General features: G+C 37.3%; 1 protein-coding gene and 2 pseudogenes across 2 annotated transcripts; 2 read left to right on the top strand and 1 right to left on the bottom strand.

Annotated features, from left to right (window-relative positions):
* The first annotated feature begins 20,043 nt into the window (after nt 1–20,043).
* On the top strand, nt 20,044–34,830 carry LOC132619969 (uncharacterized; annotated as a pseudogene).
* LOC132617355 (probable inactive receptor kinase At1g27190) lies at nt 31,304–33,154 on the top strand (annotated as a pseudogene).
* A 7,639-nt stretch (nt 34,831–42,469) lies between the features above and the next one.
* On the bottom strand, nt 42,470–137,689 carry LOC132617120 (fatty acid amide hydrolase-like). Of its 2 annotated transcripts, none has more exons than XM_060332041.1 (20): nt 137,350–137,689; nt 134,452–134,561; nt 133,381–133,441; nt 119,377–119,561; nt 114,805–114,934; nt 113,671–113,748; nt 107,370–107,517; nt 107,066–107,178; nt 85,497–85,572; nt 82,950–83,021; nt 82,812–82,863; nt 82,498–82,569; nt 82,286–82,366; nt 72,604–72,707; nt 72,287–72,379; nt 46,737–46,805; nt 46,123–46,187; nt 43,583–43,644; nt 43,095–43,190; nt 42,470–42,732 (listed from the first exon to the last, which is right to left on the bottom strand). In XM_060332041.1, the coding sequence occupies exons 1-20, from the start codon at nt 137,447–137,449 to the stop codon at nt 42,673–42,675; spliced, it is 1,827 nt and encodes a 608-aa protein (XP_060188024.1). In that variant the 5' UTR covers nt 137,450–137,689; the 3' UTR covers nt 42,470–42,672. The 2 variants fall into 2 exon arrangements, with proteins under 2 accessions (XP_060188024.1, XP_060188025.1); XM_060332042.1 differs by having other exon boundaries at nt 119,377–119,549.
* Between the last annotated feature and the right edge of the window lie 6,490 nt (nt 137,690–144,179).

Raw genomic sequence — 144,179 nt, 5'->3', positions numbered from 1 at the left:
ATCTGGAACTCTAACGGTCGACGTCGTCTATCTGCATAAGCTTTTTGTCGACTCTGAGCAGCCAATAACCGTTCTCGGATAAGCTTTACTTTATCTACGGCTTCCTGGATCACATCTGGCCCAATCAGCTTAGTCTCGCCCACGTCAAACCAACCAATAGGAGATCTGCATTTCCTGCCATACAGGGCTTCATACGGTGTCATCTGAATGCTGGAGTGATAACTATTATTATAGGCAAACTCAATAAGCGGCAAATGATCATCCCAGCTGCCCCTAAAATCAATAACGCAGGCCCGCAACATATCTTCGAGCGTCTGAATAGTGCGCTCGGCCTGCCCATCGGACTGAGGGTGAAAAGCTGTACTGAGACTCACCTGAGTCCCTAATCCCTCCTGAAATGACCTCCAGAAATTTGCTGTAAACTGGGTACCTCGGTCAGTAATAATAGATATAGGGACTCCGTGAAGTCTGACTATCTCTCTGATATACAATCTGGCATAGTCCTCCGCCGAATAGGTAGTCTGAACCGGAAGGAAATGGGCTGATTTCGTGAGCCTGTCAACAACAACCCAGATAGAGTCGTACCTGCGTGGAGTGCGCGGTAATCCAACAACGAAATCCGTATTAATCATCTCCCATTTCCAGGCTGGAATTTCCATCTCCTGTAATAATCCACCGGGCTTCTGATGCTCGATCTTAACTTGCTGGCAGTTCGGGCACTAACTAACAAACTCAGCAATATCTTTCTTCATGCCGTCCCACCAATACAAACACCTGAGGTCCCGATACATTTTAGTGGAACCAGGATGAACAGAATACCGTGCATTATGGGCCTCGCCCATAATCTGCCGCCGTAAGCCCGCAACGTCCGGTACACAGAATCTGCCGTCATATAATAATACTCCGTCAGGCGAGATCGCAAACTGAGTCTTTGCTTTATTAAGGGCCACATCTCTGTACTGAATCAAAAGAGGATCCTCAAACTGGCGCTGCTTTACCACCTGAATAATAGATGACTCAGCAACTGGACGAACAGAAATCCCAGAATCTCCAGAATCCACCAAACGGACTCCGAGGCTGGCCAGCTGATGAATATCACGAACCAAATCTCTCTTATCAGATGGAACATCAGCCAGACTGCTCACGGACTTGCGGCTAAGCGCGTCAGCTACCACATTGGCTTTCCCCGGATGGTACAGAATATCAACGTCGTAGTCCTTTAGTAGCTCAAGCCATCTCCGCTGCCGCAAATTTAGTTCCTTCTGCCTAAAAATATACTGGAGACTCTTATGGTCCGTATAGATATCAACATGGACCCCATATAAATAATGCCGCCAAATCAAGATCATGAGTGGGATAGTTCTTCTCGTGCGGTCTGAGCTGCCGGGAAGCAAAGGCTATGACTCGACCGTGCTGCATCAATACACATCCTATCCCAATACCAGAGGCGTCACAATAGACAACATACCCGTCAGATCCCTCTGGAAGAGCCAAAACTGGTGCTGTAATCAATCTCTCCTTCAGCATCTGAAAGCTGCGCTCGCAGGCATCTGTCCACTGGAATTTTGCTGCTTTCTGGGTAAGCCTCGTCAGTGGTGCTGCAATAGAAGAAAAATCCTCCACAAACCTGCGATAATACCCAGCCAATCCCAGAAAACTGCGCACCTCTCTCGGTGTTGTAGGCCTGGGCCAATTCTGCACAGCCTCAATCTTCTGCGTGTCGACCCGAATACCATCTGCGCCGACAATATGGCCCAAGAATGCCACAGAAGTCAACCAGAACTCACATTTAGAGAATTTAGCATATAACTTCTGCTGACGGAGAATGCCAAGTACCGTCCTCAAATGATCTGAATGCTCCTCGGCTGATCGCGAGTAAATCAAGATATCATCAATAAACACAATAACAAACATATCTAGAAAAGGCCGAAATACCCGGTTCATCAGATCCATAAATACTGCTGGAGCATTAGTCAGCCCGAAAGACATAACTCTGAACTCATAATGCCCGTACCGGGTCCTGAAAGCAGTCTTCGGGATATCTGACTCCCGTACTCGCACCTAATGATAACCTGAGCGCAGATCTATCTTTGAAAAGTGTCTAGCACCCTGCAGCTGATCAAACAAATCATCAATCCGGGGGAGGGGATATTTATTCTTTATAGTCACCTTATTAAGCTGTCGGTAATCGATACACATCCGCAATGACCCATCTTTCTTTTTGACAAACAATACCGGCGCTCCCCAGGGTGATGTGCTGGGTCTGATAAAGCCCTTATCCAACAAATCTTTCAGCTGCTCTTTCAACTCCTTCAACTCAGCCGGTGCCATCCTGTACGGAGGAATAGATATAGGCTGCGTATCCGGCATCAACTCTATAGTGAAATCAATCTCCCGCTCAGGCGGAAAGCCAGGAAGCTCGTCAGGAAATACATCTGGAAACTCACTGACGACCGGAACAGACTGAAGGGTAGGTACCCCCGCGGCAGTATCGTGCACACGAACCAAATGATAGATATACCCCTTCTGGATCATCTTCTTAGCCTTGAGGTATGAAATAAACTTATCCCTCGGCGATGCTATAGATCTGAACCACTCTATGACTGGTTCTCCTGGAAACTGAAAACGAACTACCTTTTTCTGGCAGTCGACATTAGCATAACAGGAAGACAACCAGTCCATGCCCATAATGACGTCAAACTCAAGCATGTCTAACTCTATCAAATCAGCCTTAGAGCTACGATCCTAAATGGTCACAGAACAATCTCTATAGATCTGTCTCGCTACAATAAAATCCCCAACTGGCGTAGCTACCTCAAATGGCTCTATAGGCTCAGACACTATCCCAATCTCACTAGCAACGAGCGGGGAAATATATGATAAGGTAGAGCCAGGGTCAATCAATGCATATACAGATCTGGAGAAAACCAGTAATGTACCTGTGACGACGTTTGGCGAAGCCTCCTGATCCTGGCGGCTGGCCAAAGCATATATGCGGTTCGAGGGACCGCTAGAACCTGAAGCGCCACCGCGGCCTCAACCGCGTCCTGCCGGTGCTGGCATACCTCGCCCTCCAGGGCGTGCAACTGATGGAGCAGAAGAAGAACCGGCGGCTGACCCTGTCTGCTGAGCAGCACTACCAGAACCGCTAGCCAATGGACAGTCTCCCATAAAGTGGCCCTGACCACCACACGAAAAGCAAGCTCCAGTCGCTCGGTAACACTCCCCGGGATGAGACTTCCCGCAATGGGGACAACGGGGCCTGGGTGGTCTGGCCTGGCTGGGGCCCCTGGATACCTGCGAACCTGCCACTCTGGAGCTCTGACCGGCCCCAGACGGTCCTGTACTATCGAATCTCCGGCTGCCTGACTGAGTACTCCGGCCGGACGAAGGAAAATGCCTATCTGACTGCTGCTGCTGAGGCTGTCCTCCTCGAGAATCTCCAGAATAACCTGCGGACCTAGCCCTCTTGGGCGGCCTCCTATCTCGATCTCTGCCAGCAGGATCAGACCTGCGACGGTCCTCCATACCCATCGCATAGGCCTGAAGTCGGGCAATGTCCATGTCTGCCTGCAATGACACTGCCATACAGCTATCAACCAAATACCGGTCCAATCCCATAACATATCTGTGCATCCGATCGGACATATCTGCTACCACGGCCGGTGCATATCGGGCCAGAGAATCAAACTCAAGGTTATACTCGCGAACACTCCGACCCCTCTGCTGCAGACGTAAGAATCGATCAGCCCGCGCCCGCCGTAACTCTGGGGGCAAAAAGTGGCGGGTGAATGCTGTCACAAACTGATCCCAAGTGGCTGGAGGGGCACCCTCTCCTCTAGCCAGCTCCCAAGTCTCGTACCAGTGGGTAGCCACATCTCGAAGCCTGTGCGAAGCCAGCTCGACCGACTCAGTCTCTGAAGCCCTGACCAAGTCCAGTGAACGTCGCATCCCCCGAATAAAGTCATGGGGGTCCTCATCGGGCTTAGACCCAAAGAAATCTGGAGGGCCACATAACAAAAACTCTCGAACTCTCAGGCTGTCCCGCCTGTCATCGTCATCGTCGTCCCTCCGCCAGCGTCTGCGAGCCTGTCCTGCCACCAATGTAGTCAGCAACTGTACAGCCTCTCTCAGGGTCCTATCCTCCGCCCCTGGCTGAGGAGCTGGAGTCTCAGGTGCGGGTACACGGACCTCTGGGGCTGCTGAAGGTCCTGCTCCAGGCTGTACTAGTGGGGGTGTAGCAGACCCCTCAGAATGAGGCACATCCTCAGGCAAATCATAAACACGAGCCCGGGTAGCTCGCTGTGCCTGGCTAGCCTCTCCCATCCTCGCTTTGCCCTTCTGGGCCGCCGTTGCCTTCTTCGGAGGCATCACTGCAAACACAAAGGCGAGTCAGGTCAAAATCATCCTAATAGCACAGCTCTATCGCACGATCTAAGATTCCAAAGAAAGTAACATCCTAAATTCTCTGTAGCTCCATGTTTATAGATGTGGTGCACAACACATCGATAAACAAGACTCTACGAGACACGGCCTGTAGACATTCCGAGGACAAACCGCTCTGATAACACTTTTGTCACGACCCAGCCCCGTGGGCCGCGACTGGCACCCTACCTGGGTACCCAGACTGAATCGCACATTCATTTTCAAATCCAAACTTATTTCATAATTTTTCGAAATCATATCGAACATAATTTATATCAAAATATGTCTTAAGCGGTCGTTCCAGATCAAAATATCATATCAAATACAAACGAAGCGGCGGAGTAGACATCGCCGGCCAAAAGTGCAAACATAAGCATAAGGGCCATTTGGGGCCATCATAACAAACGGACCGCTTTAAGACCAGAAAACAAAATCAGACAAACATACATAGGACCCTCGCCCCACATATATGACTACAGGCCTCTACGAACTCAAAACAAAGACATATGGCGAGACAGGGCCCCGCCGTACCCAAATAGTCAAATATACCGAATATATACAAAGCAAAAAGAGTCTGTACCAAAAGTGGACTCCGGATCAAATAGGAGTACTCCAGAATAGCAAGAAGTGAAGCCTACTGCGGAGGATCACCGATATCTGCACCTGCGGGCATAAAACGCAGCCCCCGAAGAAAGGGGGTCAATACGAAATATGTACTGAGTATGTAAAGCACGGAGTACAGAAATATGAATCAAAACCGATAGCAAATCAAATGTCAAAGTGGAGTACAAATGGGTAGGTCAAAATCTATATCGAAATCATATACGTATACATAATGCAAATGAAATCATGCAAACGCTTAGGAACGTGGTCGCCACTCCGACGCTGGCGCCACACACAGTATAACACCAGAAGGCTTCAAATCTCCGTACATCCCCGAACACAAGCATAATCATAGGTGAGCGTATCGCATCACGAGCCATATCACAGCATAACTCCAAACGGAACCCGGCCCTATGGCGAAGCCTCGGGAACCGTAACACAGCATACGGCCGAATTATCATAAGGCGCACGAATCAAAATCCGGCCCGGGAACCGGTGAACGAAGTCATAATAAGGCACGAGCGGAGTAATGAGCAAACAAATGCAAATCATACTTCAAAATAGCCTCTCAAAACAGAGTAATCCCGTAAGTCATTTCATAATACAAAGTAATCGAATACTTAGTCGATATAAGGTTTCATTTCACAAAACGTTTCCAAAATAGTACGTATAGCTCAAAACGTAACTTAGCGCATCGTAATATTCAAAACATATCCCGTATGAGGAAGTTCCAAACTCGACAGTAGCATGTCAAACTTTATTCACAAAGATAGCCCAATAAGACAATTAGGGCGTTTCGGGGTAGCGGGCCCACCTCGAGCCAAATTGAGGTGGCGAACATATTTTCCGAACATTTATAGGCCAAAGGGTCATACATAATCATTTCTAAGTTACCCGACCACATTTCGATAGGTTTCGGACGAGTGGTGGCATTCTAGCCAAAATAGAGCCCTTAGGCTTCAATTGAATTGAATGAATAGTAACCTTTCTGTGGATCGGGTTTCGAGGAGCAGAAATGCTCCGAAAGTTCTCATATTCGCCTATCATACTAAGATATGCCAAACGAAGGAGTGCGAAGCTTTACATACCTTACAGACGTCGTATGCTCTCCCAAAAGTCAAGTCCCGTTCCGTCTAAAATCTGCAAATGGTCAAAGTTACCAATTGAGAATCTTAGGCTGAAAAATGCCATTAACTTAATTTTTGCCTACCGAAATTTCGGCAGCACTTCCCCTATAAATCTAACATCCCCGAGACTTAGCTCGGCTCAAAATACAACAACAACAACAGCAGCCCACACATCAACAAACAACACAAATCACAATCAAACCACTCTACCTTCAAAGTCCTACCTTATTACCTAAGTTGGCAACTTTCCATTCAAACTTCCAAAACTCCAAATCTATATCCACATCATTATATTCATTTACTCATTCGCGATTATTCAAACACATCCCAAACATATTCCAAACTATATACAAAATCGTCCAAAATTCATTACTTTCCCTAATTCCTTCAAGTACATCAAAACTTATAACGAAGGTTCTAACTTGCGTCATTTCATTCTGAATTCATTAACATCAACTATAACTCATATTTAAAGTATTTAGCACCCTAAATATACAATGATATAGACAATTATACCAAAGGTATACACTTTCCGATAACGTCCAAAATCATTTTCCAACGCCAATTTAATTCATCAATCAATTATTTACGACATAAACGTTATAACGACGCCACAAACCAACTAAAAAAGATAAAATTCCCATGCCTTTGCACTACATATAACTCACGGCCAACACACCATACACACACACACACACGGCTTTCTATATACATCAAAGTTACGTGATTCCCGTCTATTCTCAATCCTTAACACATTCATAACAATTCTATAACATTAAAGGGGCAAAATTCTTACCTTTTCTTGAAAACCCGACTTGTTGTAAACGTAGTTCTTGCGCCAAACTAATTATACCCCGTTGAAGAGGGTCTTGAGCACTTCACAACTATGTAGAAACTAGGATTTTTGGATCAACAATCAAGCTTGGAAATTTTTCTTTCTTTTTCTCTCTAGCTACGGCCGAACCCTTCTTTCTTTGGTGTTCTTTGCTTTTTGTTCTTTGATCTTGATAATTACTAAGTATTAATTGATATATATCCACAATATAGGTCATGTGATAATCACATGACCATTTAAAGTGGGCTTAGACCATGTCATGGCCGGCCACTTCACCTCTTTGGGCCCAATTTTTTTGTGTTGTATTTTTCTTGGCCCAATTCATAAAACGTCCCATTTTGTAATTCCCGAAACTAATTTCCGAAATTCCAAATTTATTCTCGGCCTTCCCCGAGGTCTTAACATTAATAATTCCATAACCAACATAGTCATATTCACTAAAATCAAATTATGTCCTTATAACACATAAGTCGTAATTATTTTCTCGATTTCCAATTATACGAAAACACGGGACATAACATCACCGCTAGCTCAAACAGAACTGGCCCTCTTACTCTGCCCCCTGTCAACACTACCCTCATCTCGGTGCGGTCGCTGCTGCTCTTCTAAGTTATGGGCATGGGCCTAAATACGGTAAATGTTCATCCCTTTCTGTAATGAAGCCGTCAAACAGTCTTTGAAAAAATGTGGCTCTAAGCCACTCAGGAATCTATGTGTTCTGTCTCTCATATCGGCTACCATAGTCGGAGCATATCTAACCAATGAATTAAAGTGAAGGCTGTACTCCCGCGCACTCATATTCCTTTTCTTCAAATTCAAGAATTGATCAGCTCTGGCCCGACGAACCTTGGGTGACAAATAATGACGGATAAAAGCATTCACCAACTCTTGCCAAACCGGGGGAGGCACATTTTCCCCTCTTAAATAAATCCTATTATTATACCAAAGAACCGCCACATCACGGAGCCTATAAGATGCCAATTCCACGGACTCCATATCAGAAGCATGGATAATCCTCAGCGTCCTCAATATCTCATCTATAAAACCTTGCGGGTCTTCATCCGGCTTTGACCCGAAATATTCTGGAGGATTTAGACTAATGGAATCACGGGCCCTTGCACTAACCGCCCTATCACCGGAACCCACACCCTGTCGCTGGGCCTGGGCGGCAACTGGCTGAGTCAATAACTGAATAACGTCGGTCATCTGTTGACCCGAAGCACCCGGTGGAGGAACTAGAGGCATAGGAGCTGGAGTAGAGACCCCTTCTTGTTCTCCTAGAATAGGCTGAGCGTGGGAGGTATGTGATGGAGCCTCATTATGGGATTCACCTTTTTCTATATTCATTAGCGGCTCCCTTTCCGTTCTCCTTTCTATTGTAGCATTGCCTTTCTGGGCGGTTGTTGCTTTCCTCTTTACCGACATAGCTAAAATCATAACGCACAATTAGCGGAAAGAGAAATCTTATACTATAGCTCCATCGCACGATCTATGAAGAAGAAAGATGGTCATTATTCCTAAATACCCCGCAGCCTCTTGTTTATAAGTGTGGCGCGCTTCACACCCATAAATGAGACTTTGCTGGCCACGGCTCGTAGACACATCCTAGGACGAAACTGCTCTGATACCACTTTTGTCACGACCCGACTAGGGGCCATGACGGGTACCCGGAGCTACTCTACCGAGCGCCGCCTATCATACTTGCCATCAAACTCAACCGGAACATACACCGTTCCCAACACAAAACTTATCATGAGATGGACATCAACATTTACAAAACATATAGATATATATACATACATCATCCCACGAGGCTATCAAAAATGATATACAAAATATACGCTGGCATAGTCATGAGACATCTACTACCCACGCATACACGTCTACGAGCCTCTACGGGAGTACTGAGACATAAGTATGAGACAGCACCCCGTTGTACCCGAATATGTACACAAAAGAATGTATCAATAAATGGCACCTTCGAAGTAGTGGAGTGCTCCTGTATAGCTGCTGATAGCCTCCTATGAATCTGCATTGTCTCCCCGTCTACCTGTGGGCATAAACACAGTGTCCATAAAGGAAAGGACGTCAGTACGAATAATTTACTGAGTATGTAAGGCATATATGATACATGATAAGGAAGTATAGAAAGTTTAACTACAACTGCTTGCCTCTTGAGGCGGAATCATGCATGCTCATTTTTACCTTTAAAACATATCACACATAAATACATAAGCCGTCTGAATCAATAACATCATTAGCCCGTGTCCGAGGTAATCATCTCACACCGCCCACTAGTGGTGCTATCATCATTATCCATATGTCACCCGCCTTAGCGGTGCTGATCATGCTATATAGACACGGTGTAATAAGCCGCCCGCCTTAGCGGTGCTGCCCGGCCGTATAGGTCCGGTGTAATCTCATTATCAATTACTTATCATAAAGCATGCATAAGAACTCAAGTAAAAGCTACAACTCTATCGGGGTGGCGTAAGGTCAAGAACCCCCGATTCCCTTATAGAGTAATCATAATCATTATGTATCACCTTGAAGAAACTAGCATTATAAGGTGAGCCTAACAACAATGAATAACATCAGGGAATCATATAAAGATCATTAGCTTCATAAGAATATTATGTCATAATCTTTAGGGTCTCTAGACTTAGATTCGCCATCATCATTGTCATATACATAACACGTCTCTTATCCGTATCTCGTGGGAAACTCTCAATAATCATAGACTCATCGTGTCCGGAATATAAAAGAGTCATGGAAAGATAAAGGAAGTCATGTTGTAGAAATCATGCCTTGGAAAAGAATGGACTAGCCTTACATACCTTTATGTTTCCTTAACGACTAAGCGTCCTCCTTCCAAGCTTACAACTCTACATTCAAGGGAATTCGTACTAAGATTAGATAACCGGAAACATACTTAAGCTTAAGTTAAAGCGACTAAAAGCTAACGAAAATTGGGTAGCACTTACTTTGTTCCTACAACTTCCTCTAAATAATAAACAACTCCCAAACTTCAATAACAACACCATAATATCATAATCAACAACTTCATTAAGCTAGATATTATTCAATTCCCAAAATCCTCTTTCAAAGTCATCCATAACCATAATTATGGCACAACATCATATTCTTTCACATATATGGCCTCTACAATATCTTTAATATCATTCACAGCAAGATTATACTCATTATGCATGAAGAACTATAATTCAAGTCAATTTACTATTCAAGTATACCATTATTTCCATATTTGAACTTCATGCTCCACTTTCTTCCATAATCCAAGTCTTTCAATCATTCAATACCCTTAATAACATGAAATGAACATAAAACTCACATTTGATTATGTAGGAATGGTCTTTGGATGAAGGTAGTTCACTTGGAGAAAACCCTAACTTCAATTCCAAAGGATTTCCTAGCTTGCATGAACCCTAATAGGCATCCTTGCACTTGATTCCACTAATTATTGCTGTTTGATTTTTGATTTCCCTTAAGTTTATGTTAATGAAATGTATGGAACCTTCTAGAGGTCTTGAGAGAAGTGGAGAAGTGGGAAAAATGAGAAATTAGAAGTGGGAACTTATATTTATACTTGGAATATAACTCAACCCGATGGGATTATACGGACCCTTATACGGTCCGTATAAGTGACCGTATAACTCCATTAGTGATGGCCCTTCACTGTAACTGTTATACGGATCATTATATAAACCTTTATATGGACCGTATAATATTATACGGACGGTATAAATGGTCGTATAATCCACCTTCTTCCGAACTTGTTCTCGTCGATTCGTTTGATCTCCAATCCTTATGGAACCTTCTTAACACTTGTTTAACACTTCATTAGCCACCTAAGTATCCTTATAACTTCTTCCCAAGACTTTACTAATCAATGTTGGGCTCGATAGTTTGCGAAACCTTTCCTAAACACCACTTATACTTCACTTGGCCTTATCAAACTTTATTTCCCCAATCCATATAGCTTTGAAATCTTATTGTATGCACTCTAAAATTACCGAGTACCCTTCTTATAGTCATAGGAGCTTGATATTGACCTTAAGCTCGCGTTAGTCTACTTACGACGCAACGACATGAAATTTCCGAGGTGTAACAGAAACCATAAAAGGGGGTTTTATGATCACAAGACCAAAGTTTGGAACCAACAACAACAACTACAACATCATTACTTGAACCGTACAAGCATGAATGAACACTTGAACTAAGTAGAAGACTAATATCATTATACTTAACTAAGCAACATATCATATAATTTTACAAAGCAACATATCATATAATTTGACACTTGAATGAATAAAAAAGTACAATAAGAAGATAAATTGCTACCTTTTTTGTGTGCAGCTGTATCAAGAGTCGAACTTGGAGACTTTTGCTTCCAATCCCACACTCAGCAACACAAAACAAAAAGCAAATAAATTTTAGAACTGAGAGACTCAACCCTTTTAAAAAAAGGGCTTAAGTCTAAAATTATACTATTAAGCCTAAACTTCAAGTTAAACTTAAAGTTCTAGCTTTTTTCAGGTTGTCCAACTTGTCAAATGGTAAGGGTTGGGGTTCTATTTATAGAACCCCAAAAATCTTTCAACAAAGTAAAGTATCGATGTGGTACTAGGAAATTTTTTAGATGCAAAACATAATGCTATGAAATTAACGGCTAAGATTCACTAAAGATAAACATATGCAGTTGGATCCCATTCTAGGTCGATCCAAACCAAACCCTTGCGAACCAGTAGTAATCAAGTTTTACAGTCCCAATATAACAACAAAGATGCAAAAATCCTGTTTTGATTCAGAAAAATAAAGGAAAAGTGAAAGAGGAGAGGATTAATACCGTGGTTGGACGGATCTGAGTGAAAAAATGTTGAAACATTAATTGTTTCACGCTTTTGGTTGTACTAAACCTGCGAGAACTCTGAGATTTCTGTACCATTGCCATTCTTGGCATGAACAAGACAGAGAGACAATCGAGGCAGCGCTAGGGTTTTACATAGAAGAGGAAAGAGAGGAGAGAGGGGAGAGGATTAGGGGTCGTTTGGTATGAAAAAAAAGAGGGGCATTACCCCTTATGTCTGGGCAGGTCTTGGGCCCGGGACCTCATAAAAGGTAAAATGGGTAAAACAAAAGATGGGTAAACATTAAAATGATGATGGTTGACCATAATATTCTAATTATAGCCAATTTAGGACGTAATCAACCTATTAATTAATTCAAAATGCGGCTAATCATGTAAATAGACTTAATTTGCAAATACGACCTTAATTGGTTTCAATCTTAATTGATAATAACTCAACTTTACCTTATTAACCAATTAATGCTAAATTACATTAACAGCCTTAATTAATTTGAGCCAAATGAATTTGGCCATTTCAACTAAGGCCATTAAAAGGCTAATTTTGCAAAATGACCCCAATTTCTTTAACCAATTGCTTTAACCATGATTTGATTAACTCAATTGTGGCCATAACTAAAACAATTAAACAATTAAAAAATCAATTTGCAATATTGCCCCTCTAATTGCCTAATTATCCTAATTAGATACTAGAAACAATTATGCCAGTACACAAAATTAAGGATTAAGGGGTGAAATGGTCAATTCTTTTAATTACTCAAATTCCTTGGATTAAAGGAATAGTATATTTGCTAATTTTGATTTTTGACAACTTATACAATTAAATAAATAATTATTTAAAATTGATTTTCTCTGATTAAATCTAACAAATATCCTATAAATGTCATAAAATATACCAATTAATTTCCACATGATTTCTAATATTATAGAAATTATTTCACCAGTTGAAAGGGTTGACCTAAATAATTTTATAAAAAAACCTTTTGACTCTTTTAAATGCATGATTCACTTTGTTTGTCATCCAAGGACTCTGAATAATTAAAATAAATTATGGGAGGTCAAAAATTAGATGTCAACAACACCTCGATATGCCCATGACAATTCCGAAAGTATCAAATCTTACAACTATCGCTCCAAACCTCACGCAACTACTCCCAAGTCCATAATATCCAAAAGTGCTCACCAAAGCTATCTAATCAATATTACTTGCAACATAGTACACTACCACGAATGCGGGCTCATCTCGATAATATAACTCTAGCCTTGACATGATAGGGATTTCCACAATTCCTTTCCCTTTAACCGCACTAACTCTTCCACTGAAGAGTGTTACAAAATTTTCCAACTGTGTACCACACAAGCCACTTCCATGAGCCTTAACATGTCGGTTACCTAAAATTTTCTTCTCACTAGTCGCTGATCACGAACCTCACGGAACTCTGTCATCACACTCAGTCCATTTTTGTAGACTTCTCTCTTTAAGCGTACCTAACAATCACACCTTGTCTGAAATATGTAAGACAATATCTTCACAACCTATACCGACCCAATCAATTCCGAAGATGTACCTCATTCTTATCGATTCTCAATCAACAATACTTTTTCCTGACTCTTCAATTCCCCAATTCAAATCAAATCACAATCATCGTCACCGTCTAACCATTACTCGAACCCACTCAATAGTGTGCCGCATACTCATAAGTCTTGTAAACTAGCCGAGTCAACCCTGGAGAGAGTAGCATGTCACACACTCTACACTAATGAGTTCCCTTAACTCTGCTCAACTCTAAAACTGATTACTTTCTAAATCCAGTGTATCACATACACAGTCCTACTAATGTCCCTACGTATCTCAACCAAGGTGCCTTTGCTCAAATTCTGAAATGTTTTTCACAACTCAAATTAATTGAAACCTCATCATTGATTTACCACTTCTAACGTCCTAATTGTCGAACAAGAACACCCCTAACCATTCGGGATATTATCCCTTTCATTCTATCAACTCAACCGAATATAACAACAGTAGTAGTAGGAACTAGCCGAACTTACACAATAGGTACAAGGCTCTCAACCCTAATCCAATATTATATGCAACACTTGATAGCTCCTTGAGTGCTAAAACTTGACACTTGTCCAGCACTAGAGTCCTTTTATTAATCAACCACTAGCCCACGGCATAACCACACATACCAACTCAACACTGAATCCTTATATCTATCCTACTATGTATGCCCGCAACATAAATCTCAAATCAACTAGCTCTTGATTCCATGATCCTTTTACCATTCCTCTAAACACGAAGACCTGAAGAACACACCCTTTACTGAAGGACCAGGACCACAGCTTCCCAATATCTTAAGTCTCCACTCGTCACAAGTAACCTTGCTTTCCGATCTAGAACCAATAAGCTTTTCCCTGGAGGAACCCACAACCACCAGTATATAGTCCCGTCAAATCCCAACTTAACTTTTCACACCCGAATATGAAATGCACTTTTGTACCAATTGCAACTTTATGCTAACAAGCACGTCAGATACCAATTTTTCCCTTCCTAGTAACGGAGATTAATCTATCCAAATCCTTTTCTTTATGCCTCCATCCCATTAACACGAAAAGTACTCATACCAAAATACCCTAAGAAATCTTACTTCGCTATGCGTTCCCCACAAAATTCGCCCCTCATGTCCTTATTCTCAAGTTCTCTTCTTTATTAAACGCGGTCACTATACTTTTGCCCAATTTCGATGATCCCTACCAAACTTACACTCGTGCCACGCATACCATCATAATACTCTGATGAAGTTGAAACTCTTCCCAAAACCAATCATATCATTGAACAAATCACTCTTGTTAGGTCACAAATGCACTTTTACCACTTCTGAGTAACCCAACGCTGAAAACATGCAGATCATTTGACCCTCTATACCATCTTTCTCATTTCTCTAGAAAACCTCCACAATAAACGAGTATAACCATGATCCCACATAACTGAAACCTAGGGCTATAGATAGAAACTGAACTTAGTCACGCGTCCCAATCAAGATGAAACATCTCGTACCATACCAAGCCATTTCATAACAAAACAGCTCGCATAAGAATTTAAGAACGAGTTTCCACCATTTGTGAGATAGACAAGGATATTAAGATACCAATTGGAATCGAGTAGATACTAATTCGAATGAAGTAGCGCGAAGGAATGAAAGGATTGGAAGTTTCCTAAATGTCCTGTAGTCTCTTGTAGATAGGTACAAAGCTCATCATATCGGTCCACAAGAATCTACTAGACATGTTCTTGTACTTATAGACCGGGTAACCTAAGGCTCTGATACCAACTTGTCATGACCTAAAACGAGGGTCGAGCGGGCACCCGCACACTCCCCCCTAGTGGGCGAACCCTTCCCTTACCCAACATACAATCTATCAAGGCGCAAGGATAATATAAATACTAATAAGTCTCAAACTTCATTTGAAAGTAATAGTTGCGGAAATACATAAACTACCCAAGGAATCTGGTCTGAATAGTACAAGAGCTTCTAAGTATACAACTTGAATAAGAGTTACAACCCCAACCTGAATACAACTTCTGTTAGAATGAGAATTTAACAGAAAAGTCTAGATGAACTCCGTCAGATCCTTGAAGGCTAACTGAATCTCATTCAAGTACCTGGAACAACTCTACACCCCGAAAAGGATGTAGCAAGAGTAGTATCAGTACAAACAACACGTAGGCCGACAACAATTAGCTAACATATATAAAAGAAAGAAACTAAAAGATAGGCAGATAAGCAGTCCACATGCAGTAACTAAGCACATCCACGTAAGTCTTGCAATAATGTGAACCACACTATATCTCAGTAGTCTATAGTAATAGACTACGTGGAACCTCTAGCCCTCGAATCCATCAAGTGTCTAGCCAAGTGATTAATAAGCACGCAACATCTTAAATGACACAACAACAAAGGAATCAAGGCTAAAACGCACCATGTAGTACAACAGATATAACAACCAGAATCAAAGATGTGAATGGATGTAATATGAATGCATGTGTGATGCAATGCAATGCACTGGCCAACTATCTCATATTGTACACATATGCTACGAATGGAATACCTCCACGTCTAGATAGTCATGACCCATGGGGAACCCGCAAATTCTATGTACCACTCGTCCTGGCAACGACCTCGGCGACGAACACTGTTTCGATCCCAGCAAGACACCTTGGGCATCGAGCACTCATTCATCCTGACAAGAGACCTCAAGCAACTTACACTCATTCCGCTTCGATAAATGACCTCGGATCACAGACTCTCATCTCTCTTTTACGCTCTCTGGCTAAGACCTCGGAGGCTACACTCTCTCACTTATCATCACCAGTACCAAATCACAATTCATATCAAAGTGTCATAAGAAATGCAGAATGAAATACATGTATGAATCCCAATTTCAACAATAATCATGAGGGTGAACAAGAATAACAACATCCGTAAATCAAATTACCAATATGAACTTATACCCTAATCTTTACAATGCCACGTTCGGAACAATTTCCCTACGGACCACATAGGTAACACCAAATATATATGCAAGAGAGGCCATAAGAAATATGCATATACAAACACCATAATAAGAAGCCTCAGATGTTTCACTTTCCCTCTTATCATTATTAATATCATATCACGGCTCGCGTCAATGTATCATGTAGAATGTGTATGAATGATATGCATGTATCAATCTCAAGTGTAAATCATATCAAATCTCAATCATTCCACACATGGACACATATCACAATATCAATATCAAGTACAAATCCAATATCACACACATGGAAACAAGCCAATAAACCACAAAGAGGCAACAAGCCCACAAATCAGTCTATAATACCAATCCTAAGAATATCCATCCCAACTTCATACCCCAAGGCTTAACATGCTTTCTCCGTCAATAGCTAACTCCTACATATGCTTCGTTAACTGGAGTCTAACCAAAAGGTAAGCCGTAACCTACCTGGTGCCGAGCTAGAGCCACGAACAATCAAACCTTTGCTTTTCCTTTTCGGAGAGCCTCCCAGTACTCAAAGTCTATCCATTATCGAATTCAAGTTAGAAAGGAGAAGCAATGATACCCATATTGCTATACAATCGTTCGAATAAAAAATAACTATGAAAAGGGGGAAAACAGACCCACAAGGGTAAAATGGGCATTTCAAAGGTGGAGTTGATAAACCAACATTCTAGAAGTTCACCTCTACTCTTCAATTGCTAAATTAACTCAAGAATAAGCTAATTTCATCATTCAAGTCAAAACCCCCAATTTGAGTACAAACCCTAACTTTCAATTCATCAACTATAATGGAATATGCAAGCCTATTGGTCACTAATTCATCAAACTCCATGCAATCCAATATGTAGACAAATCTCCCATTGAAAAACTAAACATCAAATAATGAAGTAAAAGTCAAAACTCATATTCTTCCCTAAGTTCTATAGATTTTCTACCATGGATTCATGCTTAGGAAAGGTAAATGAATGAAATCAAGGTTAGAGAACTTACCCCTAAGAGAAATCTGCTTAAAACCTCTTATATTCTCCTTAAAGACTCTTAGGAATAATAAATGTAGGAATAGGAAATGAAGGGTTTTAACTTAGCATTAAATAGGGTTCTGGTTCGCATCATTCGTTGCAGCAGTAGAGGTTCTGCTACAGTGGGACTGCCACTGTGGCTAACCCTTCGCCACAGCATGTCCGCTCCAGCAGAGCTCCGTCTGCTGGGGCGGATCACAACGAAATCCCTCAACTCGCCATAGTGGACTAGGCCTCGCCGAGGCGGGTCCGCTACAGTGCACAAGGCTCGCCGTAGCAAGGTAACAGTCATCAGCAGAAATGCTGGTTTTTCACCAGCTCAATCCTAAAACCCGTCAATTAGCCAGGACCTCCCAGATGTAAACCAGATATGCAAACACACATGAAAACACGCTACGGTCTCACTTGTGGTCTCGGAATTCCCAATAGAGGTCTAATTAACGGGGTCAACACCCAATAGTCAAAGATCAATTATCAAACCAATTACCCAAACGATTTCGAGTGCCGCGGGAGCCCAACTAGATATCCCACCAAGTCATAATCGATCATCCGAACACTTTGAAATTAACGGATTCTCAAAAAAGGACCGCTTACCTAAAAGTCAACTATAGGTCAACTGTTTTTCACTTTAAGATTCTAATACTCATAAGTTAACATAAATCTCGCCTGATTAGCTCGGAAACCATGCCACCCGTCCCCTGCGGGTCAAAATTGAACTAATAGGGTTCGGGGAAGGGTCAATGGGGGTAAATGGGTCGGAAACACTATAACGACCAAACGGGTCGCTCACTACAAAAAAAATGGGTTTTAGCGACAGATTTTAGCGACACAATTAATTCCGTCTCTAGGTAACGACGGATTACCTACAGAATTAGAGTTTTGTCGCCAAAAAAATGAAAAAAGAAATGATATCTAAATTAACGACGAAATAGCGACGGATTTTTAAATCTGTCGCTATATTTTGGCTCGAAAATTGCGCGCCTTTATTTTAGTTACTAAAATTACGACAAACCATGGGCGGCAAAATTTATTACAGATTAGCGACGGATTATTTTCGTCGTTAAGTAATATGTATGTTTCACCGATAAAATTTCAAGTTAATTTTTAGCGACAAAATGAATCCGTCGATAAATAAAATTTAGTTTCATTTTTATAAACGAAATAAAATAAACCCACCATCTTCTCTAAACGCACTAACACCTCTTTCTCTTCAAACCCACCATCTTCTCTTTCTCTTGAAACGCACCGGAATTGCTTTTCAAACCCACCGGAAAATTCGACGCCATTCTCATACTCTCACTCTGTTTATTTCTCATTAACCATGGTGATTTACTTTGTTTATTTCTCTCTCTCTTTCTTGCTTTTCTATATCAGTTAAAAAAATAAATATCATCAATCTTCCATTTTTTTCTTTGTATTTTTGGTCATGCTCAGCTCAGCTGGCCACCTTTTCTAGTGGGTAAATGATATAATCATTTTCCCTTAAAGGTTAGAAACGTATAGATAAAAAAATTGAGGGTTTGGGTATTATGAAAGGCAACACATACATGCACTAGAGAGAGAGGCAATAGCAGTAGCAGTTACACATGCACTGGGTATTATCAATAATAATCATAAAAACCCTAAAAACCTCAGTAAGAGTCACTTAGCTCTCACCAGTAGCAGTTGTTTCATCAAAGAGAGGGCTCTCTCTTAGCCCTTTTTTCTCTCTTCTGAGGGGTTTTGAGTTGAATTTCAGGTGTCAAGTCTGTTTCTTTATCTGAATAAATTGTGGATCTATTTTTTTTTTTTTTTGTTGAAAATCATCCTTCTTTCTGTTTGAGTTGAAATTCAGTTAATTTCTGTGTGTACTTTGTTTTTCTTGTACGAATTATAGTTGAATAAATTGTGGGTCTTGTTTATTTTCCTATTTTTGTTGAAAATCAACAAGTTTGATCACGGTCTTTGTGATTTGGGGAACTTATTGCTTAGCTCGAATTTTGTATATGACATTTAACAATGTTTATGCTGTTAAAGAACATAAATTTTGGTTTTGTTGCCACCTTGTATGTGTCAGCGTGTTGGAAGGAGGAGAAATTTTGCAATTGTTTTATTTTGGGTTTCTTAAATATAGTTTAGTTTCTCTGTTTAGCATCAAAAATTAGTTTTCCAAGAAAATATGGGTGCAACTTCAGCAACTGCAATTTTCTCTTCAAATTCCATATGAAAACCCAAGTTAGGAATCCGAATACCCCCAAGGTGTACTCTTTTTAATCAACTCCTTTATGAAAATAAGTTATAAGAGTTGTGCTCTTATGCATTCTTGAAATTATCTGGAATTTAATTGGGAAGTTAGTGTGAAAATAGTGGGTTTTTATTACTATTGGAACTGCAAGAGAGAACTATTCTCAGTTGACCGCATTTATCTCAATTTACTTGTTATGTGCACATTAATCAAAGTTAGAATGTAATAAACTAATAATCAACTAGTAGATATATGTATAGCTATCTGGAAACATATAGATAAAAAATTGACGGTTGGGGTATCTATTTCTTCTTTTCTTTTGCTATTTTGTTCAATGCTATTTTCCTCTTTTATGACATTTAACGATGTTTATGCTGTTAAAGAACGTAAATTTTTGGTTTCCTGGCTAAATCTCTGTTTCACTAATACTGAAGGATTTGATTTATATTCATTCTCGCAGGGTTTAGGAAACAGTTGCAGGGTTTAGGAAAGAGTTGTACTTCATCAAATTCTTCAAAAAGCTCTCGAAAGGTTTGTTAGGATTATTGCTATTTGCTCTCACTGTTTGTCCAGAAATGGAGAAGTTTTAAAGTCCTAAAATGAGCTTAACATTAAGCGAAGAACTTTGAGTTTGAGGCATGTTTAAACTTCATTTACTAAATACATGAATTATTTAATATTGTTGTGATACTGTGAGTCTTCAAATTTTGTAAACATGATCCTCCCGTGACAAGGCTAGTAATTCCAAACGGTAAATGTAAGATTCATTGATTAAGGAAAGTATTTCAAAGCACTTCTCGGTTCTGCCCTTTTTTGCCTAAAGTTAGAAGGTTTAACCTCTCTAAAATGAGCATAACTAAGTTTATAGTCACTTTGGGAAGTCCTAATGTGACTTGTGATTTCTTTTACCTCACCTAATGTTTGAATTGGTGAAATGTTTTGTATTCCTTACGATCTTGAGAAATTCTGTAAAGAATAGATTTGCCTCGTTTTGCTTAATTGATTTCTTGAGTTTCTTCTTTCTTTAACAACCAGAAAACTAAGAGAAAAAACAGTAGGTTGTTTAATTACCTTTAACTTTGTCTCATAAAGTTGGGGCTATTCTATGTGTCATTATTTGTTTGATTACCCTTGCTAAAATTATTTGTGGTTGATGGCGCATTTTAGTGAAGTTGTCTGGTTGAGTAGGATTATAGTATCTATACCTACTTATTTTAATGTTGGTAATCTTTCTTGTCTTTACTAATTTTTTCCTTTGTTGATTAAGAAAGTTTATTATTACCTCCTTAAACTTCATAGCCAACACACTTTCTTTTTGCAGTTAAAAAACATTGGTCTTAAACTCAACTTGTTTTCCTTTGGATGGCATTCTGATTGTCTTACTTATTTACAGAAAGTAACTCTAAGTTTCTTTTTTATTTTAACATTAAATAGGATTATGGATAATCTAGAGCGTGGTTGGATGTACGACAGGTTGGATGGTCTAGGGGGTATTAATTCTAGTTTCATAACTGGTGTTAATAAGTTTCTTGAGTTCTCATGTTCTCAGAGAAACCGCATGAGTGGTGACGATGTCAAATGTCCGTGTAAAAATGTCACAATATTAAATTCATGGATGTTGAAACCGTTAAATTGCACCTTCAATCGTTTGGATTTGTTGAGAACTATTTTGTTTGGAAGTATCAAGGGGAAAAAGAAGTGACCGGTGAGATGTATAGTGATTTACATGGTGGTACTCAACCTAAATTGGGATATGATAATCCATATCGCCAAATGGTTTTAGATGCAGCTGGACCAAACTTTGGCCAGGGTTCGAGTAATACTGAACCTGAGTCATCTCATCACTGTGAACCTTTGGTGGAGGAGGAATCTAATCCTTTAATGGAGGAGGAGCCTAATCTTGAGTCCCATAGGTTTTATGATTTGCTACAAGCTGTTGATGCAAAATTGTATCCTGGTTCTTCCCTCTCTCAACTCGCAGTAGTTTCTAGGATGTTAAATATTAAAAGTGAGAATACTTTGCCACAGAAGGGTTATAATCAAATTATGCAACTATTGAAAGAGGCTTTACCTAAAGATAACATAGTGCTTGATAGTTATTATCAGACCAAGAAGCTAGTGCGTAGCTTGGGTTTGCCTGTTGAAAATATTGATTGTTGTAATTCAGGATGTATGTTGTATTGGGGTGATGATGAGGACCTAAATTCTTGTAAGTTTTGTGGCAATGAGAGGTACAAACGTCGTGTTGGTTCTCGTAAGAGGAAATTGGTCCCTTACAAGAAAATGTATTATTTCCCTTTGATTCCTAGATTGCGGAGATTATATGCGTCTCATGCTACAGCTGCCGACATGAGATGGCATCACGAGCATATACAAGAGGAGAAGGTAATGCGTCATCCATCAGACTCTGAGGCTTGGAAGCACTTCAATGAAACTCAAACCTTTTTTGCTGCTGAACCAAGGAATGTGAGGTTGGGATTATGTACGGATGGTTTCCAACCATTTGCTCAGACGGGGAGAAAATACTCTTCGTGGCCTGTAATTGTCACTCCATATAATTTGCCTCCAGGGATGTGTATGAAGGAGGCATACATGTTCTTAACTGTCATTGTACCGGGGCCACACAATCCTAAACTAAAAATTGATGTTTATCTGCAACCTCTAATAAATGAATTGACTTTGTTGTGGGAGACAAGTGTAGAAGCATTTGACATCTCAAAAAAGCAAAAGTTTCAATTAGGGGCAGCTTTGATGTGGACAATCAATGACTTTCCAGCATATTCTATGTTATCTGGATGGAGTGCATGTGGCAACTTAGCATGTCCTTATTGTATGGAGGAAACACAATCATTCAGAATAAAACATGGTGGGAAAACAACTTGGTTTGACAGTCATAGAATGTTTCTTGATCAAAATCATCCATTTAGGAGAGATCGTAAAAACTTTCTTAAAGGTCATACTGTTACAAGTCCACTACCTACCGTTAGAACAGGAGAAGAAATTTTGAATCAAATTTGTGAGTTAGGGATAAGAAAAGTAACTGAGTTAGATGCACAAGAAGTTAATAAGAGGATATGTAATTCATGTGGATGGAAAAAACGAAGCATCTTTTGGGATTTGCCTTATTGGAGTTCTAACTTGATACGACATAATCTTGATGTCATGCATATTGAGAAAAATGTCTTTGATAATGTGTTTAACAATGTTCTTAATGTTGTTGGCAAAACCAAAGACAATCCTAAAGCACGTCTAGATATTGCAAAATATTGCGATCAACCGCAGTTAGCAAGGAATCCTGATGGAAGCTATCCCAAAGCTGCATATACAATAGAAAAGAATAAAAAAGTTGTCTTGTTCGATTGGTTGGAAGGTGTGAAGTTTCCAGATGGGTATGCTTCGAACATGAGTCGATGCTTGGACACGGACAAATTTAAGTTATTTGGCATGAAAAGTCATGATTGTCATGTGTTCATGCAACGACTATTGCCAATTGCCTTTCGTGAGCTACTTCCTAGTAATGTGTGGCAGGCACTTACAGAGTTGAGTTTGTTTTTTAAAGATCTTACTTCATCTGTTCTTCGAGTGGTGGACTTGGAGAGATTAGAGGTCGCATCCCACAGATCTTGTGTAAGTTAGAACGCATATTCCCCCCGGGTTTCTTTAACTCAATGGAACATTTACCCGTGCACCTACCATATGAAGCACGGATTGCTAGACCTGTACAATACAGATGGATGTACCCTTTTGAGAGGTAAATATAAAATATATATTCTTTAATGGTGACAAGTATCCAATACTTTATTGGTTTACATTTATAGGTACCTTCGAACTCTTAAAAACATGATTGGGAAAAAGCTAGTGTTGAGGGTTCCATTTGTGAAGCATACTTGATGGCGGAGTCAACACAATTGTTTTCTCATTATTTTGAACCTCATGTTATCTCACGTCATCAAAATGTGGCCCGTAACAATGATGGTGGTGTTGTAGAAGATATTGAAGGAAATGTTTTAATATTCACTCATCCATGCAAACTATCGGGAGAAGAAAAAAAAAAGATTTGTCCCTTGAAGAAATCAAGGCTGCCCAAACTTATATTTTACTAAATACTAAAAAGGTTGAGCCATATGTGAGGTAACATTATAAAGTTATACTTATTTAAAATAAAGAATATATCCATATATTATGAGTTTCTATTTAACTTACTTTGTTGCAATGAAGCATGTATGTGCAACGTTTGCAAGAAGAGTTCCCGAATCTATCTCAAGATCAAATAGATGAGAGTCTTGAAACATATTTTTCTATATGGTTCAAGGAATATGTAAGCCTCCATCAATCATTATCTTTTAAACTATGACTACTTAAAATGGCTTGTGAAATTTGACTAAGTCTTATAATTTTCTTAAAATAGGTTCGATCCAATCATATTGAGAACAAATACTTGCGTAGTCTTGCTCATGGACCATTAATAAGAGAATATGCTTATCCAATGTGTTTTGTTAATGGATACAAATTTCACACATTACGTCGCGGTAGTGCTAGATCAACAATGAACAGTGGAGTTTGTATCTCGGATCCAAATGTTGGCGATTACTATGGACGGATACAAGAGATTATACAAGTGGAATACCGTGAAGCACCTTTAAAGCAAACTACATTATTCAAGTGTGAATGGTTTGATCCAACTATGAATGTTGGTGTTAAGGAGCATAATCAGTACAAATTGGTCGATGTTAACCATCGTCGTCGGTTTAACAAATATGAACCTTTTATTCTTGCGATGCAAGCAACCCAGGTGTGTTATGTGTCTTATCCTAGCACAAAAAAGGACAAGGATGATTGGTTAGCTGTATTGAAAGTCAAACCTCAAAATGTTATTGAATTACCTGATGAGGAAGTGATCACAACTCCGGAAGTGGAACTAAATCTTCCATTCCAAGTTGAAGAAGTTGAAGTCCATGAGATAGATATGAATATGATCGTTGATGAAGTTATACTCCTGCATGATCCAAATGGGGAAGCAATTGAAATGGATGAACCAATTGATGATGGATTGTTTCCATAGCATCAGGAATCCGAAGAAGAGCATCAAGACTCTGAAGAAGAATCTACAGAAGATGAGTATGAAACTGAGGAGGATGATGAGGAGGAGTTCGAAGAAGATATAGATACTGACTAGTGTGTTGATAGAAATGTGCTACTGTATCTTTATTAACTTTTGTTTGTAGTAATATGTTTTTGATGTTATAAGTCTGTGATATGTCTACGTCTGTTGGTTGTCTTGGATGTCTAAGCTTCATAGCCATTTTCATAATGTATGCACAATCCAAAGACTTTTTCTTAATATATCCATTGCTTACTATACTGAATATCTAGCAATAATTCTATGGTTTTGCACAATTTAATTTACTGTCTATTTTTTGTGTGTAATCTTTAAAGAAAACAGTTTGCTTGTGATGATCTCTTTCATTTCTGTTAGTTGCGTTTACTGTCCATTTTTTGTGTGTAATCTTTAAAGAAAACAGTTTGCTTGTGATGATCTCTTTCATTTCTGTTAGTTGCGTTTACTGTCCATTTTTTGTGTGTAATCTTTAAAGAATACAGTTTGCTTGTGATGATCTCTTTCATTTCTTAACATTGAAGGTATTAACCTGAGTTTACTACTGCAAATGGACCTTTTGTGGAGTTTTGACTTCTTTCATTTTAACTGATCACATTTTATATACAGCTTGACATTCATCCTTTAACTTTCCTTATAAAAATTTCATCAGGAAAGTGAGGATCCATAAACCTAACATGTTTCTGTGAATTTGGTCACAAGAAGTTGGTCGAATTTCAATAATAAAATTATTGTGCAAAACCAATAATTTACTGCCCATTTTTTGTGTGTAATCAGTGGTTTCAATTGCTTACTCTCATGCTGATTATCTAAAAGATGATTGCCTTTTTTTTTTCTTGTAGATATGGCTCGTGGCAGAGGTCGAGGTAGCATAGGCCGCGCAATCAAGACCTCAACTAGAGGTCGAGGTAGCGCTGGTCGAGGTAATATGCCTTCTGTTCTTGTTCCCCCAATTAGTTCTCAACAAGGTGGTACCAATTCCTCAGGTGGGCAAGACCAAGTTCAAACATGTCCTACTACTACGCCACCCATTCAAACATCAGGTCATGGTAGTACCCCATCCATTTTTGAATCATCTCCGATAATACCTAATGAGAGCAACGTAATAGGCGAGGGTGCGTCTACTCAAAGAAACGCAATAGGTGAAGGTTCATCTGCTCAGAGTGATGCAGTAGGTGAAGGTAAGAGCAATAGTAGCGTGCAGCGGAGAAAGAAACTGAGATTTTTAAGAATGAAATTGAGCCTAATGGAGTTAACTGGAAAAGTGTCTCACAAGAGACAAAAGATTTTTTATCTCGGAGAATTCGAGGTATAATAACTGAAACTGTTATATCCCGCGTTTTGTGAAATTGGATAATTCAAGACAATCGCGGGAAGGCGGCATGCAAGGCCACATTTTATCTTGTTTGGCACATGAGTTGCGTATGGAAAATTTAGAAGAGAAAATAGTGAGAAAGGTCAAGAGCAAAAAAGGGGATCCGAGGTATGACTCATGGAAATATGGAGAAACACGAAGGGCAAAATTGGAAGTTGGGCAAATTATTTTCAAGAATTACAAGGACTAGCCCAAAATATAATTGGGCTTAAATTTTTAAAGCAAAAGAGAAGCCCAACCGGCCATGCCAAGCAAAAAATGGCCCAAGCCCAAATTTTCTTTTAATTAAACCATGTGGAAATAAATAAAAGGGTGATAAACACCTCATATTTTCATCTTTATCACATAGAAGGATCAAGAAGCTTGAAGAGAAGACCAACAAAGGGGGCATTTCGGCCATACAAAAATTTCCAAGAAAAAAATGACAAAAATTCCTTCAAAAATTATTTCTAACTAAGTAGGGGGTGCTTAACAAGATGGAGTGTTTATTGGAGCAAGAACAATACAAATACTTATAAGTTGGAAGTGTAGTCAAGTGAAGAAGTGGAGAAGAAGCAAGGTGAGAACTTATGCCCTTTTTTTTCATGTTATGAATAATTATGCATGTTGTTGTGTGCAAAGTGAGTGAAATTTGTGAAGAATAGGGAAGTGGGGGTGGAGGCCGTGAGGTGTGGTGCATGATTGTGTGTGTAGAAATTATGTGTTAATCATTTTATCTAATGTTTAGTTATTATTGTTATGAATGCCATGTTGATGATGAAAGTTGAATGACTCTACTAAGGTTGAAGCCGTGTAGGTGTGCTTGATGTTAGGCCGTGTATAAGGCATGTATAATCGTGTGTATGTGTTGAATTGTGAAGGAATAAGGGGCAAGTTGAATTTAATATTTTAGTTGTTGTGTTGTAGATCTTATATTGCAAATAAAGACTCAATAAGTTTGGTGAAGTATTGGTGATTGGAAGTTTGTGTAAGTTGGAAATAATGCTCTTGCATGGATAGTATGTAATGGTATTGGTATAATGTTGTTGGAATATATATATATATATATATATTTATGAAGTTGTTATTGTGCTCGTTGGAGTCGGAAGGTGTTGACGATAGTAGGAAATCGATATAATGTACTTTGAATGGAATATGTGAATTACTAGTGTGGTTGTTGAATTATGTTAGTAGTTTGGCCGGGTTTGAATTCCCGGATTGTGCTTGATGAGAATTTGACTAAGTTAAATGTCGAGGATGATGTATTTACAGAGGAAGTGCTGCCGAAATTTCGGTAGCCAAGTACTCCCTTAGGATTTCAACACTAAGTATTCTAATAAGAAGTTTTGGTAAACTTGACCAATTTGCAGATTTTGACGAGATTGTGTCGTGAATTCGGAGTAGCAAAGGACGCGAAAAGAGGTATGTAAGGCTTCACCCTTCTTTCTATGGCATGTCTTAACTAAAAGAAGTCGGGTACGAGCCTCGGGAACACCCCTGATCCCCGGTATCCGCACTTAAAGTTTTCAACTTTTCATTCAATTGAATTGAAGTAGAAAGTGTGCAAAATGATGGAATGACCTTCTAGACCCCTATAACTTGCCTAAGTGGGACCCGATCACCCCAAGACTCATACAAGTAATGCTATGACACGTAATATGGGTAGATGGTATACGCTACCTCGTCCGGCCCGAGGTGGGCCCGTTGCTCTCGGATTTTCCTATAGTCTTGGTTAACGTGCTTGAAGTGCATCCAAAGGGGGGCCTTCGATCTCGATTCCGTCACCAAGCAATAAGTGCTATGACCACTCCAACGGGAGTGCCCCTATGATGATAATGATAATGACAATGTCGGGTAAGGGAATGTAGCTATGATAAGTACGACCAAAACGACCCTATGACTAAGCCAAGTACCTTATGTAAACATGAAAGCGACAAACTAATTTTTAAATCGTATTTATATTTTCTAGTTATAACTTTATTTTCTAAGATTCCAAAACCCATGACTGTCCTCTAAAATGCCTACGATGTCATTTTTGGTTACCGTAACCCTATTCTCCGTTGATAGTCTCACTTTAGAATACTCGTTCCTTCAAGGTGAGACAAAGCTATCACTAACATTCCGTAAAGTAATCGGAGATCATCGACCTTATGTCACTCCGATGGACACATGAGTATCCTTGGCTCTCTTGTGTGCCCATATGATATATGTATATAAAACGGGTATACGTGTATGGATATGTATATATATATATACGATGAAGTAATTGTATATGAGACATGTATATGCGTAAAAGATAAGTAAATGTATATGTATATGTATATGGGGAAAAAGGGAAGGGCCACTGTTATATCACCACCTGATTCAGCTGGATTCCATCCTGGACGCGGGATGCCCGGACGCGGGATATGGGATGAGCCGTACGCGGCGTCTGTATATATATATATATATATATATATATGTAATGTGTGATAGATATGTGATGTACTATGTTGGGTCATCGTTGGGGAGGGGGTTGGGAGAGCCGATTGTACTCGGCGTCTGTAAATGTGAATGAAAGATACTGTTTACCGAATTGTACTGTTTTCTATATACGTGAATAAGGGACACCGAGGGGTGGGTAGGGAGAGCCGATTGTATTCGGCGTCTGTAAATGTGAGCAAAAGATACAGTTACTGAACGTACTGTTTTATTTCTGTACACGAGGAAAAGTAATATGAAAATGTTGATTACTATGCCTATGAAAAGAAACGTTTCAAGGATGGAAAGGCAAATCTACATGACAGCCGGCCCGAAAATGGGCCTCCCTATGTACAGGTTAAGTTCTTGCCTCGTTATACGCGCTATGACTCTGTGATATTATTATTGATCGTACTTTATGTTACTGCTTGAACTGTTTTCCATGCCTTACATAATCGGTACATTATTCGTACTGACGTCCCTTCTTGTGGACGCTGCGTTCATGCCGCGCAGGTCAGCAGGTACACGGACCGGGTTTCTAGGGCTCTATCTGCAGCATTGTACAGCGCTCCAGTCGTTCCGGAGCCTCATATCATTGGTACTATTTTGTGTATGTATTTTCGGGCACGACCGTACTCGGCCCTTTCTATGTATAAATGTACTATGTCTAGAGGCTCGTAGACAGATATATACAGTCAGCTATGTACAGTTTAATGTATTGTATTCTGAATGGTTCGCGTTCCGGTGTAGCGCGATATTAGAAAGTTAACTGCTAACGTTAACGTTTAAAAAAATAAATAAAAAAAAATATGGCACTGTTTATACAGGATAGCTAAGGGGCGCTCGGTACAGGTATCGGGTGCTCGTCACGGCCCCTAGTCGGGTCGTGACAGAAACGTTTGTCACTAATTACCGTTAGTGTTCAGAACTAAAAATAGATTTTTTTTATTTAACTTTGACTATGAGATGTAGAGCTTTATTCTTAATCGAAGCTGTCATAGTAAGTAACCAAGAACATGTCTAATAATCCCTCTGTCTCAATTACTTGCAACACGAGCACATCTCATTCGTTTCACCTGTTAGAGAAAGCTGCAGTTCTTTTACTTTCCCGTTTATTGGGTGACTGATGGTGCTTTTCTTATAACTCATGTCTTATAATTTTTTTTGCTGCGATGATGAGTTTATTGCTATACTCTACTCTGTAAAATTATTTCAGAAGGCATTCTATTGGGATTCTTCGATTGATAGTGAAGTGAGGAAGCAATGGCGTAGAAAGGCAGCGAGAAGGTACTGTGATTTCGTTAGCTCAATGAAAGGTGAGGGAATTCAGCCAGTTTATGTTCCGAAAGAAACATGGGAAAGTTGGAAGAGATATTGGGAAGATCCTAAGGTTATTGAAAAATCAAAAATAGCTTCAAAGAATCGTAGTGGCGGTGAGGATGCAGTTGCTAGTGGGACTCACACGGGCGGCTCTATTTCCATCGGAGAGCATCACAAGAGACTTGTAAGTTAATTTTGTGGCTTTGGCGTTTGCCTAACTAAATTGCCATCATGTCAAATTCTAAATGTTTCTTTAAATATACTATGAGCCGGCTATGGCAGTTACCTACATATCCAATTAGAAAGACATGTATTCTATAATTGTGTTTATTGGACTTGCGATATAGCCTATTTGCGAAAAAATTCTGAAGATAATGATCAGGATCGGTTATCCATTGACTGTATGGGTTCATGGACCGCCATAGACTAATTAATGCTATTAGTTTTTAAAAAAAAATCTCTCATTTTCACCATAACTTTTTACTGATTTCCTGCCTTCAATTAGTTTTAAAATTTTCATGAACATATTCTAATATGGACTCTGCATATGTAAAAGGAATATGTCAAAATATATTCTCTACTGTGACATTGGTTGCTGTTTTTGTTGGTTTTGGAAGTTACTAAACTATGTATATGTTTTCTTGTATAGGCTATTAAAAAGGGTCGGGATCCAACACCAAGTGAGGTACATTTGCACGTCCATACACACGGTCATGATGGAAAATCTTTTGTTGGTGAGCGAGCCTGAATCGTGCATGTGAGTCCAACATTCTATAATCTTTTATAGGAAGTTTCTTTGTTTAGTCCCATCACATTCAAGAAAAGAGCGAAAGCCAATGGCTGATAGCAATATTAGAAGCCAAACCTAATCGAACTTTTTAGCCCTCATAAATACCTTCATTAAAGTGCTATAAGTAACAACATCAGGACTAGTACCCTACAGAAATAGCAGCACCACTATCAGCAAAACCTTTACAATCTGCTCACATAATCCCTGCACAGAAGGCAAGTTTGTTTAAAAGATGGAATCTCCTCAAAGCTACTTAAAGACACTATCTTAAATTTAGTGGGAAACATTAACTACATATATAAATGGTGCTTATAAGGAAACCAAGAGTAAAAGCCATGCCAAAAATTAAGACACAGTACTAGATGGGTAAAATACTTAATCACAACAAAAGTGTGTAAAAAAAACCCCATCTGCATCCGTTAGTTTAATTTAAACACCAAACAAGTCTTGATAGGTCTTTGTTAAACACTAGGTACGAGTAAGTTTTTAACATACTAGATGGAAGGGGAATGGTTAAATATCAACTCAACTACACAACCATTTGCAAAGCTATCTAATCCAAGATTAGCACTACCATTATATAAAATGGCAGATTTACAGTCATGTACTGTCTGATTTCAGTTCAGTTTTTTTATGCTAACAAATATGTTTTCTGAACACTCATATTCCTTTAGCAGAGTAAATCAATAATTCTGCTTTTGTTTTCTCAAAGTAGGCTCATTTCACTTCAACTTACTTCTATGTCTTTATCTGGTTCACTACCACCTGATCTTCAGTTTTGTAGTTCACTTCAATCACTTGATCTTTCTAGGAAGTCACTTTCAGGTTCACTACCTGTTCAAATTTATTCTTGGTTACCTTATTTAGTTAATCTTGATCTTTCTGGTAACTCTTTTACTGGTTCTGTACCACCTGAGTTTATTAACTGCAAATTCTTGAACACCTTTTTGCTAAGTGACAATAAAATTGCTGGATCAATACCATTTGAGATTGGCAGGTTGGACCGGTTGAAACGGTTCGGTGTGTCAAATAAAGATCTTTCTTGTGTGTCAAATGTGGAGTTGGGAAACTTTTAATATTTATCTTAAAATCCATGTCCTTCTAGTGAGTTAAGTGATGCCTGTGTTTTTGGATGCTTTTATTCTAGTATATCATACCAACCGAGAACCGTTGGATTTTATTATCATTGAGCTGGGAATTGGGCACCATCATGTTAATGTGGTAAATTTATGCTTATGGTCAATTTTGTATACTTCTGCAAGTAAATCACCTACTGGTATTCTGACTTTAGTTTCATTACTTTAAGCATCTTCTTCTGGCTGTAGAACTCAAGTGTACATAAGTTGGTTTTTATATCAATGCTTGCAATGGTCTATGATGTAAGCTCACTCATCTTCATCTATGTAAGCTAGTTGATTCGAGATAATTTGTTTTCTTAACAGATCTATAATTGGTTTATTTGAACTAAGTATTTTTTTGTGTAAGCCGCTATAATTCTTTGGCTCCTTAATGTTGACTAAAGAGTTGGATTTTTATCTATGCACCTGTTATCTATATGAAGTTCTGGTACACCAAAAAATGCAGCTTCTCCTACTCGAGACTTGGGTCCAATCTTTACCTTTTACTCTTCACATCCGCTTGTTTGAAATTTTTGTTTGGTAGTCACTAGTGATTACTAACTTCAGCATAGATTCTTTCATTGATCTCTGCACAGATTTATTCGCATCTTTCAGAGAGAGCATAGTTAGTTGTTGAAGGGAATAATGGACTTTGTAGGAACCCACTTGGAAATAAATGTAGTAAGTTGAGTAATAAGAGTCTTGTTATTATTATAGTTGTTGATGGTGTTGGTGCTTTAGGATCTTTAATTCTTGGATTTGGGATTTGGAGATGGTTTTTGGTTCATCCAAACTAGGAAGATAGAGAGCTTGGTGATGGTAAAGGTAGTAGTAATAATGGTAGTGATTGGGTTGAAAAGTTGAGAGCTTTTAAGATGTTCAGTTTACATTGTTTCAAAAACCTATTAACAAGATTAAGCTTAATGATTTATTAGTAGGTACTAATTCTTTTGATAGTGGAAATACTGTAATTTCAACTAGGAATGGTGTATCTTATAGAGCTATGTTCCCGGATGGATCTGCATTAGCTATTAAAAGACTGAGTAGTTGTAAATAAGCGAAAAAACAGTTTCGGTCCGAGATGAATCAGTTGGGGAAACTTAGGCACCCGAATTTAGTGCCTTTATTAGGTTTTTATATAGTTGATACTGAAAGGTTTTTGGTGTATCAGCATATGCAGAATGGAAGTTTGTATTCCCTTTTATATAGTAATCTTAGTACTGGTGTTAGGAATGGTGATTTCAAGCTCGTTTGGCCAGCAAGGCTTGCTGTTGGTGCAAATAGAGGACTTGCTTGGAGAACACTTATATCTCATTAATTAGAAAGTGGTTTTCCTTTTACTAGCTCGCGAGCTTGCTTTGCAATTTAGTAGTTGCAGGTCAAGGAACTGTAGATAAATGATTATAGTGATCGTAGTGCTTGTAAATGAATGATCATAGTGATCATCTTGGTCACTTGCTGGATAATGAACCAGTGAGACATAGTTTTATTATCAAACCTGTCAATGCACTTGCTTTTCCATATTTGCCAGCATATGACAGTTGGTAAGCATTGTAAAATGGTTTTATGAACCTCATTTTTAGGCTTTGCCAACCACCACTTCATAGCTTTTTGTATTAACCTGTCCATGGATCAGATTAATTCCACATGAATTGCAGAAGAAAGTCCAAACTTGATTAGCAATATAACCACAACTAAACAGATGGTAACTAGTCTCCTCATAGTGATTAGTAGTACAGCAGCTACAGATGGAAGATAAATTCACTCCAAACCTTTTAACTGCATTATCAGTAGCCACCCTATCCAGAAGAACTCTCGTCATAAAAAAAGGAAATTTTGAAAGCCAGTTTCTTGTGCCATATGCACATGCCAATTATTTTTATGAGGTAATAGAAGAAAGCATAACTGCTTATTGTGTGGGTGTGTGTTATGATGAAACATCATTTATTTATTTTTCTAGGACTAGATTATTTATTATATAAATAAGTTAATTGATGTATGTTTTGAGAATACTGTTGGGTTTTCATTTAGGTATTTTCACTGTAATAGTTTAATAACTGTTTTGTTTAATTCATGGTGGTTAGTTTAGAAACCACCAATCTGGTTATATTGTTGATGTTCAGCTTTTGAATTGTTCTCTGAACATATCAAAACTTAAAAATAAAAAATAAAAAATAAAAAGCTTTGTTTGCTTCCTTCAGTGAGACAGAGATATCTTGAATTGTATTGAAGCTTTCAGGGCATTATTCTTGCTGTATTTACTGGTTCTCGTACATGTGCTTACTGTTAGTGAAATGAGTTTAACTAATTGTCACTCTCTTTTACAGGAAACATATCAAGAAATACTACAAAATCAGTCACAAACTCAATCTGAAGTTGATCAATGTCAAGCCTATTACGAAGCGTTAGGAGGGGTAAAGAAAAGAAGAATATATGGTCTTGGATCTCAAGCACACTTATATTATGGGCCGAATCTTCGTCCTTTTTCTGCATCCGATGCTACATCCTCAGTACCACCTCCGAATGCTCAACCAGCAGCGACGGGAACTTTGGATGAGTTAGTGACGCGATTAATTCCTGCACTAACTGATAGCATAATTCCTGCACTGACTGATCGCTTGCTTCCTATTATTGTTGAGCGGGTACGTGGATTGAATCCTTCAGTCTCTTCTCAGATGGACACTCCTAACGACCATCCGCTATCTATGGCACCAATAGTTTCAGCTCCAGCTACTGCCAACATTGATCAAGTTCATGCATCGGTTTCTGATGATGATCGTGGCTCTCCATTCTCTCATTAGTTAGTTTTGTGGTTTGGACTTTATGGTTGTTAGTTTTGTTGTTTGGACTTTATGGATGTTGCATATGATTTTGGATTTTTCGGTTTGGATATTATCGTTGTGGATGCTCCAAACTTATTTTGCATTCTGCTATGTATTTTGGACCTTGTAGAATATTAGTTTCTATTAATTAAGTTATTACATGAGTATCTAATATATGCTTGGACAGGTGTATTTAAAATATTATATAAAATAAAAAATAAAAAAGATTTGCGACGGATTTCAAATGCTGCGACAAATTATTTTCGTCGCCAAAAGGAAGGCAGAAATGTGTATATTAAAAGAATTGGCTACGGAATTAGCGACAAAAACTATTTGTCGCCACTCAGAAGAAACGACGAAATAACTCATACAATTAGCGACGGAAATTATTAACATCGCGATGGATTTCATTCGTCGCTCATATTGGCAACAAATAAAATTTGTCGCCAATTCGTCGTTAATCCAGCGACGGATTCATTTTTTTTGTCGGCAAATGGCTAGCTACGAGGATTTTACCGACGGATTCAATTCTGTAGTTATTCTGTAGCTATATTGGTTTAGCAACAGATATATGCTATTTACCGATGGATTTAGTCCGTCGCTAAAACCCGTTTTTCTTTTAGTGGTTACAAAGTAAATCAAAGAAGAAAGACAAAATGAAAACTAACAGAAATCACACCTCGCAAATGAGGAAACAAAAGGATGGTAACGCCCCTAGTATTATTAATGATGTTACACCCCGTAGTTTCCTACGTTAAAATTTATAAGTATTAATGGTTGTTTTAAGAATGGTTACTGGAGTTACCTTCAAGGATATATGAGATTATATGCGTCAATCTTATAGTTACGAGGGTTTAAGTTCATATAATAAACTATGGGAGACTCCGGGACCAAGCAAATCGAAGAAAATAAATTTGTCAAAAATTTGAAAAAAAGTTGGCAGAATTTTAGATAGATTTTTAGTCAAATTTGGAGGGGCATATCCCTTAGTATATTAGGAGTTTTAAGGTGTTTCAAAATCCTAAAATGAAGTTCATCAAACCTAGTTTCCAACGCAACAAACCCCTTGTCGATACGACATCGGAGTAGAGAATTATGGACGTTACAAGTTAGGCTGTCGGAGCAGAAACGCACTGCTACAGTACCCGACCCGAACCGCACCTATAAATACCCCTCTAACCCATTAATTTTCATCATTTTTCACCATTTTCTCATCCTTCACTCTTCTAAAGAGTTCTTGAAGAACTCTTGAGAGTTCTATTATTTTCCATAACTCTCCATAACTTTCTACAATTTTCCCTAATCTTCTATAATACTCCATAATCTTCCATAACCTTTCCAAATCATCAAGAGAGATTATTAGCATCAAAACCTCAAGGAAAATTTATGGAAGATAATTGTTCTTGTTTCTCTTCAAGGTGGTGATGAACTTGATCTTGGAAATGGGTGAATAAAGTGAAGTTCCTCTACTATAAGGTATGTTCTTCCTATTATTTACATGATTAAGATGATGTAAAGGTTTAGAAATTCTTAGAGAGGAAAGAATCATAGGAGAAAAATCATAAAGAGTTGAATTGAAGTTGATGGCCATGACGTGAGTTTGAAAGAGAATTTTGGACTAATTTAAGATTAAATTGAATACAATTCTTTGATTATGGTATTATGGATGTTGTTATGGTTGGTTGAAAAATTGGACAAATGTCGTGTGGGACATTTTATGGAATATATTGGTGTTGATAATATTGTGGTTGATGTTGGTATTTTTGTTGTTGTTGGTGGTTGCTGGGTTGTGATTTTGGGCTAGGCATATAAATAGGGGAGATGCTGCCCGAATTTCGGCAGATTCTAAAAAGAGTTCATTTGAATGCTTGAGACAAGTGTATGATATTGAGCCTAATGATAATATGGGTGGTTTATGTGTAGAGTTGCGAGCTTGGAAGAGTAAACGTTGAATGACTAAGGCGACTAAAAGGTATGTTAAGGTAGTCCCTTTCTTTCAAAGGCATGATTCTTAAGCTAGGATTCCGTCTATATTTCTATGCCGTTCTTATTCCCAAAAGTAAGAATTCAAGATTTCCAATTCTCTTATGATGTTAAATGAAAAATGTTCTATAATGATTGTGACGACGATGATGATTCTATTCTAGAAATTTTGGAGCTATGATTTGAGGGCATTATGAGATTATTGAGTCATTCTATGAATCCCTTGATCTTACTTATTGTTGATGGTCTCACTTCATGTTACTCGTTCCTTAGAGGTGAGATATAGCGAAGATAATGATTCTATTTTTAATTCTATCTAAGTTCATTATTCTCGAGACTCCCATGACATCGTCGACTTCACCTTAAGATAGTTGATCTTCTAAGGAAGGATATAGTGATAATGATAATGCTAATGATGATGTTGATTTCATTTATGTATTTTTATGTATATGTATGTATGTATGCATTGCACTCCCACTGATCAGTTGGGTATGACACCGAGTCCCAAAAGGGCCGGGTACGGATGACATCGAGTCCTGAAAGGGCCGGGTACAGATGACACCGAGTCCCGAAAGGGCCGGGTAGGGATAACACCGAGTCCCGAAAGGGTCGGGTACGGATGACACCGAGTCCCGAAAGGGCTGGGTACGGATATGACAGATGTATGTATAGTAAGTGTATGTAAATGCATATGTATGTATGTTGTGTATGGATGTGTATGAAATGTTTTTCCTGTAGACGAGTAGTTTACAAGACAGAGATCTTAAGAAGAGTACGAGGTATAACTGTTTACTTTATCTTATGTTATCTTCATTATGATATCATACTACAATTCATGCCTTATATACTTAGTACATTGTTCGTACTGACGTCCCTTCTTATGGACGCTGCGTTCATGCCCGCAGGTGCAAGTAGACGAGACGATCTTCCACAGTAGGCTGCTTTCAGGTACCAGTTTTGATTGGTGGGCTCCATTTCTTCCTGGAGCATTATCGAGTCTGAGTTGCATATGTATTTCTTTTGTGACAAGAGAGTATGTCGGGGGCCCTATCCGACTTGTGTACTTCAGTCATGTTCATAGTGGCTTTACAGACAGATTCCTGTATACAGCTCAGTTATGTCTTGTTAGTGGATATGTGGACGTCGCAGGCCCATTACGTATATACGTATGCATGATTTTATATTCATAGTTGGCCTTCTTGGCATTATTTTTCCATTTGAGACACAGAGGGTGCGAGTGATAAGTTGGTTCGCTCGGTTTCTGAAAGGTGTCGAGTGCCAATCACGCCTTATCAAGGGTGGGGTGTGACAAATGATTAGTGCTCTATTTTGGAATATTAGGGGTGTTAGATCAAGAAAGGCTATTCATAGAGTCAAAAACTTAGTACAAATCAACAAGATTCAATTCATTTCCATCTTTGAGCCTTTTGTGGCAAAAGAAAAAATTGAAGGTTACAAAAAGTTCCTAGGACACCAAAACTACCTTACTAATCAAAATGGGCAGATTTGATGTTTTTGGAGCAGCAACATCATTGCTGATCTTATTTCTGATGAAGATCAACATATTACTCTAAAAATGAAAAAAAATGCTTTTGGGGGTCAAGATATTTTTATCTCAGCTATTTATGCAAAATGTTCCACAACAAAAAGAAGAGATCTTTAGGAGAGTCTTGAAGAAGAAAATCTGAGGGTTAATGGTCCTTGGTGCATTGGAGGTGACTTTAATGTGATATTGGACCCTTCTGAAAAACTGGAGGGGGAGGGGGGGGGGGGGGGGGGGGGAGCAAATGTCATAGGATGGCGAAAAGCTTACATTTTCAAAACTGCTTGGATAACTGTGGTTTAACTGATATCGTCTTCTCTGAGTCAAAATTCACTTGGTGCAATAATACGAGGCTTAGAAAGAGAATTTAGAAAAGATTGGACAGAGTTTGTATCAATGATCAATGGGACCACCTCTTCCAGAATTACTCTATCAGACATTTTCCCAGAACTGGTTCAGACCATAGACCACAACTTATGAAGTATCATATCCCAATAGTTCTCATGTTTCTTATTTCAGATTTTTAAATTTTTGGGTCACTCAGCCAGGTTTTATGGATATTGTCAAAGAAATATGGGGTATAGCCATCCAAGGGAACCCAATGTGGATCTTACAATCCAAATTGAAGATGCCGTGAAGAAGACTCAATGTTTGGTCAATCAAATTGGTGATGTTCATGAAAACCCTATCAAATGGGAAACAAAGTTGCAGAACCTAGAGTAACTGGATACACAAATCAACGTTGAACAAAGCAGAATAGAGGTTAACAAAGCTCATGCAGAGTATATTCACTAGATAAAGTTGCAGGATTCAATCCTTACTAAAAAAATCTTAGTGTAAATGGTTTGAAGAAGGGGACAGCAATATCAGCTACTTCCACAGCATTCTGAGAGAAAAAAGAAGGAAGCTTGTCTTGTCCAGGATCAAGAATAGTAGAGGTCATTGGATCAGAGGAGATGAGAAGATCTCAAGAGCTGCTATCAAGCATTTTCATCGATTGTTTAACCTTCCAACCCCTACCATTAACCCTAACATTTTTTAATGCATACCTAACATTATTTCTTCTACAAATAATGACAGGCTAAGTCAAGTGCCAGATAAACAAAGAGATTAAAGAGGCAGTCGTCAGCCTAAGTGCATCAAGTGCAGCTGGCCCAGATGGTTAAAATGGAACTTTCTTTCAGAGTTGCTGGAACATCATCAAGGAGGAAATTGTTGCTTTTGTATATGAATTCTTTAAAGGGAAAAAGCTCACCAGGTATTTCTCTCACACTTGTCTTGTGTTAATCCCAAAAATTGACACCCCTAGCAGCTTTGGAGAATTTAGACCTATTAGCCTATCAAATGTTACCAATAAAATTGTTTCAATTTTTTTTTATTTAAGATGTAACCCCTTATTGAAAAATCTAGTTTCTTCTAACCAAAGTGGTTTTGTTAAAGAGAGGCTTATAACTGAAAATGTCCTCTTAGCACAAGAGATTATTCAAAATATCTCCAAAGCTAACAAAGATGGAAATGTAGTGATTAAACTAGATATAGCCAAGGCCTATGACAGAATGTCTTGGCATTTTGTTACACTTGTCTTGAACAAATTTGGGTTTTCTAAAAATTGGATAGATATCATTTATAACCTTATTTCTGAAAATTGGTATTCAATGATTATAAATGGATTTTGATATGGTTTCTTTTCCTCCTTTCAAGAATTAAAATAAGGGGATCCTCTTTCCCCATCTCTATTTATACTAGCTGCTGAAGTGCTATCCAGATCTTTAAATATTCTTAATAGTCATAGAAGGCTTATTCCTTTTACTATGCCCCCTAATTGCCCTACTATTAATCATCTTGCATATGCAGATGACATTGTCATCTTTAGTAGGGGTAAAAAATCTTCTTTGAAACTCATCATGAAGTAGATCAGTAAGTATGAGAACAGCTCTAGCCAGTTGGTTAATAGAGATAAAAGTTTCTTTTTTCCTGCTCCTAGAACTTCTACTCAGAGGATAAATAGAATTAGAGTTTGCACTAGTTTCGTGGATAAGAATTTCCCTTTTATTTATCTTGGCTGCCCCTTATACGTGGGAAGGAAAAAACTTGAATAATTTGATTATATGGTTGGTAAGGTGATTAAAAGGCTTAATGGTTGGCATGGTAAGTTACTCTCATATGGAGGTAAAGTTGTGTTAATAAAAGGTGTTCTCTAATCCCTCCCAATATACTCTCTCTGCCTTGACTCCTCCCAAAGGTACCCTCAAGTTAATAGAGCAACACTTTGTAAACTTTTTTTGGGGCAATAACCAAGGTCATAATAAGTACCATTGGAGTTCCTGGAGTAATCTGTGTGTTCCTTGTGAAGAAGGGGGCATAGGCATTAGAAGTATGACTGATTTCAGCAACACTTTAGCCATGAAACGTTGGTGGAGGCTGAGAACCTCTAACTCTCTTTGGGCTAATTTCGTCAAAGGAAAAAATTGCGTTAGAGCTCATGTGGTTGATAAGAAGTGTGCTTCAGAGGACTATCATGCTTGGAAGCATATGCTACAGATTAGAGAGGAAGCTGAAAAGCACATGATTTGGCAGGTGAATTCTGATTCTTGCTCTTTCTGGTGGAATAATTGGACTTGTAAGTGTCCTCTTGCACACCAAGTCCCTGATTCAGCTAAGAGCTCCAAGCTATTAGTCAAACACTTCATCAACCAAGGCAGATGGGACAGGGAAAAGCTTAGAAGGATATTGCCTTCCTAAATGTGTGATAACATTCAGAAAATTGAAATTGGTAATCCTTATAAGGATGATCAGATCTTCTGGGACCTAACTGGGACTAGTAAATACTCTAACAAATCTGCCTGGCATCTGGTAAGGCCTTTAATCAACAAGGTATGGCACTCTTCTATCCCATTTAAGATTTCTTTTCTAACTTGGAGAATTTGGAAAGATAAGCTCCCCTTTGAAAGCATGTAATTAGTAGATTTGGCAAGCAAATGGATTCTAAATGTTACTACTGCAATACAACTTGTGACCATACCCTGAACCATGTGTTCAGTCAAGGGACAACAGCTAGTAATATGGAATCTATTTGGTGCCCCTCTGGGGATTAAACATTCTCACCTCCCAATTAGACATGTTATTAATTCTTGGTGGCAGGAGAAGACTTAAGAGTGGTGTTCATAAGCTTATTTTTCATATCACTCCTATTTTTATATGATGGTCTCTATGGGAAGAAACTTGTGCTTGCAGGTATGGTAAGCAGAAGAAATTTAGCTGGTACAAGCTTGAGCAGCAAGTTTGATGGATCATCAAAGCAGCAACATCCAAGTCCTTCCTGGATCCAAGCTAACTCTACCTTGGAAAGACTTCTGCTACAATTTACTGAAGCTACAACCAATACCAATGATCATGGTGGTCTGTTGGCAAAAACCAGAGCAGGGATATACAAACTGAACATAGATGGTAGTTACAACAAGAATAATGGGAATGCTGGACTAGGAGAAGCTCCGAGAGATGCAGAGGGACAACTGATCATGGCATTTTCAGTACCTTTCCAGTGCACCAGTCACAATATGGCAGAGGCAAAAGCAGCTTGGTATGGAGGGAATTGGTGCAAACAACATGGTTACAACAATCTTGTCATAGAGCTAGATTCAATGGTGATCACAGACATGCTCAGATACAAGAAAGCTGGCAGTTTCAAGCTTAACAAGATAATAGAAGATACTAGTGAAGTGCTTCAACATTCAAATGTCAAGTTCAATCATTGTTTTAGAGAACCTAATCAACTTGCAGATTGGCTAGCAAAAATCGCAATGAACTCTCATGAGAACAACATTTATCTATCAGAATTAAAGCTTCCAAATGGTGCAAAAGGACATTACATCTTGGATAGAAGACAAGTTCCTTCCATTAGATCTAGGTTTGATAAGGCTAATATCTTTGTTAGTTAGGCTAACTATTTGTATAGTAGGAGATTGAGCAATAAATCCTTTTTTGCTGGAAGCTCAATCTCAATTTCAATTTTTTGGGGGATAGTCTCTATCCTGTGTTGTAATCAAAACCTTGAGTATGAAATACAACAGCCCCAGTGAAGCTAGGAATTTTTTATTTTTCAAAAAAAAAAAAAAAAAGACGGTTATGTATTATATCCTATAAATATTTACCTGTGGAAGATGACTATCATTGATAATATTTAACCCGTTTTGAGTATATATAAACATCTAATCTTAGTTGAGGTTATGTCAAAAGTATGATTCACTTTTTAGTCATGACAAGAAATGAAGAAGAGACACAGAGCTAAAAGCAGTAATAGTTTTCTAATCTTATAGAGAAAGATTCGTTGGGGAGGGGAAGAAAAACAGCTTCTCATACTTAAACCAAATAAAGCCTCCTAAGGGGTAGTTTAGTCCATACATATTTAAAAAATTCCAAATAAAATATTAAATGCATGAATCCAGGCTATCCAGTGTATGCCTTGCAGATCAGATTAACTAAATTCAATTACTTGTCCAACAGATCCCAGAAAACCTCTGGCTTTTTGTATTCTGAAATGCATAATTCCTGAAAAACCAAGATAAGCTATGTGTTAGCACAAACTCCACTTTCAATAATGTAAAATATACCAATAAATTAGAACTGGAAAAGTGATAAAAATAAAAAGGAGTGACAACTGAAATTGATTAAAAATGAGAAACAAAAACAGTATGCAAGTTTGACAGTTATTCTATTTATTCCAAATTGTTTTACTATCTCATTTGCTAATACATAGAGATTTGTCAATGTTTTGGGTTGTCTTCTGAAATAAACATTTAGGGTCTTAAAAACCGCATGATAATTCATAAATATTAATAAATAGTTTAATCAAAGAGAAAAAGAATAAATAGTAGTAATAAAGATGATCAAGGATTCAAACGTTCACTTACTTGCATGGCAAAAGCTATATGAATCAATAAGGATTCATCCCATGGCTTCCCAATAAATTGAAGACCAATAGGCAAATTGGACCTATCATAACCAACCTACCCAAAAATCATAATCAGTGAACATTACAAAGAATATATCTGTACAGATATCAATTATCTTCAAAAGTACTTCCTTTTTGAACAGTTTGGATTGCAGTCTCTCCTGCAAATATTTTGACAGCAGTATGATTTGATAACAATGGGTAAATATTTACCGGGTGTTTACATCAAATCAAATCATTTAATTTTAACAATTAGAAATTAAAGCGAAGAAGAATATCGATGAATCATGATTAAACGATAAATGTGTATGTGTAAGACGTGTCGTCTTGAATGCATTAATTTGATGTAAACACCATATATGATCGAGTAAGTTTGGTCCCTTATCTAAATCCCCAAGAAAACAAAAAAACGAAAAAAGTAGAGGTAGTGGAAATTGAAGAGCATACTGGTATAGTAATAGCAGGCAATCCCAGAAAGTTTCCTGCTATCTGGTATCGAACTAGTGCAGCTGAAACAATGAGGCATATAATCAAGTTTTCTGCTAAAAGAACTTGAACAATAACAAAGGGCACAACTGATAACTATTATGAATAAAGGAAAACGTTGATCAATAATAACTAAAGTACTATGTAGCATTTTGAAAACGTAGAGTACCTTGTGGACCCTTCTAAAATTGATACCTTTTATTCAATGCACATTTAAATTATTTTTGGTCTTGATTATCCTTATGAACTAGACAGTTTTAATAGTCTTGACCCCTCTAAAAGGTGACGTAGCAGAGAGTGTGAATACATTCTCTTTTAGGCGCACTAGAGTGAAAATCGAAAAATTAACCACTACCAAAGAGAGAGAGTTTCAAGTACCTTGGAATTATAATCCAAAGTAATGGGGAGATTGACGAAGATATCGCATATCGTATTGGAGCGGGGTGATTTAAATAGAGGCTCGCATCTGGTGTCTCGTGTGACAAGAAATGCCACCAAGAATCAAAGGTAAGTTCTACAGAATAGTCGTTAGACGGACGCTATTGTATGGAGCGGTTGTTGGCCAGTCAAGAACTCAATGTCCAGAAAATGAAAGTTACAGAAATAAGGATGTTGAGATAGATGTGTAGGTTTACTAGGAAAGATATGATAAGAAATGAAGATATTTAGGATAAGGTGAGAGTGGCCTCCGTGGTGAACAAGATGCGGGAGGCGAGACTAAGATGATTCGGTCATGTTCAGAGAAAAGGCATAAATGATTCGTGCAGAGGTGTGAGATGCTGGCGATAGAGGGCTGGGGGGAGAGATAGAGATAGGCCGAAGAAGTAAAGTGATCAGACGGGATGTGACAAGTCAGGAAATGATCCTAGATAAGAGGACGTGGAGACAAACTATTGAATTGAAACATTTATTTGAGTCGAAAATCTAGGGGTAAAAATCCCAAACAATACAACTTTAACCAACATTTAGCAGCTGCTCTGTGAAAATACCCTCATTAGGACCCATTAGCTCCCTCAAGAAACCTCGTTAGCTTCCTCTCAGCAGACATTTGATTTTCTTTCCAACCTTAAGTTAATACTGATTTGTTAGTTAATCTAAAAAAAGTTAGAGTTGACATGAGAGAGATTAATAGAAAGATAAAATAAAATCGGTCCAAACAAGTTAATCAATTCATTAGACCCACAATTTTTTCAACCCCTTCTTCTATTTTACCCTCTATCAAAGAACCCATTAACCAGAAGAAGTATAAATTTGACAAAATAATAGGCATAGAGTTGTAGAATTTTGCAATTTTTCAGTTAAAAGGTAGAAGACATCACTGCCAGGGAAGACGAATTGCTTGTTGGATTGATAGTTGAAGCAGAGAGAGAGATAAAGAGGCGTAAACTTTTTCTTCCAAAAATAAAAAGCGAGTCTTTACAGAAAAAGGAGGCGTGTTTTGACGTCTGAATGAGATTCAGCCACGTCTAACCGAATAAGACATATTCAGATCAATTAAGAGGATTTTTAAATTAAAAAACAAATGCATTTAATGTGCTTGAATCTAATGATTCAGATTCAGACAGTCAATTTGCACGATTACCCTTTACTGCGGGGTAGTCTTTAATTTTGTCCCTCAAATTAGCAGTCTTTAATTTTTATTCTTCGCTAAAAATTTCTTGGTTTCGGGTTCGAACTTCTACTTAGTAAAAAGTTTTTAAAAAAAATAGCAAGGCAGAGTCTTCAAGCAGAATTTTGCAAAATTTTGTTTTGCGATTTTTTTTTTACTGAGTTGGGGTTCGAACACACTACCTCAGAATATTAGGCGAAGGGCAAAACTTAAAGACCACCAATTTGAAGGGCAAAAATTAAAGACCACCCCAAATGAAGGGCAATCCGCGCAAAAAAATAATTCAGACCCCATTAAGTTCAAACACATAAGGCCAAACTCCATTTGTCATTGCATATATGTAAATTCCTTCCAATTGATTTAACGAGATTAATGTTACTAAGAGGGTGTGTCTAGTACACATATTCAATGATGACCACTGAATATGGTACGTAACTGACCAGAAATTTACACATGGGTGACAGGAAATTTAAAAAGAAAACAAAATCATTATAATAAGGGTTTGCTTGTTTACAGCTAAATAATGTGGGGTTACATAATTAAGGTGAACGATAAATCAGGGCCGGACCCAGATTCTATATATCTACTGATGATTTTTAATTTCTCTTATCACTGTTAACGCTTTCCTTTTTGCCATCTTAAAGACGCACATTATTTTTCATGTCTTGTGTCAAGAAATTCAAGTTATTTCTATTTGATTGGTATTACGTAAACTGATTTTATCAGTACTGGAAGAGGTTGCTAGATAATTAAAAGGAAAAAAAAAAAACTTTAATTTAAACTATGAAAATTTATCGTTATGTTAAAAGATAGTAATTGTCTTAACATGATGCATTATGATTAATAAACGTTCAATCTCACAAAATCAAAGTCGTATTTCCAAGTTTCATACCTCCATTTATGTAGTCGAGTTCCCCAGTCTCCAGAGTATCATTTTGTATGGTGTAAGCAGTAACCCTACAAAAGTATTTGGCAAAAGGGATATATAGCACATCTTTATATCAATCACAAAAATAAAAAGATCAGTTGACTTTTAGCTCAATAATATTCCATCCTTAGCGTCACAATCAATTGTGTTAGCCATCTTGTTTTATATAAATTAGATGTCATTTTAATGTTTGTGATTTGATTAATCACCTTATCCTTTGTTGGTGATAAACTAATACTATTATATGCATTATTATTATTATTACGAAGCCCGTTCTCGAGGACCATATTATTATTTATCGTAAATAAAATACTCCGTCTAACTACACCACCTGATTACCTAACCTCACTGGGGCTCACAATTATACGTATTCTATGATTTTCATTAATCTTACACAAAAACCACATATGCTAATTATTTTCATTAGTGCTTTAATTGTTTTTGAATTTTCTATACCTTATTTCATGTATAAAAACCTTCATTAATTAATACTAAGGAATATTTTTATCATTTATATAAATTTCAAATTAGTTGATAATAAGGCTTTTCTTGTAACAAAAATGCACACATATACGTACCCTGTTGTTGGTGTAACAATGACATCTGCCTTGCTAAATATTCTTTGGTGAAACTGCAGCTGCCGATTTCTGGATATAAAACAAAATAAAATATTAATTACAACTAATAATATTAAAGGAGACCTAGTTTTAGCGAGTGAAAAAAGCACGGAAGAATGCAAAGAAGGATGAAACAGCACTTGACTTATCTAATGATTGCATGATACCTCACGTGTTATGTTGGTGTGGCCACAGATACAATCAAGCAAAAAAAAAAGCTGATTGTACATATAACTATTGTAACATGATATTATTTGAAAATAAGATATCCACGATGTGAACGAAGACAAGCACATGAGGAACATTATCTATCTATTAATTATATATTATTACATAAGTGGAAAACACCAAAATCAAAAGTTGAAAGATCAAATGGCCTTCAAAAGAATGACCCCTTTTTTTTTTTTCCTTCCATAGAAACTATATTGAGGAACTCAGCCATGGATAACTCAGAGGATCAAAGCAAAAAAGCAGAAGAAGAATGAAGGCAGTTATAGAGAATCTGAAAATGAGAAAATATCTTATTCAAATGTAACACTGAATGTACATGGTGTAACTATTTATGGACCAACTAACAAACCACCTAACTAATTACTATTAAGCAACTAACTAAGCTAACGGATTACACATTAACTTAATTAAGTACAACGGTCCCCACTGCTTCTATCTTCTACACTCCCCCTCAAGCTGATGGATGAAAACATTTTTTTCATTCCCAGCTTGGCAATTAGATACTCATGTTATGGAGGTGTGCGTCCTTGCTTACTTGTAGGCATAGTATTATTCTTGTAGTTCCTTGTCTTTCAGTTTCTGTTACTACTTGTTGTTGCTCGTACTTCGATTATCGTATTATTATGTGATAGTTACTACTCCTTTTTGTTCAGTCAGTTTTATTCCGCTTTCTATAGTATTTTTCCATGCATTTTATACTGCTTGAAATTACTTGCTCTTGTGTCGAGGGTCTACCGAAAACAATCTCTCTACCTCTCAATGTAGGAGTACGGTCTGCGTAGGTCTGCGTACATTCTACTTTATGGGATTTCACTGGGTTTGTTGTTGTTATTGAGGTGTGCACATGTCTTAATCAGTAGATCTGCAGTAGATTTGTTCCAATATGTAGTGTTTGTATCAGTCCTTCTTGTAGCTTTTCTCGAATAAAATGGCAGTCGATGTCTATGTGTTTGGTGCTTTCATGGAGATGGGATGAGCTGCTATTTGAATAGCAGCTTTGCTATCACAAAACGGTTGAACATGCAATGTAATAGTAACTTCTAGCTCTTTGAACAAGTCTGTTAACCAAGTGATCTCAACAACTGTAGTAGCCATACTCCTAAACTCTACTTCAGCTGAACTTCTTGAAACAGTTCCCTACTTCTTGGATCTCCATGATCCGTAAATGCGGCTATGGGTCCGCAAATGCGATCATTCCTGGTATTAAATTTTAGACTTCGTCCATTTGGTATTTTCATCACATCTTGAGTTTTAGGGATCCAATTTGGGCGAATTTTGCGATGTTTTTCTCATTTTGAAGTGTGTATGATTCTACTCTTAATTTTTATGATTACAATGATTACTTCAGTTTATTAGCATTTATTTCATGATTTGTTTGGGAAAATTGAGGTTTTGAGTTCTAAGGATAAAAGAATGGAAACTCTTGGTTTGGGGATCAATTCATGGATGGAATTGAGTGATTTTCTGGATCTAGGCTATATAAGTTATGCGTAAATATATTTTTTAATAAAGATTCCACTTTTGCCCTTAGGGGTTCGGGGTAACCTTTTTGGTTCATTTTTGGGTTCCGAATTAAAGTATAGCAATTTTCATTGGACTCGTTTAACCTCGTAGAATACTATTTTAACTAGATTGATCTCATTTGGTGAATTCGGAAGCAGTAGACCTTCCTGAAGGCTTAAGCCTCACTTGGATCGAGATTGGGAGCATTCAGAAGCACCCCGGAAAGTAAAGGCCATTTTCTTGGTTGTTTGGTGGACTTTGAGGTATGTTAAGACTTTCTAGACTTCATTTGAAGAATGTTTCTGATAAAGATAATAAAGTAAGCTTAATAATAAGGGTTAAGGGTGTAATAGGGAGGTCTCGTATTCGTGATGGTACGAGTACCGGTGCCATGATATAGGTGATAGTGCACTATGTAGTTATGAGCCATGACCCAGGAATGCCAAAGCATGTGGGAATTAGCTGTTATATGCTACTTTCTTATACTTGATTGGTACTCTAAGGAGTCTCGCACACTTGTGATAGACATGTTGATGGACTTACTTCAACTTGTTGGCTATTAAGTCTGGACTACTAATGAACTTACCTGAACTTTTTGGCTATTAACTCTGGATTACTGATGAACTTACTTAAACTTTTATTGATGAACTTACTTGAACTTGTTGGCTATTAAGTACAAATTATTGAGATCTTCACTCTCTTATATGTTGTATCACACATAGGCATTGATTTGGCTCTATATGATCTGAAAGATCGGGATTTCAAGGTAAGCCATAGGTACTAGGCCTAAATGGTCGGTTGATGGATATTTTAGCCTCATAAGGTCGTTACATGAAATTTTACCTCTTAAGGTCGGTTTCCCAATGTGATCTAATATTTCGGGTGGTATATGGATTTGGTGGTCCCCCATGGGTAACATATCCCGTACAGTCCGTTGGAGCTCTGTGTGTTACAGGAGCATATTGCATTGCATTGGATTATTCACTTCTTATCCGATTACCTGATTTATTGATTATGTGATTCTCTAATTACTTGATTATTTTAGTATGTGGCTTACTTGGTACTTTTACATTCTTTGCCTGGTTAATGGTTCGGTTCGGAGTTAAGGTAACTGGTAAGGTTAATAGGGACTTTTCCTTATACTTCGTCACTACTTCTTTTGTTGTAGGTCTATGAGATATATTAAACATATGCTTCCCGTACTCATAATACACCTGCTGCACTCTTTGTGGTGCAGATTCTGTACCCAGTACGAGTGGATCCTGTGGAGCTTTCGAGTTCGAGGTATTCACTTTTGGAGATCGTGCTAAGCTCCTTGGCTGATGTGCGATGCCATTCTCCCTCCATCCCATTTTATGCATTCCATCTTTACTTATTTTCTCAATTTGGTCATTCGGACTTGTATTAGTACTAGAAGCTCTTGTACTTATGACACCAATCTTGGGTGGTTTTGGATGTTTCTGCACTTTCGTATTATAAAAGACTCTTGGTATTTGGATATTTAGCGTATTGTTTTACTTCTTATCGCTGAATTTATAATTTGAATTAGTAATAGTTGGGCTTGGCTTACCTATCAGATATGAATAGGTTCCATCATGACTTTTATGATTTTGCATCGTGATAATTCAGTATCGGAGTCTTAGGTTCACCGGTCTCATGAGTATAAGAGCAATGTCTAGTAGAGTCTTACATGTCGGTACAGACACGTCTGTACTTATCTTCTATAGGTTATGGGATATTTAAGAAAATCCTATCCTTTCATTCCTTATCGTGCGTATGTGATTCGGTTTAAGGTCTAAACTTTTTGTTTCATTCTCTCACGGATGGTGAGGACACATTTTTGAATTCGCACACGAGCGGCTTGATGTGACGTCACGCGGTACGGTACAAGATGTGTCACCATGAAGGAGGCCAAGGTCAGTTGTAGCTACGACTTGAAAACGCAGTTGAGTAGGGTTGTGATTCAGACTCTTTATTCGATGATATCCCTAGGAAATGAGAGTGATGATACGTAGGACTGCATGATCGACATATCTTCAAGGTCTAGTTGCTCGAAAGTCGAGGAAGTGTATTTATGGTATAACAAGTTGTGGAAGATATTTGACGATTCGAATTGGTATGGTTAACGAAACAACCAGGTATTAAGCGTGTTGACTTTGAAGACTTCACTTGAGGAGGTTTGTCATGGCAAGGCTAGTTACTCGAGGTGTGATTGTAGTAGTTACTTCAACATCGTCATATTTTTCATGATACTCTTATGGCACGGGCGTATCAACGACAAGTCAACGATTCAGGAATGGGTTAGTATAAATGCTAACATTTGTAGGAAAAATGTAGGCTTGATGGAAATCAATTGTCGCCATTGGCTTTAGAACAAGCAGGAGAAGTTACATGTGGAGATCGAATCTTATGGGAATAAGCGGTTATAATCCTTCAATAAAAGGTATGTTTGCAGGTTCGCTTGATATCTGAGGATAGTGATAGAAAGGTATCATTTTGGGCCAAGAACTTTGTCAATCCGCGAAATATACTGCAGTTGTTTGATGTGCATGGGTGATGAGTGATACTAGCATGGCGTCTTCAAGGATTAAGGTGTTAGAAGTAGGATGAATCTACTAAGTTATCATGGAACGAGGCTACTCTGTTTATGATGTGGATATAAGGGGCATGAATTGGTTGGTATGTCTGATTATGTCGTAGGCTACTGGGGGGACAGTGATCGACTAATGAGGATGACTCTAGCAATGGACAAGTGTGAAGATTTATTACTTAAGGAGTTATCAGTTGTTCCACCTAATTTTGGACAAGGGATGTGAGCATTGTATCTATTGTCTAAGACTCGACAAGTTTCTATGTGGAGTTGACGAAATGAGTGGGATGATCGCATGATTTGCTAGAGGTGTTTATTCGGCGAAACAAGGCAATAGGTGGTTCTAGCATCACTTAAGCACCCTCGAGCGAGGTTTCGGTCAATAAGGACATTTAAAGTGGTAGATCAATGGTAGATGTCAACTAATTCAAGTTGTGGAGAGCATTTTAGAAATTGAATTAAGCATCGGCAATACCAGTTGAAGCAAATAGAAGTGAATTCACTATAGTACATTTGGGTATCGATGTTGAGTTGGTAAACTCGTGAACCAAGATGGAAGGAGGACTCTTCAGATAAAGAATATTTGGCAAGAAAACTTGTATGGAACTATATGAGAACGTTAGTAGTATTGTGTATATGGTAAGTAAGGATCGCCCTCCAGATTTTGGACCAGCGCAGTGATGGTTCGGGGGTATTGTATCGACATATTTGCTTTGTTGGAGTAACCAGGGTTGATTGGTACTTTCTGGTGGAAAGGCTTCATGAAAGATTGTACATATGATGCACTTGATTTAGAGGAGTATTCAGTTGTAAGGTTCGAATGAGGCAGGGGAAACTTTCAAATGCTCAAGTTTGTGGTTTGTTATTATTTTCGTGAATTGTTTAATTCATCTACTAGAGTTTTGATATTCGATACACCCCTCGAGTGGGTTTGAGTGATTCTTAGTTAATAATGGTAAAAGTGATTGTGAATGGAATATGAAAATTGAAAAATCGGGATAAAGGCATTTTTGGTCTTGAATTGGAAAGATTAGGCCTCATTTTTAGAATGAGGACTTGAATTTTAAGCAATGGGATTAATTGAGTCAAGTATGGATTATGGCCCGTTACCTTGCATCATTCAAATAGAGTGTAATTGTTGAGTATGCTTAAAGAGAGAGGTTTATGGAATTTGACTATGTGTTATAAAAAGTGCAATGGGGCTGTGTGATTGATGATTGATGAGGTGAAGATTTTGGATGACTAGCGTGGCAAGATTGATGAGAAGGTGACTTGTGCAGTACCAAGTGTTACACCCCGGAAAAAAAATTTCCGTTAACATACAGTGAATAGACTAACGAAGGGCACGACGTATACGATGTTTTGGTAAGTAAGAAATAATATTTGATGATTCTAAGTGAGAGTTCAAAGACGTTTGAGGTAGGAGACGAAAGTTGTTAAGGAAAGCAAGATATATGTTGTGTGTCGGGCAAGATTTATGAGTATCGAATTAATCATGGCTTAATGATATTTTGGAGAAGAGTTATAATGCCCCTTAGATTGTTAATGAAGTGTTAAACAAGTGCTAAGAAGGTTCCATAAGGATTTGAGATCAAACGAAGTGACGAGAACAACATCGGAGAAAAGATAGATTATACGACCAATTATACGGTCCGTATAATGTTATACGGTCCGTATAATGGTCCGCAGAATCGTCACAGTGAAGGTCCCTCACTGATTGGATTATACGGTCACTTATACAGACCGTATAAAATTATACGGACCGTGTAATGTGTCGTATAATGGTCACAGAATGAGTTGTTGCTGGGATAATTTTACAGTCACTTATACGGACCGTATAAAATTATACATACCGTATAATGTGCCGTATAATGGTCACAGAAGCGAAGTGTGGTTGGGATGATTTCACGGTCACTTATATGGACCGTATAAATTTATACGGACCGTATAAGTGTCTGTATAGTAACGTCGGGACATATTTTTATTTTATAAAAGAGCACCCCAAGTTCATTTATTTCATTCTCATTTTCTCTCCACACTTCAAGAATTCTCTAGAACCCTCTCCACTCTTCATCTACAAGAATCCAAGTGAAACTAAGGATCAACTTCATCAAATCAAGAGAAACAAGTGCAAGAAACTCACTAGGGTTCATCTAAGCCAAGAAATTCCAATGGAAGTGAACTACGGTTTTGGTGCAAGAGAAGTATTTCTACTCAAGGCTTATTCCTACACTATCTAAGGTATGTTTTTATGATCTTTTCATGTTATTTAAGGTAATGAGAGGTTGAAAGATTTAGATTATGGAAGGAGATAGAAAATGGGTCACAAAGATAGGAATAATGAGATTTTGAGTAGTAGTTTGGGATGAGTCATGAATATTGATATGTTGTAATTGTAAGTATGTTATGAATGACATTTAGAATATGGGATAAGCATTATATGTGAGAAAACGCAATAGTGAACTATGACCATGATTATGGAGGAATTGAAGTGAAATTGTGAAATGTGGATAATGTAGATGAATGATGATTGTTTCCTATAATATTGTGAATGTTGTTATGGATGTTTGGGAGTTGATATGGAATATGGGGAAAGTTGTATAAACAAAGGAAATGATGCCTAATTTTCTCTAGCTTTAGTAAGCACGTTCTTATAATCATTTAGCAAATGTTAATACAAACTCCCTTGAAGGTAAAGACGTGAGCGTTGAAGGAGAACGATCAAGCGGTAGAATAGCTAAAGGAAAAGGTATGTGAGGCTAGTCCTTTCTTTCTAACTCATGAATCTTATGGCATGATTTTCCCTCCATCTCCATGATTTTCCTACATTCCGGAAAACTAAGAGTCTATGTTCATGAATAGCCATATGAGCTAAAGACAAGAGATATTATGAACACGATGATGATGAGCTTAAGTCCAAAGATTCTAGAGTTCACGATATGATGTTTCCACAAAGCTGATGATGTTAACTAATCCATTGATGTTGTTTATTGTATACACTCACCTTATATGCTAATTCCTTCAAGGTGAGGCAGAATGTTATGAATGCTCCATAATGGACGCGGGCTAATGATTATCACACCGTACCTATATGGTCGGGCAGCTTATACATATATGCATACATGATATGATGATAATTATGGAGTAAGCCAGCATGCATTATTTCTTTTATAATTGATAGTCAGTTACAGGTTGCTCCTCATTTGATGCTTCCGTATTTCATTGATGTATTATTATTATTGATGCCTTACATACTCGGTACAATGTTTGTACTGACGTCCGTTTTCTTTGGACGCTGTGTTCATGCCCACTGGTAGACAGGGAGGTGATCCCGACTCGTAGGAGCTATTAGCTGACTTGAGAGCACTCCATTATGACGGGGTCCTGTCCCGTCTATATGTCTAGTACTCTAGTAGAGGCTTGTAGATACGCATGTATGGGTAGTATGGTTTCACGATGTCCTTATTGTATATGTATATATTATTTGGATAGCCGAAGAGCTTATGTATATAAAGGTAAATATGTTTCAAAATGGAAATGGTTTTCCTATGATTTTGAGTATAAGAATAATGAATGAAAGCAGGATGAGTACGATGGGTAATAGTATGAGCGGTGCTCAGTGGTTAGCCCCGGGTACCCGTCATGGCCCCTAGTCGGGTCGTGACACCAAGATGGGTAATTTCATGGCATCCTTGAACAAACAGGCTAGAATTGATTGATAATAGGAAATCTCTACAGTTGAAAGTCAAAGTCATATTTTTGAGGTGAGACTATGTTAGTGTTAGTACACTATGTCGAATCATTACTTGCTTGATAGCCTGCTTAAGTATTTCAAATATGAAGGGCAAAGAAGAACCTGTGCGTGGGAAGGCAAGAGAATTGCAAGATTTGATACTTTTGGATTTGCTAAAGGCATAACAAGGTATTGCACGGAAAGATTTCCTTCTTTATGTTTGTGAAACGTGGAGTACTGGGTCGCAGGCCTTGCGTCAAAGTGTTCGGGGTGGTGAACTAGTTAAGTGAAAGCACAAGAAGGGGAATTCAATGTATTTAGATTCCATGAAGTTATATCGAATTTGTGTAACAGGTGTGAATTGGGAAACTTGAAGATTTAAGTCATAAGGTATAGTTTCTTGGTACTAAGTTGACGAGTTGGATGAAATTTAGCTTTTGAAGCTGAGAGTGACAACATGATATTGATTATTCATGGAAAAAGGGATCGAATTGGTCATCACAGACTTATGGATGGATTACTATTTAGTTATGAAGATTTGGAATGAGTTTGGGTGACTATTGGTGATATTCAAGGAATCATGCATTTTTACACTGGGTCAAATTTGTTCATTTAAAACCAGAGGGTTCATGGATTCATCTCCAAGAAGATTTATGGTTACTCTTGTAGCCCATTATTAACCAGATTCACTAGATTGACGGTTCAGTATAGAGGTATGACATGCTTACTCGGTCTTATTGAAGTTTGCTAGTGGAAAATGTATCAAGAGGAGGAGGATCAAAAGCAGGAACATATGCAATGACTTCTTGATATGTTGTGGTAGCAGGTGATGCATCAGTAGAGGAAGGAACGTCCAGAATTGGAAACAAGGGAAATATAGGACTCCTGAGATCCTGGAAGGGAAAGACATCTTCTTTAAAATGAACATCTCTGCTCATAAAGAATGATTTGGAACACAGATCATATAGAACATAACCCTTGTGAGAGGAAGAATATCCTAAGAGAGCAGTAGGTATGCCCTTAGGACAGAACTTATCAGCACCCTTCACATTGGTGGCATAACATAATCTTCCAAACACCCTCATTCAAATAAGGAGTTATGATACAACTTCTCAAATAGAGACTTGTCCTTCAATAAAATAGTAGGAAGCCTGTTTAATAGATAAAAAATTGTAGATATACATTGATATACATTCACCCTAGAACTTTAGAGGAACAAATTCCTGATACCTCAAGGCTCTAGCCATATCTAAAATATATCTGTGTCTCCTCTCAACAATACCATTCTATTAAGGAGTAGACACACAGGAACTCTGATCAACCACTCCAAGTCCTTTCATTGATTATTTGGGAATTCAGAATCATTGTCTGATCTTAGACACTTCACACCACAGTTAAACTGGTTCTTTAGCATTAATAAGAAGTCTTAAAGAACTACCATGGAATCAACTCTAGTAATCATTACGAAGATCCAAGTATACATGGTGCAGTCATCTACAATTGTCATGAAGTATCTCCTAACATCATGATTTGAAACTCTATACGGTCTCCAAACATCAGCATGAAGCAAATCAAGACAAGAAGCTGAGCATATTTGACTTAGTGGAAATAGAAATCTTGTTTTCTTAGAAACAGGACAAACAATACATGAATATTCCTTCAACTAAACTATAACGACCCGATCGGTTGTTTTGAGAATCGATGCTCGGTTTAGCGTACCGTCTATTTTACAAGCTCCATAATAATTATTTTGACTTGCTTGCCAAATTTGAAGTCAAACGGATATCATTTGATTCACTTTGGGAGACGGTTTCACTTTGGAAATTCCGGCATTCAATTATTTGGATAGATTATTTATTTTGGAAAAATGTGTTTTGATAGACAATCTGAAGATTCCGTTAGTTTTGATATATTATTTATGACCTGTAGAAATTTACGGAGCTAATTTTAAAGTTAATTTGGTTGGTTTTTGACAATTAATTCGGTTTTAGCATTAAATATGTCTATTTATGATGAAAAGATGGTCATAGGAAGAAATAAGACCCGGATATGAAATTTGTTGGTTTCGTTAGCTTCGTATTGATGTTTATGACTTGCGGAAATGGATGACTCGATTCCCGTAGCTTTCGGGTGAGTTTTTGGTAAGGAAAAGAACATTTTGGAAATCCTTAAGTTAAGAAATGAAGAAGTTTGACCAAAGTCAACATCGGGGGTAAATGAGTCTTTTTCAAAATTTTGTCAATTCCATTAGGTCCGGAATGTAATTTATGACTTAGTCCAGTCTTTGTTTCAATTCCCGAGAGGTTCAAGTGTAATTTAGGTGGGTAGTTAAGACAGGATACTTCAAAGAAATGGCCTGATATCAGTGATTTCTTTGAGAAGTTTAAGCCAAAACTCAGTTGCAAGACTGTCTTATGGAGATTGCCAGCAAGAGGATGGGTAAAATGTAATTATGATGGAGCAGCAAAAGGAAATCCTGGTCCAAGTGCCATTGCCTTTTGTGTTAGAAATGAAAAGGGAGATTTGTTGTTTGCTATATGATAGAAAATTCCTGATGGAAACAATCTGCTTGCTGAGGCTATTGCTATTAAGAAAGGAGTTGGGCATTGCATTGAAAATGATCTGGTTCCTTTAATAATTGAGACTGATTCTCTAGCTATGCAGAAGTTCATGATGGGTGAATGGGACATCCCTTGGAGTATTGTGATGATAGTAAAGAAGATCCAAAGATTAATGAAGGGAAAGATAGTGAAGGTGGAGCACATCTTCAGAGAAGGCAATGGACTAGCAAATTTTTTGGCTAAATTTGTTTTTGGTTTTGCAGATACACAGCAGTTCACTAATTTTCAGGAATTACCAACTATGGCTAGAAGAATTCTCAACTCAGATACCATATCTGAGAATCAGATATGCCACAAATACTATACAGCCACAAACATGAGTAAAAGAAACTTAGCATCTGCATATGTTATGTAGCTGTTGCTCTATATTGCCATACATGAGATTCTCTTGCTGAATTGATTTAGTACAGTTGGAAGCTATTTATATGGGTGGTATTAGTGTGATTACATGCTCATTCCCATACAGAGAGTTTTCAGCTGTATTAGTCTTAAATCACAATAGGAATGGAACATATGGCACAAGAAATACTTGCTGAATTGCACAAGCTGAAAATTGCAGGAAATGTGACTTGAAAACTGTTTTGGAGGCCTGAATGATATTCAACTAGATCTTGTTCCATACCACCTGGTGAGAGCTTGGAGGTGTGATAAATGGAGGAAGGTCAAGGCACCAGAATTTGTATTTCAAAGTGCTTTTTCATTGTTGTTTTTAGCTTAGTAGCTTATTTTTTTTAGCTTAGTTTTTGTTATTTTTGTTTGCTTCTCTTCTTTTTTTGCTTTCAAACTCTCCTAATTTGGAGTAGTTCTTTTGTACAGAATCTTTATTTTAATAAATTCCCATCATTATGATGGTTTAGCTTTAAAAAACAAAAAAAAACAAAACTATCTTTTGAGATGTTTTTGAGTTGACTACAGTCAAGATCGGGTGAAGACAGTCCTGTTTGGATGTTTTGAGAGTTCGAGCAGGTTCATATGATGATTTTGGACTTGTCCACAAATTTTGGTTAGATTACGATGAGTTTGAGTTGTATGGTGTTTGTTTTCGGTTTCGACGTTGTTTTGAGAAAAAAGAGTACCATATTGAGCAAACGGCCTTTGTTTTGTGTTTTGATTGAACCGTTAGATTTGTATCGTAATTTCGGAACTATAGCAATAAGAATCGTCACGTTTCGTCGTGGTATGAGTGAGATATGGCCAATTTACTTCAATTTCCTATTGCTGGTTTTCTGGTTTTTCAAAAAAAAAAACGTGATCGTGACACCTGGCAGTTCGCCGCGATGAAGAAAAGACACCTGGATAGTGTATAAATCAAGCAGTCCAAAATATTTAGTATTTTGAGTTCTAGAGCTCCGTTTGAGGTTGTTCTCGTCTCAACGAAGGGGTAAGTATCTAACCTTTTTTTATTTTTATTTTTTATTATTACATACGGGGTAGGGGAAGGGGAAATGGGGAAGGGGATTACTACGTGGGGATTCAAACCCTCACCAACAAGGTGAAAATTCAAGTAGCCAACCAAATGAGCTACTAGATCCCTGCATGTATCTAACCTTTATTTTGGTGTTTCCCCATGATTATTTTCATTGGTTATCGTTTTTATCCGTGTTTCGTTGGGGAAAATTGAGATTATAAACTCAAAAGTTGAAAAGTGGTAAACTATGGATTTGAGGATCAAGATGAAGGCTTTTTGAATGGTTTTTCCAGATTTAGACTAATTAAATTATGGGCAAACCAATTTTGAAATAAATTTCCAGTTTTGCCCTTTCAGGCTCGGGGTTACCTTTTTGGGTTTATTTTTGGATTCGGAATCAAATTATGGAAATATTAGTATCATTGGACTCGTTTAACTCGTAGACTACTGTTTTGACTATATTGCACCTGATTTTGCAATGAAATTCGGGTTTGACTAATTTGGGTTCATTTTGGGGTTCCGAATAGAAGTATAGAAATATGGGTATCGTTAGACTCGTTTGATCTTGTAGAATACTATTTTGAATAGGTCGAACTCGTTTAGAAAATTTGAGACATAATCTTCGTCCGGATCGAGATTTTAGCCGCTTGGAGGCACTTCAGAAGGGGAAAGCTCAAGTTGGATAGTTTGTGGTACCTATTCGACACTGAGGTAGGTTATGGCTTACTTTTGTTAGACGTCTATTAGAGAGTAGCATGTTGATTGTAGAGATTGACGGGGAAAGCATGATAGGCCTTCTGACATGGTGTGGAGGTGAGTTCAATTAGGTTGGTATCGTCAGCTGTTATGTGGGCTTGTCACCGTATTTTCTGTAGTTATTGACTTATCTTTTATTTGTCATTGAACATCTCGTAAATATCAAGAAAAGGAAAGGATAATAATAATGACTGAACTTGATCAATATTTCTTGGCATGAACCTGTTGATTTCATGATTTGTGGTAATTGTTGATTTTTAAAGGGCATAGTTATGCAAATCCATCTCATTCTATCCTGTCATTGGTTACGTATGATTGTTGATGCATTCACTCATACATTCATTCATGATTATGTACTTGGGAAATATTATAAGGAAGAAGGTAAGATTAAGGTTACATATATGTGATAGATTATTGGATCGGGTTGCGCGCCGCAACACATATATATATTATGGATCGAGTTGCGCGCCACAACACATATATATAATTTGTATAGGGTTTCATGCCGCAACAGAGGATCGGGTTCCACCCTGCAATAGGGGAACGGGTTGTACGCTGCAAGAGGTACATGGACTTCGCGGGTCCCCCATGGATCATTACTATTAATGGCGAGATTCCCTTAGCATGTGTGTACGGTATTTGAGAGAGATGGACATTGCATTGCATTGCATGCATTCCTTCATATATCTTTGCGAAGCTGATGATTTAACTGTTATTGGGAAGATTTCATGCTTCATCTGATCCTTTATCTGAAATGTGACAACGTGGCAGTACCTGATTGTCTTATATGCTTTACCTGTTGATTTCTATATCTTATATGTGTTATCTAATCGTTGTCGGCCTATGATGCTTACCAGTACTAGTGTTGTACTGATACTATTCTTGCTTCACTTTTGCTGAGTGCAGAGTCTGATCCAGGATCCAGTTCTAGACCCCGTGGCTGATTTCGCGAGGGTGGCTCTCACGGTCTTTTCAGGGTGAGCTACTTGGTCGTTCGTGGCCCCTAGAAGGCCCCACTTTACTTGTTCCTATTTATCATTTTAGTAGATAGTATTTCGCCTGCGGGCACATTCCAGACGTGTATCTCGTATTCGTATTTTAGAGCTCTTGTACTATTTGACTCGATTTTGGGAAATGTTGGATACTTCTTTAGTAATGAAAATTATTAAGACTTGATGAATTGTTCCTTATTAAATTCTGCTTTTGTTAACTTGTTCTAATGATTTGGAAAGTAGTTCGCCTACCCGAGGGGATAGAGTATGTGACACCACGACCCACGATTTGAGTCGTGACATGAACATGCTTCGATCCATTAATTTTTTTAATACTCTCAGATGTGCATGACCTAACCTTTTAGGCCACAAGGAAGTATAATCACAAGTCTTAACAATAGGAGTAGAAGGAATACTATTACAGTGGAATCTACAATATATCTATTGTAATGTGCTTCCATATACAGTTCCAGATCCTTCCTTATTCTGTCCTCCTTTCAGAATGTATAAATCATCTTCTTTTTTACCAATCCCTATCACCTTCCCAGTGAAGATCTCTTAAAACACACAATAGTCGGGATAGAAGGAAACTAAACATCTTATCTCCTTTGTGATTTAGAAACTGAGTGTAAATTGTATTTGCACTAAAAAATGTACGACATGTCCTAAATAGTCTTATTCTTGAATGTAGGAGAATCACCAGACTTGCTAATAGACACCTATTCACTAGTAGGGAGATAAACTTTTCCCTTAAGTAAATTTGTTCAGCCTTTAGTCTTAGAAAATTCTCATTATGAACCATATGATATGTTGCACCTGTATATATATTCAATTATAATCAACTAAACTAGATAGAAAAGTAGTGATGGTACCTGCACTTGTAAGCAACACGTTCTAGCTCTTTTCCTTTACTCAGCATCTACAGAATCTAAGGTTATTGAACTTGAGTAAATACTTAAACAAATGAGGATGAGAAGATAGCAGACGGAGGATAGGCAGGTTGAGAGTAACTCTGAGATTGACCTTGAAGTTTCATATTACACCCCTCCATTTGTTGCACTGTCAGCATAAGTTCCACCTTTCTTTTTTAACATTAAATCAGCTGGATAACCATGTCGTATGTAACAACTCTCTTTGGTATGACGTTTGTAGTTGCAGATGTCACATGGTAGAAGAGACTTATTATAGCTGTTCCTAGGTGTAAAACCTCTATTAGGAATCCTATTACTCAAAAGGGTTGTTGGTTCATTAATTTCCCCTTAAATGCCAAAGTTTCGTCCATGCTGATTCATTCTTTGGATTTCCACATTGGCAATCATAACATAGGCTTCATTTATGTTAGGAATTAGAACGGCTACAACTTTTGTGATTAGCAGCATTCAACATACTGTTTAGACTTAGGACATGCACGGGAGAAAGGAGACATCAGGGCTTCAAATTCATTCTATAGCTCTCGCAATCTCGAAAGTACACATAAATAGAATTAACACCTTTTGTCAAATCCTTATGCATATAAAAAGCCCTAGATATGTTGACGTTATCGAACCTCTCTCTTAGATGTTCCTGGACTTTAAGAGCATCTAAAGCATAAATCAAAGTGCAAATGTGGTCTTTTAGCACAGTATTCATAATCTAAGTTAGAACTATAACATCACATCTGTCCCGCAACTGATGCAAACTAGGATCTTACATGCTCTTCTGACAGGACCTTAAAACAAAATTCTTTCCACGCAAAACAAGCGTCATAGATTTACTTAACAAGGAATTATTTTTAGATCCTTTAAGTTGTATTATTATTATAACCAAACATTGACTATCGGACGGTGAATATACAGAGGATGATTGTGATGAACAAGATTAAGTGACTGAGTGTTTTCATGTGCATTAGCATTACCAACAATTGTGATTATTTTTTATCTACAACCATTGCTCTCGTCGTATCTAAAACAATCCTTTGAAACCAGACATAATTTGCACTTTAAATCCACAAGATCCAACCAGTAATTCAACTCTTCGACTCCTATTTGAGAAGAAGAATTCTGGTTGAAGTATAACTCGAACTAGAGTACTTTTTCGAACCTTGCCACAACTGAGTGTGATGGATCTAACCATGAAGCTGATACTGTTAGTGTCAAGTTTTTATGATGACAATTTTACTTGTGCAGGTATAGTACTTGAATCGCACAAGGAATATAGGTAAGCCCACAAAACAGCCCCAACGAGCTGGGCTCACTCAAGCTGGGCTAACGTGGCTAACAGCAGTACTCTTCAGCAGTACAAAATCATTCAAGAAAGGAAAATATATCTGCAACATTAAAAGAGAAATAGTCCAGCAGCATTAAATCGTTTCAAAGAAGGAAAGGCCATCTCTGACATTAAAGCAACATTAAAGAAGAAATATTCCAGCAGCATCAAATCGCTTCAAAGAAGGAAATGCCATATCTAACATTAAAAGGAATATCTCATGAAGTGTAATAATCTTGATGATTGATAATGCTGCCTCGACGCACAAGGAAAGCAGCAAAAGCTCAGCCTTATTCTTGGAAATAGGATCGTTAATTCCATTTCCAAGGATCAAATCCCTTGGGTTGATCTCTCTGCGTGAAGATCCTAAAACGCTATAAAAAGGGCTACTTCACAAACACAAGACTTATGCAATAGTCTCATTCCCTCTAGCGCTCTGCTTTACTTTTAAACAAACATTGTTAGTCTGAGTGATTTATAGTGTAACAAAAAAGAAAGGAGAGTTACAGTTTGTGAGGCTTTGTATCAAAAAGGAATAAGAGTGTTTTGAGTGTAGACGTAGGAACTTCATTCAAAACCTCCATTGTACCAAACCTTATAAAAGAGCTGCCGAGAACACCCTTGCAACCCAAGGGGACTGGACTAGGATTCACATTGAATCTGAACCAGTATAAAATACTTGTGTCATTTATTTTCTGCACTTTACTTTAGCATTCACTGAGTAAGTAGTCGACTACTGGTTTAACCTAGTCGACTAACAGATCAAAAATTTTACAATTCCCCCCCCCCCCCCCCCCCCCCCCCCGCCCCTCTTGCATTTTCAATTGGTATCAGACCAAGGTCTCACTTTCAGTTACTTAACCGCACGTGAGAAAAGATCAAATGGCTGGATATCAAATTCCTGGAGCAATATTTCAAGATGGACACTCCACAACAAGACCGCCATACTTTAATGGTGAAAACTATTTCCACTGGAAGGAAAGGTTTAAAATCTTTGTGTAGTCAACTGATTATCAAGCCTGGGTTGTGATTAAAAAGGGACCTAAACCTATTCCCAGAGCCGACACTGAAAACAAGGAAGATGCAGAAACCTCAACAATTGATCTAGAGTCACATGACATTACTAAAGAACAACAAGAGACACTGCAAATAAATGCAAGGGCAATAGCTTTGCTCTACTGTGCAGTTAGTGGAGAAGAGTATGCAAAAATTTCAAATTGTGACACTGCCAAAGAAATGTGGGATAAACTTGAGGTCACTTATGAAGGAACATCAAAAGTAAGAGAAACAAAAATTGATGCTCTAAGACACGATTATGAAGCCTTTATGATGAAAGACGATGAGAACATCGAATCAATGTTCACAAGATTCAGCAAGATCATTGGAGAACTTAAATCACTTGGAGTAACCTATACGAACTCACAACAAGTTAGAAAGTTTGTTAGAAGTCTGCCAAAGACTTGGGAAACCAAAGCAATTGTTCTTGAAGATGGAAATCTGGATAAGTTCACCTATGATGAATTAAGAGGAAATCTAATAGCATTTGAAAAGAATCACATACAAAGATACCAGAAGGATGAAAAGAAGAAAGTGGTCGCCTTCAAGGCTCAAGTTGAAGAATCTGATGATGACTTTAAAGAAGAAGAAGTGGCTATGATTTCAAGGCATGTGATAGAAGCCATGAGAAGATCAAGAAATAACAGAAAAGGAAGCTCAAACTTTAGAAAAGGCAAGACTCCCACTGGATAGCAAAAGAATGACGGAAAGTGTTATGAATGTGGAAAATATAGCCATATTGCATCTGAATGTCCTGAGATAAGAAAGAAACCAACCAGAAGTTATCAAAAACAAAGAGCTTTCAGCAGTTGGAGTGAAGATGAGATTTCAGATGAAGAATCTGAAGAAGTTGAAAATATGTGTTTCATGGCTGTCGAAGGAAGCAGTAAGGTAAGTGCTCATTCCTGCGCTAAATGTGAAGAAACTCAAGAATTATTAGATTAAACTCTTATAGACCTAAATAATGTCTTTGATGAATATAGAAAACTGAAGAGAGAGAAAAAGGAATGAGAATCAAGATTAGAAATTTGCGAAAAAGAAAAAAAATCGATTCAAAATGAAGTTTACAATTTACAATCTAAATTAGATATTTTACTGAAACCTTCCAACCATAACTATGTCAAGTCAAACCAGTCAACTTACACACATAAGTTCACTGGGAAAAAGGTTGTGCAAATGACTAACAATTTTGAAGGAAAGAAAACTGTTTCCTTAAACACTGATAAGTCAACTAGAACCTTTAAGCAGACTGAAAGGAAGTATGGAATGCACAGTTCAACCGATCCCTATAAAGTGGAAAGAAAACCTTTTCAAACATGTTTTTGCTGTGGAAAACTCGGCCATAACTATCATAACTGTAGATTTCGATTTTCAACTGCACCTGGTTGGATATAGAAACCCAAGAAAATTAAATGTTTTGAAACTAACCATCAAGGACCCAAGAACTCTTGGGTACCTAAACAAGAATAAAATTTTTGTCTTGTAGGAATACCACAAGAAAAGGAAAAGGGGAGAATGGTATCTAGACAGTGCGTTTTCAAGACATATGACAGGCGACAAAAGTCTATTCAAATCAGTCGCTGACTTCAATGGAGGACTGGTAACTTTTGGAGACAACTCAACTGGAACGGTAATTGGTATTGGTACTATTACTTTTGATAATTCCTGTGACATTTCAAATGTTTGGTTGGTAAAGGGACTTAAGTATAACCTGTTAAGTGTAAGTCAGCTATGTGATTTAGATCTAGAGATAAGATTTAGCAAATCAGGTTGTGTCATAGAAGACTCCTCTGGGATAGAGATTCTTCCTGGAAGCAGAATAAAAAATGTGTACACTTTGGACTCTGTCAAAAATCCTAAAGGTCATATATGCCTGGCATCAATGGGAGAAGATTCGTGGATGTAGCACAAGAAGCTTGGGCATGCTAGTATGGGGTTAATCGAAAAACTATCAAGACATGATCTTGTAATAGGATTGCCAAAACTCAACTACACTAAAGATCATTTATGCGATTCGTGTCAAAAAGGTAAACAAACTAGAAACTCTTTTAGTTCGGAAGATATTGTGTCTACATCAAAGCCTTTGCAACTACTTCATATAGATCTAGTTGGTCCTACTAGAACTGCTAGCATTTGAGGAAAAACGTACGCATTTGTTATAATAGATGAATTCTCTCATTTTACCTGGGTAATATTTCTAGCTCATAAAGATGATACTCTAAAGAATTTTAAGTTTTTTTGTGAGAAAATTCAGCGTGAGAAAGGATATTACATCACTTCCATTAGAAGTGATCATGGAGGAGAATTTGAAAATAAAGCTTTTGAAGAATTCTGCAATAATCAAGGGTACACACACAATTTCTCCTCACCTCGATCTCCGCAATAAAATGGTGTAGTTGAACGAAAGAATAGAACCCTTCAAGATATGGCAAGAACAATGATCATAGAAACAAGCTTACCACATCACTTTTGGGCTGAAGCGGTAAGTACAGCTTGTCATATTTTGAACAGATGTCTAATCAAACCAATTCTTAAGAAAACTCCGTATGAGCTATGGACGGGTAAGAAACCAAATATTAGCTACTTTCATCCTTTTGGATGTAAGTGTTTTGTTCACAATAATGGGAAGGAAAATCTTGGTAAGTTTGATCCTCGAAGTGATGAAGGTATATTTCTTGGTTATTCTCCTACTAGTAGATCTTATAGAATTTATAACAAACGTACTTTATCTATTGAAGAGTCTATTCATGTTGTATTTGATGATACTAATCACCTGGTCGAGAAAAGGAAAATTGCAGATGAAGAAGACAGTCAAATACTTACTACAGTGGTTACAAGACCCACTGAAGAAAAGGCACCCTGTGAGTCGACTTCTGATGCACCTCAGTCGACTGACGTTACTATTGGAACAGTTCCAAACGAATGGAGAAGTGAACCTTACTATCCAAAGAAATTTGTTATTGGAGACATCCATGAAGGGAGGAAAACTAGAGCATCTAGTAAAAATAATGTAAATCTGGCTCTTATTTCTCAATATGAACCAAAGAAAGTTAGTGATGCCTTAAAAGATGAATACTGGGTCAAGGATATGGAAGAGGAACTTGATCAATTTGAAAAGAACAAGGTGTGGAATCTAGTTCCCAAACCTGAGAATGCTTCAATCATTGGCACAAAATAGGTATACAGGAACAAGCTAAATGAGGCCGGAGAAGTAGTTAGAAACAAAGCCCGACTCGTTGCTCAAGGATACTCACAACAGGAAGGAGTTGACTATGATGAAACTTTTGCTCCTGTTGCCAGGTTGGAATCCATTAGAATTTTGCTCGCATATGCTTCTTTTAAAAAATTCAAACTTTTTCAAATGGATGTCAAAAGTGCTTTTTAAAATGGGTTCATTGAAGAAGAAGTGTACCTCAAACAGCCGCCAGGTTTTGAAAACTTAAAATTTCCCTATCACGTCTTTAAATTAAGTAAAGCTTTATATGGTCTTAAAAAAGCCCCTAGGGCATGGTATGATCGCTTAAGCTCCTTCTTGGTAAGTCACGGTTTTTTCCGAGGAAAGATCGATACAACTCTTTTCATTAAACGATCCTCCTTAGGAAATCTCATTATACAAATATATGTTGATGATATTATTTTTGGAAGCTCTAACCCTTCTATGTGCAAGGAATTTTCTGATCTTATGCAAAGCGAGTTCAAAATGAGTATGATGGGAGAATTAAAATTCTTCTTGGGACTATAAATCCATCAAACTGACAGTGGAATATTTATATGTCAAGCTAAGTATGCTAAAGAACTCGTTCAAAAATTTGGGATGTCTGACTCAAAAGCTATGGGAACTCCAATGAGTCCTACTTGCTCTCTTGATAAGGATGAAACAGGAAAACCTGTTGATGAAACTAAGTATCGTGGTATGATTGGATTGCTGCTTTATCTAACTGCTAGTCGACCAGATATTATGTTTAGTGTGTGCAGGTGTGCTAGATTCCAAGCTGCTCCAAAGGAATCTCATCTTACTGTTGTTAAACGTATCATTAGATACCTTCATGGAACGACTAACTATGGTTTATGGTATCCCAACACCAATGATTTTACGCTTGAAGGTTTTTCAGATGCAGACTTTGCAGGTGATAAAGATGATAGAAAAAGTACCAGTGGTACTTGCCAGCTTCTAGGAAAATCCCTTATTTCCGGGAATAGCAAAAAACAGTGATCAGTCTCTCTATCTACCACTGAGGCTGAATATATTGTTGTTGGTCAATGTTGCACACAACTAATTTGGATGTCTTATCAACTAAGTGATTATGACTTGTTTTTTAAACCTATAAAAATTTTCTGTGATAATTCAAGTGCTATCTGTCTGTCCAAAAATCCTGTGCATCATTCTAGGGCCAAGCATATAGATATTAAGCATCATTTTATCAGAAATCATGTTGCTCAGGGAGATTTGAAATAGTCTTTGTTAACACTGAAAACCAGCTTGCAGATATTTTTACTAAACCTCTTCTTGAGGAACGTTTCTGCATGCTAAGAAGATCTTTGGGAATTATTGATAAATCTTTCTAAATTTTTAACAATCCGTGCCAAGATTTTCGGATATTCAAATCCTTGCCATAAATTGTATTCCCATCAAAATTATGACCGTCCCATCTTCCCATATTTTACTTTTTACCTTCCCCATAAAATCTTTTCCTTTTCATCCGTATCCCCATAAACCCTTTCCACCTTACTCTCTACCTTTCCCTTCCAGCCTTTCCGTCTGTACTTTCGTCTCTCCAATGGTGAAAAACGCAAAAACCCCTCTTCTCTTCGCACGTCAAAGCTCAAGGCTACAGGAAATGGGTAAGACTCTCTCTTCTGCTCCTCATGACTCCGTCATCTCCGGTGACTCCTCTTCCTCTGACGCCTCCGACTCCGTTCCAATTTGTAATCTTGGAAAGCAAGCCCTTTCTGAGGCTGCATGCTCTACCTCCTCCAAGAAACTCAAAACCATCACTGATAAACCCCTTGATCTTCGCAAAAAAATTTGGGATGACCATCATCAAGCACTGTTCTCGTCTCTTGAGGACAAAACCATCGTCTCTGGTAGGATTGTCGATCTTGACTATATGCTTTCTCTATGTTGCAAGTTAAAATAATTATTTGTCTATCAAGGATGGGAAAGTTTTTTCAAAACCCCTCCTCATGTGTATGAAACCCCTGTTCGTATGTTCTATGCCAATCTTCGGTCTTCTAAGGAAAATAAACTCGAAACAATGGTTCTTGGTACCCACATTGTGCTAACTTGCTCTGTCCTTGACTCTATTCTTGGTTGCACCTGCTCTGGTTTTTCCGAACTACCCAAAAATTTCTGGCCTGAATCTCTTGAAGTGTCTTTTGACGATGTTAAGAAAACCCTTTCAAATTCCACCTCTGTTCCTGCTCAAATTGGTCCGTCCAACATCTCTTTTGAGGCTCGTGTGCTTGCTCATATGGTTGCGACTACCGTTGTTCCTCGTGTTGGGTCCTACTCTACTATCTCCCAACGTGACGCTATCTTTGCCTTTTGCCTTCTTTCCAAGAAGAAAATCAATTTGTCCTCCATCATCATCAATTACATGATTGAGTGTGCTTCCAATCCTTCTAGCCTTCCATATGGTATGCTTATCTCCCGCATACTTGAAGTCCACAAAATCGATTTAGTCGACTACCCCATCACTCTAGTTAAGCAATGTTACAACTCTAGGGCGTTTGGCAGCATGGGATATGTCTTGAGCAATGATTCCTGGGTGTTAAAGGACGTCTATGAGGCATCTCAACCTGGTCCCTCCACCAAAGGGAAAAGATCAGATCCTTCTGTTGCCTCCGCTGAATGCTATGCAGAACTTCTCGCCAAACTTTCTTCTATGGATGAAAAATTTGAGTCCATCAAAGACTTAATGGCATCCACATTGTTTCAAGTAGAGAAGATTCGTGATGCGACTAAGGAAACAGGTGCTGATGTCTCTAAGCTGCGGGTTAAACTGGATGTTGTTATTTAGGAAGCGGTCAAACTGTCCGCCAAGCTTCAAGCCAGTGTTAACGCCATGCCTGAACGTCTTACTACTCCGTTGACTGAAATGAAGGATGCTATTGTGAATACATTATCCTACTTTCTTCGTCGTCCAGTCTTCCGCCGCCAAGAATAGTTTTTTATTTGGTTGGTTTTTTTTGGTCTATTTAAACAATGTTTTTGTGGGACTTCTGTTTGGTAGTGCTGCTATTTGCTATTTGTTATTTGTCTTTGGTTTAGCCTTTTTGTGTTGAATGTTATAAGTCTATATCTATGTTTGCTGTTTCTTTGCCTTTATTTTTGAGTGATGCCAAAGGGGGAGAAGGACAGTCAACTGTTCAGGGGGAGCCTACAAGGACTAATCGACTAGTCAGGGGGAGCCTCCACCCATTCAGGGGGAGCATCCATTACAGGGAAGTTGACTACATATTATTTAAAATTGTCATCCTCAAAAAGGGGGAGATTGTTAGTGTCAAGTTTTTATGATGACAATTTTACTTGTGCAGGTATAGTACTTGAATCGCACAAGGAATATAGGTAAGCCCACAAAACAGCCCCAACGAGCTGGGCTCACTCAAGCTGGGCTAACGTGGCTAACAGCAGTACTCTTCAGCAGTACAAAATCATTCAAGAAAGGAAAAGATATCTGCAACATTAAAAGAGAAATAGTCCAGCAGCATCAAATCGTTTCAAAGAAGAAAAGGTCATCTCCGACATTAAAGCAACATTAAAGAAGAAATATTCCAGCAGCATCAAATCGCTTCAAAGAAGGAAAGGCCATCTCCAACATTAAAAGGAATATCTCATGAAGTGTAATAATCTTGATAATTGATAATGCTGCCTCGACGCACAAGGAAAGCAGCAAAAGCTCAGCCTTATTCTTGGAAATAGGATCGTTAATTCCATTTCCAAGGATCAAATCCCTTGGGTTGATCTCTCTGCGTGAAGATCCTAAAACGCTATAAAAAGGGCTACTTCACAAACACAAGACTTATGCAATAGTCTCATTCCCTCTAGTGCTCTGCTTTACTTTTAAACAAACATTGTTAGTCTGAGTGATTTATAGTGTAACAAAAAAGAAAGGAGAGTTACAGTTTGTGAGACTTTGTATCAAAAAGGAATAAGAGTGTTTTGAGTGTAGACGTAGGAACTTCATTCAAAACCTCCATTGTACCAAACCTTATAAAAGAGCTGCCGAGAACACCCTTGCAACCCAAGGGGACTGGACTAGGATTCACATTGAATCTGAACCAGTATAAAATACTTGTGTCATTTATTTTCTGCAACTTTACTTTAGCATTCACTGAGTAAGTAGTCGACTACTGGTTTAACCTAGTCGACTAACAGATCGAAAATTTTACAATTCCCCCCCCCCCCCCCCCCCCCCCCTCTCGCACTTTCAGATACCATGTTACGGATGTTGGGCATAACCCAACCCAAAAGATAGCTCAAGAGCCAAGGATTTCCTAAGCCATATTAAGTAGACCACCCATCCTTTAAAGGGCCGATTTGGGTCTCATCACATCCCCATGCCCAAAACTGAAAATCTGGTGCGTAATCAATTTAAAATTGGGCTCTAACATCGAAACTGAGAATTGAGATAGGTCCTGCTCTGATATTATATTGAGGAACTCAGCCATGGATAGATCATAGGGTCATAGCAAGAAGGAGAACAAGAATGAAGCCAGTTACAGAAAATCTGAAAATGAGAAGATCTTCTTCAATGTAACATTGAATGTACAGGGTGTAGGTATTTATACACTAACTAATGATCTAACTATTGTTAAGAAACTAACTAAGCTAACTAATTGCACATTAACTTAATTAAGTTCAGTGGTCTCATTACTACTATCTTCTACATACTTCTCGTATATCATTTTGTACAAATTTATAAACCTACATTATAAATAAATACTTGGATAAGAGCATAAAGAAATGAATACCCTTAATTAACAATTTTTCCTTTATCATTATGTACAAATTTTAAGAATACTTCCGAATTAATACTAACAATCATAATGATAATTCGAATTCCCCATTTTAAATGATAACAAAAAGTGAGAAAATGGGTCTAACTATTTCTTCTGCATGGCTATTTATGAAAATTCCTCATCTTCTAATGATTACATGATAAATGTTAGTAAGGGTCGACTTATATATGTCTCATGTCGAGCGACCAAACGTACATCACGTATGGACTACACCAAGACCAACAGATGAAGTTACGTACATCACGTATGGACTAGACCAAGACCAACGGATGAAGTTCTCATGACGAAACAGACCCTTAAATTAAAACTCATCAAAAAGAGTAAGCAAAACAATTCTCCATTATATTTTGCGTACCTGATTCTCTGGGCGTTCAAATATTCCTGGCTACTAAAAGAACCATACACAGGAAGTGCAACCCTAGCATCCCATCCCAGTTCTTCTTTATTCCTAAGTCAATATTCAAAATATATTGTAAGTATATAATTTCGTAGAAGAGTAATATATTCTTCAAAGTGGTAATCAAGTACTTTCAAATTTAATATGAGGAATGTTTTAAGATTTTGATCTCCACATGTAAATATGATGAAAATACCCACTCCACTTTTTGAAGAGTTATCCCTAATTTCCATGTGTATGTATATATCGTTGAGAGACAAAGAAAGAGAACTTACAACTTTTCTAGTTCACGAGCAATTAAAGTACTGCATTCAGATCCAATTGTCACATAATGTGCCAAGCGCATAACCTCTATCTCAGGAACTGTTACTTCTATGGTCTTTTAAACAAGAAGATGTTAACATGATCAGAAATCATAAATGTGAAAGGCATATACCAGATACTTGCTACCTACTTTAATACTACTCCCAAAAATTATAAGCCAAAAACTATTTGTCCTATTAACTATTTCTAGCTGAAAGAATTAGTTTGCCACATATATGCTCTAATTTTAAGAGATATAATTTGACAAGTTATTTGCTAATGTACAATCTAGTAGATTTTCAACTTTAATTATACTAGTTGCAAGATTAATTACATGATTAAAAGTCACAAATAGATAAACAAAGTCACATGACGTTGAAGTGTTTGAGACATCAAAATAGGCATTTAACATGGATTAAAACGGTGTTGGATTGATAAAGCAAAAAAAATATTTCTAAATGGAAGTTATAAATCAAAGCCAATCTTCCAGGACACATCATCATACTTGGTGAACCGAGGAAATCATAAGGCCTGGAAGTAATGGAAAGGAGGTGAGGTTTTACAGTAAGGGAGCTCGCGAGGATGGGATTTGACTGACTAGCCTTATGATTGCCTTGCACGGCTGGGTAGAACAGCTAGGCCAATCATGAGAAAATCGCGAGAAGGATAATCTATCCATCTATAGGGGCTTTATTTAGCGTCACATTCGGAGCTAGTTGTGAGGGGACCCTGACAATAAATAAGAGGGAGTCGGGAAGGAGAGAATGAAGAAAAGAAATCGAGAGGTAGGGCTTAGAGTTTTGAAGGAGATTCTGACTGAGAATCAACCATACTCATTGATGTAAGTTATATATGATAATTTATACTAATTACAACACACTTATTTCAAAATTCCTGAATTTTAATTGAAATTCCTAGTTCTCCCAAAGGCTACCAAAATAGTGAATGTTAGAGTTGAATTGTAGATAGGTAATTATGCCACTTGTAATTCAGTTATTATTTATAAATATGTATTGGTAGGATGCTTATCAGTTATATTTATGATTGGATTGAAGTTCGGATAGACCCTAGGTTGGTTAGTCACTAATGGTGTAGGTTAGATGGTTGAGAAGATAATGAATAGCGGATGAAAATTGAATGAGTTTTGTAGACTTCAACTAAGATTTGTATCCTATAGAATATATAGGAATGTCATGAGTGAACCAAAAGTTCAACATAGACATAAAATTGGGGATATGTGTTCTCTAAGGCCAATACCCAAGAATTTTCATGGTTGAGTTATGTCTAAAATGCTATGTCGGACATTCAGATGTAAATTGACTAACTAGAGTCTAGCGGTCTAACCTTTCTGTAACGACCCGTTAGGTCGTTTTAGTTGTTTTCTTATTTTTGCCTATTTTGCCCTTGTCGACCAGCCCCTTTGCTTGTTTTGGTTTGTTGTGTAGCGGGCGTGGGTGGCACAATTCCCGAGGTGGTCGAAATATCTTAATTTGGAAGTTTGCTAAGTTGAAGAATCTTTAAGTGTTAGGTTGATTTTAGGCATCATCGGGGATATTTGTAAAATTTTGGTAATTTTGTCAGTTCCATTAGCTCCGGAACGTTGAATTTAGGTTGGTTGTGTATTTGGATCGGTTCCCGAGGGACTCGAGGGCGTTTTGGTCATTTGGTTGGAAAGTTGGTTCTTGGCTGTTTGGGCTGGACTTGGCCAACGAGACCTCTTTTGGGAATTCCGAGTGCGTGAGTGAGTTCGTAGCGTGTTTTTACATATGTCTGCATATTCGGTTTGTATTGGGGAGGTTCCGGGAGAGTCTCGGGATTTCAGGGTGTGAGAGTCAAAACCAGTTTTTGCTGGTTCTGGTGTTTTCGCTTTGGCGAAGGGAGTTTTGCCCCTGCGGAATCGCTCCTGCTAGAGGAGGCCCGCAGGAGTGAGGGTTGGGTGATTTGGTCTGTCCCCGCTTCTGCGAGAAATTTTTCGCTGCTGCGGAATCGGAGTGTTTAATGAATTTATGCCTCGGCGAGGTTTGTTCCACCAAAGAAAGTGCGCAGGTGCGATAATAAAGGCGCAGGAGCGAGAAAGCACTAAAACAAAATACTATTTAGTATCTGTTTACACTTAGAGCTATCATTCAAAACCCTTAAGTCTTGAGAGCGATTTTGAAGGAGATTGAGAAGATTTCAAGGAGAAGTCATTGGGTAAGTCTTCTAAATTTGATTTTATGATTATTCCCTTGATTTAGATTCATAATCCATGCTTAGAATGCTAGAATTAAAGAGGAAATTGAGAGGTTTTGGAACCTAACCTAAGAATTGGGGGTTTTGGTATTTGAGCATGATTTAGTGATTATTAATGGATGATTCTTTGTTTATGAGTTGTTTTAAGCATGAGGAATATGATTCTAGGTTCAATTTACTATTTTGCCCTTTTGGGTTCGGAATTCTAATTTTAGGGCTTAATTTGAGGATTTGGATTTATGTAGCAATATGGATGTTAATGGATTCATATTCTAACGTATAATCCATATTTGACTAGACTTTTATCATTCGAAACGGCAAGCGGGCTTTGTAATTCGAGATTCGACATTCCAGGCAAGCTAAGACCTTGCACTCTTTCTTGAACGTGTGGTTGGCTAACAATGAATCTAATAAGAGGGTTATGGGTTAATTAAGGGGGTTCCAATACTTGTGAGGTGACGAGCACAGTATCAGATACCAGTCTTGATGTTAAGGGTATTTGCGCACTTTCAATTGTATAGTTGGTCTGAATGTCATGCTTTGGGCACTAGTTGATAGATTAGTACGATCCTTTGGATTTGTGATTGGGGTTTGATGCCTGTATGTCTCTTATTATTGCCTGTCTTATTTGTTTGTGTGCACATCACTCATATATCCTCGTTGAGAATGAAAAATAAACTAAAAGGTAAAGCCTTTATGATAATGAGAACCTAAGAATGGATTTCATACGTATATATTTTCCCTTGATTTGATATATGCCATATTCATACTTTACATGAATTTCATGCATGCTATTTGAGGAAATGATTGTGAGTCCGAAGGGATCTAGTTCCGGACGAGTGATGATACTTTAGTGCATTCCGTTGACAAATGAGTCCGGTCGACTAAGTGACAGGTTCTTGAGACATGATATGTAGAAAACCGTGATCCGAGGGTGCTATCAGAGTTGTTCGTGATTCGAAGACTTTCCGGAGCGGTGATATATAGGCCTCTTGAGCCCCCCATTGGTCATTATTTGTTGACATTCGAACGTGTGTATATTGAGAAGTGAAGTAAAGGCGTTGCATTGCATAGCATCCATTCATTCCCTATGTTGGTTGTTCTGAATATTCGTATTGACTTGTCCTATCTTGATATCTACCTGCTTTGTGAGTTTAACTGTTGAAATATGATTATCCTGTATCTTGGACTAATGGCAGACTAGTGTGGTTGTGGTATCGTAAACCAACCCTCGTCTCCGTTCTGGGCTGGGTCGGTCAACGATGCTGCTGAGTACCTGTTGGTTATTGTACTCATGCTACACTTGCTGCACTTTTTTGTGTGGAGATTCAGTCCTCAGTACTAGTGGAGCTCGTGACTACTAGGATTCCCGTTAGGAGGTTTCATGAGAGATCGGGGTGAGCACCAAGGTTCGGGATAGCTTCGGGCTCTCTTCTATTTATTATTTTCTATCTTTCCTCACTTCAGACAGTTCCATTGATGTATTTCAGACTATTTTTACTCTTTAGTAGTCCTTGTATGCGGGTGACATCAGATTTTGGGATAAGTGTGATAACTTTCTAAGTATTTTATTTAAGATTATTTAAGACTTGAAAATTGGCTTGTATGATTTAATTCCACATTTAGTTTTCCGCTTTAAAAGGGGTACGTTAATGGCTTGTGTTGGCTTACTAGCACGGTGGGGCTAGTGCCATCACGACTTGAGATTTTTGGTCGTGATACTTTCTTAAGACTTTTTTCTAAAATACATACTTTAAGGGATTTTAAATACGATTTGAAATGTGGATGTACGCTCCTGGGAGGTGAGCGGATATGCGTCACACTATGTTTTGTTAAATTGTGCATTGATCGAACTATATTGTGGAGTGTATTTTATGTTTAAATTAAATATATATAGTGTTGTATCACTTCAAACTTTGATTTATGAAAGATAGCTCAATATGAATTCAGTAATGATTTATGAAGGATTGTGATATGTTTTATATGTATAAGCATATGTTGAACCATGAATGACAACATACTAAAAGATGTGAAATGAGGCCACAAATGCCATTATGAATATATATATATATATATATATAGGAGTTACCACTCTATAATTGAGAGGACATTCGGGTGTAAGGGTTTGATGCCATGAAATCGTGAGCGTAGTACTACTTATTATGATACATAGAGTTTACGACAGACCACACTTGTGGAAGATATTGATTTTTTTAACAAACTTGTCAAAGTTGTACGCCACTACGGTGAGACAATCCTGGTAAGCGAGAGGATGGCCTACCGCTCACGACGTACATGGTGAATTGTTTACGTCATTATATTGTCGTGTTGGAACTCTCGGTAGATAAATAAAAAGAAATATTTTCTATTTTAGGCCTTAGAGCCAAAACGTATGTTTGAGAATGTTTTCAAATAACGTGTTTTCCGCATGAAGTTGATTATGAACTATAAATATGATTTATGCATATTTTTTGTAAATCCCGTCCCACCTTTTGAAGGAAGGTCATCAATCAAACTTATCTTAGGAGTATTTGTACTCGTTACTACACAGTGTAAAATTCCTTACTATAGTAATATCAGCTGCTCCTTTTGGCCGTGGTTTTTCCCTTATTCAGAAGGGTTTCCACGTAAAATCTTGGTGTCATTATTGCTGCATTTTATTCTTGCTGATTTAACCATAAGTTAGTGTTCCGCGTTTATCACTAATACCGTGAATATTATTTTTGCGGGTCTATTTTATTCTCAACAAGTGGTATCAGAGCCAAGGTTCTGTCTGAGTATGCTCTGTGGTTGCAGCACAGTCTGAACTTTCACATCAGAAAAGAATTACTTTGGTCTTCGAATAAAATAATATTTATTTTTGTGATAAACGATGGAAGCCAACACTAGTAGAATGGTTACTTTGAATGGCGTAAATTATGCCATTTGGAAGGGCAAAATGAAAGATTTGCTCTATGTCAAGAATTTTCATCAACCTGTCTTTGCAAATAAAAAGCCTGATAATAAATCAGATGAAGAGTGGAATTTGTTGCATCGGCAGGTTTGCGGCTTTATTAGACAGTGGGTTGACGATAATGTGTTGAACCATATTTCTGAGGAGACACATGCTCGGACCCTATGGGAGCATCTTGAAAATTTGTATGCTCGGAAAACTGGTAACAACAAGATGTTTTTTATAAAGCAAATGCTGGGTTTGAAATACCACGATGGTTCCGCAATGACAGATCATCTGAATATTTTTCAGGGGATCATGAACCAGTTATCTGCTATGGGCATTAATTTTGATGAAAAAAATCAAGGCCTGTTTTTACTTGGTTCCCTACCAGATTCTTGGGAAATTATTAGAACTTCATTATCAAATTCTGCTCCGAATGGTGTGATCTCTATGGATCTTGCCAAGAGCAGTCTCTTAAATGAAGAGATGAGAAGAAAATCTCAAGGTTCCTCCTCATCAGATGTCTTGGTGACTGACACTAGGGGGAGAGGCAAGAATCGTGGTTCTCAAAATAGAGAACATCATAGTAGCAAATCCAGAAGCAGACTTAAAGATATTGAGTGCTATCATTGCGGGAAAAAAGGGCACACAAAGAAGTTCTGCCGGATTTTGAAAAAGGAGAATAAAGATAAGGAGGAAAAGAAAGAAGATGGCAATCATGTTGTCGCTGTCACTACAGAAGATCTTGTTACTGTCCTTGATGCGGATCTGATAAATATTGCTTGTGATGAGTCAAGCTGGGTTGTGGACAGTGGTGCCGCATCTCATGTGACATCAAGGAAGGAATGTTTCTCATCCTATACTCCGGGTGACTTTGGAACTTTGAGTATGGGTAATGAGACTGTATCTAGGGTGGCTGGTGTTGGAACGATTTGTTTGGAAACTAGTATTGGAACTAAACTAGTTTTAAACAATGTAAAGCATGCACCCGATGTTCATTTGCACTTGATCTCTGTTGGTGTTTTGGATGATGAGGGATATGTCAGTACCAATGGTGCTGGAAAGTGGAAGCTTACTAAAGGTTCCATGATTGTGGCTCGTGGCGAAAAACGTCGTGGTCTATACTGGATTACGGCCCCTACCTGTGTTAATATGGTGAATGCAGTTGAGAGAAATAGCTCTCCAACATTATGGCATAAGAGGCTTAGCCACATTAGCGAGAAAGGACTAAATGTTCTAGCCAAAAAGAAATTGTTGTCAAATTTCGAAAGTGCTAAATTAGAAAAGTGTGAGCACTGCTTGGCTGGAAAACAAAAAAGAGTTTCTTTCAAGTCTCATCCTCCTTCAAGAAAGACAGAGTTGTTTGAGTTTGTGCATTCAGATTTATGTAGTCAAATGAAGACAAGGACTTTGGGTGGTGCACTTTACTTCGCTACCTTTATTGATGATTGCTCAAGGAAACTTTGGGTCTACGTCTTAAAGACTAAAGACCAAGTGTTGGGTGTCTTTAAGCAGTTTTAGGTTTTAGTTGAAAGAGAAACTGGAAAGAAGCTGAAATGTATTCGTACTGATAACGGTGGTGAATATTGTGGACCGTTTGACGAATACTGCAAGCAACAGGGTATCAGACACCAGAAGACTCCTCCTAAGACTCCTCAGCTTAATGGTTTAGCAGAGAGGGTGAACAGGACCTTGATGGAAAGAGTTAGATGTTTGCTTTCTGAAGCAAAGTTGCTGAATTCCTTTTGGGGTGAGGCTTTGTTGACCGCCGCACATGTTATTAATCTATCCCCTGCGGTTGCTTTGCAAAGTGATGTTCCAAACAGAGTTTGGTATGGCAAGGATGTTTCCTATGACCACTTGAAAGTGTTTGGTTGCAAAGCTTTTGTACATGTGCCTAAAGATGAGAGGTCAAAATTAACTGCCAAGACAAGGCAGTGCATCTTCATTGGTTATGGCCTTGATGAGTTTGGTTATAGGCTATATGATCCAATTGAGAAGAAGCTCGTGAGAAGCCGTGATGTTATCTTCATGGAGGATCAAACCATTAAAGCTATTAACAAAGCGGAGAAGATAAAATCTTCAAGTTCTGAAGGTTTAGTTAACCTTAATCAAGTCCCTCATACAAATGTTGATGAAGTTGGTGGGCTCGACGACGATGGTGATGCCCAGAATCATGTTCCAGATCAGCATGTTGATGATGATAACTATGCTGCTATTGATGAGGTAAATGCTTCTACTCATGAAGTCGTGGATGAGCCAGATATTCCACTTAGAAGATCTACTAGACAACATGTTCCTTCTTCCCGTTATTCACCTAATGAGTATGTATTACTCACTGATGGGGGAGAACCTGAATGTTATGAGAAGGCCATGGAAGATGAGCACAAGGATCAATGGATCGAAGCCATGCAAGATGAGATGAAATCTCTGCATGAGAACCATACTTATGAGTTGGTGAAATTGCCTAAGGGCATGAGAGCTTTGAAGAACAAGTGGGTGTTCAAAGTTAAAGCCGAATAACATAGCTTGAAGCCCAGATACAAAGTTGTGAAGTGGATACTCAGGTATCTAAGAGGAAGCTCAGATGAATGCTTGTGTTTTGGAGGATCAAATTCAATTTTGAAGGGCTATACAGATTCTGATATGGCAGGTGACCTTGATAACAGAAAATCCACTACTGGATATTTGTTTACTTTTTCAGGGGGAGCTATATCATGGTAGTCGAAGTTGCAGAAGTGTGTTGCACTGTCTACAACTGAAGCGGAGTATGTTGTCTATTGTGACAGTCAGAGTACAATAGACTTGAGCAAGAACTCCATGTACCATGCGAGAACAAAACACATTGATGTCAGATATCATTGGATTCATGATCAGGTAGAGAACGAATTGTTCCAGGTCAAGAAGATTCACACGAGTGAAAATCCTGCAGATATGTTAACCAAGGTGACTCCCAGAGACAAGTTCGAGTTATGCAAAGAACTTGTCGGCATTAACTCTATCTGAGAAGACGGAGATGCCTCCTTCAGGTGTATGGGTCTGGAGGGGGAGATTTGTTGGGTCCATCCCCTTATTTTGAGGAAGAAAACACCTCTCTTATTTTAAGGAAGAAAACATCTCCCTCATTTTGAGGAAGAAAACATATTCCTTGTTTTGAGGAAGAAAACATATTCCTTGTATTTGGCAAATTGTCAAGTGCTTGCTTGAGTCACTAATGACATCAATAGGTTCATTTCATCCCTATAAATAGGGAAATCTTCTATCATTTGAAGACACACCAAAATCATTTGCTATACACACCAAAATCTCAGACAATACATCTGAGTGAGAGCAAAGTGACGTATTCCATAGACTGTAAGAAAATAGTCTATGAAGAAAAATAGAGCGTGAGTGATATTGTAGTAAGGTGGGAAATCAAAAGAGTGTTTTTCTTTTTGAGGGTGTAGTGGTCTTAGGAGTATTTGTACTTGTTACTACACAGTGTAAAATTTCTTGCTATAGTAATATCAGCTGCTCCTCTTGGCCGTGGTTTTTCCCTTATTCAGAAGGGTTTCCACGTAAAATCTTGGTGTCATTATTGCTGCATTTTATTTTTGTTGATTTAACCATAAGTTAGTGTTCCGCGTTTATCACTAATCCCGTGAATATTATTTTTGCGGGTCTATTTTATTCCCAACAACTTACTGAGTACGTTTCATACTTGTTCTCCACTTGATGTTGTTGTATTTCATTCACAGTGATAGATACCCTACAGCGACAGCACAATGAGCTAGGCTCTACACCTTCATACCGACCTTTGGGTGAGCCCCTCTATATCATTCGGTGGAAACAATGCTTTTAGTTGATATTTTAAATTGTTGAGCTACGACCCATGCCTTACTCATTATTTTATCACTCATGGAGGCTCTGTTGATCGACATACTCTAGGAATAATGTATATGTCATTAGATAGTCTTTATGACGATTTATTTTTATTATTTTATTTATGTGAAGCCGGTGAGCTAAAGTTATATCTTACTTTATTATTATTATTATTATTATTATTATTATTATTATTATTATTATTTATAAATGAAATATTTCGTGTGGTGAGGATATTTAAAAAGCATGATATGAGTTTGGTTCGCTCGATTTTGGTATATAGCATCAGGTATCTCTACTATTTTGAGGCATGACAAATAAGTTGCATCAGGTAGTATTATACATTGTTAGCCTTATTATTTTTTACTATATTAATAAAATTATCCAATAGGCTCACTGTCTATTGGTTTATTTGATTAAAAAATTGTTAGCCTTAAAATAATGTTTAAACACAACTTTTTCAATTACTGACAAATTAACATACAAAGTAACTAGAAAATCACTTTATTTTCATTTGGTAAAGAGGAGCACGTACACCACCAAAACCCCTTTAGGTTGGAAGTTGATAGAGTGCTCTACAGGGACGTTTGTTTGAAGAAAAATGGAATAGGAAATAATTGAATTACCTTCCAACCATATCTGTCGTGCAATTTTGTAAGAGCTTGACAACAACATACTCTTATTTCATCACTGCAGTCATTAAACCACTAAAAAGAAAGAAAAAAAAGAAAGTTTAAATTTTAAAAGAAAAACATAAAAGAAAGAAGTCGACAAAATGATTAGTTTGATTCACTAATACAAAAGGAAAAAAATTCAATGTTACTAAAAATAAATGAACCTCCCCATATTTGGCCAGTCTGATATTAGGTAAAGGCTTTGGTGACTTCAGCAGAGGAAAATATAGTTTTGGCTGGTACAAAGAAATTTCAATCAGTTATAAATAAAGGGAAATAAATGAATGATAGCAAATGAAATCCTATATTTCTTATTTATGTAATCTTCTTGGACACAATTATTGTGAGACTACAATACTACATCATCCTTTTTGTATAGAAGTTCAATAATAAATAGTATTACTAATTATTGCAGAATGACTACAACTAATTAATAGTCAAAATAAATAATATAAAATAAATAAAAAATATTTTTTACCGGAGTGATTTTAGATTGATCTGATGATTTGGGGCCAGTGATAGCTGCATAACTGGAAATAATACGATCGTAAGTTAACTTAATTTTGCACATTCTACGAGAATTAATTTAATTAATATTTAAGCCAATAATACTAACACTAGAAGTGCATCTTCAACTGTACCAGCAAGTATCCCTACCATTCCAACTGTCCAATTCAGAGGAAGAACACTGAGTAACAAGGGAGAAGTTAGCCCAGAATATATATACTAGGTATAATCAAAATAAGAAAATTACATATTCAGCTTATATGTGGCTATGCTAACATCATTTACAGATCGAGTGAATTCAAATCAGCAAAAGAAAATATTAAATTGCCCGTTTAGGAGACAACTTTAGCCCAAAATATAAGGAGGAGATTACCTCCAATAATGTCCAATGCATCGTTGGATGTTGATCACGTGTACACTAATAAATTGAAGGTCTATATTTGTTTTGTATTATATATTTAATTGAGTTCTTTCAATTAATTTTTTTTTTTTGGGCAACCACTAAGAATATACTTAGTGGATTATTTTATTAATAAGCAAAATAAATGAAAATACTGACCAAAGTCTTAAAAGGTAAAAAAGCAACAAACACAAAATAGAAAGGAAAACTGGACCGACAGTCCAAATCCTCATAGACACCAAAATTAGGAAAGTGGCCAAGGAACCTAATCAAGCCAATCGCCGCCGGTCCTCAGCTTCACCGGTAGAGATGACGCTGATTTCTCCGATATGGAACGACTCTTCGCGCCTCTAAGCTCTCACCAGGCGCTGTATATTTTAATTAAATTTCACTATCTGGAAAAGAAAAAAGAAACAAAGCATTTATAACAAAAACATTGCATTGAGCAAAGTGTGTGGCCATTGGACTTCAATCAAAATTGGATTGACCCAAATTTTCCTTAAACCTAGATGTTAAATTCTTCACCATGTTTCGCATATAAAATGAAAACTTTGATTTTTTTAAAATCGGGTTTCTCTCGATTGTCATTTGTAGAAGTTAATAGATTTTTGGAAATTGGGTAAAGTGAGTCTGGAAAATAGTTCTTTTGAGAGAATTTAGATGTCTGATAAGTGGAATTATGTTTTATTCTGAAGTATTCTAGACTTTTAGAAGTGCAGTAAAAGCTTTATGTATAAAGGAGTTGTATGAGAAGAAAGAAAGGCTAAAGGAAGAACTTCGAAGGAAAAACATGGTACAGTAATTCGTATGAAGAAGAAGGCAGATTTGAATGTTGTCTCTTTTTTTATTTCTTAAATTAAAAAATTAAAAAATTAATGGAAAATTAAAATTTACAACACAAAATGAATCTTGACCATTAAGTTATTTAATTTACACATGGTTATAATCCAACAATGTGTTGAACATTACTGGATGAAAATCAACTGAAGGTGATCTCCTCTCCATAATATACTAGATAAACAGTTTTGTTTTTGCTATCCTTTTCATATTGTTATGGAGGAAGGTAGCATCAACGTATTAGTTAACAAAAAAGAAATGAAGAAGGTAGCATCAACATAACTAATATATCAATGAATAATATATAATTTTCTCATATTTGATTTACTGAGTGAACATGTGACTTGTGTGAATATTTTGGGAATCGAGGAATTTGTTAGGGTTTAATTTTCGAGGAAATAAAACAAAACAAGAAAATGAAATAGCAAGAATGAAGATCTGCTAGCAAGAAACTATATAAGGAAATTCGGCTTATTATATGAGTAATTAAGTCGTTTGAAGAAATAGTCCACAAATCAGGGAGAAAATAAAGGAAGACATAAATCAGGAAGGCCCAAGAAAAAAATAAGAAGAAGAGAAAGAAAGGAAAGCTATCAGTAAAGACCCACTGCGACGAAGGAAAAGTAGTCAATCAACACTAATTATTGATTTATAGAAGGATAGAAGATTGCTTGAATCTTCCAACAACTGAATCTTCCAACAACCAAGAAAAAGAGATATTCAAAATTTGTCAACAATTCTCCAAGGATCAATCAAAACTTTTTCCAAGGATCACACTTCTTGGGATGCCATTCTCTGTCACTGCCAAGATATCAAGCAAGAAGACTATATATTTACTATGCAGGAGAAACATAAAAATGTACATCTTGTTCGACCATTCTCTAGCTCTTTGTTCTACTCTTAACAAGCACTTTAACTCCTTAGTCGACTTACTATGTATCCAAAAGTGAGAATAGAGAAAAAAGACTGATTAGTGAGGCATTGTACCAACTGTTACTAGATCAAAAGGACTGTAGGTGTATGTGTAGAAATAGACCCTCAATATTGTACTCAAGAACAAATTCAAGAGCTTACAAATAAACTCTCTTGCAACCCGAGGGGATTGGACTAGGATTCATATTGAATCCAAAATAGTATAAAAACATCGAGTGTCACTTTACTTTCTGCATCTTTAATTCTATTAATTATCTGCTCTTATTTTAGTTCTTGCTAAACAGTCGACTGTTAACTACAACTAGTCGACTAGAAACAAAAACTAGTATATTCACCCCCTCTTATACTTTCAGAACTCATGATAGGGAGTTTTTTTTTTCTTCCTATTAATAGATCCTACACAATTTGAATTGATAATAACTGGCTCAGTGAATTTTAGAAATAGAATACATAAAAAATTGTAAAAACATTTAAACAAAAACATACCCCGAGTGTGATACACGTCCAAAGCTTGGCTTAAAACCAACAACTCCACAAAGAGCAGCAGGCATTCTTACAGAACCTAAACGTATTCAGAACAGAAAAAAGCAAGCTAATTTGTTACTCAAGAAGTTATAGTACGTGAAATTAAGGGTGTGAAACCTTGGGGGGGGGGGGGGAATTGATTAAATTTGGACGAATTAGAACATGTTAAATAAAAAAGATCATAACAAAAGTGCCCAAGCCGAGCAAAAATATTGCCGCTCATTGTCCCTCGATTATCAAATTGCAGAAACTAAACAACAACAACACACTCAGTATATTCCCACAAGTGGAGTCTGGGGAGGGTATGATGTATCCAGACCTGACCCTAACCTTGTGGGGTAGAGAGGCTGTTTCAAATAGACCTTCAACTCAAAAGGAATATGAGCAATGCAGGATGATGGCAAGAAAGATAGGACAACAAAATATCAAGAAATAAAACAAATGAAGCAACAGATAGTAATATACATTGAATAATAAGAAGCTATGAGATACCTATATTATACTACTAAATGGAGAAGATGAGATGATGAGGCTATCCCGTACCTTTCCTACACAAAGGGCGATACTACTCAACTACCTACTGACCTTCTATCCTAATCCTTGACCTCTAAATCTTCCTATCTAAGGTCATGTCCTCAGTTAGCTAAAGTTATGCCATGTCCTGCCTAGTCACCTCCCTGCATTTCTTCTTTGGTCTACCTCTACCTCTCCTAACTCCTGCTACTGCAAACCTCTCACACCTCCTAGCTGGCACACCCTCGCACCTCCTGTTCACATACTCAAACAATCTTAGCCTCACTTCTCTCATCTTGTCCGCCACAGAGACCACTTCGACCTTGTCCCGTATAACATTTTTTCTAATCATATCTTATCTAGTATGCTTACACATCCATCTGATCATCCTTATCTCTGCGGCCTTCATCTTCTAAACATGAGCGTTCTTGACTGGACAACATTTTGCCTCATACAATAATGTTGGTCTAACAACCACTCTGTAGAACTTATCTTTCAACCTTAGTGACACAGTCTTATAAAACAGTACCCTAGAGGCGTGCCTCCGTTTAACCCACCCAGCTCTAATAAAATCTGCAATGTCATTATCAATCTCGCTGTCTCTTTAAATTAAGAACCCAATATACTTGAAGCTTCCTCTCATGGGTATATCTTCTGATTCGATCTTCACTTCACCTTTGCCTCATGAGTCACGACATGAACTTGCACTCTATGTACTCCATTTTAGTCATGCTTAACCTAAAACCTTTAGACTCTAAGGTCTTTCTCCAAACTTCTAGCCTATGATTAACTCCCCTATGCATCTCGTCAATCAATACTATGTCATCTGCAAATAACATACACCACAACACCTTTTCTTGAATATGTCGTGTCGATATGTCCATCACTGAGGCAAATAGGAACGGGCTAAAGGCTGACCCCTGATGCCACCTCAACGAAAATGTGTTCTGGGTCACCACCCACTATCCTAATCCGGGTCTTGGCACCATCGCACATGTCCTTAACTGCTCTAGTGTAGGCCACAGGTACACCTCTAGACTCCAAATATCTCCAAAGGCCTTCCTGAGGGACTTTCATATGCCTTTTCTAGATCAAATGAACACCATGAGTAAGTCTCCCTTCTTGTCCCTATACTTCTCTAATAGTCTATTTACAAGATGAATAGCTTATGTAGTCCATCTCTCAGGCATGAACCCGAATTGGTTCTCTGATATAGATACACCCTCCTCATCCTCATCTGGACAACTTTTTCCTAAACTTTCATTATGTAGCTTAGCAGCTAGATACCCCTATAGTTATTGCAATTCTGAATACAACCCTTGTTCTTGTACAACAGAACCATTTTACTCCACATCCATTCCTCTGGTATTTTAGTTCTAAATATGACATTAAATAACCTAGTCAGCCACTCCATACCGGCATCCCTGCATTCATCCAAAAGTCTATGGGGATCTCATCTGGTGCGGCTGCTCTTCCCCTTCTCATCTTATGAATATCCCCCCCAACCTTTGTAGCCCTTACATACCTACAATATTGAAAATCTCTACGACTCTCACAATGACCTAACTCCCCAGAATGATATCTCTATCCCCTTCTTCATTCAAGAGCTTATCGAAGTATGTCTGCCATCTTTATCTAATGCATGCCTATCGTTATTCTCGTCCTAGTCGGGTGAGTCTTGGTCAAACTTGAGGAAATTAGAGTCTTAAAGCGAAAATGGTTGACCAAGAGTTTACTTTTGGTAGAGGGGTTGGGAGGTTGATCGGGTGGAATGGTTCCCCATGAGGTCCGGAGGGTCGATTATGACTTGGTAGAGGGGTTGGTTTGGTTCCCAAGGCACTCGGCAGAGTTATGGCCCTTTGGTTGGAATCTTATTTTTGGGGTTTGGGGGTTGATCGGGTCAAGATGACCTCCGTTCAAAATTCGGAGGGTACAGGTGAGTTCGTAGCATATTTTTACATTGATGTGCATGTTTGGTTTGTATCCGGGAGGTCTCGGATAAGTGTCGGGTTTTGGGTTGAAGTTAGTGAAAAACTAGAATTTTGCTGGTTCTGGCGTGCCGCACCTGCGGGCACACTTTTGTGAGGCTTGGTACGCAGGTGTGAGATCGTGTAATTTCGAGAGGGTCTGCATCTGCAGAGTATTTTCCGCTGGAGCGGGACAGCTTTTGCGGAAGTTTCACTGCACCTACGAGGTTGTGATATTTTAAGTGGGTTTGCACCTGTGAAACATTTTTCCGCTGGCACAGTCCCGCATCTGCGAGGAATCTATCAATAGATTCGGGGTCGCTGAAAATCAGGAACTTAAATTTCCCATTTCGAAGCCATTTCTTTCATTCACCAAATTGAAACCTAGAGAGAGATTGTGGACGATTTTGTGGATCTTTTGGGGAATACTTCTTTGGGATAAGTTCCCTATACTCTTTTTGTGATTTTAATATGTTTTAAGTATGGAATCTTTGTAAATATCATGAACAAGTTAGGGAAAATTTGGTCATAAACCCTAAGATGATTTTTATGAATCTTATTCAATCCAAATGCGTTTTGTTAGGAAATTTCTTGATTTCTAACCATCTAATCAAAGGGTAATTAGTCCCTAAGCTTGAATCTTGTTTTTATCGCAAGAATCTTGGTTATGGAAATTAGGGGTTTTCTCTAAATTGGGAGTATTTGACTAATGATGAATTAATGCTAAATTGGGACTAGATTGTGTTAATAATTAGTGTTTGGACTTCCTAAGTTTTGGGTTAACAATTCCAACTTGAATTTCCAATTTTTTCCCTTGTGGGCCTGAATTTCCTTTTTAAAGGTCGTTTTTTTTTTTATTTCAAATAGTATTATAGAATTATGGGTATTGTTAGTCTCGGAATCTAATGTAGAATAACAATCTGATAGACTTTGACAGTTCAGAGCCGATTCTTAAAGGGAAGGCACAACTTCGATAGTTCGTGGCACATGTTCGGCTTGTAAGGTAGGTTACGACTTACCCTATGATTAGACTCCGGTTAGTGAAGCGTATGTAAATGTTAGTTATTGATGGGGAAAATATGATAGGCCTTCGGGCATAGTGTGGAGGTGAAATCCAATTAGGTTTATATTGTCAGCTGTTATGTGGGCTTGTCGCCATACGTGCTATGATTGTGTTATGTGTTTGCATTCATCTCTCTCTTGACAACTCACTTATCATCTGAAAAGAAAGGAATATGTGAATGACAAGATTTGCGATGTGTACCTTATGGCAAGTATCGATGAGTTTTTTATATGAATTACTATTGGTGTTGATATCATTCATGGCATGCGCACTTATTTCATATGTTGATTGATATGAACTGTGTTTGGAAATGATGATAACTGAGGGAGAGTAGCCTCCGAGGTCTTTACCATAGAGCATAAAAGAGAGAAATGTGTACTCGTAATTCGAGGTCATTTATCGGAGCGAGAGAGTGCTCGTGCCCGAGGTTATTTGTCTGGACGTGGGGTACATGAACTTTGCGGGTCCCTCATGGGTCATGACTATGAGGCACTTCCCTTAGCATGTGTGTACGGATTGCAAAGTTAGCCAGTTCATAGCATTGCATTTCATTGCATTGCATATACATTCACTCTTTTATCTTTGACCGTGTACATGGCATCTTATACATTTGGTTGATCTTATACATTGACTGATATTGCACTTTTGACTGATCTTATACTTGAGACTATTCATTGACTGTACTTGATTGTTTGTCTGTCTACCTGTTAGTTTCTTTCCTTTATATATGTAAACTAATCATCGTCGGCCTATGATGCTTACCAGTACTAGTGTTGTACTGATACTACTCTTGCTGCACTTTTTCCCGAGTGCAGAGTTCGTCGCTGGCTCTGCCTCTCAACCACGTGAGTGATCCCGAGGTCTACTTACCAGAGTTTCTAGGGTGAGCAACGTGATGGATCTACAGCCTGGAGACTCCTCCTTAGGTCTTTTTGTCCTCTTGAGACTATTAGTATCATGTATTATGAGACTAGTTCTAGTATTCAAACATTGTACTAGTGATAGTGACTCTTGTACTAGTATCCAGACTAGATCCTTGGGTTGTAGTATTTCTTATTTCCGCACTTACAATATTATCTTATATATCTATTGAGACTTAGTTTACTCTTGTTTTTCACTTTCACATTTGATTTATGACATAATATAAGGGAAGGGTTCGCCCACCAGGGGGTTTGCGTAGGTGCCGGCACGATTCACAAGTCGGGTCGTGAAAAAGTTGGTATCAGAGCTTAAGGCTACCGGTGTTACCAGTACAAGAGCAATGTCTAGTAGAGTCTTGCAGATCGGTACGATGAGCTCCGTACTTAACTGCGAGAGGCTATAGGACATTTAGGAAATTTCCAATTCTTACATTCCTTTCGTGCTACTTTATTCAAATTGGTATCTAGTAGGTTCAAATTGTTATCTGACTTCATTCCTATTCTCTCACAAATGGTGAAGACACGTGCGACTATTGCGAGGGATGCGGTGCCTACGCCCGCTGCTAGGGCAGGAGCACGAGGTCAAGGCTGAGCGAGAGGTTGTGGTAGAGGTAGAGGCAGAGCCCGTGGTGTAGCACCGGCTAGGGGCAGGGCCCTTGTTACACCCCTTACTTCCAGATGAACTGTTATAGCCCGTATATTGTACGTTTGGAAATTCTAAAGTCGTCGTGGAAAGTTAAGGGCGAAACCATTTTCAAAAGTTATATTAATGCACAAGTTGTCATGAATATTATTTGTGACTATTATTAGTATGGAAATATGGTAAGAGGCTAAGGGCAAGAAGAGAAATTCGCAAAATGGCTTATGAAAATATTGCGGAAAGAATAGGGGCAAAACGAGAATTTCACCAAGAGGTTCAGGAGAATTTAAAAAGGGCCATATTGGCCATGTGACAAAAAATATATATATGAAATGAAAAAGAAAAAGAATTAAAAAGGATGACAAATTAGTCTTCTTTTTATGGAATTTCAAGAAAACTCTAGAGAGGGGCATGTGCCCCTCACAAGCCACTAAAACTATATGTATATATAGGACTAAAGTCTTGAAAAATAAGACAAAAATCTATCACTTGCATTCTAGACAATTCAAGAAAGAAATAAGAGAGCAAGAAGGCCATGGTTTCGGCCATGACCATGGAAATCCAAGTCTTCAATTTTAATTCCAAAAATTATTTTCTTCATGTATTCCTACTAATTCAAGGGCCCTCTACAACGTGGTGTAATTGTTTCGGAAGATAGGCCATCCGTTTCATTGTTTTCCGCACTTTGGTTGAGTAAAGAAGTTGGGAGGAAAAGGTAAGAATTCATGTTCTTTTGTATGTTATAGGAGGCTTGTGTATGTTGTTGTATATAGGAATGGATGAAATTCATGAAAGCATGGAAATTGGGTGTTGGCCGTGCATGCATGTGGTATGTAGGAATAATGGTGTAATTATTTTGTTTGGTGTTTTAGTTGTTGTAAGTTCTATGTTGACAATGAAAGTGGATGAAACTCATTAGGTTATAGGTGTTGGAGTCTTGGCCGTGTGGTATGTGTGTTGTGTAGGAAAAATGAATAAATTTGTATGTAGCAATTTGATGGTTGTTGATATGTATTCTATGATGGGAATGGAAACTTGGTGGTTTAAATTGATGTTGGAATGATTATGGACTGATTTGGAAGCTAATGAGATTATAGTGTCATTTCTTGTATTTGTGCAAATGATGTAGTTAACATGCTAGTTGCTAATGTGGTTTATGAATTTGGAAGATGAAAATGTGTTGTGAAAGTATATGCTAAAAATTTGGAGGTTTCGGATGGATTGTGGTCTTGGTGGAAAATTTGTATATGTTGTAGAATGGTATAAAATGCTTTTGAATGGTGTTTGGTTGATCTTGAGTTAGTAATGAATGTATGAGCATTGGAATTAGCTTGAGACATCTAGTGAATGGTATGTTGATGAACTATGTAGAAAAGAGTTACTAATGTTAGAATATATTCTTGAATTGATTATTGATGCCATAGCTTGGTTGTTGGTTGGGTTGTTGTTGAATTGGGCCGAGCCATATTCTCGGGGTTGGTACATTTACAGGGGAGATGCTGTCGAAATTCCGGCAGAATATAAGAGAATGTGTTTGAAAGATTAGGGCAAGTATGTGACAACGAATCTAATGAATGGATGAATCCTTTTGAATGTAGATTAACAAGTTAGAGGCACAAGCGTAACTAGTTGGTCACGGCGCAGGTATGTAAGGCTTACCCTTTCTTTCTTTGACATGTCCTAGAGCCAAGTAAGGTATAATGTGATATGCTGCCTTGGGGTAACTTTGTTCTGTGATGCTGAGTCTGATTATGATTCTAATTCACTTCTTGACCTGAGTTTGTGATCCTAGTTCATCCCTTGATATAAGTATTTGATATAAGTATTTTGATATAAGTATTTTGGTACAAGTATTCTGATATACGTATTTTGATATAGGTATTCTGATATAAGTATTTTGATATAAGTGTCTTGATATAAGCATTTTTGATATCAGTCTTCTGATATAAGTGTGTCGATATGAGTATTTTGATATAAGTATTCTGATGTAAGTATGCTGATATAAGTATTCCGATATAAGTATCCTGATATGAGAATTCCGAAATCAGTATCCTGATAAGAGCATTCTGATATGTTTATTCTGGTTCGAGAACTTCTGTAAGATTTAATGTCCCTAACTTAGTATACGATCTCGGATTGCTCTGAAATGTTCGAAGAGGTTTCTGTATCAAGACGTCTATAATTTTCTTATACGTAAGTATGGTTCCAAAATCTCTATTTGATCTGATTCGTAAGGACATCTGAAGGTGTCTGATATGACTATGATTCCGATTTCCCGAAATGGCTTCTAAAATGCTTATAAAGCGTTCTGTACTTTGAACGCTTGTAACTTTCTCATACTACGCCGGATTGACCTGGAATCTGTTCCGAGCCTCCAGGTATCGGTAAGTACACTGGTCTGTCGAGTCTTGATTTCTATGCATGTGGTTTCTCACTATTCTGCTCGTGCATATGTTATGATTTCCTTCACCGAGTCCCGGGCCGGTATGTATCGTGCGGATGGTTCGCCGAGTCCTCTGTTGAGGGCCGGGTTCCATACACGAATTCCGAAGTGTGATGAGTCCGGTTCCGGGGTACTGTGTTATATGTCCATCCCCGGTTACCGAGGATATATTATGAAGTATGATGTGTCCGGGCTCGGGGTGCCGTGTTATCTGTCCGCCCCCGGGTACCGTGGTTATGTTATGATGTGTGACGGAGATCGGAGCAAATTTTCTGAAATATGATGTGTTGTGGCACCAAAGGTAGGAGTGGCGACCACGTTCCTATGTTATCGTGCGCATCCTTTGGCATTGTTCACCGGTTCCTCGGCGTGTTACCTGTCCCCGAGGTTACCATGTATATGATAGGATGTGACCGGTCCCTCGGCGTGTTATTTGTCCCCGAGGTTACCGTATGTATGATATGGTATTTGTCTTGGCGTGGTATATGTCCCCGGGGTTACCGCGTATGTGATATGATATCCGATTCCGATATGCATGACTTGTGTTGGAGAGTAAGCATTTTGACCTTCCGTATATCCTGTATTCCGTTTGCTATATGACATCCTCTGAGTAATCTGTGCGTTCTGAATCCCGTCCGATATATGGCATTATCCGAGTATACTGTACGTTCTGTATTCCGTCCGATATATGACATCATCGGAGCAATCGGTACGTTCTGAACTCCGTCCGACGTATGACATTATCTGTGCGTTCTGTACGTGCCACACTCCTTCTGATATCTGACAACGGTATGTACGATCTGTGTCTGGAAAGTGAGTATGTCAGCATTCTATATGCTCTGTATGATTTGTACGGTCTGTATGATCTGTATTGGTCTGTACGATCTGTGTCGGCCTGTATGATCTGTATTGGTCTGTATGATCTGTGTCTGAGAAGTATGTAATTCGGCAATCTGGATAATATGCATACCCTTTGTACTATTTGTTTCGATTATGGTTCTGCTTTCTGTATTTCATGCCTTACATACTCAGTACATATTCCGTACTGACCCCCTGTTCTTCGGGGGCTGCGTTTCATGCCGCGCAGGTACTCCCAGATGAGTTGAAGATATTATAGAAGATGTTCCAGCGAAGATGGCAAACTCCATTTGCTCCTGGAGTGCTGCCGAGTCAGAGTATGTGTGCTGTGATGTCTGATATATGGTAGAGACTTTGCAGACAGCGTCGTGGGTATGGTGTGTCAGTCTGTAAGCGGCTCCGTTAGCCGATATGTTGGTCTGTGTTGTGTATTGAATTGTGTATGACTACAGATTTGTTCGCTTGGAAGATTCGAGAAGGAATATTTCTGAAAAGAATATTTCAAAAAAAAAAAAAAAAAAAAATTTACTGCGTATTTTGCCTGATTTGATTTAAAAAGTTTGACGTAATTTTATGTGCGGCAAGTGTCTGAGGGTTCGCTCGGCCCTAAGTAAGGGTCGGGTGCCCATCACACCCTAGTAAGGTCGGGGTGTGACAAACGTTCGCTAAGTTTAAGTACAAGATAAGCCGCCTTTCGGGTTTAAGTAATGGCATAATTATTAGGTATACTTATGGATAAAGTGATATATGAGGAGTACTAGGAAGTCTCACGACCAAATGGAGTTGAAGAAATAAGCTATTGAGACCTTGAATTTTGTGGAAAATATGAAGGGCAAATTTTGGCCCAACTTGGAGAAAGCATATCTTTTAGTATATGCGAAGTTTTGAAGCAAATCAAAAGCCTAAAATGAATTTCGTCGAGTCTAGTTTCCAATTCAAAAAACCGCTCATCGATATGACATCGGAGTAGAGAATTATGGATGTTACAAGTTAGGCTGACTGAGTAGAAACACTGCTACAGTAATCGGGCTGCTACAGTGACCCGAACCGAATTTGACCCGCTATTTAAGGACCAAGCCTGATCCTAAACTTCATTTTTCAGCCAAGAACATTCCAAATATTTCCCAAATTCTCTAGAAAATTCTCTCAACTTCCGTCCACTAGATTTTAACGCAAACTATGTGAAATCCCCGAATTTAAGTTTGGACAACACATGGCTGCGATTATAATATCGAATTGCGGCGAAACTTGGCTTGGATTCAAGGTGATAATCGAAGATATTGCAATTCTAGTGAGTGAAAGGTATGAATCTTTCCTTATTAGTATTGATTTAAGCTTATCTATGGAGGAAAAGGTACTAAATGAGTGTATAAGGAATTTATGGGTCAAGAAATTGGATAAAACATCGTGTGGGATGTTTATGGAATATTTTGGTGTTGATACTATTGTTGTTGATGTTGGTATTGTTGTTGTTGTTGTTGGTTGCTGAATTGAGATTTTGGGCTAGGCATATAAATAGAGAAGATGCTGCCGAAATTTTGGCAGATTTTGGAAAGATTTATTTGGAGGCTTAGGATAAGAATATAACAACAGGCCTAACAATAGTATGAATGGTTTTATATGTAGATTTCAAGACAGGAGGTAGGTTGGAAAGTCGAGAAGCGAGCTTCCAGGTATGTTAAGGCTAAACCCTTTCTTTCTAAAGGTATGATTTCTTGTTGTAAACCTTTGTACTATATCTATAATATCGTTGCTTCCCCAAATGCTAGAAGCCTATGAATCTCATGATCCTTATGATATTATTGAGCTTATTCATGACCTCTGGAATCATTCATTGTGATTGACCTCACCTTATGATACTTGTTCCTTCAAGGTGAGATATAGCGATGACGATAGTTCCATAATACCAATACTCTAACGAGCTTAGTAAGGTATCTTAAGGAATGTTTTGTGGGACATGAATAGAGTGCTAGTAGAGGATCCCTAATGAGGTATTTAATGTTCGAAGAGAGGTTCATGTTGTATCTTAGGATTTGGTTATAGTCTAGTCAAGTTGGAATAAGTACTAATGGCCTGAGTTATGCTTATAAGTCTTATGTGATTATGTAGTTCCAACGGGCTAAGTGATGACCACAGGAAGTGCATAGAGATTACTTGTAGAAGTTTAGTTATGATGTTGATTATAATTACCACTGGTCTACGACCAGTTGGGTAGATGTATATATTTACCACTGGACTGCAACCAGTCGGGCAGTTACCACCGTGCTACGGCCGGTCGGGCAGTTACCACTGATCAGTTGGGCAGTTAGTATAGGATGATTAGTAAGATAAAGGCACAGTACTGTACATAGATATGGTTAAGCATGCGAGAGTATAGAGAGACATGTATCATATATGGATCGGGTTGCACGCCGCAACACATGTTCAGATAACATTTGATGATAAGGTAACCAAGACTATGGTAGGGTATATAGACCTACTAAAGATCGTAAGAAGATGAAGAGGTATGTATACATATGCTAGATTTCCATCGGTAGTTCAGAAATCCCAGGTTGATTCTTATTCTTCTCATCTTTAGTCTATGGCTATTTTGTTGCGCTTTCCACCTTGCATACTCAGTACATTACTCGTACTGACATCTCTTTGCTGGGGGCGCTGCGTTTCATGCCCGCAGGTCTTGAGATACAGCTTAACGGATCTTTCAGTAAGGATACCAGCTCGGCAGGCAGAGTTGTGGCACTTCACTTGCATCGGAGTTACCCTATGAGTCAGCATGGCTGCGTATGCATTTGCATGGGTATGGCGGGGCCCTGTTCCAGCCACTTTATATCATGTACTCCTGTAGAGGCTCGTAGACAGATATGCACAGTTAGATATCTTATAATTATCTCGACTTGTACTATATTGTATCATTATTATAGATAGCCTTACTGGCACATGCACTCGAGATTAGTTGAAGACGTAAGTATGTTATCTTTTGGGCTTCTGCCCCTATGGATTATAGTACCTTGGCCTTATGTTGCCTTTTGAGATACAGAAAACGTGAGTTACAGTTTGGTTCGCTCGGTTCCCATAGGGTGCCGAGTGTCAGTCACGCCTTACCAAGGTTGGGGTGTGACAGCCCTTGTGGTTCATCAGACCCGAACCATATCAGTATCTCCTGAGCCAGAGGTTCAGCATGAGCATGAAACCATAGATAAGGAGGAGCTGGGACCAGCCCCAAGCTCAGCCTAAGGTGATTTCTACTCCTGCACTCCAGGCTGCCATAGTTCGCATCTTAAGACTTCTTGAGGGTTTGCATTAGTCAGGGACCCTTCCAGCACTCCAGGAGGATCATAGACTAGAGCGGGGGGATAAACTCCTGAGCAGTATCGGACCCATGGGGCGTAGCCTGCTATTGTCGTGGATCCCCGTATTGACAAGATCCCAGCACCTATGTTCGCTCCTAGACATGTTCCCTGTCCGACTATGACCGTTGAGGAGCAGGATTTGTTTGGTAGGTTCATCAAGATGAAGTCGCAGGAATTCTTTGGTACTCCTGGAGAGGATTCTTATGAGTTTATTGTTGACAATTATGAGAGGCTTTACAAGATAGGTATAGTTGATTTGTATGGGGTTGATTATGTTTCCTACCAATTGCACAGGGACGCAAAGATATGGTGGAGGTCCTATGTTGAGTGTCGACCAGCTGGGGCACCTTCTTTGACTTGAACCCAGTTCTATCAGGTTTTCTTGGAGAAGCACGTCCCCTATACTTTGAGAGATAGGAGGAGAGATGAGTTCAATGACTTGGAGCAGAGACGTATGTTTGTCGCAGAGTATGAGGCCAGATTTCATTCATTGGCTCGCTATATCGTTCAGCTGATCCCTACCAAGACAGAAAGGGTGAGGAGGTTCCTCAAGGGATTAGTGCTTCCGTTGAAGCTGGCTACTCTACAACTAGTGGCTATGGGTTCTTCATTTCAATTTTTGGTTGATCATATTACAGAGATTGAGTCTGCTCGGATTCGAGCTCATGGTGGGGGCAGCGACAAAAGGATCCGCCAGTTTGGCAGTTTCAGTGGTTCTATTTTGAGGGGTGGGGGCCAATCGGGCAGGATTCATCAGCATTTTTCTGGCCACCCCATCCAGTCAGTGGTTCAGATATCACCTAGTGGCCCTTCTGGGCAGAGTGGACTTAGTGCTGGGCAGACTTCTCGAGGTTCCTATTCTCGATATTCAGACCGTGGTGGTTATTCTGGTTCTTTAGCTTCTGTGGCGCAGCCTAGGTTGGTCAGGGTTGTTTTGGGTGTGGTGACCCAGGGCACTTCGCTAGAGAGTGTCCCAGACCCAGATAGAGTAGGGCTCAATAGGGTTCCAGGTTTCAGACCCCCAGGATTCCAGCACCTTCAGTTAGCCGATGTGGATCTTCAGGTAGAAGTGGGTCGCACAGCCTAGTAGAGGCAGATATCAGTCTTCGCAAGGTGGTCATCAGCAGGGGAAGTTCACAGTTCGTGAGAAGGGGAGCTCAGTCTAGCCAGGGTGGTTGTGGAGGTGTACAGTCCAATGACAGAGGAGTTCATTGCTATGCCTTCCCCGGGAGACCAGAGGTGGAGGCTCCTGATGTAGTCATTACAGGTACTATTTCAGTTTGTCGTCAGGTAGCCTCTGTATTATTTGATCTAGGGTCTACCTTTTCATATGGTCTACATATTTCTCTACTGGTTTGGTTATGACTTGTGATATTCTTGATGTGCCCATATGTGTTTCTACTCCGGTCGAATATTCTGTGGTAGTAGATCGAGTCTATTGCTCATGCATGGTTACTTTTATGGGCTATGATACATGGGTAGACTTGGTGATCCTTAGTATAGTGGACTTTAATATTAGATTGGGTATGAACTGGTTATCTCCTTACCACGCGATTCTAGACTGCCATGCCAAGACAGTCACGTTAGCTATGCTAGGCATTCCGAGATTGGAATGGAAGGGTACTCTTAGCCCTGCTACTAAGAATATTATATCATTCCTTCAGGCGAGGAATTTGGTGGATAAAGGGTGTCTAGCTTATTTAGCTTATTTTCGGACACGAGTGCGGATACAACTTCCCTGGAGTCTGTTCTTGTAGTTAGCGAGTTTGCGGAGGTCTTTCCCACAAATTTACCCAGTATGACACCTGACCATGATACTGACTTTTGGATCGACTTGGAGCCAGGCACTCGGCCTATTTCCATTCCACCTTACTGTATCGCTTCGGTAGAGTTGAGGGAGTTGAAGGAGAAATTGCAAGACTTGTTGAGTAAGGGGTTCATCAGACCTAGTGTTTTCCCTTGGGGTGCTCCTGTGTTGTTTGTGAAGAAAAAAAGATGGTTCTATGCGGATGTGTATCGATTATCGACAAGTGAACAAGATTACCATTTGGAACAAGTATCCGATACCTCTATCGATGACTTGTTTAATCAACTTCAGGATGCGTCGGTCTTTTCGAAGACCAACTTGAGATCGGGTTACCACCAGTTAAAGATTAGAGTTGAGGATATTCCAAATACAGCCTTCAGGACCCGTTATGGTCATTATGAGTTCTTGGTGATGTCTTTCGGGCTTACTAATGCCCCCGCAGCTTTTATGGATTTGATGAATTGGATCTTCAAGCCTTATTTGAATTCATTCGTGATTGTTTTCATTGATGACATATTGGTGTACTCTCGCAGTAAGGAACACCATGAGAAAAATTTGAGGATAGTTCTTGGTTGTTGAAAGAGAAGAAGTTGTATACCAAGTTTTCCAAGTGTGAGTTCTGGCTCAGTTCCATGGCATTTTTAAGACATGTTGTGTCTAAGGATGGGATTATGGTTGATCCCAAGAAGATCAAGGCAGTTCGAGATTGGGCTATGCCTACTTCGGCGACCGAGATTCGAAGTTTTATGGGCTTCACGAGCTATTGTTTATTCGTGAAGGGGTTCTCATCTATTGCTTCCCATTTGAACCATTTGATTTAGAAGGATGAGCCCGTTCAGTGGTCCGATGAGTGCGAGGAGAGCTTTCAAAAGCTCAAGGTTTTATTGACTTCAGCTTCGATTTTGGCTTTACCTGTGGAGGGTAAGGAATTTACAGTTTATTGTGATGTTTCTCGTATTGTCTTAGGTTGTGTGTTGATGCAAGAGGGTAAGGTGATCGTGTATGCTTCGAGGCAGTTAAAGGTCCATGAGAAGAACTACCCCACTCATGACTTAGAGGTGGCGGCGGAAGTCTTTGCTTTGAAGATTTTGAGGCATTACCTGTACGGAGTTCACTTTGAGGTATTCACAAATCATCGTAGTCTTCAACATGTGTTCAGTCAGAGGGATCTAAATTTGAGCCAATGTAGGTGGATGGAGTTGCTCAAAGATTATGACATGACCATTCTTTATCATCCAGGAAAGGCTAATGTAGTAGCTGATGCGTTGAACCGAAAGGCAGTGAGTATGGGTAGCTTGGTGTGTTTGATTGTTGGGGAGTATCGTCCTTTAGCCATGGAGGTTCAGTGTTTGGCTAATTCCTTGGTGAGATTCGATATTTCAAAACCTGAAAGTGTACTAGCTTGTCTTGAGATGCGATCATCTCTTTTGGAGCAAATTAAGGCCCAACAGTTTGAGGATGTGAAATTGTGTAGGATTCAGGATAAGGTGCTAAGTGGGGAAGCCAAGGAGGCTATACTTGATCAGGATGGTGTTTTGAGGATTAAGGGGCGCATTTGCGTTCCTAGGGTTGATGGTTTGACTCAATTGATTCTGAAGGAGGCTCACAGTTCCAGATACTCAATTCATCCTGGTGCTACAAAGATGTATCGTGACTTGAGACAATATTACTGGTGGGGTAGGATGAAGAAGGATAAGGTGGACTTTGTATCTCAGTGTTTGAATTACCAGCAGATTAAGTATAAGCACCAGCGACTAGGTGGTGTGACCCAGAGAATGCCCATTCCCAAGTGAAAGTGGGAGAGGATAGCCATGGATTTCGTGGTTGGTTTACCGAAGACTTTGGGAAAGTTTGATGCCATTTTGGTTATTATTGATAGGTTGACTAAGTCCACGCACTTCATTCCAGTTCAGACTACTTACAACTCAAAGATGTTGGCCAGGATGTACATTAGAGAGATCGTCAGATTGCATGGTGAAGGCACTCAGTTCACCTCCCATTTCTGGAGGACTTTGCAGAAAGAATTGGGGACTTACTTGGATCTTAGTATTGCTTTCCACCCGTACACCGATGGTCAGTCCGAGAGGACTATTCAAGTTTTAGAGGATATGTTGCGGGCTTGTGTGATCGACTTTGGTAGTCATTGGAACCAGTTCTTACCTTTGGCTGAGTTCGCATACAACAACAGTTATCACTCGAGTATTGACATGGATCTGTTTGAGGCTTTATATAGTAGGGGATGGCCTTCTCTAATTGGTTAGTTTAATGCCTTCGAGGTGAGACCTTGGGATACTGATTTGTTGAGAAAGTCCTTGGATAAGGTGAAGCTGATGCAAGAAAAGCTTATTACGGCTCAGAGTAGGCAAAGGGAGTATGCGAACCGGAAGGTCTGGGATTTGAATTCCATGGTTGTGACCAGGTTCTATTGAAGGTTTCACCCATTAAGGGTGTGATACAATTTAGGAAGAAGGGCAAGTTGAGCCTAAGGTTTATCGGTCCCTTTGAGATTCTTCGACGTATTGGTGAGGTGGCATATGAGTTGGCTTTTCCACCAGGTTTAGCAGGCCTTCACTCGGTGTTTCGTGTTTCTATGTTAAAGAAGTATCACTCAGACGGGTCCTATATTATCCAATAGGACTCGGTATTGTTCAACTAGAATTTGTCCTACGAGGAAAAGCCGTTAGCAATCTTAGATAGGCAAGTGAGGAAGTTGAGATCAAAAGAGATAGCTTCAGTTAAGATCAGAAGAGATAGCTTCAGTTAAGGTGCAATGGAAGCACCATCCAGTTGAGGAGGCTACGTGGGAGATCGAGGCCGATATGCGTACTAGATATCCCCAACTCTTTATCGATTCAGGTACCTTTCCTTCATTTCACTTCTTCTCCGTTCGAGGATGAATGGTTGTTGAATTGGTATCTATTGTAACGACATGTTTGGTCATTTAGGCATTTTAACCCTTTTACCCCTGTTGGCCCTTCCCCTAGTCCCGTTAGAGCATGTTTGACTTATGGGGATGTGTGGAATGGTTCCCGAGGTAGTCGGGTGAGTCTTGATCAAACTTGAGGAAATTAGAGGCTTAAAGTGAAAATGGTTGACCAAGCATTGACTTTTTGGTATACGAACCTTTTTGGGAATTTCATCAATTCCATGAGGTTCGGAGGATCGATTATGACTTCGTAAAGCGGTTTGCTCGGTTCCCGAGGCACTCGGGAGCATTTTGGTTCTTTGGTTGGAATCTTATTTTTAGGTTTTAGGGGTTGAGCGGATTAAGATGACTTGCGTTGGGAATTTGAGGGCACGGGTGAGTTCGTAGCATGTTTTTACATTGGTGTGCATGTTTGGTTTGTATTCGGGAGGTCTCGGATGAGTGTAGGGTTTTGGGTTGAAGTTAGTGAAAAAATGGATTTTTGCTGGTTCTGGTGTGCCGCACCTGCAGGCCCGCTTATGCGAGGCTTGGTCTGCAAGTGCGAGATCGTGTAAGTTCAGGAGGGTCCACACCTACGGAGTATTTTCCACAGGAGCGGGATCGCTTTTGCAAAAGTTCCACCTCACCTGCGAGGTTGTGATATTTTAAGTGGGTTTTCACCTGGGGAACACTTTTTGGCAGGCGCAGTCCCGTATCTGAGAGGGATTTGTTCGCAGATGCGGGATCGCTGAAAATCAGGAACTTAAATTTCCCATTTCGAAGACATTTCTTTCATTCACTAAATTAAAACCTTGAGAGAGATTGTGGGCTATTTTGTGGAGCTTTTGGGGAATACTTCTTTGGGGTAAGTTCCCTATACTCTCTTTGTGATTTTAATATGTTTTAAACATGGAATCTTTAAATATCATGAACTAGTTGGGAAAAATTGGGTCATAAACCCTAAGTTGGTCTTTATGAATCTTATTCAATCTAAATGAGTTTTGTTGGGAAATCTCTTGATTTCTAACCATCTAATCAATGGGTAATTAGTCCCCAAGCTTGAATCTTCCTTTTATCTCAAGAATCTTGGTTATGGAAATTAGGGGTTTTCTCTAAATTCGGAGTTTTTGATTAATGATGAAATTAATGCTAAATTGGGAGTAGATTGTGTTGATAATTAGTGTTTTGACTTCCTAAGTTTTGGGTTAACCGTTTCCAACTTGAATTTCCAATTTTTGCCCTTGTGGACCCATATTTCCTTTTTAAATGTCGTTTTCATTTTTGAATAGTATTATACCATTATAGGTATCGTTAGTCTCGGAATCTGATGTAGAATAACACTCGGAATCTAATGTAGAATAACAATCTTATAAACTTTGACCATTCGGAGGCGATTTGTAAATGGAGGGCTCAAGTTGGATAGTTCGTGGCACTTGTTTGGCTTGTGAGGTAGGTTACGACTTACCCTATGGTTAGACTCCGGTTAGTGAAGTGCATGTAAATGTTAATTATTAACGGGGAAAGCATGGTAGGCCTTCGAGCATGGTGTGGAGGTGAAATCCAATTAGGTTGGTATTGTCAGCTGTTATGTGGGCTTGTCGCCATACATGCTATGATTGTGTTATGTGTTTGCATTCATTCTCTCTTGACATCTCACTTAACATCCTGAAAGAAAGGAATATGATAATGACATAGTTTGCAATCTGCACCTTATGGAAAGTATCGATGAGTTTTTTATATGAATTACTACTGGTGTTGATATCGTGCATGGCATGCACTCTTATTTCATATGTTGATTAATATGAACTGTGTTTTAGAAATGATGATAAATAAGAGAGAGTAGCCTCCGAGGTCTTTGCCAGAAAGCGTAAAAGAGAGATGAGAGTTCGTGATCCGAGGTTGTTACTGGAGCGAAAATGTGTGCTCGTGATCCGAGGTCATTTACCCAAGTGAGAGAGTGCTCGTGCCCGAGGTCATTTTCCGAGATGAAGGTTACACGAATTTTGTGGAATCCTCATGGGTCATGGCTATGAGGAATTGCCCTTAGCATATGTGTAAGGATTGGACAGTTGGCCAGGGCATAGCATTGCATTTCATTGCCTTGTATATATATTCACTCATTTATCTTTGACTGTGTACATGACATATTATACATTTGGTTGATCTTATACATTGATTGATATTGTACTTTTGACTGATCTTATACTTGAGACTGTTCATTGACTGTACTTGATTGCTTATCTATCCACCTGTTAGTTTCTTTCCTTTATGTATGTAAAATAATTGTTGTCAGCCTATGATGCTTACCAGTACTAGTGTTGTACTGATACTACTCTTACTGCACTTTTTCCTGAGTGTAGCTGGGTCTACCTCTCAGCGTCACGAGTGATCCCAAGCTCTTCTTACCAGAGTTTCTAGGGTGAGCTACTTGATGGATCTGGAGCCTGGAGACTTCTCCTTATACCTGTCTTTTTGTTCTCTTGAGACAGTTATTATCATGTATTATGAGACTAGTTCTAGTATTCAGACATTGTACTAGTGATATTGGCTCTTGTACTAGTATCGAGACTATATCCTTGGGTTGTAGTATTTCTTATTTCCGCACTTATAATATTATCTAATATATCTATTGGGACTTAGTTTACTCCTATTTTTCACTTTCGCATTTGATTTATGGCACGATATGAGGGAATGGTTCGTCCACCACAGAGGTTAACTTGGGTGCCCGCACGATTCACGAGATTGGGTCATGACAGAAGATAGATAAAGAGGTACAAGAATCGAATCCTTAACAGATAGCCAAAATGAACTGGTGAAGCAGGCAACACTGATGCAGAATTGCTGAGAGAGCCATGTACTTCAGATAAGAACGGGAGACTGTTTGGTCGATAGAGAAGAAGTTGTTCCATGCTCACAAAAGGAAACCTTGGAGAATTGAAATTAAAGCTTAATCCAATTCTACAAGGAACAGAAGTTCAAGGCATGGAAACTTTACCATAATTGAACACATGGAATTAGTTATGGTTAGGAGAAGGAGAGTTTGTATGTGTGTGTTAAATTCCAAGTCAAACAAGAATTGGTTTCTTGAAATTAATTGAACAAAGTCTTGATTGGATTGAGAGAATTACAAGAAACTATACTACCCCTATATAAGGCATCACATTGGCGTTGGCTGAAGACGACAAACTCAACGACAAAGAGAGAATAAGAGAGAGATCTTATCACTACGTGTTCTTCAACTTGAGATAATAAACTGCGATAAAGAACCTATTCCTATCAAGTGTAATCATTATATTTCTTGTTGCAGAGTTTAGTTCTCCAAGATAATTTGTAACCTTTACATTACTAGTGATTTGTATTACATGAACACAAGCCATAATCTTTTGTTGATAATGAAGAGTTGCAACCTGGAGAAGTGAATCAATCTAATTACAAAATCAAAGATTGACAGATTTATTCACTAAGTCAGTTCCAGCCAAGTTTAGAGTTTGTAGTTCCTAAAGCAACAGGGAGTGTTAGAATTATGCTTTTGAGACTGTTGTATGCTCTAGTTTTTTGAATAAATTCTAGTTACTAGTTTATTAGCTAGCTATCCCTATTTTGTAGTAATTAGTTTGTTGCTAATGCATTTTTTTAATTGGCAGTAGGAAAGGGGAAATGGGGGAGGGGATTACAAGGTAGGAATCGAACTCTCACCAACAAGTGGGAGTTTATGTAGCCAATCAACTAACCTACTAAGATTCCCCGCTAATGTATGAAAAGTTGACTTCTTGTAAATTTAATGTTTATAACTCTTTTAATGTTAGTAGGTTAATTCACTTCTTCTGATGTACTAGAAGCCAAGGAAGAGAAATTAAACAATTATATTTTTAAAAAAATAAGATGAATGTTAATGAAGTATCTAGGAGAAGCCTAGAAAAACCTACAGTATTGTTCAAGTAAAACCCCAAGGTGAAGAACAAGGTTTGAGCAAAGAAGAGTATCAAGAGAACAAGAAAGAAATTAGAGATTATTCCTAGCCTCAAACTGCAGTCAAGGATTTGAAACAACGTCATGTGATTTACCGCCAAGCAAAAATTGTCCGAAAAAATGCCATGAACCGCCAAGACATGTCCTAAAATATGTTATGCCGATTTTTTAAAAACAAATCATGATTTTAATGAAGTAAAGAAAGATAAATGTTGATAATGTAAGGGTAAATATGCTTTTAAGAAAATCAATTGACACATGGGAGGAGAATGTTTATTGTTCAAAGTTAAGGGGAAGTTTAATTTTTAAAGCAAAATTTGGGGGTGTAAATGATTTTCAACCATTCCACAAATATACCATATATATCCACATGTTGTTTATTTAATCTGCATAACCGTGATATTTATGGTATAAATTGCTAGTACTTAATCACATTGATGAATAATAAAAAATTTCTTAATTGTATTTGTCCAATCATAATAAAATCAGAATATGTTTGTCACACCGTAAACATTTCAGAAAATATATCACATATATCTTTAAAAAATTTTCCTTAAAGCTTCTCATATCTATAGTATATATTTCTGGTAAAATTATTTAATATCTTTACAATATCATGAATTACGTATGTTTGTAACTGTATTGTGAATATTCTCAAAATATTATTATTGTCTATGTTTTGATGGTAGAAGATAGCAAATATAATGAATATAATCGATATGGAGTATCCATTTTGAAAAATAATATTTTGAGCCGGAAAATAGGAAAGGAAACATTAGGGGTTGTTATATCATGAGATGAATTCCTTGATTTAATGGGAATTTGTTATGGTATGAACGTGTAGCTATCTTTAGTTGCCATGTGTACTATTAATTAATTAATTTTGTCATGATTTTATAAAATTTCTTTAAATATTTTATTGTTATGTTTCCCCCCCCCCCCCCCCCCCCTATAAAATACAACTAAAATGGCAGTTCGTACTTCTTAGTTGGTTGGAAGTAGGCAACAAATGACAACAGAGAAACAAAATCATAAAGCTTATGTTAGAAAAGAAATTTTTTAGATGAGAGTAAATATATGTTGGTGAACGATTACCTCCTCCATCGACGCCAAGGGCAGCGGGGCATAATCCTGCAGCCACAACAGCAGCAGAACCACTAGAAGAACCACCGGCAATCCTTCCAATATTATAGGGATTTCTAGTTGTTCTATAAACAGGAATGAATCAAGTATATAATTACTATACTACGATATTAGTAGTAACATAAATTAATCGTATTGTAGATGTACTTTATTAAGAATTATAATTAGGATAAAAGTTAGGTGGAACATTATATTTATTCCCAAAGTGATATTTATATGCCTTAATTACAAAGTAGTAATCACAGATTGTTCTTACCCATAATGAGGATTTATACCACTAGTTCCAGCACCAAGCTCATGCATATTTGTTTTTCCCACCAATATGGCACCGCATGATCTCAAACGCTTTACACATTCTGCATCATCCTTGCATCGTCTTACCTTATGCATCCACTTTGTGCCTCCTGCATGCCCATTAAGAAAATGATTATTGTTAACAATTGTAAATGGAATTTACATGCAACACCATTGCGATGTGATACAAAACAAGATCTAGCAAGAAGATTTTGTCTTAAATTAATTTAAATTAGTTAAATTGACTCCTGATAGATGAAATATAATCTAGACTTGGTTATTTAAGAATTCTATTGGATGACGTACTGTGATTTCATTAGAACAAGTTGAATTTAATCTTTAACCAGCTATTCCATTTTTAAAAAACCACGATATCCTAAGATTTCTTTAGGATAATCTCAAAATATATGTGCTAATGTATCACATTCAAGGAAAACATTTTGAGTTATTTTTTTTGTGGAAATAGGATTTAAGGGACAGGCCAGGATTGCAATTTGCAAGATCAGATGTGTAGAAATGGACATGTTGATCGCCGGCTAAAAATACATGTTTTAAATTAAATTCCGCCTCATATTTTTCTATCTTTTCTTGTTTTTAAGTTTATCTTGTTCACTTTATCCTTAATACATGTGTTTTACTATGTAGGAGAGGATTTGATGAGAAAGTGATGATTCGATACCAAAAATGGTTTCATAGTCTAGGTAGAAGTCCATATATCAAAATCAAGTCTAGGGCCTGAGCGCCAAGTATGCTTGGAAAGAAGATAAAACATGAGAAGTCACAGGAATTAGCGCGCCACCCAGCTCAACAAGAGGTGCGCCGCACCAGTGCAAATATTAGAAAAACTGCAGAATTCTGACTCTCTGAACAATTGACTTGGTGCGCCGTAGGGCTTATCAAGTGGCACAATGCACCAAGGTAATTTTTGGCCAATCTGGGTTAGTTTTGGAATAGAAGTGGTATTTCACTCCAAGATCATGCGAACACGGTATAAACACATCCCAAACACGTTTTGAGGAGACTTTTGACAGACAAAGATCACAATATGGGCTAGAGCACCATGCACCGGATTCACACCATTTATCTCTTCTTTCTTCTGTTTTTATAGTTGAATGATTAGTATGACTTGTATTTCCGCCACGATCATGAATGCTAGTTTCCTTTGTTCTAGGATCACAGGATTATTCATGAATGTAGTAGTTGAAGCTTTATGTCAGCGTTTTTCTTATCATTATTGGTTTGATTATTTTATCCTACGCCTAATTATTTGATTGTCTCATCACCAATTGAATACTATCTACGAACCTAGGGTTGAATTTGGGAGAAGTAACCATAAATTGTACATACGATAAATAGAGCTTGCTCTTGGACCTAGGCATCGTGGAACTAATTCACGTTTATGATAGTGATATACCTACTCGCCTTACTTAGTCAACTACACGAGTTATAAATGCGTTCTTATTACTGATAATTCCATAGGGATATAGGTGTTAGAGTAACACTATAGGAAACGTGGTATTAGATACCTTGAGTAATATATCTGTCAGTCAGGGAAATTTTGCATTGTTTCAAGTAGGGTAATGTCCCTTGGCTATGGATGTTTAGACATTGGACAACAACTTCGTGAGATTAGATATTTTTTAACCTAGCAAGGTTCTAGCTTGTGTTGTTCCACAATCATCACCGATAGAGCACAGTAAGGCTCATTAGTTTCAGGATAAAACATTGTGTGACCTTAGAGACAAGATGCGGTGGGGTGGTTCTACCAAGGTGACTATGTATGTTGATGGGTTTTTATGGCTTTAGGATTGTATTTGTGTGCCTAATGCAAGAGGAAGTTGATATTAGAGGAGGCCTACAGTTTGGGGTATTCCATTCACTCGAGGGCCTGTATCACAATGTTTCAATCACTAACAGGTCAAATATGAGCATAAATGTAATAACTCGTTTAGTTGTTTTAAGTTTTAGAACTCCTTTCCCCTATTTGAGACTTCTCGTAGGTACTTCTTTGTTGTTGATAACTTTACTTTTGATAAGAAGAAGAAGCATCTTTCATTTGTTCATAGATGTTGTATCACTTGGTTCAGATTCATCAGTATTTGCATAGTTCATATATATATAAAGGTCCAGCAGAATCAAAAGTCCTTTTAGTAGATTGTTCTTAGGTCCAAGCGGTAAATCAGAAATCTTCCTTACGTCTACAAGCAATAGTCTCCTAGGATTTCACAAGGGAAAGGTAGCCAGCCTATATGTTGTCGCAAGGTATAGGAAGGTGCTTCTAGAAGATTTCCCCTTCTTTTCCTTTCTTGGGCCATGTAACGTTAATGGAATATCTAAGGCATTTTCTGCATTGTGGAGTCAACTGATCTTCCCCAAAGCGAAACCCACGTATAAATTGGTGTAAAAATATGCACTTATAGTTACAAATACAAAAGGCACAGTTGGAGAACTAAGATCTTGGGGTGAAGGCACACTATCATTACATGATGGTTAAGGTGCGGAGCTACACTCTAATGACAAATTCACTAGATTCCGACCTTCCCACTGCTCTGTATAGTCCTATAGGAGGGCAATACAATACTCTAGCGATTCCTGCCTTGGTTGATGAGGAATTACCTTACTCCATTTGCGTACCGGGTCTAGGGATATAGTCTATTCTATAATATACTATTCTTCTATCACATAAATAGCTAAAAGTTAAGCCCTATAAACACTTCACTAAAACTAATGTTTTATGATTAGGTGTCACGGGTCGCAAGGGCTTGGTAGCATTTTGAAATGCTAAAAATAAAAAACTGATGAGTTCAAATTTCAGAGCTGATCAAAGTTAACATTGTGGATTAAAAGACTCGTGTTCTCGATTTGAATATTCATATAGGTCCGTATAATGAGTTAGGGCTTATTTGGTTGGGTCTAGAGGGGCTCGGGAGTGATTCGAAATGCTTAAACTAAAAATAGTGACTTTAAAGAATAAGAGTTGATCAAGGTCAAAATATGATTAGACAAACTTGAATTGGTGATTTGAGAGTTCTTACAGATTCGGGGGATAATTTTGGACTTGTACGCATATTCGAGTTGCAATCCAAGAGGTTCAGGTGAGCTTTAGGGTTAAAACCAACTTTGGGCTACACCAGATTTTATATTCTCTGGTGCAGCAAACAAGCCTTCGCGATCATCAGGCCGTGTTTCGAGATCGCAAAATGGAGCTTGGTTGGGGATTGCATTGACCATGCAAAGGGAATCGCAATCACATGGGGCACTTAGCTGATTTCTCTTCGCGATTGTGAAGGCCCATCAGGGTATTAAAAGGTTGATACCTAGCCATTAAAAACATTTCATTTCGTGGTTCTATCATTTTAAACTCATTTTGAGATTTGCGGAGCTCGGCTTTAGGATATCTTTCAAGGGAAATTCGATCATTTGACTTAAGGATTTGGATCGTTTAGAGGCTTGAGGTAAGGAAAGACCATTCATGGATTTGTAAAGCTTCATTTGAGGTAAGTTAAGCCTAGCCTTCGGTAAGGGAATATTTTTCCAATTAAGTACTAATGAAATAGATTAAGGGTAAGCGGGTACTGTATATACGAGGTGACGAGCACTTTTGTAGTTATTGGGTGCCATGTTGGGGTACTTTAGCTGTTATGTGTTCTTCTGTGCTACCTGGTTTGTAATTGATTTACTGAGCATGCTTTGAAAGATTAGCGATAATACATGTAGTATTGATTTGCATGCTAGAATATCACTCCGAATATCTGATTTTGGGACGGAGTGATAAGATTATGGCCCGTAAGATCTGATTTTGGGATGGGGTGATGAGATTATGGCCCGATGGGAAGATTATATGATTATTAGCACAACAGAATCTTGTTCTGTGCTGGCGTATGAACAACACGATTGTCCCTCATGCGTTGTTGGTCATGCAATCCTTAGTTGAACTAGGTCTATGAAGAATGCTAGAAACACTGGATGAGACAGTTGGGGTAAAGAGTCCGTATTTCATAAATTACATCATGACTCTTATACATACATATAATCTACATATGTTGAGTTGTGCATTTATATGTTGATCAAGTTTATTCTGTGCATACCATCCTTATATGTTGACTATGCACACTTTTATGACATTGTTTGCCTGGATTTTCTTTATGGTTGATATTTTGTATATGTTGACATTATAACTTATCAGAATGTGAGGCAAGTTTTCAAAGACCAAACCCCGCCACTATCTTGTTAATGTCGTTCAATGATATTTGCTGGTACATGTTGTTCTTTCGTACTCATGCTATAATTGTTGCACTTTTGATGCAGATTTTGATCCAAGAACTTCTGGAGCCCACGACCGTCTCTAGTAGGATATGATTAAGAGATTCTATGGTGAGCTGCTTGGCTGGTCCACAACAATGGACTCCCTCTATCTTTACTATTATGTCTGTCTTGGTGATTCATACTTACTTTATTTTACTCTTAGATGCTCCTGACTCATATCATCAGATTTTGGGTTATAATTGTATTTTCCACACATATGGTTATTCAAGACGCCTTCATGAATTATAATTACTTTAAATGCTTACTGTATGCATTGTACGCCTATCGTGTTGGGTATAGGTGCCATCATGACTTAGGAGATTTTAGATCATGAAAAAGTGGCATCAAAGCACTAGGTTCATCAGTCTTATGAGTCTTGAGCAATTTCTAGTAGAGTCCTACGGATCGGCAAAGAGACGTTTGTATTTATCTTCGAAGGGCTATAGGTCACTTAAGGAATTTATTTTCTTTCATTCCTTAACGTGTATTTTTATTCAACTTGAATTCTAATTCTTTTTGTTGCACCCTTTCACAAATTGTGAAGACACGAGCCACACCCATTGTTAGGTCTGTTACGCTCGGTAGAGGGGTAGATTGAGGGTTGGAGATCAGACTAGAGATCGTGCAATAGTGCCCACTAGAGTCCGAGCACTAGCAGCTGCTCAGGGTCTTGCTAGATTTGTATCAGATGAGCCAGAGGTTGCTCAGAAGAATCGGTTGATTTCGGTGGCTGAGGTCGAGGCAGCTCAGGACCAAGTGGGATTCATAACTACTTTATTCTTCAGGATACTTTGATTTGGATATTGGCTTTTCTAGAGAGCATGACACAGACAAGTATTTTCCCGGTTGCACCAGATGGTGCATAACCAGGGATGAGTGTTCAGACCCCTAATCAGCCGATTGCTCTAGGTTATCAGACTCCGCAGGCTTAGCCAGCTTCACATGGAACTCACTAGCCTTTAGGCATGCCATTACCTGATATTTCCCCACAGCTAGTGGTTCCACCTACCAAGACAGTAGATGAGCAAAAGAGATTTGACCGTTAAGAAGATGGACCCCCAGAATTTTAATGGGGATCCCACAATTGATACATATGAGTTTATGGTTAGTTGCCATGAGAGGTTGCACAATTTGGGCCTGGTGACTCCAAGGGAGCCAATTTTACAGCTTTTTAGTGATTGAGCCAGCTAGGCATTGGTGGAGACCTTTAGTTGAGGGTAGACCAGCTAAATCACCTCGTCTCACTTGGGCATAACTTTCTTAGTTATTTCTAGAGAAGTTTCTCCCACCTAGTGTGAGGGAGGAGAGGAGGAACTGATTTGATACCTTGAGACAGGATAGGGTGTCAGTCACCGAGTACGAGATGAGATCCGTCGAGTTATCCCAACATGCTATCGAGATAGTCCCTATCAAGGTTGAGAGGGTTGGACATGTCAAGGTAAGCTGCTTGGCTAGTTTTGCATCACCGTGGACTTCCTCTTTATTTACACTATTGTTCTATTTTTCACATAATGGATCTTATCAATATTCTTGTACTGGTTCGGTTGTAGTAGCTCATGACTCGTATCGCTATTTCCAAGAGTTGCTTATGTATTTCAGCTCTTTTGATCGTATAACATTGTTTTTGCTTTAACATTTACTTTTAAAGCTTATTGCTATGTTTTTCAACACTAAAATGGGCTTCACACGATTTTGAGTTCCACTAATGAGTTGAGGTTAGGTTTCATCGTGGCTTAGGAAATATAGGTCATGACAGGGCTGATGATAACAATGGGTAATTTGGATTATGTTGAACGGGTTTAGTTATGAAATATTATTTACAAATTCTAGTTCAATTTATATTGACCCCAACAAACCATAAATGAAGTCACTCATGATTTATTTATTGACTTGAGTATTTAATTCGTCAAGATTTGATTCAACTCACTCGTTTGACACCTCTAACATGAAGTACTCACCTGTGGTGTGGTAGGGCATACAATCAATTTCATCTTTTACTGCAATTGGAACTCCATCCAAAACTGATAGTGGTTCACCTGAGAATAATCACATTGCCAAAAAAAAAAAAAAAAACACGATCCCATTAATTTTATTCTAATATATAAAGGGATAAATCATCATCATCATCAAATTGGGTAAAATATCATCTACTTTGTTTAACCTCCTCCGGAACCAAAAGAAAACAAAGGAAGAACTAAAAAAATGTAATTTACTCCTTTCACTTCAGGTAAAGATGTTCGATTAAGCATAGAATTTTAACAACTAGAAGAAATTCTTAACCTATAAGTTAAATATATGTAAAGTACTAAAATTATTTTCTTAAACGAATTATGGTGTTACTTTCACATGTCTTTTTATTTTCTTTTTCCTTATGGAAATGAACTTTAATATTGAACGGGTTCTAATAATTCATGTTATTACGGTAAAATGAGAATACTAAGATTAAATAATTTTCAAAAGGAGAAACATGTCATTCATTTTGGACAAGCCAAACAAAAATATCATATAATATGGGACAAAAGGGAGTAAAAACAATTTTGGTTTAAAATAAGTGTTATCTTAAAAATTTAAGAAGGTATCAATTATTTTCCTTTTTAATCTGCTCTTGCTCAATGATTTATACAATTTTTTAAAGTTTCTCAACAATTATTAGGAGAGACAAAGGGTAATTTAGTCACAGAATCCTTATGATTGAAATTACTAAGTAGACATTGGGACAATAATTGGTAAAAGTTTGAAAAAAAAAAAGTATTTGAAGTTTGAAAGTTTGGTTGGATATGAATTTACGTAGCAGAAAAGTTTTCTGTGGGTGAAAATTATTCATCAAACTAGTTTATTAACTCCAAATTCTCTATTTAAGTTCAAGTTGAAATATTGAATCAAATTGTCAAATAAACATTGAGTTTGCACATAGTATTTCAAGCTGAAATTTGAAATAATGAAAATATTACCGTTAATAATTTTCTATTTAAATGTGTCAAAATTTTAGAAAATATTTAAAATGAAGTAAATTAGTCAAGCTTCAAAGCGAGTACTGCACGTTGATGGAAAGAGATTAGGCAAAGATAATATTAATTTTCTTGAGATCGTACCTTGATGGTATCGACGAGTTGACTCAGTAGCTTGTCTTAAGATATCATCAGTATCAAAGTTAATAAAAAATGACATTTGCATTGAAGGAGTAGATGAGTGCTGAACGGCGGATAAAAACCTATCCACTACCTGTCAAAAAAAACAAAAACCATGTAATTGTAAGAATGAAATAGAAGTTAATGTTATAAATTCAAGTAATCGCTTATGTTTGGAGTCTGGGTGTCAATTGTTAATTGAAAGTCAATCCAAATTGAACCTCATCGAATCGATGATCATCAAATTATTATTAATATAATCATAAGTTTCGATATAAATTTATAATCGTATCAAAATAATTAGTGTACATTTTATTTTTGTAAAAGAAACCGAAAAAATTACAAAATTGAATTGACTAAATTATTATATGTAGAAAATATATTTTGCATATTAAATTTAAAAATAACAAAGCTTTAAACTATTTTTCACCTTGGGAGTTGGTGATGTAAAATAATTTTACATCTCAAAAAGTATATTATTTGCTATTTACTATCCATGGTTAATAGCCATTATTACAATATTAAAATGGAACCTTTATTAGCCTTTATATACATCTTCATTGACATTTGAAGCCTTTACCTCTATTAGCTAACAAATTTATTGTCAGCTAATCAACATCATATCATAAGTCTCCATTAGTGTCATTGAATAGCCAGCCATTAGTGAGAACCGGTATTGGCTTTGTTTGGTCATCTGGCTATCACGGTTTGGTCTTTGACTTTCTACTATATATATTATCTAGTCTTTCATTAGGTGGATAGAGCTGAAGAGCCAAACATTCTTCATCTTCTTATTTTATTTTGCTGGGTTTTAGAATGTTAAATAAATCTTTGTTAGATTCTGATTTCTATTTTTGTACTAGAAGAGCTTGTTGAATCATGGGGGATACATTCATATCAGGTGAAATATCCTTAAGGACAGTGTCTTAATTGACATGCCTCAAGCTATGAGATTGTTCAAGAATTTCCTGCAAGGTTCGTGATCAACTATTTTCTGACAAGGTTCGTGATCGATCAAGTATTTTCCGTAAGATTTCCAATAATCTTAAGGATATTTCGTACTTTATTCTTACGGAAAATATTTACTTCGATGCTCCCATAACTGTTGCACAAAGTGTTCCGGTCAGTGTTTTAAATTCACACATTTTCTTTTATTCACAGAAGGTAAAGTTACGATTCCGCTATGGTTTTTGAAATCTTGAAAAGCCTGAGATAATGAATTTAAATTATTAATTTTTAACAAATTTGAGTGTGTAGAATACCTTTGTGTCGCTGTATGTGATTGATAGACTAAGGATCAAATGAATAAGCAAAATAATAATTCATGCCTGATTTCTGTACTCATGTCGAATAAATTCATTGTTAACTCTTTGAGCATGGAATTAAGAGTGAATAATTTATTATATTTTGGATCATTCTTGTATAGTAGAATATGACAAATCTTTTGATGAAAAAAGTTAATTTGTTGATACTGGAGTATTAGATTAAATGAATAAATTCGTGTAAATCTCCTTTCATCATAATTTGAGATAAATTGGAGGATTCTGCTAAGAATTTTAAGTCTCCAGTAATGATTAGCAAGTTATGTAATAAGGATTCATGAAGGATGTTGTCTTTCTACTAATTTTATTTCTAAGCACATAACTATACTTTCATGTTATATACTTGGTGAACGAATTGTGCTAGCGTAAAGGAAAATTAATTTGAGATTATTAATTACTATTGATTGGTGATTTTATTTATATGATGCAAAGCTAATAATCAGATCTTCCAGGGATATAATTAGTATTTTGCGAATGGCAAACTAAGCTATCGATGTCCCTAAATGTTAAAGAAGATTCGGAGAAATGATAATCCCGCTAAGTAAAATAAATTTGACTAAGCAGATGATATAATTATTGTGGTCATTTCTTAAGTGAATCTTGTGGCTAATGTAAGAGATTGGGTGTTAGACTTTGGTTCTATTAAGCCTCTTTGTGCTAACAAAATAAATTTGTCACCCAAGTTGAAAAAGAAGAACATTTATATATGTTGGTGGTGCAAGAATTACTCAAATTCTTGTAAAGGAATAGTTCTTCTTAAACTCACTTTTAGAAAAATATTGGCATTAGCATTGGAGTGAAGATTTTATTTGAGAAGGATGAAGTTGCATCAAACAAAAATAATATTTTGTGAACAGTGAGTATTGAAATGATGGTGTATTTGTGTGCTTACTATTTTTATTTATTTATTTCTTATCCAACTCTTGATAAAAATTACTTTCTGAAATTATTTGTTGATGATGACATAATGTGAGTAAATTTTACATAATTATTTGGGTGAACTATTATTAGATTGTTATTTATAAGATGAAATATTTTATGAGTCATGAAAATATTATCCCCTTACCTTAAATTTTTTGAAATTGTGGGGGTCATGGTATCTTACTAGAGTTATCTTAAGAGCATTGTTATAAAAAGTGATATTTTTTTATGTGTGATCTTACTGTTCAAAATGTTTTGAAAATAAAGTTTTGGAAAGAAGCCATCGATGATGAGATCAATTTTAAATTTTGAAAAAATAATATTTGAGAAGTACCCTGAATTATGGTATTTGTATTAGAGAGATACAATGATGATAACTGAATCTTTGAGTCAGATGAGACAAAATTCATTAGAAACTATGTGTTCACCTTTAGTGGGGGCTGAAATAATAGATAAATCATTCAAGCAAAGCATAGTTACTATATAGATATGTCTGAATTAAGGCTTTGGAGTTGGCTGGTTATGAGGCTGAGTGGTTTAGAAACTACTTAGCGAGTATTCAAGTTGAAACAAAATTAACTGTGTTTGAGACACATTGTGATAAGAGCAACGGTTGTGAGATGTGATAATTTTCATATATAATTGTGTGATGTCTGAGGTGAATTTGGCCGATTCGCAAGACTAAAAGAAACATCGAGGGGAATGGGACTTTTGTCAATTGAGAAGATCAACAATGATGGTAACTCAACCAATGTGATTGGAGATCCCATGAATTAGGTTCATATGGGTAATAACAAGTCATTAGTTGATCAAAGGTGCACTATAAAATATGTTCCTTCCTATGGTGTGTGAATATAGTATAGTTCTGCAAGGCAAAGTGAGGGATGGGTTATAAACTCTTAATCCATTACCATATCCTTTATAGGTGGTGTATTACTCTGCAGAATGCACTTGATGGATGGACCTATATGAGTGTAGAGTGGTGCTGCTCCTATGAAATTGTGACGGATTGCTAGAACACTCATGAATACCAGGACACGCGCATGGCCTTTTAGCACAAAACTGCGATAACGACAAAGATTGTGCGAGTATAATGTGATAGAATAAGACCCGGAGCTTACAACAGAATTCTTGGTTCATAGAAGTTCTAAACTTCACCAATTATTCTATAAGTTTAATCTTATTTTATCTAGGTCTGGTTCATAGTCTACAAGACATCAAATTCGACGCATTGTACTCTTATGTGAAGACCTAGCAAAACTTCTTATTTCTTTCTATTACTTAATATTCTTTTTGAGATAAGTGGGGGATTGAATTAAAATAATTTTATATCTCAAAAAAATATTATTTACTATTTACTATCCATGGTTAATAACCATTATTACAATATTAAAATGGAACCTTTATTAGCCGTTATACACATCTTCATTGACATTTGAAGCCTTTACCTCCATTAGGTAACAAATTGATTGTCAGCTAATCAACATTCATAAGTCTCCATTAGTGTCATTGAATAGCCATTAGTGAGAACCGTTATTTGCTTTGTTTAGTCATCTGGCTATCACGGTTTGGTCTTAAACTTCCTACTATATATATTATCTAGTCTTTCATTGGGTGGATAGAGCTGATGACCCAAACATTCTTCATCTTCTTATTTTATTTTGCTGGGTTTTAGAATGTTAAATAAATCTTTGTTAGATTCCGGTTTTTAGTTTTGTACTAGAAGAGCTTGTTGAATTCTGAGGGATATATTCATACCGGGTGAAAGATCCTTAAAGATAATGTCTTAATTGACATGCCTCAAACTATGAGATTGTTCAAGAATTTCCTGCAAGGCTCGTGATCAAGTATTTTCCGACAAGTTTCGTGATCGATCAAGTACTTTCCGTAAGATTTCCAACTGTTGGGACATTGCCTTTGTGGTAGATTTTCATGAGACTATTATAAGCCAATTTTCAACAGCAAATCACAAAGGTATATTTTCTCGTCTTCTTTTTTCCTTTCCCTTTTTATATCTTTGTGATATTTGAGTCAATTATCAAGTCTATAATTTTTTCAATTTTTTTTCGTGAATGTCAGATATCATCTTTTTCAGATTCTATGTATTTTGACTATGATATACAACGTAAACATACGCGAAACTAATATTTATCACAAGTTAAAAAGTGAAAGATTTGTCGACGAGTTGAAATGACAAAAGGCATTAATCAAACAATATAGTGAAGAAGAAAATAAAAATTGAACAAAAATTAAGGTTGAGTAATAAAGGAAAAAGAAGGGTAAAGATGCATACCTTGAGAGGTGTAATTTGTTTGGAATGATAAGCAGTTGAATAATCCAATATGGTCCACCTACTGAAGCTATACTTTGGAGGTACGATGTTCTCAATACATTCCAAGGCCTGCCCAACTTGCTCCCTTGGAGACTCATACTCTACAATTTTCATTTCTTTTTCTTCTTTTCCGCCTGTAACCAATTCTATGTTATCAACTCAATCAATACTTTAATTGATTGACTCTTAGCTAAAGTACTAACAATTGATGGGATTGAAGGAAATGTAAACTAGTAAATGAGGTAAATCAACTTTTATATATATATAAAGAGAGATAAAGCACCTTAAATTCATTATATCCAAGACATTTTCTTGTTCGATATATACTTCTATACTCAGTTCCTATTACGGGCCTTATTTTTGGATCAACTCACTTTATAGTGGTTTTTCCTCTATTACAAAGTACTAATCATTATTAATTTTATCCAAACATCTTAGTAGTTTACTCTTTTTAAGGTCCCTTTAAGTTTAAACCATTCATGAAATAAGTGAATTCAATCACTTTTAAAGAATTAACTAATCACTTTTGGTGTGCAGTTGACTCCCTGAAAATCGAAAAGTGAAAGAAAATACTATCGAGATATTTCCACTTAAATTTTTGCCCACAAAAATAATACTGGAAATTACTTTCGTTATTTGCCTTTAAAGCTTAATGAATGCTTTAGGCTAACATGCCTAACTATTGTGAAAAACTAGTTGAGCTGTATATGGGCCTAATGACGACTAACCTGACTAGGCTGCCAAACAATCGTAAAAATTGGTGGGTTAGCCACTTTTTAGAGCGGTATTCATAATTTATCCATCATTTGAAATGTAATTGAAAAATAGTCATTTTTAGTGCAGAAATAAAATTTAGACAAAATACTCTTAATTAAACATGAAAAATCTCTAGCACATTATACTAAAGTTCATAGCTTCTACAAGTGATATTCCAGCTAATCGTTCTTGTATGGTGGAGTTCTAACTCATGGACTGAATCCCTAATTTGAGCTGTAGAACCACAAACTCAAGAATTCTTTCCTTGAATTCTCTCTTGTGAATCATGAACTCTAAACTTTTTCCTTAAATTCATAACTTAATGACAGAATCCTTAAATTATAAGTTGGTGAGATTATTGCTTCGTTATATGCATATGAAGTAAAAAAGCTGGCAGCAAAAGTCACTTAGACAAGTAGAAAATGCTTTAGTAAAGATAAAGAGGATCGTTGTTGATATTACATATAGTGCCATGCATTTTGCCTTTGAAAACTCATGAACACATTACCTTTTATCATAGCAATTTAATTCCAGTAATTAGTAATTGGATGTATTACCTACCTTCACTATGTTGATGCCGCGTCTTGTTTGAGAGAACAGATATTGTATTTAGTAAATTTTCAACTTGCTTTTTAGCAGCATATCTAATGAGCTTTGTAACTGTCTATAGTATGATGTCATCAACTCAACCAATCGATATACATGGGCCTAATGACGACTAACCTAACTGGGCTGCCAAACAACATTTTTTTGCGGAATGTCCTTCAAGGGCACTGGTTTTTAATTTTTGTCATTCAAATTTGAAATCTTTAATTTTTGCCCTTCGCCTAAAACTCATGTGTTCTGGGTTCGAACCCCCGCTCAGTCAAATATTAAAAAAATTCGCAAGGCAGAAGTTTGTAGCAAAGTTAGGCCTTAAGGAAGAGGTTTGTAAAATTTCAACTAAGTAAAAAAAAAAAAAAATTGGCTGAAGGCAAAACTCTTCTTTGCGAATCCAAACTCTACCTTGCGATTTTTTTTTTAATTTTTTTTATGAGCGGGGATTCGAACCCGAAACCAAGGGATTTTTAGCGAAGGACAAAAATTAAAGACCACCAATTTGTGGAACAAAAATTAAAGACCAGTGCCTTTGAAGGCCAATCGTGCAAATGACCCGCCAAACAATCGTAAAAATTGGTGGGCTAGCCACTTTTTAGACCAGTATATTCAAAATTTATTCATCATTTGAAATGTAATTGGAAAATAGTGAGCTTTGAGAATATTTGCTGTAATAATTGTCTACAGTTATACTTGTGAATATTGCAGAATTCTAACACAGTGTACTCAATTAATATATGCAATGTTATTGAAGATGATGACATTACTTAGAACTTAGAGGACTAAACTGTAATTACTAGAACTTAGACAGTTAGTGGAAATTAGTTAATTAATGAGTTAGTTAGTTAGTTAGTTAATGATGGTTATCTTAGTTGTATAAATACATGATGTACAGCTCATTTTTTCTGATCAATGAAATCTGTGATTCAATCCTCAACTTCTTCTTCCTCATTTTCTCTCAACTGCTCGAGCTTCAATCTCCATTAATGGAGTAAATTCATCATGGTATCAGAGCAGTACAGTCATTAGACTGATTATCGATCCAATTTTTTTTTCAAAGCTCAGAAGCAATTTGAGAAATCACTACAATGGCGGTGGACAATACACTACCAGAAAACCTAAATCATAATCATCCATTATATCTCAGTTCAATTGACAACTCTGGAGCATTTTTAATTGCACTGCAATTAACTGGTGCTGAAAATTACTCGATCTGGAGTCGAATGATGAAACTTGCCATTCTTGATCGTAATAAGCTAGGATTCATCAATGGAACTTGCAAAAGGGAGGATTATGGTCCAAATTTGACAGATCTGTGGGAAAGATGCAATGCAATCGTACTTCAAAGGAATTGTATGGTGGAATTGTGTACTCGACTGAGGCAGTTAAGGTTTGGGAAGATCTCAAAGAACGATTTGATAAAGTAGATGGTTCTCGAACTTATCAACTGCACAAGGAGATAGCAACAATTCATCAAGGTACTGATACAGTTTCTGCATATTTCTCTAAATTTAGAGCACTTTGGGTAGAATTTGATAGCATAATACCATTTCCTGGTTGTGATTGCCCTAAAACTCAAGATTATGTGAAGTTCATGAATGGTCTGAAACTGTTCCAGTTCCTAATGGGACTAAATGACACTTTTGAACAAGCTAAAGCACAAATCCTTATGATGACTCCTCTTCCTACAATCAACAAAGCTTACTCTATGTTGATTGAGAGGGAGAGTCAGAGAAATATGGTAAATACCAAGTCTATGAACGAAATTAATGATCTCACTACAATGTTAGCCCTGAGAAATGCAAATACACAGAAACACAAGAAGAACTATAACTACAATCCAAATTATGATCCAAATACACAGTGTGACCACTGCAAGTTGAAAGGATACACCATGGCAGTTTGTTATAGACTTGTAGGATATCCACCTGATTACAAATTCAGGAAGAAAGGATCCTATCAAAATAATAACCAAAACAGCTATCAGAGGAATCCCAACAACTCACAAAGAGAGTATAGACATACTGCTAATAATGCTGCTGCTACACTTGGTGAATCAAGTCAAGCTGAATACAGTGCAAATAGTCATCAAAGGGGCCTTGAACAAGCTGTGAATAACTTTGGTTTTGGTATGGGATACAACAAGGAGAAATATGCTCAAATAGTGAATCTGCTGAATCATGAGACTGGCCAGCCTAATCAAAGGGCAAGTGAAACTGGTCAAAGTGATGCCTCAATCTCTGCCAATACTGCAGGTATTACCACCTCACTCATGGTTAATCACACACAAGATAAGGATATGTGGATTGTGGACTCTGGAGCCACAAATCATATGACCTCAAAAGCTAACATAATCACTAATCTACAGAAGGTAGATAATGATCATAAGAAAGTTCATTTACTTAATGGGGATACAACAGACATCTCTCATATAGGATCATGTCCTATATTTGATAACTCTACACTGCATAATGTGCTCTTCATTCCTGAATTCAAGTTTAATCTATTGTCAGTTTCTCAGATCACAAAAAGCTTACATTGTTTTGTCTCCTTTTTCCCTGATTTCTTTGTATTCCAGGACCTCTACAATGGGCAAGTGAGGGGGATTGGTAGACAGTCTAGTGGACTCTACCTTCTACCTGTTCAAGCTCTCAGTAGAGGCATCTCATCCTCATCCATTAACTCTTGTGCTGCTCAGAACTCTAGTACTGTACATCATGTTCCTCAGTCTAACACCTCTATTACTGATATTTGTCTTTGGCATAGAAGACATGGCCACACCTCTTCCAAAGTTCTTACTCATATTTTCTCTTTACCTTTCAATTCTTGTACTCAAGAAGTTCACAAATGTACTGTGTGTCCACTAGCTAAACAAACTATATTGCCATTTCCTACTAGCAATTCTAGAACTGCAAATGTGTTTCATATTCTTCATTGTGATGTCTGGGGTCCTTACAAAGTGCCTACTTATGATGGTAACAGGTTCTTTGTCACTATTGTTGATGATTGCTCTAGAATGCTATGGATTTTCTTAATAAAATTCAAATATGATGTTCTGGTCATCTTACAGAATTTCCTAACTATGGTGAAAAACCAGTTTGCTGCTTCTGTTAAAGTCATTAGAAATGATAATGGAACAGAGTTTGTTAATCATGAATGTCAAAAACTTTTTAGTTCTCTTGGCATTGTTCATCAGAGAACTTGTATCCATACTCCTCAGCAAAATGGTATAGCTGAGAGAAAGCATAGACACCTTCTAGAAGTAGTAAGAGCAATCAGATTTCAAGGTCATATTCCTTTAAAATACTGGGGTCATTGTGTTCTGGCAGCAGCCTATTTTATCAATAGATTACCTACATCAGTACTTGATGGTAAATCCCCTTTTGAGTCATTTCACAAAGTAAAACCTTCTCTGAATCACTTGAGAGTTCTAGGCTGTCTTTGCTTTGCTGCTGCTTTACCTAAGAATGACAAGTTCCAACCTAGATGTATTCCATCTGTTCATATGGGATACAGTCCAACCACAAAAGGCTATATTCTCTATAATCTAAAAGAAAAACAATTCTTTATCAGTAGGGATGTTCAATTTAGAGAAGATACCTTCCCTTTCAGCACTAACTCCACTGAAGATTTAAGAATGTTCCTATCTGCTGATGAGTCTGTTCAGGATCCTAATCCCACTAGTTCTCCTATAGTACCACCTCTTCCTCCTCCACCTGTAGCTCCCATCATGTCTACTTCAAATGTCCCTGCCTCCTCTTCTCCACCAGCACCCCCTACTAGACTGTCCACCAGAGGCAGAAAACCTCCAATATGGCAAAAAGACTACATTACTGCTTACTCTTCCACCATTCCTACTGATATACCACCTTACTCTATTACCAACTACATCTGCTATGATAATCTATCCCCTTCCTATCAGGCCTATGTTGCTGCTTCTTCTACTGAGATTGAACTAAGTACCTTTGAGGAAGCTAGCCTTGATCCAAGGTGGGTTCAAGCTATGCAGACTGAAATTTCAGCCTTGGAAGAGAATAATACCTGGTCAATTGTGCCTCTACCATCTAATAAGTCAGTTATTGGTTGCAAGTGGGTCTTTAAGATCAAGTCTAAAGCAGATGGCACTATAGAAAGGTTCAAAGCCAGATTGGTAGCCAAAGGTTTTAATCAAAGAGAGGGTCTTGATTCCAAGAAACTTTCTCTCCTGTTGTAAAGATGGTCACAGTTAGATCAGTCCTTGCTATTGCCTCTTCTCATCAGTGGCATGTCTATCAAATGGATGTGTACAATGCCTTTCTTCAAGGTGATTTACATGATGAGGTTTACATGTCTCTTCCTCAAGGCTTTAAACCACCTGCTGGATTTGATGTGCAGGGGGAGAAACCTGTGTGTAAGCTCATCAAATCCCTTTATGGGCTGAAACAGGCACCTAGGGAGTGGAATATGAAATTTACTGAAGCACTACTTAATCTTGGTTTTGTTCAAAGTTATTTGGACTACTCCTTATTTACCAAGAAGACTGATTCATCTATTCTCATCCTTCTTGTGTATGTGGATGACCTGCTTATTACAGGTAGCAATATTGATCTTATTACTCAGACAAAAGAAATGTTACAGAAAACTTTCAAAATCAAGGACCTAGGTGAACTTAGGTACTTTCTAGGCATAGAGTTTGCTAGATCAGAGAAAGGCATACTTATGCACCAAAGAAAGTATACTCTAGAGATCATTTCTGAAGCTGGTTTAGGTGCTGCAAGACCAGTCTCTACACCTATAGATCCCAATACCAAACTCACTACAATAGAGTATGATAAGATGATAGCTGCTAACAAAGAAGAAGATGAGAAGAGAGGTATCTCAAGTGAAGATAAATTGTTACAAGATGCAGGGGTGTATAGAAGAATGGTAGGAAAATTACTCTATCTAACAGTTACCAGGCCAAATATCTCATTTGCAACTCAAACTCTAAGTCAATTCCTTCATCAACCTAAAAAGTCTCATCTAGATGCTGCAATGAGAGTAGTTAGATATATCAAGGGACAGGCAGGCTTGGGAATTCTGTTGTCCAGCAAACCATCAAAGAAAATGACAGTTTTCTGTGATGCTGATTGGGTTGCTTGCCTAAACACAAGGAGGTCTGTTTCTGGATTTCTCATCAAGTATGGAGATTCACTCATACCTTGGAAGTCAAAGAAGCAAGGGGTTGTTTCAAGGAGCTCAACAGAGACTGAGTATAGAAGCATGGCAAACTCAGTTGCAGAAGTAGCTTGGTTACAGGAACTATTCAAGGAACTAGAAGTTGCAGTTGAGACTCCTATTTCAGTGTACAGTGATAGCAAGTCATCTATGCAAATAGCTCCAAATCCTGTGTTCCATGAAAGGACAAAGCACATAGAACTGGATTGTCACTTCATCAGGGAGAAGATACAAAAGGGACTGATTGAAACAAGATACATAAACACTAAGGAGCTGGCAGCAGACCTACTTACAAAGGGGTTGGGAAGACCACAACATGAGTATCTGTTGTCCAAGCTGGGAGTGCTAAATATCTTTGCACATCACAGCTTGAGGGGGAGTATTGAAGATGATGACATTACTTAGAACTTAGAGGACTAAACTGTAATTACTAGAACTTAGACAGTTAGTGGAAATTAGTTAATTAATGAGTTAGTTAGTTAGTTAATGATGGTTATCTTAGTTGTATAAATACATGATGCACAGCTCATTTTTTCTAATCAATGAAATCTGTGATTCAATCCTCAACTTCTTCTTTCTCATTTTCTCTCAACTACTCGAGCTTCAATCTCCATTAATGGAGTAAATTCATCAAATGTCCAAAAGTTTCACATATTGAAGCAATACTCAGAGTTGTGATGTACATCAAGCAAAAATCAAATTTGGGGATTCTAATGTCAACAACCAGTTCATATCAGCATTTAGTAGGCTTTTGGCCATCAAAATTGAAACCATGGTTTCAAACCATCGTTTGGCCATTAAACCATGGTTTGAACCCAAATCATCCAAAAAATCTTGGTTTGGGTTTGAAACCATGGTTTCAATTTTTTTAAATACAAAATTTAACCCTTAAGATAATATTTTGTAAAAAAAGAACCCATAAGTTGGTAAATATTTTTAACAATTACCCCATCAATCATTTACCAATCTCATTAACTTCCACTAACGTTTATTTATGTCTACCAATCTTTAATTTATGTGGGAAGATTATATTAAATAGTGGTTACATTACTATTCATGTTAAATTTTCGATTTTATTGAAGGAAAATTTGATTAATTGATGTTGCATTTTTTAGAAATGCCTTCTAGTAGTGTACTAATTTTGTTATAAACTATGATTTGCTCATTTGGTAAGATTGTATAAGAATTGAGAATGTTTTGATAGTTTTCACAATTTGTAGGGTTTTTATGTCTATAAGAGAAAATACAACTTAAAATATTCAAATTGTATGTCCAAACATGGTTTGAAACCATGGTTTCAAACCATGTCCAAACGGGGCCTTAGTCTTCTGTGATTCTAATTGGACTTCATGTCCAAACACAAGAACGTTTCTGACCAGATATTTCGTGAAGTACGAAAACTCTTTTATTTCATGAAAATCAAAGTGGCAAATTACTCTTTTTGGGAGCTCAGCAGAGGGCAGAATACATAAGTTTAGCCTCAGTTGTTTGGGTGGTAGTTTGTTTTAAGAATTGACTATGCATCTTCAGCTGCTAGTTTTCATCTACTATGATAGTAAACCTACTATGTAGATAATAGATTGTAGCTAATCCACTATTTAATGACAAAAACACATTAATATTGATTGCTATTTTATCAAAGAAATACTCCATACTGTCTACTTGGCTTCAACAATCAATACGCTGACCTCCTTACAAAAGGTGTTAACAGAGTGCAACACAATTATTTGGTGTCCAAGGTGCTCTTCTTCCAAATTCAATCAGCAAATCCACTACTGTAATTTAGCCAAATTGATGAAAATTAACACTTCGCTAGATTCTTTTCAAAACGAGTTGAGGTCAGTTCTACTAAACGTTGAGTGAGCTGAGCCGACTCCATCTAGCACACATGCCTAGTTATACTGGTAAAACTGTAGCAAATGCTTCATCGTTTTACTTCTCTTTGGTACGAGAGATTATCTCAATTTTTTACATGCCTAGCTAGTAACACGAATACTCTACAATCTCAATTTACAGCAAAGTGGCTTAAAATTGGGTAAAGTACTATAGAGATAACTTCCCTTAAAGTAACTTTAACTTTACTAGTGTTGGGTCCATCCCCTTATTTTGAGGAAGAAAAACACCTCCCTTATTCTAGGGAAGAAAACACTTCCCTTGTTTTGAGGAAGAAAACATCTTCCTTGTCTTTGAAAAATTGTCAAGTGCTTGCTTGAGTCATTAATGACATCAATAGTTTAATCTCATACCTATAAATAGGGAACCTTTCTCATTTGCTAGATACACCAAAAAATTGAAGAAGACAACACATCCCAAAGAGAGAAAAATCTAAGAGAAATACTCTTAGTGAAAGGCTTAAGTAAGAGAAGTATTTGAGAGAATTTTTAGTAAAACAAATCTTTAGTGTAATTGGGATTGGGGTTGTGAGGTTGAGTGTTGTAAACACTTGTAATATTTCTTCTTTAATAAGATCTGCAGCAGCAACGTGGACGTAGCTCTCACATTGAGGGTGAACCACTATAAATCTGTGTGTGCTATTTATTCTTCGCTTACATCACGACGTAAGTAGGTTCTGTCTAAGGAGGTTGGTATTTAAGTGGTCCAGCTGTGACCCTCCAATCTTTCCTGGGAATCTGCTTATAAAGGTCGGATTTGGGATTCAAATTCCTAACAACTGGTATCAGAGCAACAGGTTGTGTTGTGATTTAGAAACGATGGGAGGCGAAGATGGTACGATGCACGGCATCGGTAAATTCGATGGTACAGATTTTGCGTTCTGGAGAATGCAAATTGAAGATTATTTATATGACAGAAAGCTTCATGAACCTCTGAGTCCGAAACCAGAGGAGATGAAGCAAGCAGATTGGGATCTCCTCGACAGACAAGTTCTTGGAGTCATTCGGCTGACGCTGTCGATGAACGTTGCTCACAATGTGGCAAAGGAGAAGACCACCGCAGATATGATGAAGGTATTGTCTGACATGTATGAGAAACCTTCGGCAAATAATAAGGTATTTCTCATGAAGAAACTATTTCATCTAAAGATGATGGAAAATGCTCATGTTGCTGCACACGTAAATGAATTCAATACCATTGTAAATCAATTGTCATCGGTAAAAATTGATTTCGATGATGAAGTGCAAGCTCTAATTTTGTTGGCATCTCTACCAAATAGCTAGGAGCCAATGAGAGCAGCGGTTAGTAATTCTGTCGGCAGTAACAAACTAAAGTTCAACGATGTTAGGGATCGTATCCTTGCTGAGGAGGTGCGCAGGACAGATTCTGGAGAGGCATCGACGAGTTCTGCTTTTAATGTGGAAAATAGAAGCAGAAATTATGACAGAAACTACAACCGAAATAGGGGCAGATTGAAGTCAAGGAATGGCAGGGGTCAATCCAGACCAGGACGAACACTTGAGTGTTGGAACTGTGGAAAACCAGGTCACCTCAAGAAGAACTGCAGGGCGCCAAAGAAGGAGGACAACAAGGGGGCCGGAATCAACGCTGCTACGGAAGACATTGGCGATGCGTTGTTGCTATCGGTTGACAGCCCGATAGACTCTTGGGTGCTTGACTCAGGAGCGTCCTTTCATACCACCCCACATCATGATATAATGACAAACTACATGGCTGGGAATCTCGGCAAAGTTTATTTAGCCGATGGAGAGCCGCTAGACGTTGTTGGCACAGGAGACATTAATTTGAAGATGTCAAATGGATCCTCGTGGAAGATTACAAAAGTTAGACATGTTCCAAAGATGATGCGAAACCTGATCCCAGTAGGTCATCTTGATGATGAGGGATATGATCTCAACTTTGGTAATGGGTCTTGGAAGGTGGCGAAAGGTGCTATGGTAGTTGGCCGAGGAAAGAAGATTGGCACTCTCTACATGACGACTAGTTGTCGTGATACTGTTGCTGTAGTTGACAACACAAAGAAGACAGATTTATGGCATTGTCGGCTGGGACATATCAGCCAGAAGGGGATGAAGCTGTTGGTGAAAAATGGCTTAATTCCGGAGCTGAAGACGGTGGACCTTCATACGTGTGAGAGCTGCATTCTCGGAAAACAAAAACGAGTAAGCTTCTCAAATACAGGCAGGGAGTTGAAGGTCGAGAAGATAGAATTGGTGCACACAGACGTGTGGGGACCTACCACTGTCCCCTCTCTTGGAGGATCACACTACTACGTGACCTTCATTGACGATTCAACCCGGAAGGTGTGGGTTTACTTTATGAAAAATAAATCCGATGTGTTTAGTGTATTCAAAAGATGGAAATCCATGGTTGAGAATGAAACAAACCTCAAGTTGAAGTGTTTGAGGTCCGACAATGGCGGAGAATACACTGATGGTGATTTCAAACGGTACTGTGCCGATAATGGGATCAAGATGATGAAGACTATTCCTGGAACGCCGCAACAAAATGGAATAGCCGAAAGAATGAACTGAACGTTGAACGAGCGTGCTCAGAGTATGAGAATACACTCTGGACTTCCCAAGACATTCTGGGCAGATGCAGTCAATACCGCGGCCTTCTTAATTAACCGAGGACCGTCAGTTCCCTTGGATTTCAGAATTCCAGAAGAAGTATGGAGTGGCAAGAAGGTAAATCTTTCATTTATGAAAGTGTTCGGCTGCTTATCATATGTTCATAATGATGATACGGCTAGAAGAAAGCTTGATCCAAAATCAAAGAAGTGTTACTTTATTGGCTATGGTGACACCGAGCTTGGTTACCGATTTTGGGATGAACAAAATCGGAAGATCATCCGAAGCAGGAATGTTGTCTTCAACGAAGAGGTACTGTACAAAGACAAGTTGCAAAAACATTCAGAATGTCAGGACAAGGAATCGGAAATAGTCAATTTGAGGGACTTCCCGACACCTGAGCCGCAGCCAGGTACAGCCGAGGCAGAGGAACAAACAATCCGAGAAGGTGCTGATGAAAGTGCTGATTCTGAAACAAATAAACAGGCGCCAATCACAGAACTGCGTAGATCATCCAGGATCAGGAAGCCGATTCACAGGTACTCTCCATCCCTCAACTACATTCTACTCACTGATAGAGGGGAGCCGGAATGTTATGAAGAAGCAATGCAAATCGATGAATCGACTAAGTGGGAGTTGGCAATGAAAGATGAGATGGATTCACTATTGGCAAATCATACATGGGAGTTAGCCGAGTTGCCAAAGGATAAGAGGGCATTGCAAAACAAATGGGTTTATCGGATAAAGGAAGAACCCAATGGAAGCAAGCGTTATAAAGCAAGGCTGGTTGCAAAGGGATTTCAACAGAAAGAAGGCATCGACTATACGGAGATCTTCTCTCCCGTAGTCAAGATGGTGACTATCAGAACTGTTCTTGGACTGGTAGCAAAGGAAAATCTACATCTGCAACAGATGGACGTGAAAACTGCATTTCTTCACGGTGATCTAGACGAGGAAATCTACATGCGACAGCCGGAGGGATTCAAAGTCAAAGGAAAGGAGAATCTGGTGTGCAAACTTCAAAAGAGTCTGTACGGACTAAAGCAGGCTCTAAGACAGTGGTATTGCGAGGCAGATCACTGTTGTTACTTCAAGAAATTTGAAGACTCGTACATGATACTGCTACTCTATGGCGACGACATGATAATCGTAGGAGCAAACCTACAGGAGATTGATCGGTTGAAAAAATGGTTATCGGAAGAGTTTGCAATGAAGGATTTGGGAGCTGCAAAGCAAATCCTTGGGATGAGAATCGATCGAAGCAAGGAGGGCATCAAACTCTCACAAGAAGAATATGTGAGGAAAGTTATCAAAAGGTTCAACATGCATGATGCCAAGCCAGTCAGCACTCCCTTGGCTGGACACTTTCGGTTGTCAAAGGATCAGTCGCCGACAACCGAGGATGAGAAGAAGCAGATGGACAAGATACCTTATGCATCTGCAATCGGTAGTCTTATGTATGCAATGATATGTACAAGGCCAGACATTGCACATGCAGTGGGAGTTGTCAGCCAATTTATGAGCAATCCGGGAAAGCAACACTGGGAGGCTGTGAAGTGGATATTCAGATATCTGAAAGGCAGCTCGAGTTCAGCTCTGTATTTCTGAAAATAAAAAACAGGATTGCAAGGGTATGTTGATGCTGACAACGGTGGTGATGTTGATAGCAGAAAGAGCACATCCGGGTATGTTTACACCTTCGGAGGTACTGCAATCTCTTGGGTTTCCAAGTTGCAAAAGATAGTAGCTCTCTCTAGTTGTGAGGCTGAGTACGTTGCTGTGACGGAGGCCACAAAGGAAATGATGTGGCTACAATCTTTTCTGCGGGAATTGGATCAGGACCACGAGGGAAGTGTGCTATATTGTGATAGCCAAAGTGCCATTCATTTGGCAAAGAACCCGGTCTACCATGCTCGAACGAAGCACATACAACTCCGGTACCATTTCATTAGATCAGCTTTGGAAGATGGAGCGCTAGTGCTTGAGAAGATCGCAGGGAGTCAGAATCCAGCAGACATGCTAACAAAGGCAGTGACGATAGACAAACTGAAGCTATGCTCAGCTTCAGTTGGCCTGCACGAAGTATGAAACTAGGAAAGAGCTGCTGCATCGATCAAAGTGTGAAGACAAATTAAAATTAGTCTTCAAGTGGGAGATTTGTTGGGTCCATCCCCTTATTTTGAGGAAGAAAAACACCTCCCTTATTCTAGGGAAGAAAACACTTCCCTTGTTTTGAGGAAGAAAACATCTTCCTTGTCTTTGAAAAATTGTCAAGTGCTTGCTTGAGTCACTAATGACATCAATAGGTTCATCTCATACCTATAAATAGGGAAGCTTTCTCATTTGCTAGATACACCAAAAAATTGAAGAAGACAACACATCCCAAAGAGAGAAAAATCTAAGAGAAATACTCTTAGTGAAAGGCTTAAGTAAGAGAAGTCTTTGAGAGAATTTTTAGCAAAAACATTCTTGAGTGTAATTGGGATTGGGGTTGTGAGGTTGAGTATTGTAAACACTTGTAATATTTCTTCTTTAATAAGATCTGCAGCAGCAACGTGGACGTAGCTCTCACATTGAGGGTGAACCACTATAAATCTGTGTGTGCTATTTATTCTTCGCTTACATCACGACGTAAGTAGGTTCTGTCTAAGGAGGTTGGTATTTAAGTGGTCCAGCTGTGACCCTCCAATCTTTCCTGAGAATCTGCTTATAAAGGTCGGATTTGGGATTCAAATTCCTAACAACTAGAGCATGAATTTTATGAGAAAAACATTAATAGAATTATAGTTATAACCTAGTGGTTGTACTTTCACCTTAAGAAATAGAGATGCAAGATTCTAATCCACAAAATCTCCACCTCCCTTATAACCCAAAGCGTGTGTGTGCGTGTGTGTGTATATTTAAAAACAAATTAACGGAAATACCAGACCTTCATAGTTGTGAAGAGGAACATAGAGGGGTGACTCCTGCAACTCAGCAAATGTAACAAGCTGCCAAATGAAACTAGTTGTCAGTAACAACTAATCAAGGGGAAGTTGATATATTCATGTGCTTGGTTTCATAAGCAATGTTAATAGAAAGTAAAATACACATCAATAAAAAGTGACGTTACTCGTAAAAGTTACCACCTCCGGTCTATATATTTTAGTTATCATGCTTATTAAAAATTATTGTCATTTTAGAAAATTAAGATAAATTTAATTATTAGTTTTCATTTTTACCCTTACCAATAAATGTGGAGAGAGCTTATTGTGATGAAAAAAAGTAGTATTAAATTGAGATTACAGAATAGACAAGGATAATTTAGTCAAAGTACTGTTTTAGTCAATACGTTTTTTAAGGAGCGTGTAAATAAAAACATGGTAAGTAAAATGGATAGGAGGAAGTATAAAATTAGTGGAGCATATTTTAATTACAGAATAGAAGCTGAATATGACTGATCATTATCATTGTAGGTAACTCAAGAAAATAAAAAAACAAAAAAGAAGAATTGTAAACTAAGTGTAACATCACGCCAGCAAAGCAAACGTAATCTTGGTTCCTAACATAAACAGTAACCACGTTTGGGACAAATTTTTTATTCTTTTTTTCAATTTGAGATCAAGATTGAAAATTCACTCCATATGTATACATCTCAATAATTGTTACTTCGACATTATAGTGGCAAAACTGATCAGCTAGACTAAATACTAACATCCCATCCAATATTTAGATATTAAGCATTTCCTAGCTATTGACATGAAGGAGTAATTCAAAGAAAGAGAATAGACAAGCAGAACTTTTCATATATATATATATATATATGAAAAGTTATTTAGTTAAAAGTTTGGGATCAAATAAAGTGCTAAGTATATGATACTTCAAAATCAGTATAATTTTAATCGATATAGTTTTTCATATTATTTATATATTCTTTCGGTTTTTGAACACTTAATTAATAAAACAAGTCAAACGGTGTCATACCAACCAAAGACTAAGGTATCAGGTAAAATGTACATACCTTGTGAATTAAGTTATTTCTCTTCAAAACATAGAGCATAATGGATCCAAAGATCGGCAATTCCAAGAACCATGCGAATACTTTAACAAGAAAGCCGGCCATCCGAGGTGCTGCGTATTGAAATAAAATGTGAGTTAACAAAATTAAATTAATAATCTGGATTATAATTTAAGACGGAAAAAGAAAAGATTTTGACGACGAAAACTAATAATTATAAAAATGTTTAACACATAGTCGTCAATGGAATAAACTCAATTTAATTCTTATCATATGCTTGTTACAAATCATTCGACAGAACGAAAATCAAACACAAACAATAGAGCAGAACATTTTTCAAATAAGTAACAAAAGCATACAGATAAATAAATAGAAAGATTGTAAAAAATAAAAGAGACAGTTTCAGAGATGTTCCTTAGGTTTCACTTCATAACATTAATATTTCTTGTGACTTACTATGTTACACTTACCTCACTTATTTTAAATTTTATTGATAACAAATCTTTTAACTTATTTATCATTAATACAAAATTACAATGTGACAAATTGATCCTTACTAATATATACTCTTCAACTTAATTAATTCTATGAATTTTTTGAATTAGCAAATTCGTTGGGAATTCCTTTCTGCTCTACAAACACCGGTTTGTTCCACTTTCCTATTCATATGGAAAAATATTTGCCTTTTACCTTTTCCATGGCTATTGTAACGTTCTTGCCTTCCATCATTTAAAAAAAAAAAGAAAAAAAAAAAGGTAATTACTCCCATGGGGTGATTTGAATCTTGAAGAGTTTTACAGTTGCTTTAATTTATATATTCTATCGACCTACACGTGTGAAACTAATTGAGCAATTTCTTTCTTTTGAAAGACAAAAATGTAACTTTGCCTTTATCAAGATAAGAAATCTAGACCATAGCTACATCTACTAAAATATTTTCACCGATTTTTCTTTTCCTACACAATTTTCCCGGAAATACTTTCCCCAAGTTTGATGGGGAAATCAACACCCAAAAGAGGAAGTCCATGGATGTAGAGTTTTCATTTTTAAAAGAATTGGTTAAGAAAAAATTATATTAAGGGTATATTAGTCAAAGAATATTTTTAACTTTGATGATAAATAAGTTCTTAAAAATTATTATAAGGAAATCAAGAAAATAAAGAAGATAAACGTAATATCCTAAACCACAAGGAATGCCAATGTTATGGAACGAAACTTAGATCGAGATCTCTGAAATTACCCATATAAATATAACTAAGATTTTTTTTCTTTCTAAATTTAGAAAGCCCATGCAGCTTCGATGCTTTTCCTCGCTGGTCTCAATTCAACGTTGGTCATAATTATTTTCTTCGGTGTTTTTATTCATTAGTTTCCATTAGGCAGAGGGAAGGAGATGGAGATTTGTCTAAAATAAAATTAAATTTCGTTATTTTATGGCCATATTTTGAGAAAATAATGTCGGTAGATAGATCAAATATGACTTGGAGAGTGTACCACAATTGAATAATGAAAAAGGAAAACTAAGTTAATTAAGTTAAACAACCCTCTCCAACAATTATGATCAATCAACCATATTTTATGGTTTAAAGCCAAAAAAAAAAAACATATTTTATGGCCGTTGCTTTTTCATTAAATGTAGAGTCACCCTAAAACGTCTATGGTCCATATAGACCTTTCACCTCCAGGTTTACCTCCATTAATTGCGTTTATCTTATTCTTACCAAAATATTTAAGGACGGTAACTTTTAGGAACAAAACGTATGAGAGCATAAGTACATCATATCTTTACTAGTAAAAAGTTTTTCTTTTCCTCCTGATTTGTTATATATAGTTATAACAAAAATAAAGTTTTATTAGGGAATTAAACCAGTTATAAGAAAAAAACAAGGAAATTAAAACTCTGTAAGAGTTTGGCGGGTTTGTACAATTCATTGTTTAACTCATCTCATCCTAAGTCACCTTTGGATGGTTAATGATCCGTCTATTTATTAGTTCAACTCATTTTAATATGTCTAAACTCATTTTAATATGAGAGCAGAAGTTCATCATCTATATAAAATTAGGGGTGTTAATGGTTCAGTGTCAGTTTAATTTCTCTCTAAGAGGAAACCTTACCAATTAAATCGGTTTTCAAATGTTGAAATCAACTCAAACCAAATAAGTTGATTTTTCATCGTTTCAATTTTGTCACTTTTTTTGGTTAATTCAATTTTTGTCGATTTTATTTTAAATATATGACAATATACTTCCTAGCACATGAAGAAATTAAAACTTCTACAAAGAATATATATGTGCTTGTGTGTGTGTGAGAGAGAGAGTGAAATTACAATTTTTAAAATAGATATTTATACAGTAGGTTTGATTTGGTTTTGTCGACCAGTTCTTGCTTAAAACCAAAATCAAAACAAATTTTATCAGTTTTTAAATTAAAAACCAAGAAATTAATTTGAAAATAGATATTTATATTGTACATTGGATTCGATTTTAGGGTTATTTTTTGCTTAAAACCAAAATGAAACCAAATTTTGTCAGTTTTTTAAATTTAAAATCGAAACCTACCAAAATTTTGTAGGTTTTTTAAATTAGAAACCAAAACCAAACACCAGAAAGTTATTAATTTTTTTGGTTTTCTGTAAACACCCCTATATATAATTACTTTAGAATAGCTACTATATATCTCCCTTAGTGAACCAATTGAAATATAAAAAGCCAAAAGCTGACTCTTTTACCTCAATCCACGCTTTCAAAACTTTTTACCATATCGTTTCGAAACAAATCATTTTGAGAAAAAACACAATAGGGAAAAGATATATGAAGGTAAGAAGAAATAATGAAAATGAAGGGAATAAGATATCTATGAAGGTACAAAGAAATAATGAAAATGAAGGGAATAAGATGAACCTTTGACGTTGGCTTGGAGATAAAATTCATTACTATTTGGACCAACATCAACATCCTCAGCAGCCTTGTAAATGTCTCCTTTAGCCTTGAGAAATCCCATTTCTTCTTCTATAAATATACCTTTCTCTATCTATATATATGGGAAACTTGGTACTGCCTTTCTAGCTAAAGATATATAGATATATATATATAGAGAGAGAGAGAGTGGGTGGAAGTTGGAGAAGAAGAAGACACGGTGTATAAATGTTGTATATACAGTAGGTGGTTTTTATTGGAAGCGGAGATGGCTAAGAAAGACGGACAAAAGAAGAAAGTGAAGTTGTCGTCCATGCAAATGTATCATGGCTTTCTTTTCTTATATATAACTAAATGTTGATGCAAATGGAAGTATTTAATGCAAATATATCTTGGGGCCCTAGCTTATTTTCATACTTACAAAAAGGTCCCCAAAATACAGAGGCGGATCCAGGATTTGAAACTTGTGGGTTTTCAGCTAGTAGTATCTGTTGTTACTAGGTTCTCAACTCAAATTTCTTATATATTTGAAGGGTTTCACATTATAAATACAAGGTTCGGATAAAAGTTGTGAGTTCCCGCGAACCCACACCCAATGGTGTGGATCCGCCCCTGCCCAAATATGGAATTGCAGGTTGTCTTGGTCATATAAATATTTCTTTTTTCTTTTCTTACCCTTTCCCCTGTAGCTCCCACCTTGTTGCTCCCTTGATGACTTGAATCTGCAACTTTAGAGTTGGAGCTGAACGGTACTTAGCACCTGAGCAACCTCCTCTTGTCACGTCCCCCAAATATCTCAACTGTCCCTCTTAGTGTGTAATTAACTAGTCTTAAACAAGTGCTAAGTTATTTTTTATCTTGAAACCTTCCTCCGAACAAGGCTTTTCGAAAACCGACTTTCACTTTAGAGATCTAATTGTAAATTAATATCTGCTAATTCTTACTTATTACTTATGAGTCCTAATCATGGTAAAAGCGCCCTTTGCAAGTTGAAATTGTTGTAACAGGTAGGGATGTTAGTGTAGTTTTCAGTATTATAGGGGATGTTTGTGCAAAATATTTATATATGTTACACATAAAGCTAAAGGAAGAGAGGGTCCATTTCAAAACAAACAATTGACATTTACTAAGAAGATACGTTACAAACACTGACTATTGTCATTTTGCTTCTCTTTTTCTTTTCATTCTTAGAGCCCGTTTGCATTAGCTTATAAGTTGCTGAAAATAGCTTATAAGCTGTTTTAAGTTTTTTTGAGTGTTTGGCTGGTCAGCTTAAAATCATTTTATGTTTAAAATAAGCCTAAAAAAATAATTAGGTCTGTTTGGCTTAGTTTATCTAAAGCAGCTTATAAGCCAAAAAAAAAAAGTTGGGCTACCCCAATAATTTTTTTTTTTTACTTATAAGCTATTTTCAGCTCATAAACTGCTTTTTTAAGCCCATCCAAACAGACTCTTACTCTCTTTTTCTTAAAAGACCAAACAGTATTAGTAGTAGTGATGACTAAATCGCAGTGTGGTGGGTCGGCCAACTGGCGACTATGCGCGGACTGATTAACCAACGTTAATTAAGTCTTAACCATTCTTATCATGAACACGGTATGTGTAAAGATCTTCTTTTACTCAGTGTGTTTTAAATTGTGATGGGGAACCAATTACCCTATTTATATACCCCTCCGTTCTTTTTTAAGTGTCTTAATTTGACTTGACACAATTTTAAAAAATAAAAGGAGATTTTTGAATTTTATAATCTTAAATTAAAGATGGATGTAGTCCTTTATATCTTGTTGTCTTGCCATGTAGAATATTGGGATTAAAAACTTATTATATATAGAAAGAGGCATATTTTTGGAACAAGCCGAAAAGAAAAATAAGACACTTAAATTAAAACAAATGGAATAGAAGTTAATGTTTATTAAAAGACTAGTCAACTAATCCGCGCTTCCCGCGATTAGAAATTAAAAAATCCACGAATTAATTTCTTTTAAATTTAATGAATAATAAAAGATAAAAAATTTATGTTGTCAATCCTGAATATATATATATATATATATATATATATATATATATATAAATATATAAGAAAAAGTACATATAAAAAGATAAAACAGAAAAAATATATCAAAATAAAGCCTCGCACTTTTGGTAGTTTAATTTTATTATTTCATCAATTCCTGTTTAGCTTATATTATAAATTTCAAGAGTCTTCAAATACACTGGTCACTAATAACATTATTTACTGAAAGTAATATTATTTTGCACTACCTATTTTTAATAGCCCTAAATCACTGAATATATCTTCTAATTAACTTTTCCTCTTCCACCGTAATAGTTATTCTAAATACACCTACTTAACTTTTCCTCAAGTGAAATAGTTATTTATTATATAGGAGTATTATTTATCATTTATAATTATAGATATCATTTACTATAGTGAATACTCCTATTATTTATGAATATATTTTCTGTATTTACCTTAATTTTAAAAAATAAAATCGAAAGTTTGTAAAATATCACTATTCAGTTTTTCCTCTTGCACTATATTTATTGTTTATTAGATACTAAAATTTTGATCTTTATGGCATCAAACTTTTTTTTATTCTCCTATAATGACTTAATAACCACTAAATATTTTTTTTTCTAAGTGCAATATATAACAAAAATGTTATGTTACTTCTCCACGACAACGGAGAACTTAACCTTGCTTCACAAAAAAAGATAATATAAAAGTAACGAAACAACTTATGCCTTAATATTCAAATGGGATCAGTTTTTAAGTTTTAATCTATATATAACTTATCTTCATGATGAGTTTTCCAAAGATGTTTTAGCTTTGACTGCTTCAAATTTGATTATTTATCATTCTGTCTGGTTTTCGATTAACTAAACTAATTCTTGCTGTTTGATTAAATGATTAGAACATGATTGAGTACTAATAAATTAATAATTTTAATTAACTAACAAATTATAAGTTCTTGGAAGCATTTTTTAATCATTATTTCACAATAGTATCTTTCTTTCACATATTACCAGAAACTAATTCTTAATGATGAAATTTGTTTATAAACAATAGAAAGATATTCCGTTTTGGCATCAAGTACTCCAAACTACTGGGAGACGTAATTTAAGCTGTGGTCATGCTAGTTACAATTTTGTTCAGTGCGTATCTAACTAATAACTATTTATGCCATAAAATCTCCGTAGCTTTCGATATTTAAGAAACTAAAAAGGTGCATGAATGAGGATCCTGTATCTTCAAGTCGAACCATCTTGACTTAAGCGAGTTAACTAAAATTTAAGCATCTTCGACGGCCTTTTATCTTTCATCAAATGTGATTCTGAAATATCTACCTCATACTTTTTCACAGTATGACCTGAAATAAAAAATAAAAAAAAGAGTAAATTAAATCAGTTACCTCGCACGAGATCCAAGATTTGTCGAACCGAAGTTCATGAGAGAAAGGTGTCTTACTCAAGAATATATGATTTGTAGACACTCAAATTAAGACATTTTCTGAGGATGAATTTTTCTATCAAAATCAACAACCCACCACTACAATCCCAATTCATATGAACTCATATTAGCATATTATGCACACATGAAGGAAGACCATAGAGTATCATAAATCATACATTAATTTTTTTGAAGGTTATGGACATGAAAGGAATTAGGAGTTATGAATATCATTAAGAATAAAATTATGGAGCAGCAAATAAATGCCATGATAAGGAATTTCCGTTTACAAACCAATGTAGCCATTTATTTCCTTTACAATTTGTGTCATTGCCTTTCTTTAATACAATAATAAAAAATCAAAGAATGAATAAAAAAAAGCAAAAAAATAAAAGGAGAAAAAAGATAAAATAGGTTTCTTGGCCATAGAGAGATGCCACATCTCTTTATCTATGCCTAACTTTATATTATATATAGATTTATTTGTAATTATCTAATAGGTGCTCGGATGGTATAACCTTTTTTTTTGGTACCGTGTCCGTACATAACGCATAATTTCGTTGTGAAACTTTTCAATTCACGGCTCCGTCCCTATTGGGCATTACAATAAAGATACTAATAATTCGAAAGTTTATCAGCAAAAGAAACCTGCAAAAGTTAACAAATTTTAAGTGTACGGCCAGATCATTATTCCATAACATATTTGTTACTTTGCATGCAGGGATTGTAAATAATTTAGGGGAAAAAACACCAATGGCCTGAAGCCCAATCCTAGTTTATTTTTCTGAGAAATAACTCTCATATATGCAGCCCACACATTTAGTTTGCAGCCGATATAACCCATTGTATTAGTGGTGTATAGATAATATATCTGTTCTGTATAGTTATATATACATTAATATACTTTGTGTAAACACATGAAACCAACTCGAATTATAGTATAGTGTATTAGTTTTGTATAGCTATATATAAATATTACATATACTACAATTGCAACTATGAATCATCAAAATATTACAGTGAATGAACATGACAGTGGAATATCCTTCACAAAGCTAAAGAATTCATTCAGACACTTAAACAAACACCTTACGGGCAGTCGTTATTTCTGTCCAAAATTGGACATTCTCATGAAAGACAGAGCTACGATTTAAAGCTCATGAGTTCTAGATTCTAATTTTTTAAGTCAATTTGCTAGTTGCTTTGTACAACGCACACTAAAAAGTTAATGCGGAGTTGGAATGAATTCACAAAGCTAATAAAAGTTGAAAGTTGAATCAATCAATCAATCTATACCATATTAAAAGCACGAAGGGCCTTACAAATGTTGATTGAACTTTTTACCCTTCGTTAAAAGACTTCACAATAGACAAAATTGTCATTTACTATATTCTCATATTATTTTTTGATTATTTTTATAATTAAATAAGACTAAATTCTTATTTGACGTATGCACAAACTCCTAATATTTAGGAATTTGAAATTGAGTAAGATTAAATTCTTTCCTTTTACTTGGAAAATTCTTTCCTTTTACTTGGACACCAACGAATTTAAGCAATACTTCTAAACCAAAAAATAAAAACACGTTTTCTCTTACCAAATAGTAGAAGACTTTCACACCCCATTAAATTTATTATCCTAATACTTAGGACATCATCATTAATTAATAATTCAGCCATTATATTCTTTTCTTATTTAACACTAGTTAATTAATCCGCGCTTCGCGCGGTCGTGTAAAAATTCAAAATATCACTAAATAATTATATTGCTGCAATGATTTTTACAATGTAAATGATTTTTTGCAAAGTAATAATATAAGTAGCAAAGATAGAAATAGACTTGTAAAGTCAAGTCTAGAGATAACTCATGTAGTAAATAGAGAAAAAATTATCAAAATTTTATGCATCATTTGTTTTTAACATTTATAAATTGAACACCGCATACAACAGCTAGCAATTTAGCAACATTGAACACATTTGATAAAAAGAAAATTCACATTTAGAATAAAAATTCATAAGTTTAAAACTCATGATAACACCTTTAATGTGTATTCTTGCCACTAAATAAAAGGACTCTCACCAAACAAACATATAAATTCTCAATTATTTTATGATTGATGGATATAGGTCACAAAAACCTATTTATTGCACAATAACACAAATTTTAGAATGAAAAGAAAAGATAGAAATGGAACATTTGTGTGTATCAAAAGTATAGAAGAGATAAAAAACTAAAATCTAAATAGAACCTAAGAAAGCAAGTGAATGTATAAAATAATCTACAATTTCAAATAACTAAGTCCGAATGATGAAAACAAAAGCAAGAGTTCAATCCTACCCTTCGCTAAATTCTTTGGTAAAGTGTGAAGGATATAATGCTTGATATCACCATTACAATAATTTTAGAAGACTTCAATTGCTTGACACTCAAAAGCCTAGGCTCTTTCATATTACTTCCTTAAATTATCTCAATAGTGAACAGCCTCTATTATTCCCTCATCCGTTTGTATATACTTCTAATTTCCTCAACTTAATTGTTAAAGCTTTTGGAGCTTCCTTACTATCTCAACTATGATCCTATACAGGTAAGAGAAGAGAAAAAGAACCAACTTTTTAATAAAATAAGATGAATCAGTAAGAAAATTTGTAAAAGGTGGAATAAAAGAAAATTAACTTACCCTCCAATTACATGGTTTCAGCAATAATGTACGAGGTAATTGGAGGCAACACTATAAATAGTCGGATTGTTGCACTATCTAGTATTAAATTAAGGAAACGTGTCTATTAAGTGCAATGAAAATCAGAAACAGTTTCAAGGAAACGACTTATAGGGGAAGAGAAACCAATGTTGGGAAGAGAAACCAATGTTTAATATTAAATTTAATAGACACGACTGTAAACTCAATAGATACAATGTTTTTCTCATTTAATGGAGCAATAAATGTAGATAATTATAGATCTATTCAGCAAATAATTTGAGGGTAATATAAGAGAAAAATGTCAAAAATTGACAAAAAAGATAAATAGCAATGGAGGTCATAGAGAGGTGCCACATCACCTTGTTTATTCCTAGCTTTATATTATATATAGATTCCATTTGTAGAATTCCCATAATTCAAATCAACAAAAATAAAAAACATTAAAAGGAAAAATGGCTGTCAATTACTTTCCATCCACTTAGGACTTCTATTCCTATAATTTTGTTCCCAACTTAGTTTAGAAGAGATTAATAAGGTTACTTCTAACGTGAACAAGGGTAATAAATATTTTATTATTAAATTTTAAAAGTAGAGTTGTTATTAAACACTATATTTTCATATTTTATGACAAATAAAATCCTATTAGGGTTAGAAAAGTGCATTTGG

The sequence above is a fragment of the Lycium barbarum genome, chromosome 11 (assembly GCF_019175385.1).
Source record: "Lycium barbarum isolate Lr01 chromosome 11, ASM1917538v2, whole genome shotgun sequence".
In the NCBI taxonomy this organism is placed as follows: Eukaryota; Viridiplantae; Streptophyta; class Magnoliopsida; order Solanales; family Solanaceae; genus Lycium; species Lycium barbarum.
This window is presented reverse-complemented; position numbering and strand designations above follow the sequence as displayed.

What these genes read in the sequence shown, in the direction of transcription:
- LOC132617120 (XM_060332041.1), bottom strand. Translation starts at nt 137,449, where the DNA reads ATGGGATTTCTCAAGGCTAAAGGAGACATTTACAAGGCTGCTGAGGAT. An exon ending in GAAATAACTTAATTCACAAG is followed by an intron (nt 133,442 to 134,451) that starts GTATGTACATTT and finishes TTCATTTGGCAG; the next exon opens with CTTGTTACATTTGCTGAGTT. An exon ending in GACTGGCCAAATATGGGGAG is followed by an intron (nt 82,367 to 82,497) that starts GTTCATTTATTT and finishes CTTTCTTTTTAG; the next exon opens with TGGTTTAATGACTGCAGTGA.